Source organism: Camellia sinensis, chromosome 1 (assembly GCF_055761805.1).
Source record: "Camellia sinensis isolate YWXY chromosome 1, ASM5576180v1, whole genome shotgun sequence".
In the NCBI taxonomy this organism is placed as follows: Eukaryota; Viridiplantae; Streptophyta; class Magnoliopsida; order Ericales; family Theaceae; genus Camellia; species Camellia sinensis.
The window spans coordinates 253,858,992-254,003,170 of NC_138961.1; the positions used below are offsets into that span (position 1 = coordinate 253,858,992).

At 38.5% G+C, this 144,179-nt stretch overlaps 3 protein-coding genes, 1 long non-coding RNA gene and 2 pseudogenes across 11 annotated transcripts; 2 read left to right on the plus strand and 4 right to left on the minus strand.

Annotated features, from left to right (window-relative positions):
• The first annotated feature begins 31,016 nt into the window (after window positions 1-31,016).
• Window positions 31,017-81,110, plus strand: LOC114289925 (fanconi-associated nuclease 1 homolog). Its single transcript, XM_028233780.2, has 19 exons — window positions 31,017-31,139; window positions 31,264-31,377; window positions 32,267-32,498; window positions 33,989-34,485; window positions 34,573-34,677; window positions 37,126-37,390; window positions 37,480-37,542; window positions 44,525-44,599; window positions 44,722-44,840; window positions 47,551-47,621; window positions 47,723-47,810; window positions 51,584-51,724; window positions 51,844-51,925; window positions 52,010-52,070; window positions 53,932-54,190; window positions 54,573-54,677; window positions 54,798-54,869; window positions 79,150-79,358; window positions 80,635-81,110. Exons 1-19 carry the CDS (start codon window positions 31,137-31,139, stop codon window positions 80,762-80,764), a joined length of 2,691 nt encoding a protein of 896 aa, XP_028089581.2. The 5' UTR covers window positions 31,017-31,136; the 3' UTR covers window positions 80,765-81,110.
• On the minus strand, window positions 66,795-78,164 carry LOC114290104 (uncharacterized). Its single transcript, XR_003638884.2, has 3 exons — window positions 78,027-78,164; window positions 72,640-72,717; window positions 66,795-67,070 (listed from the first exon to the last, which is right to left on the minus strand). It is a non-coding gene; the product is annotated as an uncharacterized LOC114290104 (long non-coding RNA).
• Window positions 81,111-81,434: 324 nt separating the features above from the next.
• On the minus strand, window positions 81,435-92,504 carry LOC114290083 (uncharacterized). 3 transcript variants are annotated; one of them, XR_014349210.1, is made up of 4 exons: window positions 91,699-92,439; window positions 90,627-91,473; window positions 81,785-81,856; window positions 81,435-81,696 (listed from the first exon to the last, which is right to left on the minus strand). XR_014349210.1 is itself a non-coding variant. In XM_028233977.2 (3 exons), the coding sequence occupies exons 2-3, from the start codon at window positions 91,259-91,261 to the stop codon at window positions 81,853-81,855; spliced, it is 639 nt and encodes a 212-aa protein (XP_028089778.1). In that variant the 5' UTR covers window positions 91,262-91,473; window positions 91,699-92,438; the 3' UTR covers window positions 81,435-81,852. The 3 variants fall into 3 exon arrangements, 1 of the variants encoding a protein (XP_028089778.1); XR_003638870.2 differs by having other exon boundaries at window positions 90,627-92,504; XM_028233977.2 differs by having other exon boundaries at window positions 81,435-81,856; window positions 91,699-92,438.
• Window positions 82,367-88,238, minus strand: LOC114290065 (putative LRR receptor-like serine/threonine-protein kinase RPK1 pseudogene; annotated as a pseudogene). Its single transcript, XR_014349207.1, has one exon. The product of XR_014349207.1 is annotated as a putative LRR receptor-like serine/threonine-protein kinase RPK1 pseudogene (transcript).
• A 10,911-nt stretch (window positions 92,505-103,415) lies between the features above and the next one.
• LOC114290061 (uncharacterized) lies at window positions 103,416-126,868 on the plus strand. 4 transcript variants are annotated; one of them, XM_082902784.1, is made up of 15 exons: window positions 103,416-103,816; window positions 104,365-104,459; window positions 104,584-104,697; window positions 105,649-105,753; window positions 105,880-105,951; window positions 107,030-107,142; window positions 107,351-107,485; window positions 122,831-122,899; window positions 123,197-123,281; window positions 123,417-123,488; window positions 123,574-123,674; window positions 124,094-124,211; window positions 125,694-125,753; window positions 125,854-125,999; window positions 126,403-126,868. In XM_082902784.1, exons 1-14 carry the CDS (start codon window positions 103,711-103,713, stop codon window positions 125,992-125,994), a joined length of 1,386 nt encoding a protein of 461 aa, XP_082758910.1. In that variant the 5' UTR covers window positions 103,416-103,710; the 3' UTR covers window positions 125,995-125,999; window positions 126,403-126,868. The 4 variants fall into 4 exon arrangements, with proteins under 4 accessions (XP_082758910.1, XP_082758915.1, XP_082758900.1 ...); XM_082902789.1 differs by having other exon boundaries at window positions 125,854-125,995; XM_082902774.1 differs by having other exon boundaries at window positions 125,854-125,990.
• Window positions 126,869-127,193: 325 nt separating this feature from the next.
• Window positions 127,194-137,281, minus strand: LOC114261196 (LRR receptor-like serine/threonine-protein kinase RPK2; annotated as a pseudogene). Its single transcript, XR_014365347.1, has 4 exons — window positions 136,982-137,281; window positions 128,235-131,269; window positions 127,544-127,615; window positions 127,194-127,455 (listed from the first exon to the last, which is right to left on the minus strand). The product of XR_014365347.1 is annotated as an LRR receptor-like serine/threonine-protein kinase RPK2 (transcript).
• Between the last annotated feature and the right edge of the window lie 6,898 nt (window positions 137,282-144,179).

Consider the following 144,179-nt stretch of genomic DNA (forward strand, 5'->3'; position numbering starts at 1 on the left):
CTACAATCGGGTAAGCAACCTGTCCTAGCTTGGAATGGTCACTATGGATTCCGAATATGCACTAGGTCGAATGGTCAAAAAGGGTGCCCCAGTAAAATCGGGGTTTGTGTTCCCATACTGGCAAAGCCCACAACTGGTCAGCCTTATGGTCAAGCCTTGACAAGACAAGCCTCCGGCAAACCGTTCAGGAATAGCAGATGGCAAACATGGTGTCCTAGGCGCACCAATGCAAATGCAATGCAAAGAAACACATAAGTGTAGTCAAAATCAGATATCATGAGTTCGAGTCAAGTTCTCTAACTCCCCAGCAGAGTCGCCAGAAACTGTAGACATCCCCGAACGCCCCGGGAGGAACGAACCCCCGTTCCGTTCGATATTGGGCTCACTACAGTTCAGGACTCTCAAATTGTCACGATTCTAAGTCTGAACCAAAGAGTCCAAATCCGGCAAATCGTTTTGAGAAAACAGATTTTTGAAAGAAGTGCCAAACATGGACTGCTTTACCAGATACAGAGTCGCCACCTAAATATTTATTTTGGGAGAATTTAGGAAACCCTGACTCGTTGCCTAAGGCCACGTGTCCGTCATCACCAAAGTTGCCTCGGCTCGGGAGCTTGGGTACGATTGGGGAAGGTCACTTCGTGAGCACCCCCACTCGCCCGATCAAAGATCGGCCTCTACTAACCATGATATCAAGTTTTGAAAACATTGTGTGTTCTTATTCCGGTTATTAGCCTAGATTTACTATGTGATGCGCACAGCATACAAGTATAGACTGGATCGCCTGAATTGGAACAAAACATTTCATGTTTGTTTGTTTGAAAATGGTTTGATGGTGCTACCCGCAAGTAGGCTAAGACGTGAATTTGCCACCCTCGGGTGGGCTTAGAAAAGATGGTTTTGCCACTATCTAGTGGGCTTAAAACTCACAGTCAATGATTTGTTCCAATCCAAATGACCCAACCTTCACTCACAAACATTCAGGCAGTTATATCACATAAGCAAATAGCCTCATGGTAAGCATGCTATCATGGTAGTCACTTACACACATGCAAGGATGCTAAAGCATAAAACTCACCGAGTACTCCAAGCCAAAACAAAAGCTAATTAGAAATCCATGCATGATCCTAATTATACAGAAATGCCTAATGCAACACATGTAAAAATGCAACTATAGCAGGCTCGGCTATTCTAAACATGGCATATGAAATGCTACAGCTAACATGTATTCAACTTGGAATTGAAAATACAATGCAGTTAGTATGATGCGCCGAGCCCGGTGCATGCAAAACAAATGGATGAATGCAAACATGCTATCATACTGTTATGCTAATTGGAACATGCCCTAATCTAACCATCATAAGCGGGTAAATAAAAGGGAGAAAGACGTGGGGTTGGAAGGTATACATCACACACACGCACACTTATTACAATTATGCCCTCGCTCGGAAGGTCCAAATAAATAGTACAGTCCAAATAATACAGTCCAAATAATACAGCCCAAATATGTACAAATCTCTAATTAATTTACAAATTAACTAAGAAAAATAATAAATTGGCATGCAAGCCAGGGACTGTCTTGACTCTTCTCCAGATGATGGATGATGCATGTCCGGGTCGCCTTTGCACGGAAATCCACTGTGTTGCCCCAATTAGCCTCTGTTTTGCAATATTTTTTGGAAAGCGCGCCAAGCCCGGAAGACTGCTGATTCTTGATTTGCTGCAACAGAGAGCAGGAAAGGGGCATGGCAATGTATTTTCATACATGTATGCGTGACTACTCTTCAGGGAGTGTAGTCCTCGATCCTCGTGTCACCAATCACGCATATCGATGCATGATGGTCGAGGAGTCGATTTGCATGACTCAATATGGAATGAATGCACACATAAACACAACAAAACCTAAACTCCATCATGGATAATCCGAAGTGTCGGTGACTGAGAATTGAGACACGTTCCGTCACTCGAAGTACGAAACGTCCCTCGTTTCCCGTGCTCGGACTAACTCCTATCCCAAGCACAATGCAATATGCATGACATGCATGAAATGCAATTAAGATACAACCTAGCATACACAATGCTATGAAATGGCATACACGATGCACGAGATAACATGGCATACACAATGCGCTAACATACAACTTAGCATACGCAATACTATGAAATGAAATGGCATACACAATGCATGATGGACTTACACCAACATGAGTGGACCTCAGCCACACTCACATAAGAGGCCATTGGATGAAAATGAGACACTCGAGATGCGTGCACACGTGCACGCAAACCGAGGACCGACCCTAAGGCACCAAATGCCACTCTAACAAGACATGGCAAGGCATGAAATATGATATGCAAACATGCAAATTTTGGAAGCGAAATATGATGCAAAACAACCCCGAATCATGGAAACATGGCACCCGATGCATGAAATGGTATCCGAAATGCAAAATTAGGCATACGCAATGACCTATAGCTATACAAAGCATGCATTATTTGATCATGAAGCATGAAGATAGATTCAATGCAATCCCAAAATAAGCATATTTACAGTTTTAAGCAAAGCCAAATAGTGAACACGAATGGGGCTAAGCTAGCATGCAAAAATGGCCCCGAAAGAAAGATAATGAAGCAAGTGGCAGCTTCTGTCCCTAAACAGAGAAGGGCCCTTCTACAATGTTGAAGAGGGGCCCAAAATATGGTATTATACAGTTGGTGGCCGAGCCAAAAACAGTACACTAGCATGCTCAAAATACTATACAAAATAAGGCCTAAAAAGAGGTCTAAACACAAGGAGGAAAAAGGAAACATCAAACAGCAAAAGACCCTTGATGAAACATGAAGAGGGGGTCAAAATAAGGCCATTTACAGTTCGGACCAAAGTCCAGAAACACAAACAAAAGGGGCTAACAAATCATGCAAAAATGAGGCCAAAAGAGGGATATAAAGGCAAGTGGCAAAAGGAAGACACAAATAGTGATGAATCCTTCAAAAATGTTGAAGAATGGCTCAAAATAAGCTTCTTTACAGTTCAGACTAGAGCTCAAAACAATTTACATATAGGCCTAAAATAATATGCAAGAAAATGGCATACAAAGGAGGTAATGAAGCAAGTGCAAAAAGGGAGCCTCAAACAGTGAGAGGCCCTTAAACAAATATGAAATAGAGTTCAAAAAAATGATATTTTCAGTTAGGGTCGGAGCCCCAACATGCAAGCACAAAGAGCTAAGATGTGAACCAAGAAAAGGGTCAAAAAGAGGAGAAGAGGACTTACCCTTGAAGACTAATCTTTGACAGCGTTTTGGACCAAGAAATGCTGCCTCCTAAGCTCTAAGAAGACCCTCCAAGCTGCTGGAATGGAGTGGTGATGTGGTGCTAGGTGATGGTGAGGAAATGGTGTAAGAATCAAAAGGATTTTTTAAGGCTTAAAGTAGAGAGAGAGAGAGATTTAATGTGAGAGCTCCAAATCAAAATTTTTTAACCCCTAAAACACAGCTGGGGGGTCTGTTATATAGACACAAGAGGGTGGAAAAGAAGGGGAAAAAATGGGGGGGAAATGAAATTCAAATTTCCCCCCAAAATTGGCCTAAAAGGGAGATAAAGGGGCAAGTGATAGTAGGAGATCTCAAACCGAAGAGAGCCCTTCAACAAAGTTGAAGAGAGGCTCAAAATAAGACACTTTTTAATTTATGACAAGCCACGAAAATAAATACAAGTAGGCCTAAACTATCATGCAAGAAAAGGCCTAAAAGAGGGGTAAAGAAGCAAGTGGCAGTAGGAGATCTCAAACAGCAAAAGGTCCTCAATTAAACATGAAAAAGACCTCAAAATATGACTATCTCAAGTTTGGGTCGAAGCTCAAAAATGCAGAATGAAGGTTCGGGAGCCAAAATACGTAGTTTGGGGCCCCGAAAGTGGGCTGTTAGGCATCGGAAGTGGTGTTTGACCACGAAGTTGGTCTCTCGGACCGCAATGTCCCTCAAAAGGGAGTAAATAAGTTGCATGCAATAAACTGGAGCAAACGGAGGTGGTTAAGCGGTCCCGAACCGAGGCAGACGGCCAACGGCTCCGAAAAACCGGAAACCGGACTCCAAACGGGCAAAACGGCCTACGACCACGAATCGTAGCCTATGGCCACTGAGAGATGATCTACGAGACCTCTCCCTCCCTTCGGGAAGAGAAAACAGAGAAAACGGAGCCTGGTTCGCAAACCGAGGTAAAGCACAAAAGAGTCTGGAAGTCCGGAGGCAAGGCTCGCAGCCGAGATTCTGAAACTTCTGAACGAGCACAATATGCAATATCACCGAGTGCTCAACTGGTGACGTCTGAGTCTCAAGGTCGGTCAAAACTGGGGTGTCTACACTTGGCATCTTTCCAGCTTAAGGAGGGTGCGGGTCAATGGTGGAAGTTCATGAGGGGTCGTGTTGGTGGTACATGAGAGGCCTTTGTAGATGCTTTCTAGGAGAAGTTCTTAGCCCCAGCTGTTAGGGAAAAGCTGAGGGACTAGTTTTGTCAGCTCAAGCAGCTGAGTTTATCAGTGGCCGAGTTTGAGGCCGCATTTACTAGTTTATCCAGGTTCACACCTGAGCTTGTGGCGTCTGAGGAACGCTGTTGTATCGAGTTCGAGAGGAAGTTGAGGCATGGCCTCAAGATGAGAGTTGGGGGTTCTATGATCCGGGAGTATGGGCGTCTTGTGGATGTCGCGACCCATGTGGAGGCTATGATGTAAGAGGAGGAGGAGAGACAGACGGGCTCCAAGAGGAGTCAGGATAATTAGGAGGACGGTAGGAGGCAGAGGGGTTCTAACCCTCAGCTGTCCTAGAGTGCTTTAGCGAGATTTACCTTTCCAGTGCCGAGTTCAGGTTCTGGGAGAGGCAGCCAAGAAGACTTTACCTGTTTCAAATGTGGTCAGCTGGGCCACAAGCCTCCAGCTTGCCCATAGAGGAGAGGAGGTCAGGGAACAACTTCATCTTCGGCTCGACCACAGAGCCAGAGTCAGGGCAGAGGTCGGTTGTCCTCTTGTTACCAGTGTGGTCAGGCGGGGCACCTGAAGAGGTTCTGCCCACAGTTGGGTGATATACCAGGTGCGTCTGGTTCGAGACAGACGCAGGGTTCGCAACCAGCATAGTCTGTTCAGGCCTCGAGGGCCAATCAAGGGGCTTCATCGTCTCAGTCTATGTAGCAGTCTTTTGCTCCGAGAGGTGAGCAGGTTGACCAGAGACCTACCGGGCGCGTGTGTGCTGTTACCGCGTAGGATCTTGTACCGGCTCCATCTGTTGTGAGAGGTACCTTTTTGTTTTGCAACTCGGTTGCCAATGTGTTGATTGATACGGGTGCATCCCATTCCTTTATATCTGCTGCATTTGCATCTGTTTTGGGGTTGGAGTTAGCATAGTTAGCATCTCCTATATGTGTTGTATCGCTTGTTGGGGGCGAATTGATTTTGAAACAAGGATGTAGAGGTTGTGACATAGAGGTCGCCAACTGCCGTCTTCCATTTTCATTTGTAGTTATGGCTATGTTAAGTTTTGATGTGATTTTGGGTATGGACTGGTTATCGTCATACCGGGTAGTTATTGATTGTTACCGCCAGAGGGTCACTGTATGTATCGTGAGCGGGGATTGCTTCCATTTCTTGGGGGATCGGGTTGGTAGTGTGTTGCCACCAGTGTATGATCCGCGAGGGCAGAGTGAGCTTTGTGGACTTCTCGCTAGCCTTATAAGTAGTGAGTGTGATGAGACCGAGGTTGAGTTGCCGAGAGTGGTTTGCAAGTATTCGGATGTTTTTCCCAAGGACCTTGTTAGTTTACCACCTGTAGACGTCCCCGAACCCCCCGGGAGGGAAATCCCGTTTTGTTCGTTGTGGGCTTACTACAGTTCGGACTCAAATTGTCACGGTTCTTAATCTGATCTCACAATGTGCAATGTGAGATTGATAAATCACCAAAGAGTCCAAATCCGGCAAATCGTTTTGAAAAATAGATTTTTAGAAAGAAGTGCCAAACATAGACTGCTTTGCCAGATACAAAGTCGCCACCTAAATATTTATTTTGGGGGAATTTAGGAAACCCTAACTCGTTGCCTAAGGCCACGTGTCCGTCATCACCAAAGTTGCCTCGGCTCGGGAACTTGGGTACGATTGGGGAAGGTCAGCTATGAGCACCCCCACTCGCCCGATCAAAGATTGGCCTCTACTAACCATGATATCGATTTTTTGAAAACATTATGTGCTCTTATTCCGGTTTATTAGCCTAGAATTACTATGTGATGCGCACAGCATACAAGTATAGACTGGATTGCCTAAGTTGGAACAAAGCATCGTATATCCGTTTGTTTTGGAAAAATGGATTGAAGTTTGCTACTCGCAAGTAGGTTAAAATACGGGTTTCGACGAATTATTTCAACTCAAGCAACCCAACCTTCACCCACAATCATTCAGGCAGTTATATCATATAAGCACATAGCCTCATTATAAGCATGCTATCATGGCAGTCACTCACACACATGCAAGGATGCTAAAGCATAAAAGCTTACCGAGTACTCCAAGCCAAAAGAGAAGCTAATTAGAAATCATGCATGAATCCTAACTATGCTGAGATGCCTAATGCAACACATGCAAAAATACAACTTAAGATAGGCTCGACTATTCTAAGATGGCACATGAGATGTAACAGATAACATGTATTCAATTTGGAATTGAAATACAATGCAGTTAGCATGATGCGCCGAGCCCGGTGCATGCAAGACAGATGAATGAATGCAAACATGCGAGCATAAGTATGCTAATTGAAACATGCCCTAAACTAACTATCATAAGCTAGTAAATAAAAGGGAGAAAGAAGTGGGGGTTGGAAGACATGCATCACACACACGCACGCTTATTACACAATTTGCCCTCTCCCGGAGAGACCGAATGAATAATACAAATTAATCAACTAACAAGCTAATTAATTAATTACAAAACCACCTAACTAATTGACAAATTAATTAAGCTACTGAAAGTAGTAAAATAGCCTCGGGAAGAGGGATGAATATATGCATGCTCGGCTCTGCTTGAAAATCCATCGACATGCCACAGTTGCCTCTGTTTGTACTACTTTATGCCTCTGAAAATTGCATGAGTCCCAAGGTCGGTTCTGGAACACTCCCTGAACACTATGGGAGGTCACCGACCAAGAGGAATGGTCACCGGCCATGGAAAAGTGGTCATCGACCAGTTGTGAGGCTCTCGGCCAACAATGGATAGCCGGCCGACACTGAAGATGGCCGACTGGCCATCTATTCCTGCAGAATTCTGTTTGACAGCAACATAGGGCAAACAGAGCATGGCAATGCATTTTTAAAACAATGTATGCACAATCACCCTTCCTATCATGTTTAAGACTCAAGGGAGTATGGTATTCGACTCTCGGGCCACCAATCACGCATTTCCATGCATGATGGCCAAAGAGTCAAGTGTGTAATTTAATATGGAATGAAATGCACAAAACACATAAAGGGCCCCAACCTCTATCATGATTGATCAAGAGGCAAGGGATGCATGCTCAATGCTATGCAACCTAAGCATGCAAACAAACTAATGCAAAATGAGTATGCTAGCAAGCAATATGCAATAGGCATACAACCTAAATATGCAAACATACAACCTAGCATACACAATGCTATGGACTATATGGCACACACAATGCTATATGAACTATGGCATGCTCAATGCAACTAACCACCTAGCATACACAATGCAAGGAGTGACATGGCATACACAATGTTAACAACATAACATGCACAACACATTGTAACATGGCATACAAGCACAGCTCTCAATAGCACTTAAAGCATGGAAAACATTGGAGTATGGCAGAAGTATAAGCTCTGAAATATCATACCCAATGATGCCAAAACATGCAAACACCTCAATATAAGCATGCAATAGGCTTCAAAACTCAAGACTAGGCATGACTATTACACTACAAGCATACATGGCAAGTACCATTCGACCATGGGACATAAAAAAAAAGCTAAGGCAGTCCAAAACATGCACAAAATCAGTTTAAGGCATGGCCAAAATATGCTAGAATGGAGGGCCAAAATAACATGCAATGTAAGCTAGTAAACATGGTTTACACTACAAGCATATGGAGCATATGAGGGACCACCAAACCATCCAAAAACAGATTCATGGCATGCCAAAATATGACCAAATACCCATTGAAATGTGTCTAATACATACAAGAATGAGGTGCTCCTTTGAAAGGCCATGAAAGAAGTTGTTCTACACATGCAAGAAGGATATCTAATATGGAAAAACCAGCTCTAGACAGAGCTTATGCAGGTCCTAAAACTCACCAAAAAGGGCCTGAACCAAGCTTGGGATGCATGCAAATATGGGCTCCTTTGTAAGGCCAAAAATGCAAGTAAACAAGACAATAAGGAGAGGGGATGGCCCTCTCCTTCTTAGGACCTCAAAACACCATCCAGTGGTGAGAAGGCCAATACATGGTGGTCCCGAAGCTCACAAAAAAGGCACAAAATGAGGCCAAATAAGGCCTAAGAGGGGGTAGACAACTCCAAGCACAAAAGTGGTCTTAAACAAACTTCAAAAGGAGCTCAAAATAAGACTTTTTTCAGTTTATGACAAAGCTCGAAAATGCTTGCAAGTATGGCTAAAAGATGAAGCAAAATAAAGACCAAAAGAGGGTAAAGTGTGTTACCCTTGTAGCTTCAGCAAAACCAGCAGCTTTGAGACCAAAAAACCAGACCTTCAACCTCTAAAAATAGCCTCCAAAATCCTTAGGTTGATGATGAAGGTGTTAGGCTAAGAGTTGGTGTGCAAAGGGGCCAAGAGCTTCACTCTTTCTAAGCCTAAGTGTAGAGACAAAGAGAGATATATGTGTATGCCTTAGCAAAATTTCTTGGAACATTTTCTAATGAGGGAGGGGCTCTCTCTTATAGAGGAACAAAGGTCCAAACTTCTCTTAGAAGCTTGAGCAAAAGGGCCAAGCTTCTCTTAGAAGCTAAAGCAAAAAGGGTCAAGCTTCTTGAGGAAGCTAGAGAAAAGGGGTCAAGCTTCCTCAAGAAGCTAAGAAAGGTTCAAGCTTCTCTTAGAAGCTTGGAGCAAAGGGTCAAGCTTCTTAGAGAAGCTAGAGCAAAGGGTTCGAGCTTCTTGGAGAAGCTAAAAAAAGGTTCAAGCTTCATCAAGAAGCTAAAACAAAGGTTCAAAGGGTTCAAGCTTTATCAAGAAGCTAAAACAAAGGTTCAAAAGGTTCAAGCTTCCTCAAGAAGCTAGAACAAGGGTTCAAAAGGGTCAAGCTTCCTAAACAATGCTGACCGGTCAAAGGTGTTGGCCGGTAGCAAGAAAACAGGGCCGGTGGCCTCAGGCCATAGCTGGTGAGGTGTGAGGATGGCCAACAAGCCATTCCATGCCCTTAGAAGCAAAAAAAACATAAGTGTTTAGTCCACAACCAAGCACAAAATAAACAGGTCGAGAGGTCTTGAGGCAAGGCGTGCGGTCAAAACCTCCGAGAACTCAAGACGAACACGAACATGGATAATCATCGAGTGTTCAAATAAAGACGTTCAAGTCTTGAGGATGGTCAAAAATGGAGTGTCCACAGTTGCCCCTCTTTGACAGAACTCGAAAGTCATAACAATGATGGGAGTGAATGTCAAAGCCTAGAGACGACCCATTTTTGACAAGGCCGAAAACTTAGACAAAGTATACAAGATACAGATAAAGATATGCGCCCGAAGGCAGGGGCAAAATACAAGACAATGCACAAAGCCGAGCATAACTTATGATCATGCAAAGCAATAAGCTGTAATGAAGCATATCATGCAACAGTTTAAAGCAAGCATAAAACAAACCGAACTACATTACAATGCGGAAATGATGTAAGAAAATTATTCAATTCTCGCTACGTCTCACACAGAGAATATACAATACCTGTCCGGTTCGTCTGGTCACGCCAGCTTCAAATGAACTGTATATACAATATCGTGCCTGCAAAGGAAAGAAACTTAACAGGTATAATATTGTTAGCAATATGCATGACAATGCAAACGAAAAGCTACGTGACAACGTAAGTGGAAGGATGCAAGACAATGCAACCTAAGGGCGATGCATAACAATGCTGGATGGATGCAAAACAATGCAACCTGAGACAAATTCCAAACACGCTGAAAATGTGTAAGGAAAGGGAGAACCTCTCAGCGTAGCACAAGCGAGAGAGGAAAGGGGATGGTACAAACATTAGAACGTATTCCAAATGCTCTAAACCAAGGAATGAGAAGAACAGGGACGTATCCCGGTGTTCGGAATGGCATAAGCATTGGAACGTATTCCGAATGCTCTGATCCAAAGAGGGAGAAACATGGAGACGTATCCCGGTGTTTCAGAAAGGTATAAGCATTGGAATGTATTCCAAATGCTCTTAACCAAAGGGAAAGAAACATAGGGACGTATCCCGGTGTTTCAAAAAGGTATAAGCATTGTAACGTATTCCAAATGCTCTTAACCAAAGGGAAAGAAACATAGGGACGTATCCCGGTGTTTCAAAAAGGTATAAGCATTGTAACGTATTCCAAATGCTCTTAACCAAAAAGGGAGAAATAGAAGGACGTGTCCCGGTGTTTCGGATAAGAGGGAGAAACATAAGGACGTATCCCGACGTTTCGAAATGGTGTGAGCATTGGAACGTACTCCAAACGCTTTTAACCGAAGAATGAGAAACATAGGGACGCATCCCGGCGTTTAGAAATGGTGTGAGCATTGGAACGTATTTCAAACGCTTTTAACCAAAGAGAGAGAAACATAGGGACGTATCCCGGTGTTTCGGAATGGTGTGAGCATTGGAACGTATTCCAAATACTTTTAACTGAAGAGGGAGAAACACAGGGACGTATCCCGGCATTTCGAAATGGTGTGAGCATTGGAACATATTCCAAACGCTTTTAACCTAAGAGAGAGAAACATAGAGATGTATCCTGGTGTTTTGGAATGGTATGAGCATTGGAACGCATTCCAAACGCTTTTAACCGAAGAAGGAGAAACATAAGGACGTATCCTGGTGTTTCGGAATGAGAAGAGAAAACATAGGAACGTATCCCGGTGTTTTAGAAAGGTAGGAGGAATATAGGGACGTATCCCGGTGTTTCAGAAGGAAGGAGAAATATAGGGATGTATCCCGGTGTTTCAAAAGGAAGGAGAAACATAGGGACGCATCCCGGTGTTTCGGAAGGAAGGAGAAACATAGGGACGTATCCTGGTGTTTCGAAAAGGAAGAGATTGTGCAAAACGATGCAATTGAAAGGGTACATAACAATGCGAGTGAAACGTGCATAACAATGCAGGTGGGACGATGCAAAACAATGCAAGCGAATCAATGCATGACAATGCAGGAGGAATGAGTGCATAACAATGCAAGTGAACTGTGCGTGACAACGCAAGTAAAGAGGTGTATGACAATTCAAGTAACGTGCGTGACAGCGCAGGTTAAAGAGGTGCGCAAGACAATGCAATATAGGTACACAAGACAGTGCGATGTAGATTAAATGCACAAAACAGTGCGATGCAATGCACTAACAAGTACAGGTAAGGTGCGCAAGATAGCGCGATGCAATGCACTAACAAGTGCAGGTAAGATGCACAAGAAAGCGCGAACAATGCAATGCACTAACAAGTGCAGGTAAGGTCCGCAAGACAGTGTGAGTGAGGTGCACAAAAGAAGTGCGATAAAATACATTTTCTATGCAAGTATGGGAGCATTTTCTATGCAACATGGAAAGCATATTCTACGCAATATTGAAGACATATTTTGTGCATGAGACAAGCATATTCTATGCAACACTGAAAGCAAAGCATATTCTATGCGGAATCGAAAGCAAACATATTCTATGCGGAATCGAAAGCTAGCATATTCTATGCATGAATCATAACAATGCGCAGCACGTATGTAACAAAAGTGTATATGAAAGTGCACATCCTATGCAATAGAGGGGCATCAAATATGTACTCCGGTGCCTCCGATTTACCTCTCAGAGGACTTTGCAACACACTCAGCTTGAAAAGGGCACACCCTGTTCATATTGGCAAGAGATGACATCTGCATGTGAAGACCACATGTGCTGCTTGGACTGCCATTCTGACTTGAAGCAGGCTTACACTTGAGGTAGAGGCGCACTTATACTTCAGTAACATTAACAAGGCCTGAGGAGGTGCATCCGGAATACAATCATGGAATTTGAAACAAACTCAGATGCTCCGATTTTCCTTCTTTTTTTTTGCTTTGCAGTCTGGAACCTATATAGCTTCAGATAGGTCCTGGTTTTAATGTTCTCACATGACCTGGGTTGAACCCTGCGATTTTTATGAAAGAAAAAATCTTGTTTTGCACGAATGTGGAGAATGACACAGCACTCTGAGCACAAAACGATTCATTTTTGAAATTGAGAATGAGTTCTCGACCGGGTATTGAGCCTACAACTGACCACAACCAAAACGACTCAAAAATGGAAAACAAAGGTAAAATAACCTAAACACAACGAGACACGCTTGGAACGACTCAAAACAAGATATGAGACAAACAAAACAAAAGACACAACATACAGATGTGCACAGGGAGCCTGTTTCTTCGGGTATTGTTTCCCACCCTTTCTCATTTGTGATTCTCACATCACTCGGCCCTCAAGCTCTGTTTTTCTGAAAAAAGCCCTTTTCTCACTTTTCCTCTCATCGCACATCTCTTTGTTATTCAATTTCTCATTTTTAATCCCTCCCCTGGGTAGTTGATGAATAAACAGGAAGTCGCGGGTTCTTACCCCTGGTATTCTACCAGACTCTCATTCTTGTTCACAACAGTGAGTTTCTCCCACAGAGAGGCTGTGCTATAACTGGGTGTGTGGCAAATCTGCTGCTGACATCGGTTGATGATGCTCTGCCCGGAAGTTTGGACGTAATCAGATCTGTCCATATGAGGGAGTGGAATATCTTGATCCATTCCAGCTCGTGCTTCGCACTTGGCTTGATATCTCGCTTCTCGGAGAATATGAGAGCTTTCAGCCCTTTCTTGTTAGCTTCCGCTATGCCCTTTTCTGGCAGGTAAAGTGCCCTTTCTGGCAAGTAGAGTGCCATTTTCTGGCAAGTACATTGACAACAGGGAAAAGACAGAACACCTGACTCAACTGTGCCCTTAGTTCATTATTTTGACCATTTTTTGTTTTTGCTTTCTACTAAAACAATTTTGACCAATATGAGGGTTAGATTAACACGCTTGTTCGATTTCCTGATTTGAAATCATGCAAGTTAGGTTATGAGCACTGAAATTTTTCCTTTTTGGGACCAAGAAATGGTCCAGTTTTGAAAAATGGAATACTTTTCGAGAAAATTAGTCAACCTCAATAAAAATTCTCAAAAACTATTTTTTGCAAATGGCCACTGCTGAACGAGCACGGAACCTACTCTCGAGACGCACAACCTCAGATCCGAAGGAGAATTGCCCCTTGTCTAAACGGCACTGCATGGCAACGAAAATTTGCCCCTTGTTTGAATGGTACCGCAGCGCGCTGTATGGCAACGGAAAGTTGCCCCTTGATTGAATAGCACCGCAGCACACTGTAACCAGTTTTCAAGGTGACAATCATAACCGAGCTCTCAGATATAGAGAAGACAACGATGATCAAAACCATTACATGGACACAGTCGATTTGGAAATGTTTGTGGCTGGACTTCAAAATGAAGTTGCCTACGTATCCCAAACATAGGAATCAAGCCTTACGTAGTTCGGGGTTAGGTACACTCGTGTATTAACCCTCACCTTTTGCGCTCTAACTTTTGCCAAGGCTGCCCTTTCTGGGTTTTCAACCTTGCGAGCTCTATTTTTTTTTTCTTTTCATTTCTTTTCTTTTCTTTTTTTTTATCTTTTCGTTGCATTTTTTTATTTCCTTTGCTCTAACTTTTGCCTGGGTCGCCCCTTCGAGTTTTCAGCCCAGCGAGCCTCTCAAAGGGTAAAAGTGTAGCTGACCTGTGTCAAATGGTTTTGAGATCTTGAAGTCATCTGAATCCAGGAGAATGATTGCTGTTCGCTGACGATGTAGGAGTCCATCCAATGGGGGTTGAATTGCCCCCGGTGTTGTGGATAGGAACTCGGTTGTCCTTCAGCAATACTTTCTTCTTTTCCTCCCTTCTGGGATTTGGCATTCTTGCCGATCTTCGTTAGCTTGAGAAACATCCCAATTTTCTTGACTCTTCAAGTACATCTGACATTTTTTGCCCCTAGTGTCGAGGGGTGCCTCTGATTTAGCTATGCAATCTTCTTTTGATCATATCCGATCTTCTTTGATCTGACTTTCTTGCCTCTTGTTCGAGGGCTGCTTCAAATCTGGCCACACAGGCCTCACGTTGTGGTTGACTGTTGAATGTTCTGAATCTAAGTTCAAGGTCTGAAAGCCAGAGGTTGAGTCTCGAGGCTGAGAGCGATCCTAGGCTGCACAATCTCAAGAGTGATTCCACACAGGTCTTCGCAGGATCGCGCAAAACATTTTTTTTGAATTTTTTTTTTTTAAAGAAAGCGACTAATCGCTCGCGCTGAAGACAATGTTGAACCAACCTGGATCAAGCCAGGATCCTTCTCAGTACTCACGTTAACAAACATGATCTCAATCATTAAAGGCTTAGCACGCCTCTCTTTCTCTCAATTAGTCAAATTTTGCAAATCCCGAGAAATTCCTTCCTTTTCATTTTCAATACGTTATTCAAAAAGTTTTGAAAAACTTAGGTCAAATGCAATGACTTTAAGGCACAGAAAAGCAAGTGAAAAGCATTGCCATTTCATTCAAATCCTCTGGCATAACTGGCGCAAGGCAGAATCAACATAAGAGTGTGAAAATCACTACTGTTCATTCAAATCTGTTAGCATTACTGGCTCCAAGGCAGAAACAGACTCAAAAAAAAATGAAAAGACAAACGCAAAACAAAATGGTGATGCCCGAGGTAACACCCCCGGAATCACCCGACCTTTGTACAACAGGACTGATTCGATACAACCAGACAGACCTTACTAACTTTATATAAAAAGGCTGACTTAATACAAAATGACAAGACTGACCCAATACCCAAGTCAGAAAGCACAAAAACTAGCATTCGCAAAATGCTCAAAACAGTGTGCGCCATACGCCACATCTGGAGTAAACTGAGCACCGCCCGCAGGTGGTTCATCCCTCGATCACATCACATTATCCCCCACAAGTTCACTGATCAAGTGTCGATAGACTTTGTAGGACCTGGTGCGGGGATGACCCTGTTGTCAATCAAATTTTGTATCTCGTGGCAGAGACGGACGCAACTGTCGATGTGATGACTGGTTTGTTGATGAAAAACACAGTACTTAGTCAGGTCATGCTTTGGAGGGAGAGGATCAGGTAGAGGCCGTTGTTCTAACAGTTTTAAATGTCCTTTCTTGAGTAGGACCCCCAGAGCTTTAGAAAAAAGCATATAAAGCGGGGTGAAAATCCTATTACCTCGGGGTAGATAGTCTGAGGTTTAGGGGTTTGGATTGGATGTACCAACAAAGGGGGTGGCTATTTTGGTGGTGATCATTCCAACTTCAGAAGATCTCACAGCTGCATCACCACTGGTGGTCGCATTCGAACTGCGGGAAAACGCCCTCCTGGGCTGCTCTCTATCATTGTCAATCAGCCCCTGTTTCAAAGCATCCTCGATCTGCACTCCCATCTCATGCAAATCTGAAAAGGTGGGGAAGGGGAGAACGATCATCTTCTGCATGAGCTTGGGTTGGAGGTTGCGCACAACCATCCGAATCTGATCTTTGTCAGTTTGCCTAATGGTCATCATTGAGGCCTTGGCCCTCCACCGGGTCACAAAGTCAGAAAAGCTCTCCTTAGGCTCCTACCTAGTCGTCTCAAGATCACGGGTTGTAATCTCAATCTGTGTATTATAGGAGTATTGAACGATGAAAGCCTCGGCCATCTCATCCCAATTCCTCTTGACACCGTCTTCCAATTTTGCATACCAGATGACCACTACACCTGACAAGGTCCGGCTGAATAAAGAAAGCTTCTGTAGTCTGGTGAGGTCATCGGCCTTAGTATGTCTAAAAACAGCCGCAGGTGCACCATGGGATCCCCGGATCTATCAAATCGGTCAATATGCAGCATCTTAAATCTGTCCGGCTGCGTCGGTATACCCATCATCGATGTCCGGGATGAACTTCAGTCCTTGGGATTTCTTGAATAGCTTTTCAAGCTTGTTCAGTTTTAATGCCATGGGGTCCACCTCGAATTCGAAGGGGGGAGTCTGGTAGTTGGTAAGTGTTTTGGATAACTGGGGTAGGATTGGGGACGGAGCCGGCCCTATCGGAATGTCCGTACCTTCCTGGACATTTGGTGTTTTCCCGGGTGTCGGAACCCCTGGTGGTGGTGGAGCGTGATGCGAAGCAGATGCTCCGTTTTACTGTTGCAACCTGGTGATTAGCTCTGCATGATGGGCCATGATCGCAGCCTACTGTTTGGCAAATTTCGTTTGGTGAACAGCGTCCTGCTGCATGAGTTTCATACTTTCTTGGAGTTGACGCATCATTTCCTCAATCCCTGCCATGTACTGCTGTTCTGGCTGATTGACCGGTATTTCTATCTTTGTGGTAAAAACTGAGACCTCAGCCTGACTGTTCACTGGTGGGGTGGATAAGAACCACTGATCTGGTAACTGCTGAATTGGTGATCTGTGCCTAACTGGCCCTTTTACCCTGCCTCTGGCGAAGGAACACTGATTTGCCCTTGAACTGAATTTCTGACCTGACAAAGTCTATCAACACGGATCCAATATACCTGGGGGATATTGGAGCCCTTTAAAGCTATAGTTCCACAACTACCCTGTAAAAGAGAAAACAGACAGTATCTCAGCTTGATTTTACCAGAACAGGTATGTACATAGCTGAACGATTGTGCTCTCTACTGAATTCTACCCAAAATTCTGCCTGTAAACTGATACCCTCAGGTAAAACTGATTTCTCAAATACTGATGCCCACAGGCTTGATACTCGGACTCATAAACTAATACATGCATTCCCTGTAGAGACACACTCTAAAAGCACATAGCAAGCAAGTAAAAGCCAAAACACCCCTATGTTGGGGTAGGGTTCCCCTGTCCTATTTTGTCAGGAGCTAGGATTTCACTACCCACGCAGCGGTTTCAAACAACTTACAATCGGGTAAGCAACCTGTCCTAGTTTGGGTTGGTCACTGCGGATTTCGATATGCACTAGGTCGAATGGTCAAAAAGGGTGCCTCGGTAAAAACCGAGGTTTGTGTTCCCATCGTGGCAGAGCCCGTAACCAGTCAGCCTTATGGCACGCTTCTCAAAGCGAGCCTCCGACAAATCGTTCAAGAATAGCAGACAGCAAACACGGTGTCCTAGGCGCACCGATGCAAATGCAATGCAAAGAAACACATAAATGTAGTCAAAACGAGATATCATGAGTTCGAGTCAAGTTCTCTAAATCCCCAACAGAGTTGCCAGAAACTGTAGACGTCCCCGAACACCCCGGGAGGGAAATCCTGTTTTGTTCGTTGTGGGCTTACTACAGTTCGGACTCAAATTGACATGGTTCTTAATCTGATCTCACAATGTGCAATATGAGATTGATAAATCACCAATGAGTCCAAATTTGGCAAATCGTTTTGAAAAACAGATTTTTAGAAAGAAGTGTCAAACATGGACTGCTTTGCCAGATACAAAGTCGTCACCTAAATATTTATTTTGGGAGAATTTAGGAAACCCTGACTCGTTGCCTAAGGCTACGTGTCCGTCATCACCAAAGTTGTCTCGGCTCAGGAACTTGGGTACGATTGGAGAAGGTCAGCTATGAGCACCCCCGCTCCCCCGATCAAAGATCGGTCTCTACTAACCATGATATCGATTTCTTGAAAATATTATGTGCTCTTATTCCGGTTTATTAGCCTAGAATTACTACGTGATGCGCACAACATATAAGTATAGACTGGATTGCCTAAGTTGGAACAAAGTATCGTATATCCGTTTGTTTTGAAAAAATAGATTGAAGTTTGCTACTCGTAAGTAGGCTAAAATACGGGTTTCGACGAATTATTCCAACTCATGCAACCCAACCTTCACCCACAGGCATTCAGGCAGTTATATCACATAAGCACATAGCCTCATTGTAAGCATGCTATCATGGTAGTCACTCATACACATGCAAGGATGCTAAAACATAAAAGCTTACCGAGTACTCCAAGCCAAAAGAGAAGCTAATTAGAAATCATGCATGAATCCTAACTATGCTGAGATGCCTAATGCAACACATACAAAAATGTAACTTAAAATAGGCTCGGCTACTCTAAGATGGCACATGAGATGCAACAGATAACATGTATTAAATTTGGAATTGAAATACAATGCTGTTACATGATGCGCCGAGCCCGGTGCATGCAAGACAGATGAATGAATGCAAACATGCGAGCATAAGTATGTTAATTGAAACATGCCCTAAACTAACCATCATAAGCTAGTAAATAAAAGGGAGAAAGAAGTGGGGGTTGGAAGACATGCATCACACACACGCACGCTTATTACACAATTTGCCCTCTTTCGGAGGGACCGAATGAATAATACAAATTAATCAACTAACAAGCTAATTAATTAATTATAAAACCACCTAACTAATTGACAAATTAATTAAGCTACTAAAAGCAGTAAAATAGCCTCGGGAAGAGGGATGAATGTATGCATGCTTGGCTCCGCTCGGAAATCCATTGCCATGCCACAATTGCCTCTGTTTGTACTGCTTTATGCCTCTAAAAATTGCGTAAGTCCCAAGGTCGGTTCTGGAACACTCCCTGAACACTATGGGAGGTCACCGGCCAAGAAGAATGGTCACCGGCCATGAAAAAGTGGTCATCGACCAGTTGTGAGGCTCTCGGCCAACAATGGATAGCCGGCCGGCACTGAAGATGGCCGACCGGCCATCTCTTCCTGCAAAATTCTATTTGACAGCAACAGAGGGCAAACAGAGCATAGCAATGCATTTTCAAAGCAATGTATGCACAACCACCCTTCCTATCATGTTTAAGACTCAAGGGAGTATGGTACTCGACTCTCGGGCCACCAATCACGCATTTCTATGCATGATGGCCAAAGAGTCAAGTGTGCAATTCAATATGGAATGAAATGCACAAAACACATAAAGGGCCCCAACCTCTATCATGATTGATCAAGAGGCAAGGGATGCATTCTCAATGCTATGCAACCTAAGCATGCAAACAAACTAATGCAAAATGAGTATGCTAGCAAGCAATATGCAATAGGCATACAACCTAAATATGCAAACATGCAACCTAGCATACATAATGCTATGGACTATATGGCACACACAATGCTATGGACTATATGAACTATATGGCATACCTAAGCATGCAAACAAGAGAGGTTTGGGTTATGTGGTTTATTGTGATGCCTCACGAGAGGGTCTGGGTTGTGTGTTGATGCAAGAGGGAAAAGTGGTAGCCTATGGCTCACGTCAGTTGAAAATACACGAGAGGAACTACTCTACACACGACCTAGAACTAGCAGCAGTAATTTTTTCCTTGAAGATTTGGAGACACTACCTTTATGGTGAGAGATTCGAGGTATTCTCGAATCATAAGAGTTTGAAGTACCTGTTTACACAGAGAGACTTGAATTTGAGGCAGATGAGGTGGATGGAGTTCGTTGAGGACTATGACTTCGAGTTGCACTATCACCCGGGAAAGGCCAATGTTGTGGCCGATGCCCTTAGTAGGAAATCCATTAGTGATGTAGCGTGTATAGCCATTCGGGAGTGGGAGATGTTGGGTGCACTTGGCGAGTTTGATTTACTTTTGGGTGAATCTATTGAGGCTGCGGCCTTGTTTTCTGTAGTTGCTCAGCCTACACTTGTGAGTCGAGTGTTAGAGGTACCGAGAGGTGACCTTGAGGCAGAATCCCTCCGAGAAAAGATTTCCAGTGGGAAGGCTGAGAAGGGTTTGACTGTGTATCCCGACCTGAGTGTGAGATACCAAGAGTTTCACCATTCATGCCTTGTGGTTTATCCGGGAGGCACCAAGATGTATCGTGCAGTCCGAGCGTACTATTCAGATCCTTGAGGATATGCTTCAAGGTTGTGTCCTTGACTTTAGTAGGTTGTGGGAGAGGCACTTGCCCTTGGTGGAGTTTGCCTAAAACAATAGTTTTCAATCTAGTATCGGTATGGCACCGTTTGAGGCCTTGTATGGCCGATCGTGTAGGTCTCCGGTTTGTTAGGCCGAGGTGGGTAATGCACCTTTGTTGGGCCCAGAGTTGGTGAGGGAAACGACGGAGAAAGTGGAGCTTATCCGTAGGAGGCTTGTTATAGCCCAGAGTCGCCAAAAGAGTTATGCCGACCGTAGGAGGAGGCCTTTGGCATTTGAGGCGGGTGATCATGTTTTTCTGAAAATATCACCTAGGCGGGGTTTGATGAGGTTTGGGAAGAGTGGGAAGTTATCGCGTCGGTTTATCGGTCCCTTTGAGATCCTTGAGAGGATTTGGGAGGTTGCGTACCCTTTGGCTTTACCGTCACAGTTGTCCGGGGTGCATGATGTGTTTCACATTAGTATGCTTCGGAAGTACGAGCCGGATCGATCGCATGTATTAGATTGGACCGACTTAGAGGTTGATGAGGATGCCTCGTATGAAGAAAGACTGGTTCGGGTCTTGGATAGACGGGATCAAGTCTTGAGAGGCAAGACCATTCCCTTGGTAAAAGTTTTGTGGAAGCATCACGGAGTGGAAAAAGCCACTTGGGAACGTGAGTTGGAGGTCCGTGAGAAATATCCGGACTTGTTTGTTAATGTGTAATCATGTATCGGTAATTTTGTAATATTGATGAACTTTGAGAGCATGGAAAATGTCTTAAGTTGTAAAACATTGTATATGTTTTGATTTATGGAAGTATTATGGAACTTGCCTTGAAATTGAAGTTTAGTTTAACATTGCATATGTTAATTCTGTTTTAGAAATGCAAATATAATATTGGCATTGAATGTGTTTTGTGATGCATATTGATAATGCATGTTGGAGATTATGTTATAATTTGCCTCTTGGATAGAGAGGGAAAGACCGGTGATGGGTCAGGTTTGGGATGTTGGTTGGTATTGTTTTTGAGAATTGAGGAAAACTTGTTTTTGAAAACTTGTACCTAATTTCGGGGACGAAATTCTTTAAGGGGGGAGGTTATAGCGATTCCGATTTTCCCTTCCTTTGTTTATTGTATTCCGGACTTGGTTCCGTGATTATGTTGTTGTCTTATTCCCATTTTCATCCTTTACTTTTTGTATTTGAGTCTTGGGTTATGTTGGGCAAGTTTGAAATAGGTTGGTTGTGTTTAGAAACCTAGAGTTGATGCCCAAATTTTGGCCTTCACGCTCGAGCGGGACTTTTGTCGCTCGAGCGGGTCCTTCGTTTTTGTTTCTCCGCTCAAGCGGGCGTTTTGACGCTCGAGCGTGGTTTTTCATCTCTTAGTATTTTTGCTCTGCAGGTCATCGTACGCTCGAGCGGGAGTTTTGACGCTCGAGCGGGCCCTTTGATTTTTTTCCTCCGCTCGAGCGGGGAGTCTGACGCTCGAGCAGGGACCATGGTCTACAAAACTTCTAGAAGTGTGCATCCGGCGCTCGAGCGGCGCTTTTGACGCTCAAGCGTGAGTCTGTGTCTGACGCTCAAGCGGGGAGTTCCATGCTCGAGCAGGGCGACGTGTATATCAGTCCGAAGTTCGACTTTTTGAATCACTTTTTCAACTCATTTTCTCTCTCTTACTTTTCAAAACCTCCATTGGAAAGCACCTCACTCTAAAACTCCAACTTCTCTCTAGGGTTTGATCTAGTATGAGTGTTCTTCTACCCTTGGGCCTTTGTAAAAAGTGTTGATCTCGTTGTGGGCTACATTTTGATCCGAAAATCTTGGGATTTGAAGCATCTCGAAATTCTTCATCTTCTCCCTTTGAGCTCCGAATTTGAGGTAGGGATAACTACTCATTTTTATGAGCTTTAACCTAAATGTTGAGCTTTTTGTATAAATGGTTTGATTTGGGAAGTTAGGGTTTGAGATGTGTTATATTGGAAAGAGAGGTTTTGTTCTTTTGATTCAAACATATGTGTTTTGGGTCTAAAAAGGAGGTTATTGATGTTGTTGATAATATTTAGACCTTTGGGTCAATGTTGAGAAAATGGGAAAAATGCTATGTTTGGGTATATTTGGGTAATTAGTGTAATTAATGACATTTATTATCAGAATATGAAATTGGGTGGAAATATTGAAATTGGCTCATTATGAGGTAGAATGGTGGAGTTGGATTCATTAATCACTCACCTTTGAAAATGTTGATAATTTATCTGTTGGTGCATTTATTATCTGTTTAGAAATAACTGCTTTGGGCTATCGGTGGAGGATAGTCTTGATTGTTGTAGACACTGCATGATGATTAGGTGAATTAAAACTAATCAATTTGAGTATGTCATTGAGTATAACGGTTGGAACAATACAGCGAATATGTGTATTGATAGGTCATTGTATATGATGTGTATTTGAATACATGGGTGCTGAATCTCGCGGATGAAATTTTCGTAAAATGGCAATTCGAAAATAATTATACATGAGTGCCGAATCCCGCGGATGAAATTTCCGTAACATGGCAATTCGAAAGTAACTATACATGGGTGCCGAGTCCCGCGGATGAAATTTCCATAAAATGGCCACAAGAAAATAATTACACATGGGTGCCGAATCTCGCGGATGCAATTTCCGTAAAATGGCAATTTGAAATATGGATGCCTTGAAATGTAGTTTCATTTAAGTTGTTTGGCCAGGTTCTGAGCCGTGTTTATAAATTGAGAATTGGATAAGTAAAGGATTATGGAACTGGATTGTACCGTATGTTGGTTTTTATTAGTTAAACGTTTATCAAGATTTTAGTTATTGCTCATATTATATTTAGCACTTCTCTACTGGGCGCTGGCTCACCCTATATGGGACATCATTTTCAGGTACATGTGTTATGCCACCTCCAAGGACGTAGCTTGGGAGGCTTGAGGCTGTCAGACTCCTTTTTATTGTTTTTGTTGTATTACATGTATATCAAGCCAATGGCTTATTTTGTGCAGAGTTAGTACTCTCCTTTTTGTAACTAAGTGTTGACTTTGAAAGTTGTAAGCCAATAGGGCATTTACTTTTGTTGTCAACATGTAATACCTTTTGTAAGAATACTCTGATTATTGTAATTTGAAATCTTTTCTATTTATTGTGAATATATGTTATGATGGGTTTATTTTTGAGGGCGTTACAAGTCCTTTTATAAATTTTTATTGTACTTTTTTACTTTTTTTTTTTCGCATTTTAAGATGCAAAATTAGTAATTAAATTTCTTTATTTAAGTTTTGCTAAAATTTTATTCATAAGCAGTATAATTTATATATTTTTTAATTTACTCCTTTTTTTTATTATATTGTGGTATACATTAGTTGTTAGTAGGAAGAGTAGGCAATAAAATCCATAAGAATTAACTGTTCTCAATGCAAAATTACTATATAGAATCAACCACAAAATCATTTATTGCAATAGTTCTACATTTTGGCGAATAGATAAAAATGATGAAGATTTCTCTGAGAGGATTTAATTTTTCTTCTATCCTTTTTAATGTATAGCGAAGACAAAAAAAAATTATAATTTTTCTTCTATCTTGTAGTAGTTCAATTTTATGCACAGACGAACTTCTTAAAGTAGGTAGTTAACTAAAATATGTTATGAGGTATTTAATTTTGTGTTGATTAATTTTTTATTATGGCAATTATTAAATTTAGGTTGAGACACCATTGACCTTCAACTGCTAATTATGGATAACAACATTACTATTTTTGGTCATGTAAGTTATTTTCTTTTTTATTTATTTGAAAAAAAAAATACACTTTTCTTATAAACAAAAGTCAATTTTCTTTTCTTTTCATTACTTTTTTTTTAATCTAATTTTCTTATAACAAAATGCTCTTTTCGTATAATTTACATATGGATGGAGACCTACGTTGAACTGTAATATCGACTCCTTTTACTCATTTTCTTACATGTATAAATTTTTTGTTTTTCATGCCTTTAATTCTTTTGTATTTTTAGGTTCAATTTCTTCAAGAAAGAAATGCTAGCGTTGTTATCCGTGATGAGCGTGACCTTAATGTCATCCGTGTTCGAGAGGTAGGCCCAATTTAATTATATAGATTTTTTTTTATTCAAAACACCGTATATTCTTACTTACATTTTTTTAAAAAACTTTCTACATATATATTTATTTTTTGTAGGCAAAGAAAAAAAAAATTGCCAAGGCATTGTTGAAAAAAAACGACAAGACCACCGTTTCGGCCAAGGGAAAGGAAAATGGATGTTTAGTAGTATGGCTTTTCAACATTTCCATTTTAAGTTCTTTTTTTGACATATTTATTTTGGAGCATGAACCTCGATCAATTTTTTTTTTTTTAATGTAAAATTTACATACTACTTGCACAGTGCCATATACTTGTTTTTGTAGTAAACAATTTCATGTAAATTTGTGAAATGTTTTTTTTGAAGCATGCTAAAATAGCATTTGTACAAAAACGTTATATGTGTTTTAAATTATTATTATTCTTTTTTCGGCTTTTTGCTATTGGCATGAACATAAACAAGAGAAGAAAAAAGGAAGAGAACAAAAAAGGAATGAGGGGGGGAGGGTATAGAATGAAAAGTTTTCAATTTTTTTACAAAATATCAGAAGGAAAGGGAATTAAGAAAGTAAATTAAAAGGATAGAAAAATGAAGAGAAAAGTATAAAACAGCAGATGATAATATTCATATTTTAGGCATCTTATGAAATTAACAATATTATATCGAAAGCTGCGTTGGCTCAACGTGTACGGCGAGAACGTGAAAGAAATGAAAGGGCAAGCTCTACATATCAATTGGGACAACGTTTGCGACGCGAACGAGAGAGATCAAGAGAATTGATTCCACCAAGCACAACTAATACTCCACCGGCTCAAAAAAGAGTAGTGTTTACACATCTTACTTCGCCAAGTACATCTTTAGCTTCACAAAGGAATTGGTAAAACACTGTATTTTTTTTCTATAAATACATATTCTTATTGTTAATATTTTATTTTATAAATTTTATTTTGTGCACAACAAATATTTGCAGGCCTACTCATGCAAGCCCATTTCTATTGTGGAGCACTGATTGGTGTGCTTAATTGGTTATTTGTCATTTTTTTTTTGTATTGTAGAATACTGGTTAATGTTCTTAATTTGTTGTTTTGCATTTTCTTTGTATTACAGAATATTGGCTGGTGAGCTTAATTTGTTATTTGACATTTTTTTTTTTGTATTGCGGAGCACTAGTTGGTGTGCTTAATTTGTTGTTTATTTTTCCTATTACAGAGCATTGGCTGGCATATTTCGTTTGATTTTTATTATATGTTTATGTATTGTGGGACTTACATTTTGTTATTTGTTTAAAATCTTATACTTTTGTTGTGGTTGAATTTTACGTAGCATTTATGTTTTTACTTTTCACTATTTCGTTTACTTATAAATTTGAAAAATTTATGTTTAGATTGATTTTTTTACCAAATAGCATACAATTTATTTATTTTTCATTTATTTAATTTTCTGCACAGTAAGCTGACCACCAAATCATAAAAATTGGTAGATTTCAACCATTAGATTAAAATTGATGCAAAACTATAGCCATGAGATCTCTCTTCTTTATAGAAATTTATGTGAGTATTGTTGTTGGCCAGGGTAATAAATTGCTTATTTTCTGTTGCAAATTGCAGGTGGGTTAAATAAACAAAAATACTACAATAGTAAATATTTGGTGATCTGGTCTTTGTTTGCATTTGTGTCATCACTATTTTCACGTTTTCTTGGCCAAGATAATAATTGTGTTATCACTATTTTCATATTTTCTTGATAAATTGTAGCAATTTCCATCACATTGCCTCCACCACTACTAATCATGGACCATACCATTTTTTGCCATTTAAATTTTGTGTCAATGCAAAAAAATGCAACTATTTTTGCATTGACAATTTGAGTTCAAATACTATATCAATCACAATGATATTATTGAAACTTGCTTATTGTTAAAAATAAAAATTTCTAGCGAAACCTATCGTTAAATTCAATTGGACAGTTTTTGTATGTTTATCATTAAGTTTGCAATAGAGAAAAGGAGGGTCTAATTTTTTTTAATTTCTACATCTCTCTAAATTTTATAATTTTGAAAAATATTTAAATTGAGTGGATTTGAAAAGTAAAAAATATTGATTAAAATATTAAAAAGTTCACTAAAAATAATAAAATTAAAATTAAAATTTTAAAAACTATTTTTGGAAACTCCAAAACTAAGTAAGTTTTGAATTTTAAAATTGTAAAAATTATTTTTAAAATATACAACTAAACAAAATTTTAAGTTTGACAAACTCTTTTCAAAAATCAAATTATAAAATTCATTTAAAAATCCAAAAGGCACGGTGAAAAAAAAAATGAGGTGAAAATATAAATAGATGATTCGTATGATTTTGGATCTAAACTCAAAAAAGATGGTTAATGTCATTTAAAATCCTGGTATGAACAACATCAAAAGAATTAAATGAGCAAATTGGATTGTATGTAAATTATAGTATAAAAAGGATGAAACTACTCCTATGAAGCTCCTCAAAATTGGATAGCATTATCAAAAATAAGAAATTGGTAAACTACACTGACCACTGGAAGTATAAAAAAAAATACACTAAATTCTCACAAGTTTGAGATAATTACACAAAAAAAAAAAATAGAGAGAAAGAAAATCCAAAAAAACAGAGATCAAGGTACTAACCAGATCGAGAAACAGCAATCTAGAAGACAAAATACAGAGATCAAAACACAATTAGAAATCAAACAAAAAATTGAAAAAGAACAAAATGTGACCATTGATAATTAAAGAGAGCCTCAACCGATTTGATTATGATGAAATAAAAATGATTCTTAATATGAAATCCATTTTTCCTTATCCCCCATGTGAGAGAGAGAGAGAGAGAGAGAGAGAGAAGTGGGTCAATCCAATTAATGTTAAAAAAGAACTAAGAAAAAAATACAACACAATTTTTTTTTTTTCCAGGAAAAAACAATGGGTGAAGTCAGGAAGAGTAAAATAAATCTGAGATAGTAAATAACAATGCATATGATTCAAACTACAATGCATATGATTCAAACTTTCTTTTCCTCTCTCTCTCTTAACAATCAACAGCCAAACTAAAAAAACAAAAACAAAAAAAATAAAAAGAAAATCCAAAAAACAGAGATAAAAAACACAATGTAACCAATTAAAGAGAGCCTCAACCTATTGTGTTGGGTCAATCCAATTAATGTTAAAAAAGAACTAACAAAAAAACACAACACATATTTTTTTTTTGCTTCAAATTGTGTTTTGATCAAACAACAATGCATATGGTTCAAACTTCCTTTTCCGCTCAAAAGGAATATGAGCAAAACATAGTCATCTCAAAAGCATTTTTTTTTTTTTGTTGATAAATAGTCTTCCATTTTTTCCGATCAATGTTATGTTTAATCATCAATGTTATGTTCAACCATTTTTTCCAATCAATGTTATGTTCCATTTTTTCCATTAATCTTTTTTTTTTTTTTTTTGCTGTGCAATACATCAAGGTTATGTTCAATCAATGTTTGGATCATTCAAAAATTTTCATATGAATTCAGGTAAGTTACTGTTATTTACTTTTTGTATGAGATTACTTAGGAGAATCATGACATCTTGGGATTACAAAGGTTTTTGTATGTATGACATCTTGGGATTACAAAGGTTTTTGTATGTATAACACCATTAAAATATTTAAAATATTCCATTGATCGTTGTAATATAAGCAAAACATAGTCATCTCAAATGCTACAATAAGCAACATGAAAGAGCAGCAAAAATGCGAGGGGAGCATTCACAAGTTTAAATTGAAAATTTGAAAATTGAAAACTCATTCACAAATTGAAAATACAGAATAAGTTTTAGTTACCTTACTTTTGATTGACCTGCCACTGAAGTTGGAAGCATTCATAAATTTAAATTGAAAAATGCAGCTATGCGAAGTCTAGACCGTGGCTGCCACATTTACTTGATAAACCCATTTTTTTCGCTCTAGCAAATTGTTCAGATCAGCATCAGTAATTGATTTCATGAACCTACAGATACCCAAGAACATGAAAGAGCAGCAAACACTCATTTGCTTTTAATGCTGATACCCAAGAACATGATGGGATGATGACAAAAAAAGAAAAACAGAGCTATAAATTGGGGAAAAAAACAGAGGTAAAAAAATGAAAGTGAGCAAATAAGAGTTCCTTACTTGGGTTTCTCAGAGTTTTGTTCATACATACTTATGTGAAGTGGAGCATACAAATCTGGAGTGCAGTCGGTTGGTGAGAGGTGATAGGTAAACAAATTTGGATCATTGAATTTTAGCCATTAGCTATTGATAAATCTAGACCACTGAAACTCTTTTCAATCTCAGCCATTGCTTTTAAATTAGACAAATCTAAATTATTAAAGATAGTTTGTGAGAGAGATTTTTGAAAATAAATCTGAGCCATTGCTTTTCAAATTAGATTGATCTGAACCGTTAATTTGAGAGACATTTTCAAATGAACCCTTTCATTATTATATAGATTAGACAAATCTAAACCATTAAAGATAATTCATGAGAGAGATATTTTTAAAAATAAATTTGAACCATTACTTTTTAAATTAGATTGATCTGAATTATTAATTTGAGACACATTTTCAAATGAACCCATTGTTATATAGATATTTTTATTTGTGTTTTTTGTTTGGGAGAGAAGAGGGGGTTGGGTTCCTCGTCAATTTCTCTTTTGTTGCCTTGCTTTCCTTGTAATGCTGAGCATTTAGAGAGAGAGAGAGAGAGAGAGAGAGCGAGAGAGAGAGAATTCCACAATTTGGAATCCACACCAAAACCCTCTCTTTGATCTATCGAATCTATATTTCTTGGAGAACGGCAAAGACTACTAACATTACATCATAATAGTCTCATAGACCGTGAGTAAGTGATAAGAAGACCTGCGAAATCTCCAAAAATAAAGCTTTGTTGCTTCTTATTGTTGCTCGTATTTTCCTGGTACAATCGGTGGAGAATGGAGGAGGAGCAGAACAAGAAGAAAGACGTGATTCGATTGGAGCGGGAGTCCGTAATTCCAATTCTGAAGCCGAAACTCATCATGACGTTGGCCAATCTCATTGGTATGGTCTTTCCTTCTCTTCTTACTATTTGCAGATCCCTTTCATTTTGCCTTAACCGTTTTCTAAAATCCCAATTTCCATTCATTTCCCTAAACGCCCTTTCTCTCCACAAATTCATGATTCAAACACAATATTTATCAAAGTTTTTACATCTTACTTACTGCTAATGCTACACTCTAATCTGATTTTGCCTTGGTATTGAACCCACACTGAATTTCTCATGAACTGAAATGGGCAGTAAGTACTAACAAGATAGCTTATGTTTTTCTAACGAATTTTGGGTTTGACATTGATTTCACACCTTTTTTTTTGGGCAACCTGCAACCCAATGCGGGCTTAAAAGCATTTCTATTCTTTCTTTCCCTCTAATAATAATAAAAAAAAAAGGAAAGAAAAAGAAAAAGAAAAAGAAAAAAATAAATTAAAAATATCATGAATAAAATGGAAAAATGTGTCCATTTGCCTAAATAAATAGACTCCCTTGTTGGATTATGACAGTGGTTTATTTGCTCAGTTCCCAATTGTGATTTCTGACCAAGTTCTGAAAGGGCCTAAATGCTTTGTCTTTGGCTTTTGATTCCCCCAGAACACAGTTCTGACCGGGCTGAATTTCTAAGGCTTTGCAAGTAGGAATGGCAATGGGCCGGGGATCACCCTCCTCCTCCCCGATCCCCGATGGTGAAAATTTCCTGTCCCCGGCCCCGATCCCCAACGGGAGCCTATCACCATCCTCGTCCCCGCCCCCAACGGGGATCGGGTTTCTCCGACCCCAAAAATTCCCCAGCCCAAATCTGTTTCAACAACATCATCAACAACGAAAATTCTCCATTTCAAGTAACTTCTTCCCATGAAGTTCAATGACTTGTTTCTGCAAAATCAACATCTGGGTAAGACACAAAACCCCAATTGTTCATACATTCTACAACTATCTGGATTACAACATTCCATATCCCCCAACAAGCTCACTGAAAACAACTAGCTGTCTAGAGCATGCTTGTATTATTAACACATAGATCATGGCAGCTGCTGCTGCCCCCAACTTGACACCACACACACAGATACATATATACATACACACAGAGACATACACACATATATGTATACATAACACAGAGAGAGGACGACGGAGGAGATCGGCAGCGATGACAGAGGAGATCAACACAGATCTGAGTATCTGTGTCACAGAGAGAGAGAGAGAGAGAGAGAGAGAGAGAGAGAGGACGACGTTCGCGATCGGTCAAGATCAGCGGCAGCGACAATGGAGGGGATCAACACAGATTTGCGACGGAGAACAGAGGAGATCGGCAGTGATGGAGGAGTGGTCGTCGTGTGAGAGAGAGAGAGGAAGGCGAAACTCTAACCACCAGCGACAGTGAGGGAGGAGGATCGACAGTGAGGTATAGCGGTGAGGTGAGATAGAGAGAGAGCAGGAGCAGCAGACAGCTGTGTTTGGGTGTGAGTGACTCCGCCAAACCCTACACACACATATATTATATATATAAACAGGGGCAAAATAGTAATTTTATGTCGGGGGCAAACGGGGTGGGGATTGGGGTAGGGGTCGGGCCGGGTCCGGGGCTGAAACATTTATCCCCATCCCCGGCTTGAATATTATCGGGGATTCAATTTTTAATACCATTTTCGTCCCGTCGGGGGTATTTTTCGAGGAATAACCGCTCAATTCGGGGTCGGGAGATCGGGTCCCCGTCGGGTCGGGTTCCGATTGCCATCTCTATTTGCAAGAGAGTTAAATACACAATTCGTGCTTGGTATCTTCTGCAATTTGAGGATCTGATGGTATTATCATCTCTCACTTGTGTATCAAAATGAAGACTTTCCAACACTTCCTCAGGCATTTTTAGTCTGATGATGTTATTATTTTTTGTTTCACATTTCCATTCAATACCCATTGTGCTTGCAGCAATTGTTCTCCCTCTTTGATCCTGTCCACAGGACTGAGAAATTGAAGCAGCAGAACCTAACTCCGGATGAAATTGACATTCTTGAGCAGAATTTCCTGACATACTTATTTCAGGTATCATGGCTTCCACATCTTAATTAACAGGTTTGATGTCTAGAAATTTCCATTGGCGGTCCTCTACAGTCTACATGCATGCGTACATTGCTTGTTTAAAATTTGGTTCTTGTATATATTTATACGCAACTACAATTATCCGAATTACAAGTACAAGTTCATTTTAATACACACAAAAAGAACTATAAGTTCCCTCCCTTCCCTAGAACATGCATGTATGAGGCAATATAGATGTTATAGCATCAATTGTGTGTGTTCCTGACTTAGAATCACTAAAATAACTGTTTCAAGTTTTGAGTCCATTTGTGCTAGTTTGACTATCAGCTGTAGTTTATCAAGGCAGCACTCTTGTTGGTTGTTTTAGCTACAGTTACATATTTAATTTTATTTATTTATTTATGATTATCTGCTGTAAAATTGTGATTCCTTGGCTTTGCCAGATATCATGAAAGCATCCTTTGTATTTATACTTTATCTTCTTCCTTGATAGCTTGTACCTATTACGGTACTCTGAAAAGGATGTAAGTTTCAAAATGTATATTAAGGAAACAAAGGACATACACAATCTATTTTGTGGGTCTGCAATCTGCATTATATTAATAATTTCGTAAAGAACTATTATTCAATCTATTAGAGGCTCCATGGAGTGTACACTGCCCCCTTTTACAAACTTGGGGTGCCCTTTGGGGCCCAACCCAAGTGTTGCCACCTAAAACTTATATTCATACACAAGTGTCTTAAGTTTCCAATGTGGGACAAGTCTTACAAGGAAACCTACATTTTATTCTTTATTTGTCCATTCCACGAATCTGAAAACGACGTCAACTTCCCATTCACTCATAAATAGTTTTGATGAACTGTTTGCACTGTGTGACTTGCCACGTGACAGGCAACACGTCACCTCTTTAGATCCACCCCAAAAGACGTGTGGGCCCTATCCAAATTTGGACTCAAAGTTGCAACAGAAGGATCATCAGAGCAAGGTTTGGATGGTGGAAGTGATACTAAAAGTGTGGTTGAGATGTGCGCTCCTCGTGATTGGGTTACTTGTCCTGTTTGTGGTAACACAGTTTGCGGCAACACAGTTTGCGGCGAAGATTACATGATTAATTCTCATTTGGGTTTGTATATCTACTTCTGATTTTTGTTTTTCAATAAATATGATTCATTATGTATATTGCTGTAGTGGATGTCATGTTTTAGTTGTTATTTGCTAATGTTTTTTTAAAAGATGTCATTGTATTAGTAGTAATTCAGAGCTAGTGGTCTTGATTGGAAAGTATGCTCTCAGTGATTGTATAGTCTGTCTATTGAGATGAACAAGCGGGCATATATGCGGGTATACCTGACAGGGATGAAACCAGGATTTCATTTGGTGGCCAAGAACATGTCTATTAAAAAATTTCAACTAATAATACAAATACCCCTTTTTCAACTTCTAGATAATTAGTGTTTTTGTGTGTGTGTGTGTGTGTGTGTTTTAAGATATTTTTGCTTAATAAGCGGCAAGCAGAAGCATTACCAATTAGTTTGACACAACCTATCAAAAAAAAAAAAAATTATAAGTAGCTCATATAAGCTAAACCAAATCCATGCGGTCTTAATTTAGGACATAAAATACTAAAAAAAAAATTTATTTGGGGGCCAAGAAACATGTCTATTAAAAAATTTCAACTAATAACCCTTTTCCAACTTCTAGATAATTAGTTGTTTTGTTTTGTTTTGTTTTTTTTCAACTTATTTGAGCTATCTATTTCTGCTTAATAGGCGGTAAGCAGAAGCAGTACCAAGAAGGCTGGCAACTATAAGTAGCTCATATAAGCTATAGCAAATCCATGTGGTCTTAATTTAGGTCATAAAATAGCACCAAAAAAATTATTTTTGTAACCCATATCAAATGATTTATCAATCAAAGTGGTACTCGATGACTATTCATGTCATAGAATCCATTTATGAAGCTGTACCAAACTTTTGAACAACTTTCCTTTTCAATCAAAGTATTTGTTAGAAAATTAACTTTTATCTTGTTTCAAATTTTAGTTTAACAACATTCATAGCTGGACATGCGTATTTGTAATCTTTGTAAAAACTTGAGTGTGAGCACAAGTCTAACCAACATGTAAAGTAAGTAGATCTTTCATTTTCTTGTTTTGACCAACCACAAACACCATTTAGAAATAGTTGGCAATTCCAAAAAATTTTAAGTTTTTGATATCTTACCCTCATAATGTCTTAGTTGCCCTCTCAAATCCTCTTCCTCCAGCTCTGTGAACTCTGGAGGGTAAAATTTGTCTAAAATCCTGGAAATGTGTTCAGTTTTGAAGGATTTGCACTTATCTCTAGGATCTAGTGCAAAGCTAAGAGTAAGCAACTCCATTGCATTCTCACTAAAATGTTATTTAATTCTTGCAATAAAATATATATTCTATATTGATGCTCTACTGTGATTTCGTCTTATTGATGGCAAGCCTAACCTTTTCTTGTAACATAATAAGTAGCTCATAATTAAAGTGTTTTCATTCCCAAGCTTCTAAGTTTGTATTGTGTTTCCTTTGTATTTTGCCTAGAGTCTTATGGATTCTTTCTTATGGTTTTCAACCTATGGTTTCAGACACATGCCTAGCAAGAGGAACCAAACGTAAATTGAAGCAGCGCACACTTCTTCAGTTAAACTTCTGCTTACAATCAAAAGTTAAAACTCGCTCGAGTGATTCAGATCATGTAGGGGCTAATGTTGTTCCGAAGGGTCCTGATAACATATTATGTGATACCATTCACAAATTGGATGGCTTTGTTGATGGTGATGAAAAAGCCAGTATACAGTGCAAATCACTCTTAAATTCTGAGTCTATTTTGTGCAGTGATGGTTCAGTCGAAAACCTGATCAATGGTGACGTTATCAACCGCAGGGTTGGTTTGCCATCATTGCTTCCTAAGAATGAGATGCCCAAATATGAAATGGCTGAAACTATGGATGACATATCTGGAAGGGTCCTCGAAACTTTCATTGTTGGCTGTAAATTCAGTGATGATGTAGAGTTAAATCATGGGAAAAGTATCACACTTTTGAGGAATCCTGATAATATTAAGGATTGCAATGCTATCAAGGTTCCATCCTTTGCCTTTGCCATCCACTTGACTAAAGTTTTGTAGATTTATTCACCTTAAAAACATTGCATGGTCCTTTTGAGTCAGGTTCTTTCTGCAGATTCTGGATGCTTTAAAGTACTTGGTTTTCTCCCTCGACAGTTGGCTCAATATCTGTCTCCTTTAATGGATAACTACTGCTTGAGTTTTGAGGTATTGTAACTATTTCAACGAAATTAATATTAGTCATTGATTTGCTGCATATTTTTTTATTTAGATTATGCTTTCATCGCTCTCCCACCTTGTTATCTTGTAAGGTTCTGTTATCATTTTGAGCCGTATCCCTATTGTTCTTTTAACATTGTTTTTTGCTGCAAGATGTAGTATATGAAGTTCTATTAATTCTTTTGAGGGTCAATATAGTTACATGGGCCGTAATGTTGTGCAAAAAAAAAAAAAAATGGAAAGCCCATTGTCTATGAGACATGCCTGAGCTAGATACTATGATACATGGCATCAAGAAATTGTAGTCCATGAACTGAAGAACTTAAATTGAAAAGTTAGATCCTGTATCAGTTAGTAGAGAAATAAAATGACTTTGTATAACTAGATTAGTGAATACATTGAAAAAGAAAAGGTACCTATGATTGCTCATGTAAAAGCAATCCATAGCTACACAGCTAGAATTCTATCCATGTGTTTATGATATATAAGGTAGCTGGAGAGTGAAGAAGATGCTAAGGAAAAGACAAGCTCCTTAAGTGGTTATGAGTGTTTTCAATCAAAGAATACACATGATTTCAAGCAAATCAAAAGAAAATAGAATGTTTTTACATGGTCATCTTCTGGATAAAATAAATCTGACTCACAACTAGTATCTGAAGATTCTTAGTTATTCCCTCTTTCTGCTCACTTTTTCTCTCATCCTTTGTGTGTGTGTGTGTGTGTGTGTTTTCATTTGAATGTCGTTTGCCTCACATGAACTTTTACTTGATTTGGTTGTTTCCAGACATTTTTCTACAATACCAAGATGCATTAGGGTTCTATCCCACTTGAAGTTACACTAGTTATATATTTTTCCTGAACAACTGAGTGTAACAAATACTTTTGTATATGTGTGTGAGTCACAACTGTCTGGTCAACATCACTTCTGAAGGAAACTATGACATGCTAAAATTTGTGTGCACCTATTTTATGGTCATCTTCTGGATAAAATAAATCTGACTCACAACTAGTATTTGAAGATTCTTAGTTATTCCCTCTTTCTGCTCACTTTTTCTCTCGTCCTTTGTGTGTGTGTGTGTGTGTTTTCATTTGAATGTCATTTGCCTCACATGAACTTTTACTTAATTTGGTTGTTTCCAGACATCTTTTCTACAATACCAAGATGCATTAGGGTTCTATCCCACTTGAAGCTACACTAGTTATATTTTTTTCCTGAACAACTGAGTGTAACAAATACTTTTATATGTGTGTGAGTTACAACTGTATGGTCAACATCATTTCTGAAGGAAACTATGACATGCCAAAATTTGTGTGTACCTATTTTATGGTTGTATTATTTTTCCACAGGTCTGTAGCTTTTCTGTAAAACTCAGTTTTCTCATTTTTATTGATCAAATACTCATAAGTTATTCTTAATCTCAAATATATTTATTTTTCTCATTTGTAAATTACTGATGGCTAGCTTTATGAAACATAAAAGTTTTTACGCAAACAGGTTGTTTGGACAAGGTTTTCTTTTTACTCTTATTCTTCTTTGTTTTTGTTTTTTGTGATGTCTGAAGTTGTATTTATTCATTGAAATCCATAAGTTTGAGGTCTAATCATAGGGATATCTTAAGGTTTCTGAATACAGGAACCTTTGTTGTTTGTTATTTTTTTTTTAAAAATAGTTAGTGAGTGCACATTTCTGCAACCTGCACATGTTCCAAAATTTGTGTATCTTGTGGTGACCCAAGATTCAAGAGCCAAGACTCCTTAGACTTTGGGCCAACATGGATGAGGGCAAAGGTGCAAGTCTATGTACTTTGTCTGACATCGCTTGGTGAAGTGTGTGAAGTGTTGAGCTCTGTACTTTCATTGCGCAATGTGTTTTAAAGCTATACTGCCCTAGCTCGAAGAGGACAATATTATATGATGTTGGGCCAAGGTGGTAAAAATGGTTTTAGAGCTAGCACCACCCAAAAATGTGGGACAGGTCCTACATGAGGACGTGTGGCCCTAAGGGGGGTGGGTTGTGGTGATCCAAGATCTCATAGCCAAGACTCATGAGGCTTGGGGCCAAGATGGATGAGTTGAGGTGAAGGTACCAAGTCCATGTACTTTGTTGCACATTGCTAGGTGAAGTGTGTGAAATTTCCTTGTGAGTGATAGTTTTTTACCATTATTGTACAATAATGTGTTAAAAAGCCTTGTGGGCCTAGCTTAAAGCGGACAACGTGCAATGTGGGGCCTGGGCATTACATACCTACACCTTGTTAAGTTCTAATAATTAAGTTCAAGTGAAAATCTATTTTCTAATTGTAAATCCAGCTCAAAATGTCATATATAGTATTCATTATGATGAAAAACCGAGAACCAGACATTATTAGATTTTTGCTATTTTTTTGGATCACTAGATTTTTTGTTCATGATATTTACCTTGTGTTTGCCTTGCAGGGCTGCATAACTTCCGTTCCAAAACATTCTCTTGATGTTGTCCCAATTCAAATCATATGTCAAAATGAGATATTTTTTGGTGAAAAGGAATATGACAGTATTCAGGTTGTTAAATCTTTGTGGAAAAATGCTTTCCATGTAGCTGAATCTGCAAAGTCTCATCCACCGACCATGACAAAATATCAGCAGAACTTTTCTCTATTGATACAAGAGGTTTTAAGGAGCTATCCTCATCTTCTCAACTACGCTGGAAAGATTTTCTTGGGTACTGGTTTCTTTAGTTGATGTCATTATTTGTAATCTTTCTAACAAATTATCAACTTACAATGATGTTAATACGTTTTCTGTTGACAGAAACTTTAACTTCACGTTCAGATGATAGCCAGAGACTTTTTGTTCGGCTGTATACAAGAAAAGGTTTATATTACTGTACAGTTTTCCTGTTCTGTTGTTTGGTTGTCTAGTTAAATATATCATGTTCGTAAGTTATCCATTCTCACTTCTTAGCAATTTTATAGAAAGAGAAATAACTTGAGACATTTTGCTTCTATTGTGGCTCACTCATGTGATGAAGCTTGTGTATTGTCATGGTTTTCCATTTATATCACCCTGATATCATACAGGATTGTTTACAAAATCTGAGAAAATTTGGAATATTCATTTATGGTAGGATGCTTACGATTTACAGATGTAACAAACTAATTCTAAGTTCATGCAGACTAAAGAAGTATTGAAAACTTAGAAACATTTATGTTTATATTACCAAGACATTTTTAATTTATAGGAGCAACTATGTGATATTTCACCTCATATATTTATATATCAGAAGTAACAAAGTAATTTGAAGTTTCACCCATATCTAAGCTAGCAATTAGCCATCCGATAAAGTTATTCAAGTTCAACTTAACTATGTTTTGAAACGTGTTACCATTACAATTCGTGTTACGTGGACTTTTTTTATTTCCCCCAGAGCACTCTTGTGATGTGTCCACCGAATATAATGAGGGTAAGGTTGTGGGATATGTGTCTGACACATGTACCCAATTTAGACACTTGGATGCTCTAATTTATATGATGTTTGAAGAATAAAAATTCACATTTGCTAGTAAAGAAATATTTCTTGCCTCATACAATTGATGAGAGAAATTTCATATCTTTCTTATATTTTATTTAATGTCAAGTACATTTCTAAATAATTTGCATTATCTTATCTAAGAATATTCTACACTATGCAAAATTAGAAGTGTTCAGGACATGTATCCATTGGATACGTATTGCGATATCCTAAGTCTTATGTTTAGTAAGGTTTGATGCTTGGGTTTATTTGTTTCGTACTAAAAGTTTTTTAAGACATTTCACCAAATAGTGAGTACTCAAATTGACAATAAGATTAATATCCTTCATAGTGACGGCGGGACAGAATACATGGATGGTGCCTTTTGCACCTATCTTGATGGTTCATACTATGGCTGCAGATGAACTGAGTCAAGCTGAGTTCTAAAGGATTCCAAGCTTGGCCTGGTTCATTTGGATGGTGTATTTGAACACCTTGTTCTTGTGTAAAATCTATTCTGGTTGCACCTAGCTTGCTTTAGTTTATTAGAGCTTGGGCTACAATTTGATGCTGAAGTTAATCACAATAACGAACCGTACAGGGCTTTCAATTGCTTTCAATTGCTGACGTACTTTACTAGGGAGATATTTTTTTTTTTTAAGGAAGGGACTTTTCATTCAATTCCATTTGTTTCCATTAAAATATATATATTTTTTCGGAGGCATCATTCAGACCTAAAATTTGTTACTTCACATACTTTTTCACCACTTAGCTAAGGGCCAGGGCCAAGAGGCAATTTAACAAGCACTACAAAATTACTCTACATAGAGTGAAGACCAGCATGGTCTTGATTTCAGTCACAATCAATGGAACGAATCAAAGATGGAAAAAATGATAAGAGAGATTTGTTAGAATATATATTAGATTTATTCTGATTGTTGTTTCTTTATTTAGATTATTGTGATTCCTTTAATTAGTGCCTTAGTTCCTTTGTAATAGTTTTTTTATTGATTAATATAAAAGAGAGTGAGATTGTAATCATCCCTCAACTTTGTCTTTCATCAAACAAACATGGTATTAGAGCCTTAGGGTTCGTTTCTTACCTCTCATCACTGGACGTCAACACCCATCATCACCAAACACCAACCGATAGCACCAATCATCACTCTACAACATTCGGAGGTCACCTATCACCATTCAACTCCACCAAGGTGAGTTTCGGGCCTCTATCATGCCCAGTTAGGGGTTAGGAACCAGCCCTGGTCCTCTTCATGTCTCACCCAATTCTTGATCCTCATCGTTATTGACCCATACTCTTTCAGTCTTCATTGTGATACACTCATCCACCCCTGGAGTGACTAGTGACCTCAACTGGCCCATCTGGAGTGACCTGCGACACCACCTAACTCCTTAGGTCTGCCTCTCGACTTCACCTAGTCCCACATGCTTCTTCGATTAGGCCGATGGTGCGAGTAAACCATCTGCTCTTTTTTCAGTTAGAAGAATCCTTTTTTGTTTGTTGAGTTTCTTCCAAGCACTATTTTGATTGAAGGTTTCTCTTCTCTATTTGTTTCTTATTTTTCTGGGTCAATTTATGGGCCCTAATACTTAGCTTTGATTGATTTTGCCCATGGCCTGTGATTGATATTGCTTGGTCCAGTTGATTTCAGTTCATTCCATCTTTTAATCACTGTGATTAGTGCAGAATTTTTTGGTTGTGATAGTAGAGTATAAATGACTAACTTGTCTAGTGAATCTACCACTACTTCTCACCCATCTAAAGGGGAGAGTCCCATTATGACTACTACATCTGAGAACCAAAATCCTAGCCTCAAAATCATCACCTCTTTATTTAATGGTCAGAATTACCTTACGTGATCACAGTCTCTAACATGTTTCTTGAAGAGTAAGGGGAAGATGGGTTATATTGATGGGCGAGTCCAAGCATCAGGAACCACTGATCCTAGTTATGACCAATGGGAGATTACCAACTCCTTGATTATAGGATGACTCATACATTCCATGGTCTTGGATATTGGTGAGGGGTACTTGTCCATAGAGACTACTCAGGATATTTGGGATATTGTGGCCACTGCCTAGACTGGCCTGATGTAGAGGACATGGATCTAATTCCTGTGCCCATCAATCTAGTGCAGTTGACTCACATGACTCTGCTTCGGGTGTTCAGTTGGGTGCTCTGGGTGTTCAGACTTTTGATGCTATATTTAATATGTATACTTCTAAGCTTGAGGATGTTTTGCGTCACTTGCTAGATTGCCGATCTTCCACCACTCCTACAGGTGCATCTTTGTTTTCGTTTACTCACACAGGTAACTTAGCCTCTTCTCCTAGTGCTTTTCTGTCCCATAAGTCTTTACCATGGATTATTGATTTTGGTGCCTTAGATCATATGTTTGGGTCATCTAATCTTTTCTCGGACCATAAGCCCGCTTCTGGTCAAGACAAAGTTAGGATTGCAGATGGTACTATTTCTTCTATTTTTGGGAAAGGTTTAATCCGTGCCACTCCTTTACCTTTGTCATCTGTTTTACATGTTCTAAACTTCTTTGTTAATCTTTTATCATTGAGTTGTCTTACTTGGGATTTGAACTGTAGTGTGACTTTTTTCCTTAATCATAGTGTGTTTCAGGACCTTATCACGAGGAGGACGATAAGTAGTGGTAGAATGGAACATGGTCTCTATATTTTGGATCAGACAGACAAGCTGACTCATCATGCCTTCTAGGTTCCAACCACCAAGGATGACTTATGGCTGTGACATCGGCATTTTGGACATCCATCTTTTTTATTACTTAGGCATTTATTTCCCTCTGTTTTTACTAAAATAATGTTTCTGAGTTTCATTGTGAGTCGTGTCAACTTGACAAACAACATAGCTTTTTTTGCTCTGAGTCTTAATAAAAGTTTAGTACCTTTTTCCTTAATACATTTTGATATTTGGGGTCCATCTCGTGTTGTATCTTTGAAAGGTCGAAGATGGTTTGCTACTTTTATAGATGACTTTTTTCGTACTACTTGGGTGTATCTCATGAAAACAAGAGCGAGGTTTTTTCTGTGTTTCAAAATTTTCATAAAATGATTGGTACTCAATTTGGTGCAGTTGTAAAAATCTTACGTTTTGATAACGGGGTGAATATATTACTTTAAGGTTAGCAAGATATTTTTTCACACATGACATTGTCCATCAGACTTCTTGCACCAACACCTCTTAGCAAAATGGGGTTGCCCAACATAAGAATCGTCATCTTCTTGATATAGCTCGTTACATGTGTTTCGTTATGGGTGTACCTTGATCCTACTGGGGCAAGGCTGTTCTCACCCCTGCATATCTATTAATCGTCTTCCTATCCAAGTGTTGCAAAAACAAGCTCCGCTCCAGGTTCTCTCAGGTTCCGAGTCTCTATTTTCCATTTCTCCTGAGATCTTTGGTTGTGTCTGTTTTATCCATAATCATTCCCTACTCAGGATAAGTTGAATTCTCGCTCTCTGAAGTGTGTTTTCCTGGGGTACTCACCAACTCAAAAGGGATATAAGTGTTATCACCCTCCATCTCGTAAGTGGTTTGCCTCAATGGGTGTCACCTTCTTTGTATCCCAGTCTTACTTCTTGTCCTGTTAGGTGTCACAGTCATCCCTTCAGGGGGAGTCTTGGTAAGAAGAGATTCCTGTTGCCCCTGGATCATTACCAATTGAGGAGATTGTCCAGGGTGAACCAAATGTTACTAGCAATACAGAATCTGATGTCATCAAGGACATGGAAGGGCAAGTCTGTCAAGGACAAAGAAAGATAGAAAGTTACTTGGATGCAAGAGACCATTTTTGATCAGCCACTACTGTCTTCTTCTCCTGATGAGAGTCCAGGTAACCTTCATGTTTCCCTTGAGTCCACTAATATTATTATTCCTGAGCCTATTGATCTTGATGTACTTATTGCGAAACGAAAGGGTGTAAGATCTTGTACTCATCACTCTATCTCTAACTTTGTATCCTTCTCTTATTTGTCTCTCTCATATAAAGTTTGTGTCAAAAATTTCCTCTATTAGTATACCTAATCATTTTCAGGATGCTCTTATCTCTGAGTGGAAACTTGTCATGGTAGAGAAAATGAAAGTACTTCGTAAGAATGGCACTTGGGATTTGACTGAATTACCTAGGGAAAAATGAACTGTGGGATGCAAATGGATGTGTACTGTAAAGCACAAGGCAGATGATTCAATTGAGCGGTATAAGGCTCGACTTGTGGCAAAGGGTTTTACTTAGACCTATGGGGGTAGACGACCAAGAGACATTTGCTCCAGTTGTAAAGATGAATTCAGTTAGAGTTCTTCTCTCTCTAGCAGCTAATTTGGATTGGCCACTTCATCAGTTTGATGTGAAGAATGCTTTCCTGCACGGTGACCTGAAGAAGAGGTGTATATGGACATTCCTCTTGGCTTTGAAATTCTTCAAACTAAAGGGAAGGTGTGTCGACTTCGAAAATCATTATATGGCCTCAAATAGTCCCCTAGGGCTTGGTTTGAGAGGTTTACTCAGCCGATGCTGAAATATAGCTTCAAACAGAGTTAGACTGATCATATTCTGTTTGTTAAACACTCCTCTCATTGTAAGACTACATCTCTCATTGTACATGTGGAATGACATAGTGCTTACAGGAGATGATGTTGAAGAAATTCCTTTGTTGAAGAAGCATTTGGCAAGCGAGTTTGAAATCAAAGACTTGGGGAACTTGAAGTACTTTCTGGGGATTAAAGTGGCTAGATCCAAAGATGGGATTTTCATCTATCAGAAAAAATATGTCCTTAACCTGTTAAAGGAAACATGGATGCTTAGAAGCAAAGCCTGTGACACACCAGTGGAATCCAATTTAGGGCAAGTTTGGGAAGATCCAAAAAAGCCAAAAAGCCAAAAAGTTACTCAAAAAGCTAAAAAGTTATCACTATTCACCAAAAGTCAACAATTACGGCTGCACAACTCCCAATTCAAAATTTTCCCTACAAATCAATTTTTATAATTTTTTATTACACATTTTTCAATAAAAAGTCAAAAAGTTAACCCAAACATTCATATTTTCAACCTCAATTTTTTAGTCCAAAAAGACAAAAAGTGCACTTTTTTAGTCTTCCCAAACTTGGCCTTAGTGATGATAGTAGGGGAGCAGCCGTTGATAGGGGGAGTTATCAGAATCTAGTGGATAAACTCATTTGCTTATCACATTCTCATCTAGCTAGTGCTATTGCTATTGCTGTTAATGTGATTAGCCAGTTCATATATGCTCCTCATGAAATACACTTGGATGCAGTTATGAGAATTTTGAGATACTTGAAATCTTCTCCTGGAAAAAGTCTTTATTTTTCTAAATATGATCATCTTAATGGGGAAGCTTATGCAAATGTTGATTGGGCAGGCTTAATAACTGATAGGAGGTTAACTTCGGGGTATTGCACTTTTGTTGGAAGTAATTTGGTTACTTGGAGAAGTAAGAAACATAATGTGGTTGTCAGGTCTAATGTAGAAGCTGAGTTTAGAGTTATGGCACAAGGTGTGTGTGAGCTCTTATGGATCAAGTTATTTCGTGATCTGGGAATTGGCCAAACAGATTCCATACGACGATATTATGATAATAAGGCTACTATCAACATAGCTCACAATCCGATTCAACATGATAGGACAAAGTATGTTGAGATTGATTGTCACTTCATCAAAGAGAAGCTCACTAGTGGCACAACATGTACTCTATTTGTGAAATCTGGTAAACAACTTACAGATATCCTCACCAAGGGAGTTGGAAGTAAACCTTTTCATGATATTCTTGACAAGCTGGGCATGAGAGATATCATATCTTTGCACTAGCTTGAGAGGGATTGTGAGAATATATGTTAGAGTTATTCTTATTGTTGTTTCCTTATTTAGATTATTGTGATTCCCTTAATTAGTGCCTTAGTTCCTTTGCAACAGTTTTTTGATTGATTAATATAAAAGGGAGTGAGATCATAATCGTCCCTCAAGTTTGTCTTTCATATTCTTGTGCTAACCTTAGCAAACTTGCACTTGTTGTACCATGTTGTGACTTCATGAGACAATCCAAGATGAACTGGAGTTGCTCAAAGTCGGTTAGTTTTTACAAGAAGTATAAAATGGAAAAAAACTGGCTATTTAGCTAAGAGTGAACTGTGCATGAGCTGTTTAGTTTATTTTTCATGCTGAATTCTTCATTTGTTCTATATGCTTGGAAGTGGTCCAAATGTTCATGCACCAGCATAATCCAAACATAATCTGAGAGTTATCTCTCATTCTGAGTTATGTAGTGGTTGTTTTCTCACTTCAGGGCCATGGTTTCGGATTTCTAATATTTTCTACCCCGAAATATCTGATTGCAACCAAGCATTCAAGGAACTCTCTGGTAATTCAATACTATTTCTTAATTATACATCTAATCTCTTATCTTGCCAAAATTTCAAGTTGGCTATGTTTGATAGGAACTTCACCTTTAACAGAAAATTCATTTATCTTGTCATAATACAGCAATGGGCTATATTCGTTCTGTTGGGTCCATCAGTGACCTACGGGATAATGACTTGAAGGAGGTTCTAACTGTGCTTACTGCTTCTGAGCTACGTGAAATTTTGTGTAAGTTTAAAAAGGTTTGCATTTGTTAAACATATCTAACCCTGGAATTACAGTTAAATTGGTTTCTATTATGTATGTATTCATGTTTATGTTATTGGTTTGACTATTGAATTATTATGCTTAGAAGATTAACTTCACAACCAGTATTACATCACCCCTTGGATTTGTCCTCTTTGAGATGAATGTGTGCATTAGCGACATTTGATTATCTGTTCTTTCGAAAAAGTGAGTATTTTATTACCAGTATGTTTAGACAAATGTTCATCATTTTGTTATTGCCTAGAACTGTGTAATGTAGTTTCTTGATAATTTTCTTGATGGAATGAATATTGTCATGGTTTATTTCTGTCTGTTGAGTTTGGACGATTTGGCCCATTTTTCAAGCAAGCATTCACAACCGTTGAACTTCATTATTAGTAACAGATGTGGTTTACTCAGCAGGTATGAGAGAAACCTGTTGACCCGCATTGACTTGCTCCTCACCCCCTCTTTTCATGGTCAGATGACTGGATGGAGCAGAAGGCCAGTCACTGGACACCCAAAGCCACTGGCAACCGAGCTGTTCTCATCCTATTCGCCACCGACTGGCCTTACATATGCATCAATAACTTGATCACCTCTTTCTGTTCTTCTCTTTTTCATGTTTACTGTTTTATTTTGTCTGTTATGTATCTCTGTTGCCTCTTTTTTTGTTTTTTTTTGTTTTTTCATTTCCTATCTCTCCCTTGATCAGATTCTTCTTATTTTGGTACCAAAAAGTTTAATGCTCTGTTTGGTTGAGTTTTCTGAATAAGAAAGTTCTAAAACTAGGTTGGTCAAAAAATAGAAAACACATTATTTTCATATGGCTTTTTGTTGATTATAAAAATTTGAAAATATCCTTTTTTTTGTGTTTATTTTTGTCAAACTAGTTTATAATTTTTTAAAAAATTCAGAAAACTAAGTTCTGAAAACTCAACTGTACAGAGCCTAGATTTTTTTGGTGGTTTCAACCATTAAAAAAGTGAAATGTTGTTAACAGTTTTAAATCTTGAATTTTAGATTTTTCCATTAAAACTAACTGTGTTTGATGAAATTCCACAGTAGACCGGGATATACTTTTATTAATTCAATCTCTAGTCCACTTGTGCGATAGGAAAACTGTATGTCTGCTGGTTATGATTTCCTATCCTATTCCGAGAAATCCCATCTCATCCAGCTAACCTAATGTGACCAAAAGAGAATTTTTGTCTTCAAGTTGTTTTTAATGCACACATGTACTCACTGGAGCATTATGGGTGGTTCCTTCTAAATTTGATTGATTCCATAGTTTATGCTCCTAAAGTGTTGCACTGGCCTCTGATGACTACACAGTACAAGACTACTGTGTGGACAGATATGGGTCAAACATTTCTTGAAGGCTGCACTCTCTCACAAAGGGTTGGGACACTCTTTGAAATGTAGTTGTAAAGTTGTTAGAGCAGTGTTATGAAAGGCGCAAGGCTCGTCCAGGTGCAAGACCAATATCTTGCACATGATTAGGCGACACGATTTGAAGGAAGCACGCCTAGGGCGTGCAACTGGGTGAGGTTGTGCGCCTGATGGGCTTTGTTTTTTTGTTGAGATTTGACCATTGATTTAAGTTAATATATGGTGTAGCCACAAGGGATTACAACTCTTAATTACACAAACCATTACAGAGTACATTGAACCTGATTTTCATGATAGAAAACCCTAACTAGGCGCTGAGCAGTTTTTTCAGTGACTTTTTTTTTTTTTTTTTTCGCCCTATCGTGATTGGTGCTGAATTTACTCTGTATATTAAGAGTTGTAATCCCCCTGCACCATACTTAAATCAATTGTCAGATCTCAAAACAAAAACAAAGCAATGTAAAATATAAACAGAGCCCATCAAGCGCATATATTGCGTTTCACCCAGCCACTTCCTTCAGATTGTGTTCCATGGGCAAGGTGTTGGTCTTGTGCTTGGATGTGACTTGTACCTAGGCGTGCCTTTTATAACGCTGCTAAGGATCAAGTAATATAAAAAAGAAAGTTAAATCTGAAGTAAAACTTTTAAGTAGTATAGTAAAATCTGAAGTAAAACTTTTAAGTAGTATAGTAATATGTTAGCATGAAATGATTTATGCTTGTGACTGCTTTTAATTGTCTGGTTACTTTTGAGAAATTGCTTCGCTGGCATCACTTTCCTGAGCTTGATGCAGGCTTTATGGAGCTTGATGAGGCAGACCTTAGCTAGACTGCTTGCTAAATTCCTGCATCCCACCTATTTTTTGACCATGTTAATTTTAAACAGGAGTATCCCTTCAAAGCTAATGGGAGAATTAGGCAGACAGTACGGATTGTCATTTTGTTGTATTAACTAAATTTTTTGTGGAGTATAATTTCATTTTTGTTGAAATATGTTTCTACAGTACCTGTCCCTATTATAACATTGAGTCCTCATTCTAGGCAAACATATGTTTATTGGAGGACTAACAATGTTGCTTTAAGACAAGTCTGGTCTCCGCCACTAGACTTCCTGAGTAAAAAAAATTACTTTTAGCAATAGATAAAATTGTAATTTTCTTTTTCTTTAACTTTCTAGTCATGAATTTGTGTTGTTATTTAAAAGCACTCATGGTTTGTACTTTTTAGTTTGTCATTTGATAAGTTTTTAACTTTTCTTTTCTTTGGCTTGTACTCTTTGTTTCCTTTTCCACCCCACTTCTGTTGAGTCATCAGAAATGCAATTTTGGTTCAAGAAAGCAAGATTTTATTACATCACTTCTTTCTTCATATGCGGATGGATTATGGTATACAAGATTTTCTTTTCCGATTTATTGAGTTTGTGAATTGATAGGGCATGTCAAGTTCTGCATTTACTGTTTTTGGTTTTCATTTGTTGATTATGCAGCCCAGTCCTACCAAATGTGGTTTTGGAGAAAACAGGAACATGTATTCAGATATCTTCATCAGCTGAATCCCTTATTTGGCGTGCTGAGGTGATTGATCATGTTAAAAATGATGATGTATTATTGATTGATATGTGATTTTATGATATATATTACAATGATTCATGATTCCTATATATAGAAGAGGGTGAGTGTGTAGTAGGTAAGGAGTAGGTGAAGTGGAGGTGGTAGTGGTGTAGTGGGTTAGGTTTAGTGGAGTAGGTGAGGTGGTAGTGGTGTAGTGGGTTAGGTTTAGTGTAGTAGGTTTAAGTGGGTGAAGTAGGTGGAGAGTAGGTGGATTTTAACAGCCCCCCGCAAACTCAAGGGGGATAGGAACTAACCAACTTGAGTTTGGAGAGAGTAACAAAACAAGAAAATACATAAAAATAAAAGAGGATAGGTGACACTGTATGGTCGTGTCAGACCATTGGTGAAGACACTGGATGGTGGTGTCATAACGTTGTAGAGGACACTGTATGGTGGTGTCATAACGGTGTAGAGGATACTGTATGGGGGTGTCATAACGGTGTAGAGGACACTGGATGGCGGTGTCAGACCGATGTAAAAGAGGATAGGTGACACTGTATGGTCGTGTCAGACCATTGGTGAAGACACTGGATGGTGGTGTCATAACGTTGTAGAGGACACTGTATGGTGGTGTCATAACGGTGTAGAGGACACTGTATGGGGGTGTCATAACGGTGTAGAGGACACTGGATGGCGGTGTCAGACCGATGTAGAAGACAGTTTATGGGGTCATGTCGGACCGTTGTAGAAGACAGTTTATGGGGTCATGTCGGACCGTTGTAGCAGACAATATTGTGACAGTTGTTGTGACAGTTTACGGAGTCTTGCTGGACCCTTGTAGAAACTAACCGGAATCAATGTCGGGACAGTTTACAAAGTCTTGTCGGACCTATAAAGGAGCTAACCGGAATCAATATCGGGACAGTTTACAGAGTCTTGTCGGACCCATAAAAAAGTTGCACCCTCAAAAGGTGTGCCCAAAGTTGTCAAAAAGGCGTGCCATCAAAAGGCGTGCCCAATTCATCAAAAGGTGTGCCATCAAAAGGCGTGTCCAATTTATCAAAAGATGTGCCATGAAAAGGCGTGCCAGTGTGTCGGGCGGCAAGAGGCGCGCGATGCGCGTGGCTGCCTCGGCTATTTAACCAAGGTTGATGCTGAGGCTGAGGTAGAGAAAAGCTGTGAAAAACCTCTGAAAAAAAAAACGTCGGTGTGCTGAGAGAGAGAGTCTGAAAAACTCTTCGTTGTGCTGAGAGAGAGAGTCTGTAACACTCTGTTGCGAGAGATATTCTGTAACACTCTGTTGCCCAGAAAATGGCTTCATCGTCTTCCCGCGGGCTGCTCACCCTCTTTCCCGACCTCAACGAGTCAACGAGAGAGAGAACTGGTGCGGTGGCACTGGAAACTCAACCAAGCGTCCCGGAGTTTACCCCGTTGAACTTTCCGATGCAGTCGGTGAAGCAAAGAATGGCAGTGCAGTCGGATGTGGAGGCCAATCAGTATACTCTGAAGTCATGTGTGGAAACCATGACGGCGGTCACAAATTTGTCGAACCGGCTGCAAAGTAGGACAAATGAGGTGCAGCATTTAAACTCCCAGCTGGCTCTGCTCCAACGCATGTATAAGGATGCGCGAGCAGAGATAAGCGTGCTAAGGGCAGAAAACAAGGAGCTGAAGCGGAAGGCCACCGTGATGTTCCGATTTGGAGGGCCGCCATATGCTGCAGTGGAGGAGCAGGGAGGAGGCAACTTGCTGGGTGGTCTAGGAAGCACGGAGGCAACACCGTCAAGGGCCGTCCAAGACGGAGGCAAGAAGAAGAGATCTGCAGCAGAGTAAAGGAGAAAAATCCCACTGTGGGTGTGGGTATTTTGTTTTTGTTTTTTTTTTGTTGTTTTTTTTTTTTTTGTTGTTTTTTTTTTGTGTGTAAAATGTGGATCGGGGTTGATCCCGATATGAATAAAATGAGTGTATTGTGCAAATCCGAATGGCGTGAAGGGACAAGACGGAGCAGAAAAATTAAACTGGAATGAATGTTTTTTTTTTTTTTTTTTTTTTTTTTTATTATTATAAATAAAATAATAATAATAATAATAATAATAATAATAATAATAATAATAATAAATAAAATGAAGTGGGAGAAATCAGTGGAATCAATTAAGGCTAGTATAATATATTGGAGTGGGGAAAAAAATGATGGGAATGTTGAGTATAGAATAAAATAAAAATGGGTATTTGAAAAAGATTAAAAAAAGGGTTTAGAGAAAAGAAATAAAAATAATAGAGTTGAAAGAGGACAAGCCCACGTGGGTGGCCTTCTTTCTTCTTCTTCTTTTTTTTTTTTTTTTTTTTTTTTTTAATATAATATAATAAAAAGATATATATATATATATATAAAATAACAAACGTGGGAGCAATGAGTGCCCCAAGAAGCTTGATAATAAAAGAAAAGAAGGAAAGAATGGTGGGAGACAAAAGTTAAGTTTTATAATAAAAAAAAGAAAATTTTGGGCGGTGGATGGAAGCAAAACAATAAATAAATAAATAAATAAAAAGAAAAGAAAAGAAAAGTAGCAGACATTGTGATTCATTGCCACTTCTGTTCTGCTCAAAAGTTGGTGAGAGTAAACCAATGGGTAAAACCGGTTTTTCGTAGAGCTCTTTGAGGAGGTCTAGATATTCCCCCTCGAACTCTTTGCAGGTGCGGACAGCAATGAAGTCACATCTTTCGACAGTCTTGGCCAATCTTTGGCCACGCGACATATTATATTTGAAACTGACAGCAATCCAAAGCCCAAAACACCCAAACATATTATATTTGCATTGTTCCGAAAACAGAAAGGCAAGAACAACAAACTTTCTTTCACTTTCTTTCTTTTCTCGGCAGGAAAGAACATTGATTTTCTCTCGGGCACAAATGCCGCAAGATCAGAGAATTGTTAAAGCCGTTGTGGCCACAGCTGCAAGTACTCTACTTGTTGCTGGGATCATATTCTTGATGATCTACAAACTAGCCATGGCTCGACATCGGCAAAGAAATAAATTGAATTCAAGTTTTCGTCGAGAAGAGATAGTGGCAAGTCATCAGGAGTACAGGCAACAAAGGGGAACTCTGAAAGGATTGATTGTTGATGAGAACGGGCTGGATGTGCTTTATGTGAGAAAAGTTGAACGAGGACAACTTACGAGTAGTTTCTCTAGAGTTTGGATTAATCCAATGGAAGAAGAGGAAGAAGAAGAAGAAGATGGCGCAAGTGGCGAAGCCGGACTTGGCGAAGAGGACGGAGGTGAGCTGAATGAGCCAGCTCGACTCGCCGGTGAAGCCGTGGACGACGGCGACTATTCCGATGATTCAGTTATGGGATTCGTGGCAGCGGATGGAAGGTATGTGTAGAGGTCCGGCGGGCGGCCAAGGCGAGGCTGCCGCCCGCCGGTGAAGCAGAATAACTAGGTTGTTAACCTTGCTCTGATACCATGTTAAAAATGATGATGTATTATTGATTGATATGTGATTTTATGATATATATTACAATGATTCATGATTCCTATATATAGAAGAGGGTGAGTGTGTAGTAGGTAAGGAGTAGGTGAAGTGGAGGTGGTAGTGGTGTAGTGGGTTAGGTTTAGTGGAGTAGGTGAGGTGGTAGTGGTGTAGTAGGTTAGGTTTAGTGGAGTAGGTTTAAGTGGGTGAAGTAGGTGGAGAGTAGGTGGATTTTAACAGATCAGAACTTTGTGACAAGTTGGAATCCAGTATATAATTTTACTTCTGAAAAATCACCCATGAATTTTGTTGCTTCATACAGAGGCTTTTCTTCCTGACTGGAGAACAGGATTTGTCAGCATTTTTACTTGTGGATTTGGGGATTGTCAAGTATCCAAATTACAATTGTATAATCTCAAACCAAATTTTCTCAAGCCGCAATGATTTGCTTGCCTATGAAGAGGTATTGACAAATTTTTATATAAAAAACTACACCCAGTTTAGTCCCCATTTGATGTATTGACATATTTCTATCTGGAATATTATTGTTGCCTGTACTGATTGTAACATTTACCTGTGCAGGCCATAGAAGTGGCACAAATAATGGATCAGTCTATTGATGAAAATAACAATGAATCGGTTTTAAGATGCATAGAGTTATCTGGTTCCCGTATATCCAACTCTTCTAGTAGAGCAACTCAATCATCCACTTCTGAATCACTGGTGACATGTTTTTCATGCTTTTCAGCTTTGTGGGTCTACTCAAAGGTGGTTTTGCTAGGTGTCTCGTTTCTTGAGTTTGAGCAAAGGTTAGAAGTATGCAGTGGTTTATTACTTTTTTTTAATGCTTTTATTCTAAACAATGACAAGATCTTTCGTGTGACATTTTTCCTTCTGCTTTTTCTGTTTTCAAATTCTATTTTTCTTTAGTTTCGCTTGAATAATAGTGGCTTCCTTTTTAATCATTTTTATTGGCTTCATTTTCGTCTCAGCCAATTAGAACTAGGATATTTTCTATGGACAGTCATTGGTGCACATTAATATGTAATAAAAGTTAAATAGATGGAGAATGGGACTAAAAAATTCAGTGCGTGTAATTCCTTTCCCCTGTAGGCTCCACATGCACACGCACACACACACACACACACACATACAAACACACACACACACACACACAAAAGAAGGTAAAAAAAAGAAAAAAGAAGATAATTGCTAACAGTTGGTAGGTTTCTATATCTGCTTAAGTTGTCAGTTGCCCAACTTTGAAACTGCTGCATGTTTGTCCTTTGCTGCTGCTTTTTTTTGATTCATGTCCTTTGCTGTTGCTGATCCTAAATGTGAGATGCAATTGATGAGGAAAAAAGCGGAAGAGAGCAATAGACAGAAGCATTAGAAAACAAATTTTCACTAATCTCAAATTTATCATTAATTAAAAATTGTAGGGAAGGAAGAAGAGAAGAGAAGAGTAGAGAAGGAAGAATGTAAGACAAAATAGGGGATTTTTGTATGAGATAATGACCTCATCCAACACCCATGTATTTAACATTTGATGGAAATAATAAGTGAAGAGAGTAAAACAAAATAGGGTTTTTGGTTTGAGATAATGAACTCATACCATCATCCATGTACTTATATTTAATAATCGCATAAATTTCATTGTACCTTTATCTCAAAGAACAATAATAAAATTAGCAAGATAACAAAAACAGGCACATAGGACAAGGAAATTTCAATAGGAATAGTATTGAACTGTTTGCCTCACACATGCTGCATTATTGCATCACTACACTATGGTTGTGTTTGGAGCATGGATTTGAGTAGAGATTTGGAAAGGGAAACGGAAAGGGAAAAGGAAAAGGAAAAGGAAAAGGTAGGTGAAATGTGAAAGGAATATACCTACATTTCACACACCTTTTCCTTTATCCCTTCCCTTTCCAATCCCTACTCGAATCCATACTCCAAACATAGCCTATATGTTGACTAAAATTATTCTTGAAATGACATCACTGTGTTATTGGCAGTAATCAAGGGTGTTGGGAAAGGGTAAAGGTACGTGAAATGTGAAAGAAATATACCTACATTTCACATATCTTTTCCCTTTCCCTTTCCCTTTCCCTTTCCTTTCCAAATTCCTACTCAAATCCATACTCCAAACACAGCCTATGTGTTGACTAATTATCGTTGAAATGACATCACTGTGTCTTTGGACCTTAAACTTTGTTTGGGAATAAAATTTAAAAAATAGATATTAAAACTTTTAATTCACACTTCTTTCCCAACATAATAGAATTGGGAAAATGATTTTGTCCTTGTTTAATATGATAAAATATTAATGTATTTGTAACTTAAAAATGAAATTGTTATTCATGTATATATAAAAATGTAAATTTGGTTGTTATTGCATCACCACTGTGTCCCTGTCTAGATTTTTTGAAAATTACCATATTCAATAAAACCCTAGGAAGCCAATCACTTCTCTTTTTTCTCTTCCATTTTTATGATAACGACAAAAGCTTAAGGCGCCAATAATAAAAAAGAAAACCTAATGAACAAAGGAGATTGCAGTCGATTCTAATAATCTGCTAGATATTAATGAGGGTTCTATTCTTTGCATCCAACTTGTTGCTTGTTAAATAGTCTCTGGACTGGATAATTGTTTACCGTTCTCAGGTACAACGATGCAATTAATTTATTGAAGCAGCTGCTAATTAATTTTGTGTCTGATGGAAGAAGAGGATATTGGACTTTGAGGTTGTCAATTGATTTGGAGCATCTGGGTTGTCTCAATGAGAGCCTTTTGGTTGCTGAAGATGGGTTGCTAGATCCATGTGCTCGTGCTGGTTCCAGAACAGCATTGCAAAGGCGGGTTTTGCGTTTGGGAAAACCGCCAAGGAGTTTTTCTGAGTCTGTCAAGAGGAAGATCACTGAGGTGATTGCGAATTTGATTTTTTAAGGGTTGTGTTTTTAAGCTTTCTCGTGCTGATTAAATTTGAGTCATCTTATGTCTATGGGTTTTATCAGGGGTGATGTGCAAACATGAATGCTTATCTAATTGCAGCTCTGATTAGAAGCAGTAACAGATGCAGCACAATGGGAAATTCCATTTCAGAACTTTAGAGGCCCACTTGTAACCCAACTATTGATTTCTAAATATAATAATTGAATTTCTCATTTTCTTCTAGCTGGAGGGGAGCCTTTTTTTTTTTTAATATTTGAAATTTATTTCTTTGACTTGTTTTATTTTTTATTGGACAGATTTGGACTAAATGTTTCCCAAATTTTATTATTGTATTTTTCTAATTATCATGTAGGTAATGGATAAGAGCAATTTCAAGATAGCCACTGATGATGAGATCGAAGTTGCACAGTCAGGGCAGTATCTTCTAAATCTTCCTATAACAGTTGATGAATCTAAGGTTTGTAATAGCTTGTGTGTTTAAAGTGAAAACGGACATCTGAGTTCTTTGGATATGCTTGTTTGCGCGCGCGCACACACATATTAATGTCTAATATCAATTCTGTTTTTTTGAATGTAGCTTGACAAGAAGCTTTTGACAAGGTATTTTGTAGAGCATCCTCGTGAAGATCTTCCGGACTTTGCCGATAAGGTATTGATATATATGTAGCTTCCCTTGTAGATTCTGTTGTTATATCGCTGTTATTGAGTTGTAGGTGGCTTTGAATCCCTCTCAATTATTGTTAAAGGAGATAAAGGAGAATTCTCCCACTCTGATGGAGCCCTGAAACCTGAGGCTTTGTTGAAGATCAGCTAGATGGAATTACAAACGAAATCATTCAAATATTTCCTTTAGCTGGTTAGAAAATAAATTCTTCAACTGTTCAATCACTAATCAACTTGTACCCCATCATTGTGTTATTGTATGTGAAGGACCACGTTTTGAGGAGTCTATAGCCCTATTAAGTAGTAAAAATTTCCCTCCATTGTATCTTTCAATCTGGTCCCTCTCTCTCCCTCCACCCCCCGTGAGAAAAATGATACATAACAATGTTAGATTCGGGAATAGATTCATTTTTCTTGGTGCTTTTCCAATCCAGTGGATGTTTTCCTTGATTAAATTTTGTGCGCTCATTACATTATGGAGAATATCATTAAAAAGGTAATTTTGTAAATGTTTTTGTAGTGTTACAGGTTAATTATGATGTATAATTTGATGTTTTTGTAGTGTTACAAGTTTTTTTTTTTTGAAACATCAACAATAAATTTTATTAAGAAAAGCAATAGAAAAGAGAGGATATATGTAGTGTTACAAGTTAATTAGAATATATAATTTGATTAGTTGTTTCTAACGGCCAAGATATATCTTTTAATTTCCAGTTAACAAAAAAACTATAGATAATTTAACCATCTTAATTATCTTAGAATATGATTCCATCAAAAAAAAAAAAAAAAAAAAATTGTAGAATATGAGGTTATTTTATTTTCCAGTTAAAACTTCAGAATCTCAATTGTTGAACGATGTTACACATACCTTGACAATGGCTCCGTTTGGTGTAGCTGTTAAAACAACTTATAGATTATAGCTTAACAGATTATAGATTATGACTTTAATCAGAAGTTGTTAATCTGTTTGGTGTAGTTGTTGGATTATAGATTTAAGTTACTGAGTAGTGTTTGTTAAATAAGCTGTGAAATAGCTTTTTTAATTAATTTTTATTTTTTGTTTGTCTACATTTCTCATAAAAAAAAATAATAATAATCTATAGTCCATTTGAGTATTTTTTTATTTTTAAAAAAATAAAAAATAAAAAAATTTAAGAGTATAACCATAAATTAACATGTCCACAGCAAAAGCTGATAATCAGAAGCAATGGGTGAGCAGCTTCTCAGAATCAGCTTTTTTGAGTTAAAATAAGTTGTTAGAATCAGAAGTTGTTTGAAATAAGTTTAACCAAACAGTCCAAAATAACTTTTTCAAAGCTAAAAGGCATAAATTAGCTCTGAAAAGCTGAAACAAACACTTCCAATATGACTCAACAAGCTTGTGATGATGGCTTTTATCTGATTTTAATAAATTTGACATTAGTTATATGGTTGTTGTGATAGAATGGCAGAGCAGATGTGTGCTATGAAGCATGGACACAGACACGCATACGGACACGGACACGGGACGCGGCAATTTTTAAAAAATGGGGACAGGGACACGGACACGGACACGGCAGGGGAAACGTTAAATGGCCATAACACTGATGACTACATCAACCTCAAGGATCAGGTCAAGACCCTAATACGTCAAGGGCGTCTCAGCCAGTTCACGGACACCCACCCACAACAGAGGCAAAGAACCGAGCCCCTCAGAAACAATTGCTGGCGCACCCCACCCCGACAGCCAGTCCAACCTAACCAAGGCCATGATCGCCCCCCACAACAGCCTCGGCCGCTAGGTAATCCTCCTCCGCCAGTTGGTGAAATCCGAGTCATTTCAGGTGGTCTTGCTTGTGGGGGACCATCCCGTTCGGCTCAGAGGGCAGAACTCAGAAAGATAAGGCAAGGCTCAGACAAAGCAGTTGCCACGATAGACCGACCCTCCAAACAGCCCAAGCAGTGGACAGAGCCCATCACCTTTACGATCGCCGACTGTACAGGCATCCGTTATCCTCATGATGACCCTCTCGTCATTTCTGCCCTCCTCTCCAACTATAAGGTCAGACGGGTTCTCATTGACAACGGCAGTTCTTCAGACATCATATTCCTCAACTGCTTCCGCCAGCTCAAGATTGGGGAGGAAAGTCGGCTCAAACCCTTTTGGTCGGTTTCACTGGCGACCGGGTGACCTCCATCGGCTATATTGATCTCCCCCTCACCATCGGCAAATACCCACGGCAGACTACCAAGTTGCTCACTTTTCTTGTGGTCGACTGTCCCTCTGCCTACAACATCATCCTTGGTCGCACCGCCCTCAACGTTTTCCAAGCTATCACTTCAACCTACCACCTCGCCATAAAGTTCCCTATTGACCTGGGCGTCGGGACAGTAAGGGGAGAGCAAACCGTAGCCAGGGAATGTTATGTCGCCTCACTCAAGGAAGTCAAGCTGAAGGAGGCCATGATCATTAAAGGACTTGACGTCTGAGATGAGGACGAGCTGGTCAGAGGAGAACTGGTGGAGGAGCTCGTTGAGATTCCCATCGATCCTACCAACCCAATGAAAATTGCCAAGATCGGCAGCCAACTATCCCCCCAAGCTAAGGCCAACCTTACCGCCCTTCTGATTGAGCACAATGATGTATTTGCCTGGACCCATTCGGACATGCCGGGCATTGACCCCTCTTTCATAACTTACCGCCTCAGCATCGAGCCCCATTTCCGACCTTACCGCCAGAAGCAACGCATCTTTCATTCAGAGCGCAATATTCTTATAGCCGCAGAGGTTGACAACCTCCTTGAGGCCCAATTCATCAAAAATGTGGATTACCCTAACTGGTTGTCAAACGTGGTCCTAGTCCGCAAAAACAATGGCAAATGGCAACTCTGTGTCGATTACTCTGACCTAAACCGAGCTTGCCCCAAAGACAGCTATCCTCTTCCCCGCATAGATCTGCTGGTCGACGCCACGGCCGGTCATCAAATGCTTAGCTTCATGGATGCTTTCTCTGAGTACAACCAAATCCTGATGCACCTGTCCGATCGGGAACATACATCCTTCATTACCGACCGAGGTACCTACCACTACCGCGTGATGCCATTCGGACTGAAGAATCTTGGGGCCACTTACCAACGGTTGGTCAATGCCATTTTCCATCATCAGATAGGTCGGAATATGGAAGTATATGTCGACGACATGTTAGTCAAGAGCAAACTCTCTATTGATCATCTGACTGACCTGCAAGAGACCTTCGCCACCCTACGCAAGTACCAAATGAAGCTCAACCTAGAGAAGTGCGCCTTCGGCGTAGGATCTGGGAAGTTTCTGGGTTTTATGGTCAGTCAGCGGGGCATTGAAGCTAACTCTGAAAAGATCAAGGCCTTGATTGAGATGCAGTCACCCAGAACGGTTAAGGAGGTTTAAAGGCTCACTGGCCGAGTTGCGGCCCTTAACCGCTTCATTTCCCGCGCAATAGATAAGTGCCTACCATTCTTCAAAGTTCTTCGGCAAACTTTTGAATGGACAACTGAATCTAAAGAGGCTTTTCAGCAGTTAAAGCAGTGCATGGCCAATCCCCTCCTCCTTTCACAAGCAATTACAGGCGAGCCCCTCTTCCTCTATTTAGCCGTCTCAAGCACCGCAGTCAGTGTAGCTCTTATCAGGGAAGACGACTCTGTCCAACGGCCGGTCTACTACATCAGTCGGGCTCTCAGGGGAGCAGAGCAGAATTACCCGCTGTTAGAAAAATTGTCCTTGGCCTTGGTCACCGCCTCTAGACGGCTCCGTCCTTACTTCCAGGCCCATTCCATAATAGTTCTCACCGACCAACCCTTGAAGAAGGTCATGCAACAACCAGAACTTTTCGGCAGACTCATGCAGTGGTCAGTGGAACTTAGTCAGTTTGACATCTCCTATTGGCCTCGAACAGCAATTAAGGGACAGGCTGTCGCGGATTTCATCCTGGAATTCACTAATCCTATCCCAACTGCTGCCCCTCCACCCTCACCAACCCCTACCGAGCCAGAAGACCAGCATTCTTGGATTCTGAATGTCGACGGATCATCCCGCAGGGAAGGTAGTGGGGCTGGCCTCATTCTCACCACCCTTGAGTGTGGCTATTTCAAATGTGCTCTCCGTTTACCAACAGCAGGCTGCTGAAGTCAGGGCCCGATCGTCCAATTACATCCTGGTCAGTGGCGTCTTGTACAAACGTGGTTTTTCACGACCATACCTGCGATGCCTCAATTCGGCTCAAGCAACCTATGTAATGCGGGAAATCCATGAGGAAATTTGTGGTAATCATTCGGGCGGCAGGTCTTTAGCCCACAAAATACTCTGTACTGGTTATTTCTGGCCAACTCTCAATCAAGATGCGACTGGTTTCGTGCTCAAATGTGATAAGTGTCAACGTTTTGCCAACATCCCCCATGCTCCTCCTGCAGAGTTGATCACACTTTGCAGCCCTTATCCGTTCGCCAAATGGGGGATCGACTTGGTCGGTCCATTTCCCACCGGTCGAGGCCAGACCAAGTTCGCGATTGTCGCCATTGATTACTTCACCAAGTGGGTAGAGGCAGAACCCCTTGCCACCATTACCGAGCGGAACACAACCAAGTTCATCTGGCAGTCGATCGTTTGCAGGTTTGGCATCCCTCAGGCCATCGTCTCCGACAACGGCAAACAATTTGACAACGCCAAGTACAGGAAGTTCTATGCTGACCTCCAGATTCAACCATGTTTCTCTTCCCCCGGTCATCCCCAGGCCAATGGCCAAGTTGAGGTCACTAACCGTTCTCTCCTGAAAATCATCAAAACTAAGCTAGAAGCTGTTAAGGGACTTTGGGTTGAGGAACTACCGAATGTACTCTGGTCCTACCGAACTACAGCTCGGACTCCCACTAGGGAAACCCCTTTCCGCTTAACATACGGCGCTGAAGCGGTTATTCCAGTAGAAGTTGATCTGCCTACTCCCAGGGTTTTACATTCGGATCCAACGCTAACCGAAGAGCTCCGTCGGGTAGACCTGGACCTAATTGAAGAATTCAGAGAGACCACCGCTGTCAGACTGGTCTCATACCAACAGAAAATGAGAACACACTACAACTACAAAGTCTGACCAATGGAGTTCGCTGTAGGGGACCTTGTCTTGAGAGAAGCAACTCTTGCCACCAAAAATCCGACTGAGGGTAAACTGGCAGCCAAATGGGAGGGACCTTACGTTGTGAAAGCCCGACCACGTCCGGGCACCTACCGACTTGAGGACATGGAAGGTCGAGACCTTCCCCACCCCTGGAACGCTGAACACTTGAAGCGCTACTTTCAATAAATTTCTACTGTTGTATTGCTCAGTTGTTGTATTTCCTTTTTGATGCATAATGTAAACTTTGATCGACCGGACTACACTGTCCATGACAACAATTTTATATCTCAGCTATCCGTGTGTTGTCTTAATAACATTTTCATTTGCAGCATTTATTAACAGCCTCAGCCAGACTGAGCACTAAAAGCCTCAGCCAGACTCAGCACCAGAAGCCTAAGCCAGACTCAGCACAACAAGTCTTAGCCAGACTCAGCACCAAAAAGCCTCAGCCAGTCTGAGCACCACAAGCCTCAGCCAGATTGAGCACCAATAGCCTCGTCCAGACGAGCGCCAAAAAGTCTCAACCCGACTGAGCATGAAGCACTCGGCCAGACCAAACCCCAGCCAACCTAAGCATAACAAGTCTCCGCCAAGACCGAACGCCACAATTTCAGGTTCAGACTGAGTTACTTACAACGTCAGTGAATCATAGCTTAGCCCCAACTGAGCACGCATGCAGGGTTCGGTCAAGGCCACCCATGCAAACTGTATGCTTGTGGAATTAGTAGACACACTTAATCACAATTCCAGCTCCAAGTATTTACACCACTCTTTGCTCAGTCAAATTCCAAAGACGTTCTTACACGTTTTCTTTACAAGTCAGGTTATTTTCTTCTCAATCAAACTCTTACAAGTCAGCCTCTTTCCTTACAAGCCAAGCCTCACTTCATAAACCACTAACCTACTTAAGCAGCGTGGCAAACACCAACTTATAATTTTATTACATTTTAAATTTCACTCTGCATTGAGGAGTTCCTAACTTTACTCTGCATTGAGTTTTTATTACAAGTTCAATTTCACTCTGCATTGAGGAGTTCCTAACTTTTACTCTCCATTGAGTTTTTATTACAAGTTCAATTTCACTCTGCATTGGGGAGTTCCTAACTTTACTCTGCATTGAGTTTTTATTACAACTTCAATCCCACTCTGTCTTGAGGAATTCCTAAATTCAGTTTTTATTACAAGTCTAACTCCACTCTACACTTCATAATGATTCATACACAAGCTCCACACACAAGCTACCATTCTCATCCATTTCAGATGCACAAGCAAAAACAATCAAATGCAAAACACAACTGAAATTTTATTTATTCACAACTTTGTACATACGTTCATTACAGCAATTCAAAAAACAAACAAAACAAACTGGTCATCGCCTCTTCATGCCGTTCGAGCGCGACCGCGCAGGCTTTTTGGGCCTCCTCCAGCTTCCTCTACTCGCCAGCCAGCTGGAACTCGAGCGACACAACCTGGCGGCGTTCGTTCTCCAGTTCCAACTTGACCGCTCGTAGCTCAGCATGGGCACTCTCCCAGTTTACACTCTCCTTCTTCAACTTTGCCAGTTGAGCCTTAGCCTCATCTGCCTTGAGTTTTGCCGCCCTCGCCTTTCTCAGCAAAGCCCCTGCTAAGGTGGTTACCTCCATCTGAGCAGAGCATAACCCCCTCAGCAGCTCAGCCTCATTGAATCTGGCTACTGAGCCCAAGGCTGCCTCTTCCACAATCCCAACAAGGCGGTCTGCCCCTGCCCTGGCTGGGCCTTCTTCTCCCTCTAGCCGCCCAGCCATTGCACGAGCGTGGTAGATCGCAATAGTCAGACTGACTCCCCTTCCTTGGGGTGCAGGAGCCCCCTGGGGCTGTTCTCCCCTCCTTGGCTCAAGGCCAATTGCCCCACCTTTTACTTGCACTTCGGGGGCGGCCCTTGCTACCACTGTGGCGATCCCCACCACTACTGGGACGACCTCCATCCCCTCCGACGCGATGTCCACCACTTCTGGGACGACCACCCTTCTTGGGGTCTCCTCCACTCCCTCCCTCTCTGCCTCCTTGACCACACTGGTCTCTTCTACCCTCACTTCCCTCCTTCTCTTCAAGGCAGGCTCTTCTTCACTTCTCCTCACTCTCCTCTTCTTCTTCACTACGCCCCCTACCTCCATCTCCTTCAAAGCCTTCTCCTTCAAGGGATCTGTTGGGGGCGGTCGTGGCACAAATTCACTTAAGTCTTTTTGCCCCAAGGGTTTGGGGCGAGGTCGGATTCTCTCCCTCGCAACCGGCTTTGGCAGTCGGTCTGCCTACGACTCTTTGAATTTTGGGGCTTTGGCCAAGATGGTCTGGTCCTCCGTCTCTTGAGCCTTCCTCCTTGCTTCCAACTCTGTTCGGTCGAGGTCCCCACCACTCGGCTGTGGACCCAACCCTGCCTCAAACAAAGCCGACGGCTGAACGAGCTCGTCCCATCTGGCCCCCTCATTTTCCCTCCATTCCTTTACCTTCTTCACCCTCTCCTCTGCTGCTGCTCCCAGCTTTGGCTCCACAGACTTGGTGGGCACTTTCCAAATGGTGCGCACTCCAACCCCTCCACTGGCAGACCCATAGAACCACCGTGGTCTCCACTCCTTGATCGACGACGGCAGCCCCACCACCAGCCCTTTCCTTGCTGCTGCCTGCAGAGTGACCCAAGTCTCTTGCTGCCCTGAGGCCTTGTAGCATGCGAAGAATTCGTCTACTGTCATGGTCGCCCCTTCGTTCGCTTTTGGCCACGCGCTTGCACAGGCCAGTAAGATCTTCCACGCATTGGGCATTAGTTGGCCCGACGCTACCTCCAAACAATTCAGGACATCTACCATCACTTGCGGCAGGGACAACCTCAGTCCTCCCTTCAATGCTTCCTCATAAAGGGAAAACTCCCCTGGCCTGGCGTCGGATGCCCTCTCCGTCGATATCGGCAACAATAGCTCTATTTCAGCAGGCACCTGTATTTTTCGCGAATAGCCTCCAAATCCGCTGCAGTAACCGTTGATCTATCTGCCTTTGTATGCCAGTGATCTGGTTCTGCCTGGCTGATTGGCTTTGGAGTTGCTATCATGGTGGAACCACGGGATCGTACCACCGACTCCCCCACCTTCTCCATCCTATATTGCTGTGCTAACTCCACTGCATCATCATCACCAAGTGGATCCACCCTGACATTCACAGCTTCTTTTTGGGCCATTTCTATGGTATGTCTGCGAATCGCTTCGGATGCAGGTGCAAGAAAATTGAAAAAGTGTTGTAGAGGCGTATCGTGTGCAACAAAGGAATTCACACTTGGAATATTTTGATTTTTCCTAAACAAGTAGGTGAATCGAATAATGCCAAAAGCCCACGGTTTGCCCGTATTCCAAGGATCCCAATTAATTTTCGCCAGTTTGAAAACTTTTCAAATCATCCGCCAAAACTGTCTTTTCAACACCTATAATGACCTATTGTTTCATTTCTGATCTAACGCCTAATCTTCTCCCCCCTCCCGCGGGATGTTGCCACGTATACAACCACGATCCACTGTCTCCTCCCCTTACCCTGTCTTTTTCACTTCAAATCACCACGTGACACGCCGCCTCTCGAGCCCCACGCCCCTCCACTCACCCTTCGCGGTCGGCCCTCCCACTTGGCCAACCTCCGCGGTCGGCCCCCTTCGTGGTCGGCCCTCTTCGTGGTCGACCCTCCCACTCGGCCAACCTCCGCGATCGGCCCCCGTCGTGGTCGGCCCTCTTCGTGGTCAACCCTCCCACTCAGCCAACCTTTGCGGTCGACCCTCCTTGTGGTCGGCCCTTCCACTCTGTCACCCTGCACGGTCGGACCACCTCCCGGTCGGTTCACCCTCTCGGTCATCCCTGCCAGTCGACCTCCATCTTGCCAATCCCTAACACCCTCATCTTCTTTATTAGTATTCCCTTCGTTGGACTAAAGCTACACTCGGGAATGGAGGACTACTGACGTGTATAAGCCCATAAAGGCCATGAATCACTATGAACAACCCAAGCCCATCACTTGGAGCCCAATACATAACCCAGCTGGTGAGGTCCAGGACAGCTGGAATCCAACATGGCATAAAGAGCCAATGACATTCAGACACGGCAGGTGAAGGACGAGCCACATCAGCAGACAAAGATCTGCAAAGTTATTGCCACTGCACATCACCATTAATGCAGCCTATCACAGTATTTATTACGACAACATCTCTCCGTCGGAACATGACCCTCTTACCTTGAACAAGGTAAGCTATAGCATAGACTTTCGGCGAGAAGGGCAGGTCGGAAGGGACAGCGAAATGATTACAAAAGGATATAAGCAAACGTTGAAGACAAGAAGAATGTTAAGCTTTTCTATCTCTAATCTGTCCCTCTGCACTCTACTTCTCTTCCTAACTTGCTCGTCGGAGGGTTCACTGGGGACTACCCAGTTCCCCGTTAAACTTGTTTGCAGGTTACCCGGTGGGCTTGATCATTTGGACGTGGGCTTGAAGAGCTTGGACTAGTCCGATCCATTCACTGGAACAAACTGTACCATCATGTATTATCCATTATCTAATAAGTATATTTATGTTATATAATAACTATTATATAATATATAATAAAATAATAATAGTTATTAGTTATATATATATTATATAATAATAATAATAATAATAATAATAATAATAATAATAGTTATTAGTTATATATATTATATATGAATATATAATAATAATAATAGTTATAATATTAGGACAAGAAGACAGACGGGAGAGAACCGAGAGAGAGGGAGACAGAAGCAAGGGAGACGATCGCGATCAGAAGCGAGAGAGAGGGAGACGATTGCGATCGCGAGGGAGAGAGAGAAGGCGAGAGAGAGGGAGAGAGCTCTGCGAAGGCAAAGGCGAGAGAGCTCGTCGAAGTCAAAGGGACTGGATCGTTGAAGTTGAATGGGGCTCTGAATCGTCGATCGAAGTCGAAGGGCTCTGGATCGTTGCCGACCAAGTTTGTACTCGTTTCCCCTTTCATTTACTCTTCTCGCCGTGTCCATGGCGTGTCTAGATTTGGACACGCGCGTCCCCTGCAAAAAAATAAATTAAATTAAGGGGACACGCCGGATGCCGTGTCCCATACGTGTCCCCGGCGTGTCCCCGTATCCGACATCGCCACGGCTTCCATTTTGCCGTGTCCATGCTTCATAGGATGTATGTTGGCAGCATTGCTGACCCCTAATAAAAGTGTTTGTTTTGTATTGAGAAATATAATAAATGGTAAGTTTGTCATTTTTTTTTTTTTTAGTAGTACGTAATATTTCGCCGTGGCATTGGAATTGATCGGACAACTAACTACTTCTTCATGGAGAAAGTCGACATGCTCATTGCATGCTTGTGGGCATCACTTTTGAGAAAGACTAGGTGAGTTAACAGTTGGGACACATCAGCAGTACTTGGCCATTATCTGGACCCTTGTGCAAGTAACTTTCACATGTTTAACTATGATAAGATGTCAGAGAGTTCAGGGCTGTCTGTAAATGCCCTTGCAGTACGTAATATTCTGCCTTGGCATTGGAATTGATCGGACAACTAACTACTTCTTCGTGGAGAAAGTGGACATGCTCATTGAACGCTTGTGGGCATTGCTTTTGAGAAAGACTAGGTGAGTTAACATCTGGGACACATCAGCAGTATTTGGCCATTATCTTGACCCTTGTACAAGTAACTTTCACATGTTTAACTGTGATCAGATGTCAGAGAGTTCAGGGCTGTCTGTAAATGCCCTTGCAGTACGTAATATTCTGCCTTGGCATTGGAATTGATCGGACAACTAACTACTTCATGGAGAAAGTGGACGATTGAACGCTTGTGGGCATCGCTTTTGAGAAAGACTAGGTGAGTTAACATCTGGGACACATCAGCAGTATTTGGCCATTATCTTGACCCTTGTGCAAGTAACTTTCACATGTTTAACTGTGATCAGATGTCAGAGTGTTCAGGGCTGTCTGTAAATGCTCTTGAATGTACCTCATCCTGTTGGAATAAGCTACCATGCCCTTTTTTTTTTTTTAATTTTTTTACCTTCTGGGGTTGTAATGCTTGCAGGCTAGAAAGAGTTCTGTTCAATAAGTCAAATGCACGGCGCAAGAAAGATCTGAAAAAAGATGATGAATTTATTTCTGAGGCAGAGTAGGATGACTTATATGTGGAACGGATCCGTCTTCAAAATATGGAACTCAGGTAACTCAGGTTTTGAATATCATCATCTTGGTCTTGCAGTTTGATAGCTGACAGTCTTTGCTTTGGGGTATTTGCTTTCCAGTCTAAACAATATAAAAGGTTCTTTCCTCCACCGTTCTCTTGGGCTTTTAAAATGCATTATTCGAAATTGTTTATGAAATAAATGAAATTCAAACACATCCCATGTATTGACTAATACTGAATGAGTCTTGAATGTTGGTATTCAGTATCTACAACCTCATCCTGAATTGGCATGGAGTTCTCAAGGTTCTTTGATACTTTGTCAGTGTGCATCACATTTTTACTATGAAAAGTAAAATGAATTCGAGGAAGCTGATTATAGAAGAATAAAATCTTGCACTTCTTATGTTTTTTGTTAGCACAATCACAAAACCAGGCAAATCTTCCTGTTGCATACTCATGCAGAGCGAGTACATAGACATCCACGTCACACCCCAAACTCGCCCCTAGAAGTTTAGGTATGACCACTTCAAAAACGGACATAAAATTCGGTATACCTACATATGGGGCCTGAACGGAAGCATTATATATTATAAAATAACATGAAATAAAAAGAAACTACATCCATTGAGCGACCACTACCATACCAGGATCACAAACAGTGCATCAAATGATACATATTTATATACACATACAATCCCGCCCCTTGTTTGGGCGAATAACAAAAACATTGGAAACTTCAACATGTTATAGACAATCAGAGTACAAGTCAAACTTAGTATAATTCATAAAAACGGGTAGGCTTCACCCAAATGCTTGGTCATACAGAGGCTGACAAAGGGAGACGAGCATCGAGGGTTATGGCTGACCTCCATAGTTATTACCTACAGAATCAGACAAAATACAGAGTGAGACAATCACAGTGAATAATAGTACTTAAATAACTCAATGTTCAACTTGCATTATGATGCGGAGCAATGCATGTATAATGTAAGAGACAGGTAGTTAATCTGATTCTGTACTCATATTCAGAACGGCCTTGTCGATTCACAACGTCATAGATTGGCCCTTGGCTTGGTGGGTTCACATATTCACAAATTGGCCCTTAACAGAATGGCATTAAGCCCTTGTCAAAATGGCATTAAGCCCTTATCAGAATGTACGAACTCAAGAAGTGGCTCGCATGAATTCTAGAGGTGACTCGCATGGTAGCACTTAGTTCTGTGCAGCACTTTAATCTTTTCCACATGGGAAGCCTAGCAGAATGAAGAATAGGTCTTCTGATACCACATGGGAATCATTTTAATCTTTTCCATGATTTGTTCTTTGGCATTCTTTATTTTACTTTAATCTTTGGTTCTATCTTTTTTAATCTTTGATTTTCTCATGATTTCCTTTTTGATATACTTGACCCTCTCTTGATTTATGCTTTTCATTACTTTGCATCTTTAACTAGACACATTAATTTTTCTCTAGAAAATATTAAGTACACCGTTTTTCCTTGTGAAATAATACCTCACTATGAGATTGTCGTAGTTTTTGTAATTTAATTTACCCCCTTGGCTTGGATCCTTTAAAGTTTGATGGATAATTTTGTTGTCATCCTCACGTCTTGATGTTATTTAATTTGTGTTTGGCTATTTTATTTCACGAGTAGTGTACCCAGTACTAAATTTAATGCATTTTTAACCTCCTTGAGGACAACAATAATAGAGCTTCTAAATTTAATTTAATGATATTTGTGGTGAGCGAGCGAGCTGCTGCAGCTTTTGATGTCTCCTTGAATTTTGCCACAAACTGCATATATATATATATATATCTGCTACGTGATCAGAAGGAAGACTACAGATGATTAATTTGATAGATTTTACATCAGGCATGGAATTGAAGCTCTTGTTTTCACCGAGTTCGACGTCTATTTCATGATACAGATGATCAATTAAACTCTTGGCCTCTACCCTAGGTAATTGTTAGAATTTACCATCACCTACCACACACTTACCATCACCTATCACACACTCACCTACTACACTCACCTACTCCTCACCTACCACCACCTAACCTACATCTATATAATCAATCCATTGTAACAGAACAAATATTAATCAATCAATAATATACATCAATTTTTCTTACATGGTATCAGAGCAATAAGATTTAGGCCTATATTCCTTTTTTTTCCGGCGGGCAGTCGGCTGGCACCCATGCCTTTGCTGCCCGCTGGAATTTTCAACACCTCCACAGAGTATGGCTCAATCCCAAGCTTACTTCCATCAAACACAGAAGTTCCAATTGCCACAGATAGCCCACCAAAATACCACCACCTTCTTCCATCTATGAGCTTTGTGTTAGATTTATATACCACAGCACTACTACTACTACTTTCAGGCAAAGTTCGAGGAGGCTTGTTTGTTCCACCGAACAACCCTAAAAAATTGCACAAATTACTGAGGAAGCAATTCAAAGATACTGTTGGGAAGAATTGGTTTGACATGGTGGCCCAAACCCTCATCCCTGAGTTGAAGAAAGATCTCCAGCTACTCAAGTTGAGGAGCGTCATTGATCCAAAGAGACACTACAAGAAGGGTGACTCAAAATCGAGAACAGTTCCCATGTATTTCCAGGTGGGCACAGTGATAGAGTCGGCATCAGACTTCTTCACAGGTCGGCTTACTAAGAAGGAGAGGAAAGCAACCCTTGCTGATGAGCTACTCTCTGATCATACCCTTGGGGAGTACAGGAAGCGCAAGGTTCGAGAGAGTGAAGAACAGAACCGTCCTGGAGGGGTGGAGAAATGGAAGATAAAAGGTGGACAGTCTTGGAAACGTGCTAAGCAAAGAAGACGCTGATGGCTTTCGATGTTGTTGACCCTGCAAAGGATATTTTTCTCCAGCTCAGATTCGGTTTACATCTCTCTCTCTCTCGGTTTACATCTCCCACCATTTGTTTTTTAACCCACTTCCTCTCTCCACTCAAGGACATGCACATCTTTGTCCACTTTTCAACCCTTTCCTTCCTCTTTTTGCACCCCACTCACAGATTCACACACTACTATCTCTTACAATCATCCCTTTTATTCCCACTTCCGTTTATTCTTATTATTATTATGAACCACCTCAGAACCCATGTGCATCCCTTTTATGACACTTTTCTTATTTTATTATTTTATTTTATTTTATCTTAAAAAAAAAAAAAAAAAAAACAAAGCCACCCACGTGGGCTTCTCCTCACTCTTTCTTCCGTTTAATTTCTAAATCTATTTTTTTATTTATTTTTCTCTAAATCCTCTTTTTTTTTAATCTCTTTTTATTATATTATATTAAAATTAAAAAAAAAAAAAATCTTCATCTCTCCTCCGTTTGATTTCCAACTCCATTATTTTTATTTTTATTTATTTTCTCCAAACCACTTTCCTTATTTCCTCCATCTTTCATTTTTTGATTTCAAATATATTTTTATTATTTTTTCTTTATTTTTCTTTCACATTCTTTTTAATCTTTTTCCAATTCCCTTCATACCATATAGCTTTGCACACCAAATCATATTTTATTCATCTCAGGAATCAACCCCGATCACAATTTTACACCAAAAAAAAAAAACACCAACAAACAAACCAAAACAACAAAACCACATCCACAGGCGGGATTTTTCTTCTCTACTCTGCCGCCGGTCTTTTCTTCTTGCCTCCGTCCTGGGCGGCCCTTGACGGTGTTGCCTCCGTGTTTCCCACTCCACTGGGCACGATCACTCCACCCTGTTCCTCCACTACAGCATATGGTGGACCTCCAAATCAGAACATCACGGTGGCCTTCCGCTTCAGCTCCTTGTTTTCTGCCTTTAGCACACTTATCTCTGCTCGCGCATCCTTATACATGCGTTGAAGCAGAGCCAGCTGGGAGTTTAACTGCTGCACCTCATTTGCCCTACTCTGCAGCCGGTTCGACAAATTTGTAACCGCAGTCATGGTTTCCACACATGACTTCAAGGTATACTGATTGGCCTCCACATCCGACTGCACTGCCATTCTTTGCTCCACCGACCGCATCGGAAAGTTCAACGGAGCAAAACCAGAGGTGTTTGGTTGAGGTTCACGGGCCACCGCACCTGTTATCTCTCCTGTTGACTCGTTGAGGTCGGGAAAGAGAGTGAGCAGACCTCGGGAAGATGAGGCCATGTTCTGGGTAGCTGAACGGGAAGAAGAGGCCATGTTTTTTGGGTTGCTGAGTGTTTCCGAGAAGGGTTGGATACAGAGTATTTACAGATTGTTTCAGAATGACCAGTTCAAAGGTTTCAGTCTGGTTTGGTTTCCTCCGCCTCCGCATTGGTTTATATTGACACTGACGACGCGGCCGACACGCCACTCTGTCGCTCACGTGCCTCGCCGCGTCTCCGGCTCACCTTTTGATGGCTCGACGCTTTCTGTCAGGCACGCCTTTTGATGAAGTGGGCACGCCTTTTGAGGGCGCGACTTTTGAGGGCTCACTATATATATCCATATATATATATTTGGGCAGCCTATATACACCATCATACAGTGTATTTTTTATGGGTCCGACAAGACTCTGTAAACTGTCCCGACATCATACAGTGTATTTTTTATGGGTCCGACAAGACTCTGTAAACTGTCCCGACATTGATTCCGGTTAGCTCCTTTATGGGTCCGACAAGACTCTGTAAACTGTCCCGACATTGATTCCGGTTAGCTCCCTTATGGGTCCGACAAGACTCTGTAAACTGTCCCGACATTGTCTGCTACAACGGTCCGACATGACCCCGTAAACTGTCTTTTACAACGGTCCGACATGACCCCATAAACTGTCTTCTACATCGGTCTGACACCGCCATCCAGTGTCCTCTACACCGTTATGACACCACCATACAGTGTCTTCTACCACGTTATGACACCACATTTCAGTGTCTTCACCAACGGTCTGACACGACCATACAGTGTCTCCTATCTTTTTTTTTATTTTTATGTATTTTCTTGTTTTGTTCCTCTCTTCAAACTCAAATTGGTTAGTTTCTATCCTCCTTGAGTTTGCGGGGGGCTGTTAGAATTTACCATCACCTACCACACACTTACCATCACCTACCACACACTCACCTACTACACTCACCTACTCCTCACCTACCACCACCTAACCTACATCTATATAATCAATCCATTGTAACAGAACAAATATTAATCAATCAATAATATACATCAATTTTTCTTACAGTAATAAATTCCCACCTGAACAATTTGATCTCTTCTTCTTGAACTTCAGAACGATTTCACTTAAATATGTTTGTTTCCTCAGCCAAGGTTACTGTAAAATGGAAGAAAATGAAGTGCATTTGGTACCTTATTATTGTTTACTGTAAAATGGAAGAAAATGATGTGCATTTAACCAGTATGATTGATTGTACATTCTAAATGAAAGCATGTATGGGTTGTGACTTCAGCTTGGCTGGTTCTTTTTTGATTTGCCTCTCTACTTAACAATCATAGATTCATGAAGTTCATATAGTTCATATAGTGAGGTGGAAACTAATCCAGTTCTATTTTACGTGTAAGAAGGGGAAATTAAATTTTTTGTGATTTTTTTCTGTTGAACATTAAGGTTTCTGTGTTTTCCCATTTTGATTTTATGGAGAACTGAATTTTTCAGAAAGATCATCAGGCCATTGATATCATTCTAGCAGAGATTGATATATACGAGCTTTTTGCTTTCAAACATTGCAAGGGAAGGAAGGTTAAGCTTGCCCAAATCTGATCTTTTGATTTTACTTGCTTTTGGTTTCTAGGTTGCTATGTTTGGGATGAAATGTTAACACTTTTGAAAATTTCGCTTTGTAAATGTTGAATAGCGAATGTATAATAATTCTTAAGAAGTAAGGATATAAAAAATTCAGCCCAATCTGGTATAAGAAGTAAGGATATAGAGAAGCAAATGCTGAAACTAGTTGATTCTTAAATCCTGTTTTTGTAGTTAGGTGAGGCCAAACACACATGTCCTTGCTGAGTTGACGATTTGTCAGATTGGGATTAGGTTGTGGTTAGCATGCATGGAGATATAATCATTGCACTGGTTTATGTTTAGGATATTAGAAACTTTTGGTTGCTTAGTGGTGTGTATAAGTTACAATGCATAACATGATTGCCTGTAGACAAATCTTAGTATATTGTCGATAGAGATCACTCTGTTGTCAGTCTTAAAAAATTTCCTAAGCTAGTATGTTTTAGAAACCATTTTGCAATCTAGGGTCAATTTTTTCACATCATGTCACTTGGGCAAAAAAAGTGGGCCAACAAAAAATTCTCAAGTGAAGCCTTCACTTTGACAGCGGGCTTTTAAAAGCCTTTAATTTGAGTGGAGGCTTGATGAAAAATATATAGAATTGCTGTTTTGATTGATGATTTTGTGCTAATAAAAAGAGCCTGTACTTTGAAGAGTAATTGCAGTGCAATACCTGAGATATGGAACCCAATACCATTGTGAGATCATTCATTATGGGTATTTCAAGAGGCTCTTCCATGTCACACACCTTCTAAAAAGTGCACAAATTAGAAATGATTAGTGCTGGAAATTTGTGTTGATGCATATAATATGATAGTGGTGTTGGTGGTAGATAGTGGCATGTATAGAATATGATAGTGGTGTTGGTGGTAGATAGTGGCATGTATATAATATGATAGTGGTAGATAGTGGTAGATAGTGGTAATATATAATATGTAAGTGGCATATAATGGGTTATAATGATGTTTGTAATATCTCCTATATAAGGAGTGTCATTTGGTCTTGTAAAATAAGAAGTTTTGAATATAACAGAAATATATTCCTTCTTCCTCATATTTTCGAAGTTCTTCTTCCTCATATTTTCTAAGTTGGTATCAGAGCAACAAAAAACGCAGCAGCCCTAAAACCGTCATAGCCATGTTGGAAGTCACGTCCGAAACCACTTCAACCCCTGCCGCTGCCATTCCGGTGAAAACGTCCAACTCTCACTCTGTCCAAATCACCACCATCCGCCTAAATGGTGATAATTTTCTCCGCTGGTCACAATCTGTCCGGATGTATATCCGTGGGCAAGGAAAGATCGGTTACATCACTGGTGACAAGAAGGCTCCTGTTGTTAATGATCCGCTGTTCGACAGTTGGGACGCTGAAAACTCCATGGTTATGACATGGTTGGTCAATTCTATGGAGGAGGATATAAGCTCTAATTACATGTGCTATCCTACTGCACAAGAATTGTGGGATAATGTTAGTCAGATGTATTCTGACCTAGGAAATCAATCTCAAGTTTTCGAATTAACTTTGAAGTTGGGAGAGATTCGTCAAGGAGATGATTCCGTCACCAAATATTTCAATTCGTTGAAAAGGTTGTGGCAGGATCTTGACATCTTCAACACATACGAATGGAAATCGGTTGACGACTGCAACCACCACAAGAAAACTGTGGAAGACAGCCGTATTTACAAGTTTCTTGCCGGCCTCAACATTGAGTTCGATGAAGTGCGAGGAAGAATTATTGGCAGACCTCCTCTCCCATCCATTGGCGAAGTATTTGCCGAAGTCAGAAGGGAAGAGAGCCGAAGGAGCGTCATGCTTAAGAAAAAAGGTACTGGTGAATCAATTGAAATTTCTGCTTTAATTAGCGATGCTGCGGCCAACAAGGCTGCAAATTACCAGCGCAGGTTTGATGATAAGCCACGGGTCTGGTGTGATTTTTGCAACAAGCCTCGCCATACACGCGAAACGTGTTGGAAGATCCATGGCAAACCTGTCAACTGGAAAAGCAGCAAACAAGGAGAGAAGAATCGTGGCTTTCCTACCGCTAATGAAGCCAATTCAGGTCCCTTCAACAAAGAGCAGATTGATCAACTCTTAAAGCTGATAAAATTCAACTCCTCATCCAGTACTCCTAGTGTTTTGTTGGCACAAACAGGTAGAAATCCTAAAGCCTTCTCTTGCCTAAACTTCTCTCCGTGGATCATAGATTCCGGTGCCTCCGATCACATGACTAGTTTTTCCCATTTATTTAGTACCTATTTCCCTTGTTCTGGTCATGACAAAATCAGAATAGCCGATGGTAGTTTTTCACCTATTGCAGGAAAAGGATTTATTAAACTAACTGAGAAAATTAATCTCAATGCTGTTCTTCACGTCCCCAACTTAGCCTGTAACCTTTTGTCTGTCAGTAAACTATCTAAGGATTCTAATTGTCGTGTTACATTTTTTGAATCCCATTGTGAATTTCAGGACCAGAACTCGGGGATGATGATTGGGCGTGCTAGGATGCTTGAAGGTCTTTACTACTTTGATGAAGTACCTGTTAGTAATAAAAAAGCTCAGAGCTTTAATAGTACTAGTTCAATCTCTGTTCGAGAAAAAATAATGCTATGGCACTATAGGCTAGGACATCCTAGTTTTCTTTATCTGAAACATTTATTTCCAGAATTATTTAAAGGGATTGATTGTTCTTCTTTTCATTGTGAAAGTTGCATTTTTGCAAAATTTCATCGCTCTACTTATTTGCCAAAACCTTACCAGACTTCCAAACCTTTTTATTTGATTCATAGTGATGTTTGGGGCCCTTCTAAAATCACTACTCTTTCTGGTAAAAGATGGTTTGTTACATTTATTGATGACCATACCCGCTTATGTTGGATTTATTTGATGAACAAAAAATCTGACGTGAAAAATTTATTCACAAATTTTTACAATATGATTGAAAACCAATTTCAAACCAAAATTGGTATTTTACATTCTGATAATGGAACAGAATATTTCAATGAGCAGTTGGGTGAGTTTTTGGAAAAAAAGGGAATTTTTCATCAATCTACATGTCGGGATACCCCTCAACAAAATGGCATTGCAGAACGAAAAAATAAACATCTACTTGAAGTTGCACGTGCTATAATGTTTTACATGCATGTTCCTAAATATTTATGGGGTGAAGCAATTTTAACAGCCTCTTATTTGATAAACAGGATGCCTACAAAGGTGTTAACATACAAAACACCTTTCGATTGTCTCAAAGCTTTTTTTCCTGACACGAGGTTGTTTTCTGATTTACCCGCCAAAGTTTTTGGATGTACTGCCTATGTTCATGTTCCTAGTCAATTTCGTTCAAAACTTGACCCCCGTGCTATAAAATGTGTTTTTTTGGGATATTCCTCAAACAAAAAGGGGTATAAGTGTTTCGATCCTCAAACCAAGAAATTTCATGTGAGTATGAATGTGTCATTTGTGGAAACAAAATCCTATTTCCCCAACACTTCTCTTCAGGGGGAGACAAGTGGAGTAGAAGACCGTTTTTGGGATATTTCTATCCCGCTCCCCAATGTCATTTATCCTACACAAAAACCACATCTGTCTGATAATGATCACTTAGGAGAACCAAGTTCTATGGTGCCTAGTCAAGAAGATTCTTGTTTAGGGGGAGAAGTACTACAAAATGATCTAAATCCTGAGCTTCAGGTTTATACTAGGAAGCGATTTCATCTGAAGAATAATGACCTGAATGTCCATCCTAATGACCCGAATGTCCACCCGAGTTCTGGCATCGAAATTTTAGGTAATCCTATTCCTTCTATTTCCGACCTTGATGTTCCTATAGCAATTAGGAAAGGTGTCCGAAATTGCATTAAACATCCTATTGCAAATTACCTCTCCTATCAAAGACTGTCTAAAAACCATAGAGCTTTCACATCTAGGATTTCACACTTGTTTGTTCCAAGAAATATACAGGAAGCATTGGATGATCCGAATTGGAAATTAGCAGTCATGGAGGAGATGAATGCTTTAAGGAGAAGTGGTACTTGGGAGATAGTTGATCTACCCAAAGACAAGAAAACAGTTGGGTGTAAATGGGTGTTTACGATAAAATGTAACGCAGATGGAAGCGTTGAGAGATACAAGGCGAGACTGGTGGCTAAAGGCTTCACTCAAACTTATGGGATCGACTATCAGGAGACGTTTGCTCCTGTTGCTAAAATAAATTCCATCAGAGTACTGTTATCTCTTGCAGTAAATTCAGATTGGCCTCTACATCAACTTGACATTAAGAATGCATTTCTCAATGGTGATCTTGAAGAGGAGGTGTTCATGAGCCTACCGCCGGGATTTGAGCAGAGACTTGGAAGCGACAGAGTATGCAGATTGAACAAGTCATTATACGGACTCAAACAATCACCAAGAGCGTGGTTTGAACGCTTTGGGAAGGCAGTTATCAGTTGTGGCTTCTCGCAGAGTCAAGCAGATCACACAATATTTTATAAACATTCAAAAAACAGTAAAATTGCAATTTTGATTGTTTATGTTGATGACATCATTTTAACTGGTAATGATGAAGCAGAGTTAGCAGCCCTCAAAGAGAAACTCGCAAAAGAATTTCACATTAAGGATCTGGGAGCTCTCAAGTATTTCCTCGGAATGGAATTTGCAAGATCCAAGGAAGGTATATTCGTTAATCAGAGAAAATATGTTCTTGATCTCCTTGGAGAAACAGGTATGCTTGGTTGTAAGATGGTGGAGACTCCGATCGAGCCTAACTTGAAGTTACAAGCTGCTAAGGCTGAAGAAGTCAAAGAGAGGGAACAATATCAGCGACTTGTCGGGAAATTGATTTACTTGTCTCATACGCGGCCTGATATTGCCTTTGCAGTCAGCATGGTAAGTCAGTTCATGCACTCACCAGGGGCAGAGCACTTTGAGGCCGTTTATAAGATCTTAAGATATTTGAAAGGAACTCCAGGGAGAGGCTTACTGTTCAAGAAACATGGACATCTTCAAGTTGAAGTATACACAGATGCAGACTGGGCAGGAAGTGTTACAGACAGGAGATCAACATCCGGATACTGCTCCTTTGTAGGTGGGAACCTAGTTACATGGCGGAGTAAAAAACAGAATGTGGTAGCTAGAAGTAGTGCAGAAGCAGAGTTCAGAGCTGTTGCCCATGGAATCTGTGAAGTAATGTGGATTAAAAGAATTCTTGAAGAATTAAAGCTTTCTCACCCGACACCTATGAAGGTCTATTGTGACAACAAAGCAGCTATATCTATAGCTCATAATCCAGTTCTACATGATCGCACAAAACATATAGAAGTGGATAAACATTTCATCAAGGAGAAAATCAATGCTGGCATAATCTGTATGACCTACCTTCCAACAGGTGAACAATTAGCTGATGTGTTAACGAAGGGACTACACAAGAAGCAATTTGATAAGCTGACTAGCAAGCTGGCTATGGAAGATATCTTCAAACCAACTTGAGGGGGAGTGCTGGAAATTTGTGTTGATGCATATAATATGATAGTGGTGTTGGTGGTAGATAGTGGCATGTATAGAATATGATAGTGGTGTTGGTGGTAGATAGTGGCATGTATATAATATGATAGTGGTAGATAGTGGTAGATAGTGGTAATATATAATATGTAAGTGGCATATAATGGGTTATAATGATGTTTGTAATATCTCCTATATAAGGAGTGTCATTTGGTCTTGTAAAATAAGAAGTTTTGAATATAACAGAAATATATTCCTTCTTCCTCATATTTTCGGAGTTCTTCTTCCTCATATTTTCTAAGTATTAGAAACACCAAAAGCTTCATGTCATGAAAGGAAATAAAATGAGGGTGAAAAGAATGAGAAACCTTTCTGTTTTTTCTTGGCTGCTCCATTTATAACTATCCACATATATATATATATATATATATATATTGTTGGTGAATAATAACCAATATATATAATATGTATATCTTAGTGTTCCTGTGTATTAGTGAGTGCTATAATTCTGCGAGAAAACGTAAATGAGAGAGACAATGGACAAGAGATAGACGGCCTTGATCTGACATTTTGATAAGTTGAATGGCTTGTGATATGAAATTGGCTGCTTAAGGTTGCCATGGCTGCTCTGCTTCAAAGCTCTGTTTCTTGTTTCTCAGCTGAAATGGGTTTAAGCAACCATGTAGATATGTTTTTAATTTTGTTACCATAGCTATTTCTAGTTTTCAAGATAAGGTTTCTGTGCCTTTTGTTTTGATAAGGCCTTGTTTGGAGGGATTGTAGAGACAGTGACATTATTGATGTTTCATTTTCTGGATTTTACAATGAAACCAAGACCAAGTGGGGAGGGTACCAGTGACAACAGAGCTGGTGTCCGGCAACATTTTTTCGTTTTCTGTTTTTTTATTATTATAATTTACTTTTTTGTTTTCATTTTGCAACATACAAAGAACACATAAACATAACACACCCTGTCTATCATGGGAATATTTGGGATTTTCTTAATCTTATTTTCTAAAACTATGAACATTAACATTGGGAAAGTACTTCTCTCTTACTATCTAAATGCAGTTGCATCTTTGCAAAACACACATTGGACATTGGCTAGCCAGACCTCAAAAGGAATAATTGCTGACCAGTTAGTATTGAAGAAAAAAAATGTTGTTTTGTTCCTACTTTTGTTGTTTCAAAACATTTGTATGTCTATACATATTATGTATACCAAGTTTGGTAGGAACATAAGTTTTGTCGTGCTTTGTGATTTTCCAAAATTATCCCTCAAAACAAATCAAGATCAATGTAAATTTTGATTAGAAAATAAACATAAGGAGACGATAGCTACCAATTATTTCCATACAGAATGGTAAATGGCATTTTAGGTGCTCTCCCTGTTTCTTATTAAAGCAATTCTATTTTTTTATGTCAAATTAGTTTTTAGTGAAGAACTGAGGGACTTATTAGAGATCCACTTGAATTAGAATGTCCATTTAGTTTTTATTAATTCATCAGGTTGAGTAGACTCGTAAGTGTGACCACCTCAAAATATCTATTCATTAGGTTGAAATTTTCTTTTCTGACATTGATGACATATATAAGTGAGTTCTCCTTGAAGCTTTTTGACACTTTCATTTCCTTTGTTGAACTAATACTTGGTAAATGGGATGACTGTTTGTACTCTTAATTTTGTTAGGATCAAAGTAATGGTGTGTCGAACTTAGAGAATGTCAAATGCAAGTTGTTGCATTGGGAGGGGACAAACTTGGTGGTTGTAGAAGGCCAAATTGCATCAAGGGATCCCAAGTCAAAGGTGCATCATGTGACTCTTGGACCTTTGTGTTGGAAAGTATGGGTGAACCACGTAACAGTCAACGTGCCGTTGTTTCGTTCTACTCATGAAATGTATGATCTTCAAGATGCAGTAGGAAGTACAGTTGCATGGCCTAGTCAATTCATTATTTTGGACTAAATATTAGATTAATTGATTTACGATTTGTAGTTTTACTTTTTGGATGTTTAAAGTTGTATTTTGGAGATTAGTGAATCTTATGATTTGGGTATTTTTTTGATTTGTATGTTTGAGGTTGTTATCAGCTTGATATGATAGAAGTTGAGGCTGAAAGTTAGTATGCAAGTTGTTTGGTGTATGAATATTAGATTTTTTTGCTTACTTCATAGTTACTGCTTCTGCTTGGTTTGTAAACAGGTTGTATTTTATAAACTACTGTCTATATATTGTTAGCTAAAGTTATATTCTTGTATATATATTATATATTAAAAATAACCTTCTACAATATATAAAATTATGTCATGAAAAGTGTAATGATTTATGACATGCAAGAAAATGCCGTAAAAGATTATATACAACATACAAAGTATATCATAAATATATTAAAAATGACATTCTACGGCATACAAAATTATGTCGTGAAAAGTGATGGTTTATGACATGCAAGAAAATGTTGTAAAATATTATATACGGCATACAAAGTATGCCATCAATATATTAAAAATAACCTTTTGCGGCATGCAAAATTATGCCATGAAAAATATAATGATTTATGTCATGACAAAAGTGTCGTAAAAAGTTATATGCGACATACAAAGTATGTCATTAATGTTTAATTTATTACTTTTTACAACTTTATCCGCATGCCGTAAATGATGCTCAACTTTCTACGGCATGTCATATAATGGCTTTTGTGTGCATGTCATGAAAGAGTTTTTACGGCATGCATTGTAAGCCATAAAAATTCAATTTTGGTGTAGTGATTATTGCTCGGGTGAGATCATCCTTTTCTCCTTCCTGGTAATGTAGGTGATACTTGAATTAATATGTTTATTCTCTCTTCAATTCAAATGAATTTTTGTGGGTTTAACACTAGTAAGGGGATGCACTGAGCAGAAACCCTACCCTTGCCAAGGGATCTAGCTTTGCTAGACATGTGGTTTGTTCATTGAACTAGATGAATTATGGCCCTAGTTTCATACAGATAATTTGATAATATTACTCTCTGTAGGATAGAGTTTCAGTAAAGCATTCTCTATGCAAAACCTAACTGATACTTGCGGACCTAACTATCGTTGTGTCAGTTTTTTTTTTTTTTTTTTTTTATGTGTGTGTGTGTGTGTGTGTGGGGTTTTGTTCTTTTGATGAGAGTGCAATATTTCAATACAGGATTCGATTGGAAGATATTATTGTGTCAGTCTTAAGCATGCTAATGAGATCATTGGCACCACCACTGAGGAGCTTGTCCTTAAGGCTAAACAGAGTGCTATTGCTCCTTGATGTTTTTTTGAGAACCTAAGTTGCTGCTGTTGCTGCTGCTCCCATGTCCGGTTAAGAGAGTGCTTTGAAATTCTCTACCTAAGATCTCCACATGCAATGCAACAATCATTTTGCTCTCGAGCACCTTTACTTACATGGATGCGTGCTCAGGATTTGTTTTCTTTTTCACTAGTCCATTAGTATATGTAATATTTTTAGAGTAAGCTTTTCGTCCCTTTTACTTTTTATAAATTTATTTGTCATTTAATTTTTCTTTTATGTTGTCTGCTTGACTTTCCAAGGTTTCCTGAATAATGTAAATCTTTATGTTGCCATTTTATGGGAAAACCTTTTCAATAACAGAGATTCAAGAGCATTTGATTAAATTTTTACTTGCAAGGTGTAAATATAGTATTCTTTTCTTGTTTTTATTGGAAAGTAAATTAATTAGTCGTATCAAGCATTGTGTGGCCCACTACCAAATTTTCCCTAATGGATTCATAATCCTATTGTCACATGGTTAATGATATTGATACATGGTGGTGATTGAGTTGGTAGTAGTAAAAAGGTCTAGTTTCTTACAATCCCATCTCTCAAACTTCAAAGCTGAAGTTTTATTGTGGAGAGGGACTGTATGTGCCAGCATCCATATTTATGCCTTTGGTGGCTTAGAGATGGTGTTGAGAGAGTATTGTTTTCCAACTCATAAATTATACCAAGAAAGTTATGCAAATTGAATAATATAAGATGTGTTACCATATACAATGTTTCTAGTGTACTGTTAGTTCAAAATTGCTGAACCACATGAACTGGCAGCTCAAATTTAGCAGCAACGAGCAAGTGCAGTACATTTACAACTCCACTGAATTCAGCATGACAACAAAATGTCCAACTAGTAATTGGTTTTACACTGCCAATACTAACATAAGGCTTCCTATATGCTTTGCTGCCTCAACAGCATGCTGATTGATTCTGCAAAAGGAAAAAGGTGCATGGGGTGGCTTATCACTTTGATCAAAAGCAAAGAAAATGGAAAAGTTTAATGCAAATTGCATGCAACCTTAAGTCGTGTGAAGAACCACCAAACTGTGATGCTTAGTGATGAAAGCTCCATGTGTGCGAGTTACGTTACCTGTAAAAAACAAAAAAAGTTACTGGAGAAGATATCAATGATTAATGTAAAAGCCATCAAGCAGGGCTTCAGATTAACACTACACTAACTGTTACATTCTTGGAGGTTAGCCATGCTTTTCAGATAACATTCTAGCCAGCATGCCCATGTGGTCACATGCATACACATTACGTATATTGCAAAATATATAGATTGCAAAACATGAAAATTGAGAACAAGATAAGTCAAGAACAGTTGTTTGGTAGATTTAGAAAATTGGGTAGTCTCCAGAGTAATTGGATGTAATACATTAATTATCATATCTGTGGGCACTATTGCAGAAATGGATTTCAAGTTATAGGTTCCAATCAAAGATGCAAATGTCTGATTCTCTGCTATTGACCAAAAAGGTGCATTTGACTGTGTTTCACACTTCAAAATTTTGAAACCAAAAAAATAAATATACAAGATTATATTTTTGAAAATGAAGTCTAATGATATGAATAATGAAGCATTAAGCTGAAGCCAAGAAATATATTTGCAATTCTAGAATCAGAAGAAGGATATGATACTGATTAAACCCATCAACGAATGGCCTGACCTCAGTAGCATAGACAAAGTATGATGACCTTATTATTGTCTAGAACCAGGCGTTGAGAAAAAGTTGATCATTTTTTAAGAATAAAGCTGCTTCAGTTTCTCAAGGACTTGATTCATTGATGGGCAAATAGAAAGCGATTCCACTATGCAGATGATGCAAGTCTGAAAATCCCCAACAAACTCTCTTTAGGCCCAGCTTCCCACAATTTTGGGGAGAAGAGCTCAGAAGAACATCCCTTCTCGATTAGCAATTTAGCCCATCCAACAATATTGAACCCATTACCATACTCAGAAATTGATGGATTGAGCGACTGCTTTCATGACATCAGTTCCAAGAGCACAACCCCAAAACTATAAACATCTGCCTTGTTAGAAACCCTGCAAGTGGTTGCATATTCTAGTGCCACATACCCAAATGTGCTTGCTACAACTGTGGTAGCATGGGTCTCAAAAACTTCTAGAAGCTGAGCTAACCTAAAGTCTAGCAGGTACACATTAAACTACTCATAAAGTAAGATGTTGCTAGGCTTGATGTCACGATGAACTATGCAGGAAACACTGAGTAATGATGGAAAGGCAAAGCTTGGGCCATGTCAATAGCTATCTTGTGGATCACTGACCATTCTACATTGTTGTCTGACCTTTCATGTATGAAGGTTTCAAGATTTCCACCAGAAAGATAGTTGTAAATCAAGAACATCTCAGCTTCTCCCACAAAGTACCCAATGAGAGTCACATGGTTCTTATGCCAAATTTTCTTCCTAAAGTTCGTATCTCTGCATTAAACTGGCGAATGCCTTGAAATCTACCAATTGAGAGCCTCTTCACAGCTACAAGGAAGCCTGGGACCAATTCTGCCTTGTAAGTTGACCCAAAACCTCCTGTGCCAATTAGGTTGCGGACACTGAAATTCTCAGTTGCTCTAACCATGTTGTCGTAATTCAGTTCAGTTGGAGTGTATGCAAAGGTCACTACAACTTTCTTTTTTAGGCTAGTGAGTCTACTAAGCTTTCCCCTTCCAATGGGGAGGAAAAGAACTATAACTACTAAGACAAAAAGCACAAAAGATACAAAAATGGCCATCACTATTACAAAAGACTTTAGTTTACTTAGACTGTGCCACTTCTGAACTTGAGTGGGACTGGAAGCCCAGTTAGTGGTGTTGAGTACCAGTTCGGCACAAACTTAAAAATCAATTCCTTCCAAAACAATCAAAATCATTTGCGTGCTAAAGATGAGGTATATGACCTAAAAGGTTATTGAAAGAAAGATCCAGTTGAATAAGATTGTGAACCTTTGAAAAAGATGCAGGAATCTCCCCAGAAAGCCTATTGTGATCCATCAACATAACTTGAAGACTTGTAGCATCGGCTAAGCTTCCAATGATGGATCCAGTTAGGGCATTTTGAGAGGGATCCAAAACCATGAGAGAAGTTAATTGACCAAGCTGAGTTGGGATTTCTCCAGTCAAATTGTTGTCTTGGAGAGAAATCAACTCCAATTCCTTAAACTCTCCTAACTAAATAGGAAGGGATCCAGACAACAAGTTTCTACTTAAGTTGAGAAATTGAAGCATCTTCAAGATGCTAATCTTGGGAGGAATTGACCCACCAATACGGTTCTGTGCTGCTTCAAAAACGGTTAACTATATGCAATCAAGGAGCAACTTTGGGTATAGTGCACCAGATATTTGGTTAGCACTCAAGTTAGCTGAAAAGCTCTGCAGATCTCCTAGAAGAGACCCATTAAACATATTATTGTTCACCAACAATTTGTATGAGGTCTTACCAATGGTCAGTAAGAACTTATTCGTAAATGAGAAGAAAGACAGAGAACCAGAGAAGCCATTCTAACTAAAATCATGGACGACCATAGATAAATGATCATCTGAGTTAGATTCGAAGAAGGTGTTCATCTAAGAACCCCAAACAGGTATGTTAGAGTACGCTATCTAAACATCTTCCTCGTATAACAAGTTAGGATCTTTCCCATAAGAAATAATGCTAATATCACAACTGGTATTGTTGCTAAATCTTGAAAGAAGACCCGACAACGAATTTCTGCTAACATTGAAATTAGGGGTGCAACTTGGGTTGGTTCGGTCGGGTTAGGAGGTTGTCCAAGCCCAGTCCAGTCGATGTTGTGCTGAGACCTGTCTAGGCCCGAATAGTAACCTGAGGTTTCCTGTCCAACCCCGACTCGAGTTAAACTCAAATTGCCCGAATTGTAAATGAATTTTAGTTGTTTTGCGTGTGTGTGTGTGTGTGCGCGCGTGCGCGCGTAGCTGCTTTATTAAATTATTAAAATTTGACTCTATTTACATTTTTTTTATATAGAAAATCAATAATACCATCAAAACAAATAATTTATATAATGTAAGAGAGATGCCACTATAGTAGTTTTTACAATTTATGAGTGAAAAAGGAAGAAGTATGATTTTATGTTATTTGTATATATAATATATATTCAAAATGATTTAATAATCTAAATTACGTTAATATCATGTAATGACTAATAATTTATATGTATATTTAATATTTTTATATATCTGTATATGTATAATTCGGGCTTCGGGTTGCTCGGGTTGTTCGACATCTTTGCCCAAGCCCGCCCAAATTTAATTCGGGCTTCTGAATTTTTGCCCTAGCTAGTACCGAATTTGAAAATATCTTGTCCAAGCCCTAAAAAAATTCGAGCTGGGTTCGGCTTGCTCGGGTTAAGCCCGCCCAAGTTGCACCCCTAATTGAAATACACCATACATGGAACTTGCAGGTGCCAAAGAAGGTACCGCTGCAAACCATTTGAACTCAAATCCCAGTGAAATTTTTGCACTGCGGCCATATTCTGAGGTAGGTCAGCAGTAAAATAATTTTGCCCCAGATTGACAACCCTCAGGGATCAATAATAGGTATTATTGCTATTATCGTTCCTCCAGTTATCAGGCAACCTACCCTTGAGACTTGCCTTTGACGCCCAAAATATCTTAAGGTTTGAAAGCAATAACACGTCATAAAGTATACCATGGTCAAAGGCAGTACCATAGTATATCAGATTCAACGGATATATACAATTTAAATAAAACCTTTCTTCACGCTTGAGGCGCCTAAAGCAACCATCCCTCCTTGCTGCCATTGTCTAGAATTTAGAAGACCCTACTGAAGATAGACACTTACTTAAGTTCCAGAAATGCCAGCTATACAACAGCAAAAAATACACATCAGTGACTGTATATTTGCACAAACACACAATATATATTCTCACAACACTCGGCCCACTATATCGGATCTCATAACACTCAAAACAAATCATTTCCATGTAACCTGCAAAGAAACATAATAATAGGAAAAAATAATTGTTAGCACTCAATGTGGCCGTGGATGATGGTTAGGAAGTGTATATAGCTAAAAAACACCCAACGCTCAGATAACGTAATTTCACCCTCTCAATGCAGACATAGAACAACCCAATTTCCTGCAAAAAATAGCAAAAAATTAGATAACCCCTCAGATTTATGCTCGCCTTCACTCAACCCACATGTACTAAACTCCCATTACTCAAAGGCTGTGTGGTCTTCAAAATGGAGTGGGGTAGCCTCCAAGAATTTAGGAACCAACTATCACTTGAATGCCTTTGAATATTAGTCATAGACATTATACGAAATCTAATCATATCAACAATGCATTTAATAACAACCTCCTCAGGAATCATCTCTTTTCTAAAAATTCTATTATTTCTTGCAATCCACAGTTGATATACGGTGCAAGTGAAGGCCAATTTGACAATAATAGCTCTAATATATTTACCTTTAGCAGATAGAGCCACAAGCTGAGTGATACCAGGCCATTGAAGAACAGGCCAAGAGACATTCAACTTAGATTGAATACAAGTCCAAATTTTAGAAGAAAAAGGCAATCAAAAAACAGATGTTTGTGATTTTCACAAGAGTCCTTGCAAAATACACATTTAGCATATTGAGAAATGCCAAACAATCTCAGCCTATTCCCAATATTCAATCTACCAAGGATTGCCATCCAAGTTACAAAACTAGCCTTGGGTATATTATGAGGGCCCCAGAGAATGGCAGCCTAGGGCATTCTATCCCCAGACTTTCTCAAATAATTCCAAGTAAAAATGATAGAAAATTTTCCATCAGAGGAGGGAAGCCATCTGACAGAATCTGGGCCATTATTGGGATGAAGAGTAGAAGGAGTGCTCTCAATCAATTCCTTCAAAGCGCAAGAGGAAGCAGTAGGCCATTTCCAACTAGTATTATCAACAATATCTTTGACCTTAGACTCCATGCCAAGGGCAGAGTCATCAATAATATGGTCCCCAAACTTAGCCCACAGAGACCCAAGGGGACGCCAGTTATCAAACCACAAGAAAATCGTTTCCCCATTCCCAACACAGTCCTTAATCAAAGGGTAAATAATAGGTCTAAGGGACAGAATCTTCGTCCAAACCCAAGAAGGAGCACTAGGCATTTTAACCCTCCAAAAGCTCTTGCCTTTAAGCAAGTAAGATTTGACCCATTGACACCACATTGATTGTTCACCCCCAGAAAAGAGAAACCAAATGTGCTTGGCAATGGCAGCTTTATTCCAGATCTCTAAAGATTTAAACCCCAAACCCCCTCATTTTTAGGGTAACAGATATTCTCCCAAGAAACTTTAGCTCCATGGGTTCTAAGCTCACAGCCAGACCAAAAGAAAGACCTAAGAAGGGATTCAATGGCTTTAATAATCTTCTTGGGAAGAATGAACAAAGATGACTAGTATACCTGTATGGAAAACAGAACAAACTGTATTAATTGAGCTCTGCCAGCATAGGAGAGACATTTGTTGGTCTAACTCTTAATTCTCTTAGTGATTCTCTCAACAAGCTGATTATAGTCACTAGCTTTCAACCTAGTGGAATTCAACGGGACCCCCAAATATCTAATAGGAAGGAATTCCTCCTTGAAGTTAACAATATGAGTAATCTCATCCCTAAACTTTTTCTCACAACTAGAAAAGAAAATGTGGCTTTTACTTGGGCTAGGATTTTGGCTGCCAAATCTACTCACCCAAACTTTAAATTACACTAGAGATGTGAGAAGACAAAGATTGGGGGGAAACCCCATAGCTCTCATAACATCAAGAACAAAATCCCATCTCACATTATCATAAGCTTTCATGATATCCACTTTCATAGTACACCTAGGAGTGGGTGAACTCTTGTGATAACCTCTCATAATCTCGTGGCAAGAAGATGTTGTCGGAGATCCTCCTACCATGGACAAAAGCTAACTGCACATGGTCGACCAGGGTAGGTAAAACAACTTTGATTCTATTGGCAATAATCTTGGAAATACACATATACAGTGTATTGTAGCAAGAAATAGGCCTATACTAACCAACTCTCTCAGCATTTGGAATCTTGGGAATAAGAGCAATAGTGGTGCTATTAATCTCTTAGAGGAGCTCTCCAGATTTGAAAAAATATTTAATAGCAGCAACCACCTCCTGACCTATGAAGCATGGACACTCCAAAATTGATGCCATAGCAGTGTCCGACACGCGGACACGCCGGGGACACGGGGACACGCCGTGGACACGTACGGGACACGCCAGATGGCGTGTCCCTTTAATTTAATGATTTTTTTGGAAGGGGACACGGCAGGGACACGGAGGGGACACGCGTGTCCATTTCTGGACACGCGTGTCCATTTCTGGACACGCCATGGGACACGGCAGGGCTCGTTTTTGAATTTTTTATATTTATTTGGGGTCAAAGTATAATATTTATAAAGTAAAAAAAAAAAAAAAAAAACAAGCCCTAATCGACACTGAGTAAAAGGAGAAAAATCAAACCTACCTTCTCTCTCTCAGTCGAAGCCCTCTGAAGTTGATCGAAGCTGTCTCTCAGTCGCAGACCTCCGACGTCGATCGCAGCTCTCTAACGTCGATCGAAGCCCTCCGACGTCGATCGAAGCCCTCTGACGTCGATCGCAGCCCTCAGTCTCTCCTTCAGTCGATCCAGTCGTCTTCGAGGTGAGCCCCTCTCTGCGTCTCTCGCTCTCTCTCTTTCGCCTGTCTCCTTCTCTTTCGCTCTCTCTCTCTCTCTCAGCTTTCGACTGATGAGATTGAGTTTTATTTTTATTTTTATTTTTTTTTACGTTTATATATTATATGTAACATACTCTTTTTTTTATTTATTTTTTATTTTGATATATATTAATAAGCCTCTTTTTTTTTTTTTTTTGATATATATTATATATGACTCTTTTTTATTTTTATTTTTATTTGTTTATATGTTTATATATATATATGTAAGAACTTTTTTTTTTAATTATATGTTTATATATATGTATATATATAAAACTGTATTTAAATTCTGTTTTTTTTATTTAAACTCTTTATTTAGATGAGACTGTTTTTTTTAATTATATGTTTAAATTCTGTTTTATTTAAATTCTATTTAAGCTCTTTTTTTTGTTTTTTTTTATTTTTTTATTTATCCTTCTAATGTTAATGTTAATTTATAGGAAAAATGTCTAATACGAATCTACATAATAACACATAAAAATATATATATATATAAAAATAAAAAAAAATCGCCGTGTCCCCTGCTGTGTCTGTGTCCCCATTTTTTGAAAATTGCCGTGTCCCGTGTCCGTATCCGTGTCCGTGTCCGTGTCAATGTCCGTGCTTCATAGCTCCTGACCCACAACCACCCAGGATTTTTTGAAAAGGCCTGAAGAATAATCATCAGGACCAGGAGCTTTATTAGCTTTTAACGACCAGAAAACATCATGGATGTCCTTATCAGTAACATCTCTAGCAAGGTCATTAAATTGGTTCGAGGTAACCCTTTGAGAAACAAGATCATTAATTCTCTCATAGCCATTGTAACAGTCAGAAAAAGGTTTGCCAAAGAGATTAGTAAAAGAATCAACAAAGGTATTGTATACATCCTCACTTTTGTTAACCCTGTTGCCATTACAAAGCACCACACTGCTAATTCTCCCCTTATTAATATTACCCTTAATGGCCTTAAAAAAGAATTTAGAATTTCTATCACCCAACCCAAGCCATTGGATTCTAGACTTCTGATGGGCCAAACTCTCATCCACTTTGCAAAGATCCACATACCTAGCATAGGCAATTCTCTCCTCTTCTTGAAGACCAAATTTTAAAGAATCCTTATCCAATTTGATTTGAGAGCTCTCCAAGTGAGATTTAGCATGAGTAACTCTAGTGGATATCTTGCTGAACTCTTTTTTATAAAGACCTCTCAAGATAGGTTTCAACATTTTAAGTTTCTGGCAAACCCTAAACGTAGGGGATCCCTTAAAATATTTACACCAAACCCCGTTAACAATAGGGAGAAAATCCTTATGATCTGCCTATAAGTCAAAAAATTTGAAGGGTTTTTTGGAACTGGGTAAATTAGGGTCAAGATTCATGAGAGTTGGGGAGTGATCAGACACTCCAGAGGGCAAAAAGGTAGTAAAAGAATTAGGATGAGCCTCAAGCCACTTCTCATTGACCAAAACTCGATCTAGCTTTGAAGAAATAAAATCACCCTCACATCTTTTATTGGACGAAGTAAACTGACAGCCCTTAAAAGACAAGTCCTCCAAATCAGAATCTAAAATTCTAGTATTAAAAAAATCTTTAGAACTATCCCAAATAGAACTGCCCCCTAATTTTTCATGAGAGAATCTGACAGCATTAAAATCACCCAAGCATATAACAGGAAAACTAGAATAAAGTCTAGCAAAAGAAACAAGCTCATCAAGAAATGGGACTCTCAAAGCATGTTTGTTTTCAGCATAAACAAAAATAGCAAAAAAACTAACATCCCCATCAAGCACAGTTATCTTGCAAAAAATAAATTGGTTGGACATTTTAATGCAGAGGATTTTACAAAAGTTAGGATCCTAGCAGATCCATATCCTAGCACTCAAGTCTGGCTGTGAGTTCAACAAAAGATTCCAATTTTTAAAGCAACTTTCAAAAATTCTACCTTCATTTGTAGATTTTATCTTTGTCTCCAAAATAATCATGATTTTAATGTCCTCTTTATGCACAAAATCAAGAACCTTTTTATGTTTAGAAGGATCGTTGAACCCTCTAACATTCCAAGATGCTAGTTTTAAAGACATGAGTAAACAATAACTACACAACTAGAACCAAAAGGTGCTTACCTCTTCTTCTTCTTCTGGCTGCCAGATTTGCCAGAAGATTTATTCTTTGTGGAACTCCCAGTTGCATTGGTTCTTTCCATATGGCTAAAGGGCACTACGGTTGATAGTTCCCCTAATACCGCAGCTTTTTCCACTCCTTGAAAGATCTCTCCAGCTCCAGGGTGGCTAAGTTTCGCAATGTCCAGTGCAGCAGAAAGGACAATCTCCACTTGAGCTGTAGCCTTATTAGAAAAGTCTTCAGCAGTTACAGTCCTCATTTCAGTACCTCCTTCAGCAGATGAACTGGATATTTTAACTGGTAATACAGGGCTAATTGCAAGACGGGGTTCACCAACCTTCCTCTTACCCTTATCCTTTATTGTAGTCCAGCCATCTCCCTTGCTAGGGTTGTCTGCAGTACTTACTTGAGTTTCAGACAGTTTTGACACTCGGGCAGATAGGCAGATTTTGGTTTCATGTCCAAAGACACAACAATGGGAGCACATAGTCGGAACACCTTGATATTCCATTCTAATTTCAACAGATTCTCCTTCACTAGTTATAAAAAAACTCTCAGGAAAAGAAGACTCAGCTTGTATATTCACACAAGCTCTAGCAAAAGAACTTCTCTCCCCTGAAGAAGTTAGTTGATCCATGATAAGGGAACTCCCACAGCACTCGCAATTCTACTCAGGCCCTCTCCAGTTCAATATTCCATCGGCACATTGTAAAACTTCACCCATACAGGAATGGTCTTCTTGTCTTCTTTAGATAATTTCATCATCCGATGCCAGAACTTAAGAATAAGCAAGAAACACCCAATATATCAGGGACCTCCATCCAGAACATTTCTACAGCAATCTTGATTCTTGAAAATGAAGAAAGCAAAACCATTATCATTCATTTGAACCTCCAGAAGCCCCTTGTTTTTCCACATATTAAAAGCACTATTCTTAATGAGGGTATACGGAAGTCGTTTATCTATAAAGTACCCTACCAAACTTGACTCCCATTTAGCGAGTTGAGAGACAGAGGGCATTTCAACAATGATTTTATCTTGAGATAGTTTAGGAGGAAAGTATTGAAGCTTTACCTCAAATCCAACTGGGGCTGCCGTAACATTTGCCTATGTTCTGGTATCTTGGCCCCTATTCATTCCACGACCTCCCTTGAAATTGGCTGCAACGCCTCTACCATGACCGTGGTAACCACCCCGAGCATACTGAAACCTCTAATTAGTGACATTAGAGTTCAGATCCCCCGTATCTAGAGCAGCTTCACTAACATCTGAGCCCTGTTCCTTCAGATCAGGATTTGGTCCTATCCCCTCAAAGCTTGTATGAACTTCGGTAGCCTGGACTTGCAACCCCTGTTCTAACATTTTATCATCTCTGCTAACACCACTAGATTGTGCAACCATGAGATTTCGGGGAGAAACAACACCATAGAGCTCTCTTCTCCATTTACCAGATCCGATCATTTCAGACTTGGACCCACCGAAGTCGAATGAGGATCTGGACGAAGTTGTGCAACAAGGTCGCTAAATCGATCCGAAATTTCTTGAATCGATTCCGCCGAAACCCTTGACCCTGCACTAACACCCTTCTCAGAGATGTCCTTCGAGAGATTAACAATCTTAGAACTGATACAATCAGTTTCTACCACAACAGAACCCTTAGCTCTCAACGAATCATAAACAAAAGAGAGATTTCCATGGATAAAAGAGAGATCACCGCTGGTCAACAAAGTGTTGAGAGCTAAAACCCTAGAAACGACGTTTCTAGAGAGAAGGAGGTACTTCTCAATCTAATCCATGACTTTTTTCGGCTTCACTTATAACAAGAGTTTTACTCCTACTTTTTAGAAAATAATTTGCTCATTTCCCATTAGGAAAAAGATTGATAGCTCGAGAAATTGGCTCGAAAAATGGCTCGAAAGAGAAGAGAGGAGAAGAGGAGGAGAGAGGGAGAAAGAGAGAGTAGAGGTCGTCGCGGCTCCCCTCTAGTCCTTCTTCTTCCTCCTCCGTTGCAGTCTCGCTGCAGCTCGTCGCAGCCCCACAGCCCCGCCTCCTCCTCCAGCCCGATTTTTATGGCCCCTCCCCTTCACTTCTCCTTCTTCCTCCTCCTTCCCCCTCCTCCCGATCTGCAGACCCACCCTTCTTCTTCTTCTTCACCATTTTTCTTCTTCTTCTCCTCCCTTCTTTTTCTTTTTCCTTTTGCAACAAAAACACAGGAAAAAGGGGAAAAAAAAAAAAAAAAAAAAAAAGACACCAAAACGAGCCAAATTCGAGCCACCGAATTTCGAGCTACGTAGCGGGGTCGTTCCCATTATCTGTAATTTTTCTTATATTTTCTCATTTCCCATTATCTTGTAATTTTTCTTATATTTTTTTTCCACATTATTAGGTGCCGTTTGGCAACACTTACGTTTTCAGTTTTCTGTTTATATTTACAAAATTTTAAAAAACTCAAATAAAAATTTGTTTGGTAAAATTTTTAATTTATAAATCAATGGTCTCAGTTTATAAATTTGGATAAAAAATGAAAACACAAAAAATGTGTTTCCATTTTGAGTTTTCAGTTTTTTTTTTTTTTCACCCAACATTAGCCACCACCCGCCATCATTTTCCACTACCGTCTTCCGCCACAACCACCCACCACCCACCCTTCACCACCACCTGCCATCACCACTCACCACCCACCTGCTACCACCAGCCACCACCCGCCACCACCACCCACTCCTCGCCGTCACCACCACCACCACCCACTTGTTATCCACCCGCCACCACCCAGCACCTGCCACTACCATTCACCGTCCGCCACTACCACCCGTCACTTACTTGCCACCACCACTCACCATCCACCTGCTACCACCATTCACCACCTGTCACCACCAGCCACCCACCCGTCACCACCAGCCACCATCACCACCACCATCACCCACCACCCACCACCACCACCGCCACCACCACCACCCACTCGCTACCACTAACCACTCGCCACCGTCACCCACCCACCCACCCACCACCACCACCCAGCACCCACCTGCCACCACCACCACCACCACCACCACCCACTCGCTACCACCCATCACCCGCCACCGTCACCCACCCACCCACCACCACCACCCGCTATCTGCCACCCACTTGCTGCCACCATCCACCACCCGCCGCCGCCGCCACCACCACCACCACCACCACTACCACCACCACCACCCACTCGCTACCACACATCACCCGCCACCGTCACCCACCCACCATCACCACCCATCCACTACCACCCGCTGCCACCACCACCACCATCACCCACTCGCTACCACCCGCCACCTAACCGCCACCCACCACCACCCGCCATCCGCCACCCACTTGCCACCACCACCCACCACCACCTCCCACTCACTACCACCCACCACCCGCCACCGTCACCGTCACCCACCCACCACCACTAGCTACCCACCACCCACCATCACCACTTTCCACCACCGTCTTCCACCGCCACTTGCCATTTCTCACTCTTTTTTATATTTTTAAATTTTTTTAAACATTTTGTCAATTACTAAACGCGTTTGTAGTTTATGTTTTTCTAAAAATAAACAAAAAATAAACAAAAACCAGTTTATAAAATTTTTGTAAATATAAACTGAAAACGTAAACGTTACCAAACACGTAGTAATTGGATGTTACTAAATTTAAACATTTATTTTTAAGAACAAAACTCAATAAATACTTACAAATGAATTAAATAGAATTACTTTTAATTAGAATATATGTTTGGAATTTTTTTTTTAATTACAAGATAGATTAAAAGAAACCCACAAACAAAAAATTTCAAATCTTAATACTTGAAGAAAAAAAAAAAAAAGGGCTCGGCTTTGGTCCAGTCCAGCATCGGATTGGACCGTGCTGTTGGGCCAGTGGGGGCCCACCATGGGTCCCGTTTTGAAAATCTGAACCGTTAAATGTGTAGAACTCGTCGAGTACTATATGGCTGTGAAAAATCACGTTGATCGGATATCGATAGCTATGTGATCAAAATAGTTTTTTATCAACCGTTAATTTATTCACCGTCCATTTTTTTTATGCAAAACTGATTTGATCACATAGCTATCGATATCCGATCAATGTGATTTTTCACAGGCATATAGTACTCGACGAGTTCTACACATTGCACGGTTTAGATTTTCAAAACGGGACCCGTGGTAGGCCCCACGGACCCAACAGCACGGTCCAGTCCGATGGCAGACTGGACCAAAGCCAGACCCAAAAAAAAAAAAAAATAGTAGAGAAAATTGGATGTAAAGAGAATGGATGAGAAATACAAAAAGAGTGCAAATGTATTCGAGATAGAATCCACTAGTAAGAGTAAAGAATATTTTCACATTTTTCTTAACAAAAGTGATTTGCAAACATAAAATTCATATAAAAAAATTCATTAGAATGATGTGTCAATTTTATTTGTGAAATTACAAAGGCAATATTAGATGTTTTAATTAAAAATGAAGGAACCATGAGATGCCAACTCATTCTGTATAAAATTTTTGTACAAGTGTTCTATTTGTATATCAGTACTCTTTTCTTGAAACATCATATAAAGATTATTTTTGAAAAATTAAAAATATTATGTATTTTAAAATAATTTAGGAGGGGCACTAATATAATTTAATAAAGGATATATTTGAAATACTCTTAACATTTATGGATACTAGCATAATTTTCAAAAAATGAGAGGGGTCACGTGCCCCCATAGTCCTTCTTGTCTCTGTCCCTTATCATATGCGAAATTAAAATTACGAAATTTATAAAACGAAATGTATTTATATTTTATTGTAAATATAATTTTTATAATTTTCTTTTGTAATTTCTACCAATTAAATTATAACATGTAATTTTTATTAAGAACTTATAGCACACAATTAATGACATCAGAATAAAAACTTTTTCTTATGTGTAACTCTAATAAAAATAAATAAAATTTAATTGATTATAAATTATTTATACTACAAATTTTATATTATTATTTTAATTTAGAAACCAAATTTTGATTATTTGTTAGCACAGATAACATGTTAATAAACAATAATATGAATGGCCCTAATAGGAGACCCCAAATATTTTATTAAAAAATTTACCAAATAGTATAGATCATACATGCGTTTCACATTTATATGAGTGTCATGTCAAATATAAATATTTTATATCTTTAATATTGCTGATTCAGCATGCATTAAGATCCTCTAGAGTGTATTCTCTAGAATGATCTCCTAAAGTGATCCATCCAAGGGCTGAGAATCAGCCTCACCAAAACGACGCTGTTTTGGTAAGTAATTTAAAATATATATAAAAAAAAGTTTTAGTTGATTGAGAGAGAAAGGAGAGTGGCGGCGTCGACGAGTTAGCGGTGACCCGGTGAGCTTCTCCTTTTTTAGCCCTTCCTCTACAAAGATTTACGAGATCAACCTGGGGGAAAATAATGAAAAATATTGGTTACAAAATCCATGCTTGAAAAAACAAAAACGCGAAATTTCAAAACAAAGAGATCCACATTTCAAAAAATACACAAACTGTAGCCAAATATGAGTCAAATTTCTACAAAATTCAAGAAAATGAGACACACAGAGACAGAGATAAAGATGTAAACTAAGAGAAACAACTAAGCATATTTTAATCATGTATAATAAATTCAAGCAAAAAGGTAAAGATATACACATAAATATATATATATATATATATATATATATATATATATATATATATATGTATGTATGACTTTGGAAGGTGGAGGAACATGAGTTGGCATGTCCCACGCCAAGTGACACAGTGAGTTTCTACTTCTTCAGCCCTAAGGGTGTCGGCGGCGGCAGAGGGGCGTCGGGAGGCGGGGAGGCAGCGTCTCCTCTCTCTCTTACTTCCTCTCTCTTTTTCCCTATCTCTTCTTCTGTTTCTCTCTCTCGCTTTGTTTTCAATTTTGGTATTTTTTTTTCTTCTTCAAATTACTCACCAAAACGACGTCATTTTGGCGATACTGAATCGCAACCCTTAGATGGATCACTCTAGGAGATCACTCTAGAGAATACACTCTAGAGGATCTTAATGCGATTTAGCATACACTTATACTAGTTTTTGCTTTGTCACTTAGAATCAATTATGATATGAGTGTGAATTATACATACATGTGAGTCTCACATCTATACAAGTGATATGTTAAAATTTTGACAAAATATTTTGCATCTCTAATATTACTCATTCATGCAATCCTTACTTACCCTTAGCTTTTGCTTGATCACTTGGAATCAACTATATCACAACCATCTCTTTCTATAACACACAAAACTATTCAACGTCATCCGTTTACCATCAATTAATTTTATTTATTTATTATCAAAACTTTTCACCATTACCAATACCAAGTAGGAGGCAAGCATGATTGTCGTAATAACCCTGATCTACAATTAGCCACTAATCGGTAATTAAGGATGTTAATGAGTGAATAAAATGAATTATGGGATTAATATGCAAATTGCATGATATTTGGCCTTCTATCTGTTACTTATAGAAATATCTGTTTGGAATTTTCACTTTAATATGTAAATTGAAAGTCTTATCGGCACCCGAAACCGAAGTTGATCACGTCAATATATTATTTGAAATTTTTAGAACCATATGGCAAGTTTTATTAAAAATTGATTCAGAATGATTAATTAAGTCATGTTTGGTTAGCCTAATATTTTAATTAATATGTTTTAGCACCATAAGCTTATATGAGCCTAATAAGCTCATTTGAACTCATTTGTTTCATCTCCCTTGAGTGGAAAAAACTGGTGAGACATTTTAGAGAGAGAGGGAGCACAATTTTAGAGAGAGAAGGTGTTGATCTAAGGTTGAAGTTGGGGATTTTGCTAGAGTAGCTCAAGTTTAGCAAGGATCTTGTGTGTTTGAAGACTATAGGTATGAATTCAACCCCTACATTATGAATCTAAGTTATCAACATGAAGATTATGTGTTTAAGGGTGTGTTTTGAACTTAGAAGGAAGATTTGAGTGGCAATTCATGCATGCATATACATTTTCTCACAAATTGAGCATGAACTCCAAGAATTCTCTCTTGCATGTTTAAAATTCATCTTCATTTGGGGAAATCATCAAGTTTCAAGTTGTTTTGTGGTGTTTGATCATGTTTTGAGAAGTTTGATACAAGAAAAATTCATGCATGTTGTGTTCATGAACATTCATCATGTTTTAAGTTGAAATTGTGAGTTTTTAACAAACCCTTGGGCCATGATTTTATGAAATGATCCTAAATTCTTCATGTTTTACAAGTTTGTTATTTATCTCAAGTTTTGGGGCCCATGAGATGTGTTTTGAAGGTTGGAATTCGAGTTTTCAGCTTGAAGGTGCAATCTGAAAATTTCAGAATTTGCATTTACGCTCGAGCGTGGGAGTTCACGCTCGAGCGACCACTCTGAGTGCGTGCACTCCGCTCGAGCGACCAAAAGTTTACTCGAGCGTGAATTGCAAGCTCCCAGAAGTTTCATGCCTTTTACAGATCGCTCGAGCGAAGGAATATACGCTCGAACGACCCTTCACATTTTGCATGTCCGCTAGAGCGAGGAAAGCTACGCTCGAGCGTGGACCTTATTTTCAAAAAAATTTCCTAAGTGTTCCAAGGCATGTTTTGGCATCCTCATTGCATCTCAGGCATTTCTAAGCCTTAATTAAGCTTTGATAATGAGGTTATGGATTAGAAACACACTAAGAAAAGAATGTGTTAAGTTCCGAGACTGCAAGTGTGTGTGTGTGTTAGGCATTGTGATAAGAAAGAATAAGAACCAATGTAATAAAAGCTAAGCCTTAATGGCCTCTTGAATGTGTAATGATAAGGCATGCTTGTGTTATGTATTTTGTGACTGTAGGTCAAGACTCGAGGGTTGATTGACCATTGCTAGAACCACTGTGAGTAACATTTCTGTAAAGATATATTGATATGAATTATGTTCCAAATGAAATGTGATAAGCTATGATTTCTGAAATGATATCTGTTTACGTGAATGAACATCCCAAGTTTGAAATCTATTATGGCATCCATAGATAGTCCCAAATCATGGGGGATGGCATGAAAATGCGGGTCCATGACATACAAGTTTACGAGATCTCGTTAGCCACTTCATTGTGGTGATATGTGTTTAATCGGTATCTGGAACTGATTACTCTAGTCGGAAGACGTTCTGTGATGTGTTCTATGGGATGAACAATTATTATGTTCTGATATGAGAATGATTATGCTATGATCTGTTTTACGCTTATGATATGTTCGGAATTCGTTCACTAAACCCTTTACCTTAATGTTATTCATCGGGCTTTAGCTCATTGTGTGTGTATATATGTATAGGTGAGCATTCTGGAGCCCAAGCCTGAAGGCTTTTGTTCGGATCTATGTTCTGTTGTCAGCAAACCATTGTGCCTCACGTGGAGGTTCCCGAAGAGTCCTGTGTTTAAGTTCCGTTGTTTTTGTACATATAAGACTTGGTAGTTTTGTTGGCTGTACTTAAGATACTTTAATGTGTGTGGATATAATGTATGAATGACTATTACATACTTATATTAAGTTTTAAATATTCTGTTCATATAAGTCAGCACAGCTCATTGGACAACTGTATTTATGTATTAGCTTCCGCTAGCCCCTTAATCTTGTTAATCTGTTCAGAGGCCTTCGGTAATCCAAGGATTACTGGCCGATTACGATGCTAAACCTATAGGGGCGGGTTTGGGTCGTGACAGAGTGGTATCAGAGCACGAGTTATACCACACACACGTGTCCATATAAGCTATAAGATGTCCTAGAAATGAAATAAGGATATTGCATTACCATGTTTAAGTGTATGAACTATTATGAACACATCCTTATTGAAAGTGAATTGAAATGAAACCTTTGTGCATGATCAAAGAAGTTAAGTGGAATAACATGTAATGTTAATTTCAATATCAAATGTAGAATCTATGTGAATATGAACGTATGAAAGTAAGGGATCATGTGACTGTATCTGAATTGAAATGAAAGTATAAGCGCGTCAGATATGAAATGAAATGTGAGAACAGTGAGAACTTTCCTTATATTAATAAGCACCCTGCTTGTGTGTAGCCCATGGAAAGGACAAGGAATATAGATGAATCTGAATCTTCCGACGCTAGAATTAGCCGGTTAGAAAGAATGGTTGAAGCCTTAATCGAAAATCTGAAACAACAGCAACAAGGGCAAATACACGTACCTGAACCAGCTAATTATGATATGGTAACACTGACACAGAAATACAATAAGATGAAACCACTGGAATTTCAGGGGGTATTGAACCATTGAAAGCTGAGGCTTGGGTCTTAGAAACTGAGAAAATATTTGAGTATTTCCGTGTACTGAGGCATATAAGGTTTTGTTGGCAACATTCACACTTAAAGAATAAGCTAGGAGATGGTGGATGTTAGTACGAAATGATAATGAAGGTGTGACGTGGGAGAGGTTTAAAGAAATTTTCTTCGAAAAATACTATCCCCAATGCATCCGGGATAGGAAGGTATCCGAATTTGAACAACTAAAACAAGACAATATGATTGTGGCCGAATGTGAAACAAAATTCACCGAACTGACCCGATATGCACCCACATGATAGACACTGACTACAAAAAGGCTAGAAAATTTGAAGGTAGGCTTGACTTAGATGTGTTTGATCAAGTTGACGTCTTAAAATTGCCAAAATACGTGGATGTTCTTGATAGGGCCTTAATGTCTGAGGCAAACATAGCAGCCTTGAAAATATCAAAGTCAACATCATCAACTGAATTAGAAAGAGCGAAACAGAAGAAACAGAATGTTGAAATGACTAGTAATTCGATAACTTCTACGAATGAAAAATCTAGGGCGAAAACTATGAACAAAGAAAGTCGGGGAAGCAATGTGAACAATGGTATACCTAGTTGTAAATAATGTGGGAAACAACATTGGGGCATTTGTCGCCGCCTATCAGGGGCTTGTTTTAGATGTGGTCAGAAAGGGCACTTGGCTAAATCTTGCCTGCGAACTCATCCGAACAACACTAGGCCTAATGCTAGTACGATTGGTTCTGTTCTTGCACCCTAGTTCTAGAAAAAGGCTCGGAATACTGAAACAACTGACGCAGATATTACCTTAACTATGTGCAATTGTTTATATGGGAATTTGTGTGGAAGTGTACATTCCTTAATTTGATATAGATTGTGGACATGCTAATTGAACCAACTGAATTGTTAGAATTATGAATCCTAGTTATTGACTGCCTCGAAAACTTGCTAATTTTATGTGAGATGCCCGAAGCCCTATAACGAATTACCTGAGCTTTGGGAATTGTTGAGACTTATGGACAACAAGAACTTGCTGGGTTAAATCCTTGTACCGTATTGCAAAATTTAATATGAACTGTTAGATATGACCTTTGAACTATGCTAGAACTATTGAACATGGGAACACATCATGATTGACTATAGTTTGGGAAATCTGTACGACCATGACTTGAACTGAACTGTTATATATTGATTGAGGTTTATCCACCCAAAAAATTTGACTGGATAAGTGTGATTAAAATTTAATTTATATAGTATGCAATTCATTTATATAATAAAATTTGAATCATAAAAGGATAATTTTTAATAATTCCTAAATAATTGAGTTTGAGTTATACTGAGATAAAAAGAATCTCTCTTCAGACTCTTGCTTGACTTGGTTGGTTGGTTGCCCAAATCACAACCACCACCACAACAGAGCAGAGCAACTATCCCATCGTTCTCGAATGAAAATATATACTACTCTTTTCTTCCCCGTATTACCTTTTCCCCAACCCTACACATACGCATATTTGTACCCCCAAATTCACAACCATACATCACCCACACAAATATATTATTAATAATAAGCTCAATGAATCACGGCAGGCCCAGGGAGGGAGAGGGTGTATTGAAAATGTATGGTGATTACATTTTGGATTAAATTTTCAGCCATTAGATTCATATCAATCTAATGGTTCGTATTTTAACAAAGGAACAAACGTCCCATCAGGATAAAAAATTGAACTGTTTTGTTATATAGGTTTCGTTTGGAAAGCAAAAGTTGGAGTTTTTTTTGGCTATTTTAGCCACAAAAAAACAAAAATTTTTTTTCCGTCAAATAAGACAAAACATCACATTCAATCTATAATCATTACATTCTTTTTCTCACAAAAAATCAAAAAAACCTAAAACCCTTTCCAAACCAAACTTTTTAACCCCAAACTAAAAAAAAAAATAAAAAATCAACACACTTCTCAAACCAACCCATAGATTTTTATTTGTGTTTTTGTTTGGGAGAGAAGAGGGGTTGGGTTCCTCTTCAGTTTCTCTTTTGTTGCCTTCCTTTCTCGATGTTTTCGTTTTCAATTTATATTTATAAAAATTTTATAAACTGGTTTTTGTTTATTTTTTTGTTTAATTTTAAAAAAACATAAACTACAAACGCGTTTGGTAATTGACAAAATGTTTAAAAAATTTTAAAAATATAAAAAATAGTGAGAAATGGCAAGTGGTGGCAGGTGGCGGCGGAAGACGGTGGTGGAAAGTGGTGACAGTGGGTGGTGGCGGTGGGTGGGTGGGTGACTGTGGCGGATGGTGGTGGTAGGTGGGTGGCGGATGGCAGTTGGGTGGTGGTGGTGGGTGGGTGGGTGGGTGGGTGACGGTGGCGGGTGGTGGGTGGTAGCGAGCGGGTGGTGGGTGGTAGCGAATGGGTGGTGGTGGCAGGTGGGTAGTGGATGACGGGTGGTAGTGGGTGGTGGCGGGTGGATGGTGGTAGCGGGTGGTGATGGTGGGTGGGTGGGTGACGATGGTGGGTGGTAGCGAGTGAGTGGTGGCGGGTAGTGGGTGGTGGTGGCAGGTGTGTGGTGGATGGCGGGTGGTGGTGGGTAGGTGGCGGGTGGTGGTGGTGGTGGTGGTGGTAGGTGGGTGATGGTGGTGGCGGGTGGGTGGCAGGTGGCTGCTAGTGGTGGGTGGCTGGTGGTGGCGGGTGGTGGTAACAGGTGGGTGGTGAGTGGTGGTGGCGGGTAGGTGGCGGGCGGTGGATGGTAGTGGCTGGTGGTGGTGGCAAGTGGGTGGTGAGTGGTGGTGGCAGGTAGGTGGCGGTCGATGGATGGTAGTGGTGAGTGGTGGGTGGTGGCGGTTGAATGGCAGGTGAGTGTTGGTGGTGGTGGTGGTAGTGACGAGGGTGGCTAGTGGCAGGTGGGTAGTAGTGGCGGGTGGTGGGTGGTGAGTGGTGGCGGCGGTGGAAGACGGTGGTGGGTGGTGGCTAGTGTTGGGTGGTAAAAAAAAAAAAAAACTCAAAACGGAAACACATTTTTTGAGTTTATATTTTTTAGCTAAATTTATAAATTGAGACCACTAATTTATAAATCAAAAATTTATCAAATAAGTTTTTATTTTAATTTTTAAAATTTTTATAAATATAAACAAAAAATTAAAAAGTTAAATAATACCAAACGACACCAAAACATTTAGAAAGAGAGAGAGAGAGAGAGAATATTCCACAATTTGGAATCCACACCTAAACCCTCTCTTTGATCTATCGAATCTATAAAAAAAACTCGGCTTTCTTAAAGAAACACAAAGATTTCGTTTTGTTTGGTTTGTATTTAAGAAATATATTTTGAGATAAAAAGTGTAAAAATTTGTTTGGTTGGACTTTTTTTCAAAAAATATTTTAAAAAAATATTTTAAAAGAGAATTTTAAAAAAATAATTGATTTAATGCGTATGAAAAAGAGATTTATTTGAAAAATTTATAAACTAAACAAGTTTTGAAAAAATTTATTTAATTTAATTACTTTTAAAAACTTATTTATAAAATTTTTTTTCTAAAATTAGTTGAGAAACACACCAAACAATAGATCTATCGAATCTATAAAAAAAAAAAACTTGGCTTTCTTGGAGAAACACAAAGACTACTAACACTACATCATAGTCTCATAGACCGTGAGTGAGTGCTAAGAAGACGTGTGAAATCCCCAAAAATAAAGCTTTGTTTCTTCTTATTGTTGCTCGTATTTTCCTGGTACAATCGGTGGAGAATGGAGGAGCAGCAGAAGAAGAAGAAAGACGTGATTCGATTGGAGCGGGAGTCCGTAATTCCAATTCTGAAGCCGAAACTCATCATGACGTTGGCCAATCTCATTGGTATGGTCTTTCCTTTTCTTCTTACTATTTGCAGATTCCCTTTCATTTTGCCTTAATCGTTTTCTAAAATCCCAATTTCCATTCATTTCCCTAAACCCCCTTTCTCTCCACAAATTCACGATTCAAACACAATATTTATCAAAGTTTTTACATCTTACTTACTGCTAATGCTACACTCTAATCTGATTTTGCCTTGGTATTGAACCCACACTGAATTTCTCATGAACTGAAATGGGCAGTAAGTATTAACAAGATAGCTTATGTTTTTCTAACGAATTTTGGGTTTGACATTGATTCCACACCATTTTTTTTGGGCAACCTGCAACGTAATGCGGGCTTAAAAGCATTTCTATTCTTTCTTTCCCTCTAATAATAAAAAGAAAAAAAAAAGATCATGAATAAAATGGAAAAATGTGTCCATTTGCCTAAATAAATAGACTCTCTTGTTGGATTATGACAGTGGTTTATTTGCTTAGTTCCCAATTGTGATTTCTGACCAAGTTCTGAAAGGACCTAAATGCTTTGTCTTTGGCTTTTGATTCCCCCAGAACACAGTTCTGACCGGGCTGAATTTCTAAAGCTTTGCAAGAGAGTTGAATACACAATTCGTGCTTGGTATCTTCTGCAATTTGAAGATCTGATGGTATTATCATCTATCACTTGTGTATCAAAATGAAGACTTTCCAACACCTCCTCAGGCATTTTTAGTCTGATGATGTTGTTATTTTTTGTTTCACATTTCCATTCAATACCTATTGTGCTTGCAGCAATTGTTCTCCCTCTTTGATCCTGTCCACGGGACTGAGAAATTGGAGCAGCAGAACCTAACTTCGGATGAAATTGACATTCTTGAGCAGAATTTCCTGACTTATTTATTTCAGGTATCATGGCTTCTGCATCTTAATTAACAGGTTTGATGTCCTGAAATTTCCATTGGGGGTCCTCTACAGTCTACATACATGCGTACATTGTTTGTTTAAAATTTGGTCCTTGAATATATTTATACACAGCTACAATTATCCCAATTGCAAGTACAAGTTCATTTTAATACACACAAAAAGAACTACAAGTTCCCTTCCTTCCCTAGAACATGCATGTATGAGGCAATATAGATGTTATAGCATCAAGTGTGTGTATTCCTGACTTAGAATCACTAAAATAACTGTTTCAAGTTTTGAGTCCATTTGTGCTAGTTTGACTATCAGCTGTAGTTTATCAAGGCAGCACTGTTGTTGGTTTTTTAGCTGCAGTTACATATTTAATTTTATTTATTTATTTATGATTATCTGCTGTAAAATTGTGATTCCTTGGCTTTGCCAGGTATCATGAAAGCATCCTTTGTATTTATACTTTATCTTCTTCCTTGATAGCTTGTACCTATTACGGTACTCTGAAAAGGATGTAAGTTTCAAAATGTATATTAAGGAAACAAAGGATACACACAATGTATTTTGCGGGTCTGCAATATGCATTATATTAATAATTTCGTAAAGAACTATAATTCAATCTATTAGAGGCTCCATGGAGTGTACACTGCTGTGTTTTCACATTGCTTCCTGGTTGTTGACAACTGTTTTTGGCAATAGTACAAGCAGTAACAGATGCAGCACAATGGGAAATTCCATGTCAGAACTTTATAGACCTACTTGTAACCCAACTATTGATTTCTAAATATAATAATTGAATTTCTCATTTTCTTTCTAGCTGGAGGGGAGCCTATTTTTTCTTCATATTTGGAATTTATTTCTTTGACTTGTTTTATTTTTTATTGGACAGATTTGGACTAAATGTTTCCCAAATTTTATTATTGTATTTTTCTAATTATCATGCAGGTAATGGATAAGAGCAATTTCAAGATAGCCACTGATGATGAGATCGAAGTTGCACATTCAGGGCAGTATCTTCTAAATCTTCCTATAACAGTTGATGAATCTAAGGTTTGTAATAGCTTGTGTGTTTAAAGTGAAAATGGACATATGAGTTCTTTGGATATGCTTGTTTGCGCGCGCGCGCACACACACACATATTAATGTCTAATATCAATTCTGTTTTTTTGAATGTAGCTTGACAAGAAGCTTTTGACGAGGTATTTTGTAGAGCATCCTTGTGAAGATCTTCCGGACTTCGCTGATAAGGTATTGATATATATGTAGCTTCCCTTGTAGATTCTGGTGTTGCTTCGCTGTTATTGAGTTGTAGGTGGCTTTGGATCCCTCTCAATTATTGTTATAGGAGATAAAGGAGAATTCTCCCACTCTGATGGAGCCCTGAAACCTGAGGCTTTGTTGAAGATCAGCTAGATGGAATTACAAACGAAATCATTCAAATATTTCCTTTAGCTGAGTAGAAAATAAATTCATCATCTTTTCAATCACTAATCAACTTGTACCCCATCATTGTATTATTGTATGTGAAGGACCACGTTTTGAGGAGTCTATAGCGCTATTAAGTAGTAAAAATTTCCTTCCATTGTATCTTTCATTCTGTTCTCTCTCTCTCCCTCCACCCCCCGTGAGAAAAATGATACATAACAATGTTAGACTTAGGATTAGATTCATTTTTTCTTGGTGCTTTTCCAATCCAGTGGATGTTTTCCTTGATTAAATTTTGTGTGCTCATTACATTATGGAGAATATCATTAAGAAGGTAATTTTGTAAATGTTTTTGTAGTATCACAGGTTAATTAGGATATATAATTTGATGTTTTTGTAGTGTTACAAGTTTTTTTTTTTTTTTGAAACATCAACAATAAATTTTATTAAGAAAAGCAATAGAAAAGAGATGATATATGTAGTGTTACAAGTTAATTAGGATATATAATTTGATTAGTGTTTCTAATGACCGAGAGTTATCTTTAGTTTCCAGTTAGCAAAAAAACGAGAGATAATTTAACCATCTTAATTATCTTAGAATATGATTCCCTTTACAAAAAAAATAAAAAAATCTTAGAATACGAGGTTATTTTATTTTCCAGTTAAAACTTCGGAATCTCAATTGTTGAATGATGTTACACATACTTTGACAATATGACTCAACAAGCTTATGATGATGGCTTGTATCTGATTTTAATAAATTTGACATTAGTCATATGGTTGTGATAGAATGGCAGAGCAGATGTGTGTTGGCAGCATTGCTAACCCTTAATAAAAGTGTTTGTTTTGTATTGAGAAATATAATAAATGGTAAGTTTGTCATTTTTTTTTTTTTTTGTAGTACGTAATATTCCGCCGTGGCATTGGAATTGATCGGACAACTAACTACTTCTTCATGGAGAAAGTGGACATGCTCATTGCACGCTTGTGGGCATCGCTTTTGAGAAAGACTAGGTGAGTTAACAGTTGGGACACATCAGCAGTATTTGGCCATTATCTTGACCCTTGTGCAAGTAACTTTCACATGTTTAACTGTGATCAGATGTCAGAGAGTACAGGGCTGTCTGTAAATGCCCTTGAATGTACCTCATCTTGTTTGAATAAGCTGCCATGCCCTTTTTTTTTTTAATTTTTTTATTTCCTGGGGTTGTAATGCTTGCAGGCTAGAAAGAGTTTTGTCCAGTAAGTCAAATACACGGCGCAAGAAAGATCCGAAAAAAGATGATGAATTTATTTCTGAGACAGAGCAGGATGACTTATACATGGAACGAATCCGTCTTCAAAACATGGAACTCAGGTAACTCAGGTTTTGAATATCATCATCTTGGTCTTGCAGTTTGATAGCTGACAGTCTTTGCTTTGGGGCATTTGCTTTCCAGTCTAAACAATATAAAAGATTCTTTCCCCCACCGTTCTCTTTGGGCTTCTAAAATGCATTATTCGAAGTTGTTTATGAAATAAATGAAACTCAAACACATTGTAACGCTCTCAAAATCATACAATAAATATAACCCAAAGCATAAATAATAATCTCATAATTTAGTATAAATAGTCCTTTCATTACATGAAGTTAATGATACAAAAGTGTTTAACGTAGATAAATGTCCTATCGGCTTACACCTTTTTAAGCCTTGACTTGGTTACAACAAAATGAGCTTCGCTCAATTACATTTTAAGCCCTTGGCTTTACAAAAAAAATAATAGAAAGAGAAGCTCTTGCTTCCAATAGTCCCTCCAAGCTATTGCCTTGGCGGAGGCATGTCACCAACACCTGGAAAGTTATTTCCCAAGTAGGGTGAGCTACAGTCCAGTATGAATCATCTAATACAGTATACGAAATTTAGCAAAGGTATAAATACAAGGAGTGTACACAATGTCTAGTAAAACATCCACGATTTATATACTCAAAAGTAATCAAATTTTACATCATAATCCAGTTTTCTCCAATTCACTTCCAATTCATTTACTTATCTCAATTCATGAGTCAATTTCATAGTTTCTTTAACAATCCAAATGAAACTACAACTCAATGGTTCAATGATCACATCATCAACATACAAACACTTCAAACTGTCCTTTCACGGATATTTCGCTCGCGGGAAACCGTCAAACGGGACTTATGTAAACGTAGGCTATACAAGTACTACCATTGCCATTTTACGAATATTTCGTCGGCGGGATTGGCACCCATGTATAATTTCGGGACTTTCACGCAGGACACTCCGGTCAACTTAATTATAATGGAGTCCATCCCCTTTCTCCTCCTAAACAATCATTCATACATATGTAATGTATTTAAACACATAATCATATATGGAGCACATCCCCTTTCTACTCTCAAATAATCATACATATACAATGTATATAAGTATAGTCATATTTAATGACAATCACAAGCAATTAGTTTCAATTTACTTAATCCTCATGCAATTTCTATAACAATCATGGTTATCCTCCACCGATTGCACAATACAAATATTTCTAAACAGATATTTAATCTCATGACAGATAATCTATTCAAAATTTTCAAAGATTGAGATAATACATAACCAATCTCACCATTCATACTAATACCCTTCCAATCTTACATTTTCATTTTTAACTTCAACTATTTATATAAAATAATAGCTTGATCTATTTAGGGCAGACTCTCCCCTCTTTCCCAAACATTAACCAAGTGCCAAAAAATCATCAAATTAGACACAACACAACATCATTTTCATACCCCACGATCATTTTCATCTTATTCACCAAAACCCCTCTTTCCATTTTATACCCAAACCCTAGGTTTATTCAAAACTTTTCCAAATCACACCATTGTTACACAAATGACAAATATTTAAGCTAAATAACATATGAAGGTGTAGAAAAATCCCTATTTCAAAGGAAGAAGATGAGCCACGCAAGAGAGAAACTCCAAGAACACTGAAACTCACTTCTATTCAGATCAAAATGTAGACCTTGATGCACTTTACCTTTTTCTTAAAGGCACTAGGGTAAAGAGATCGACGGATCTAGATGAAATCTAAGAGAGAAGGTGAGTTTGAGAGAGAGAGGCTCAAGAACAAGGTTTTTGGAAAGTTTTAGAGAGAGAAATGAAAAAGTGATTCAAAATATCTTCTCGGACTGTTATACATGCAGTCTGCTCCAACGTGGAAAGTGACGCTCGAGTGTCAGACCCAAAGTTCCGCTCGAGTGTGGAATGCACACTTCCAGAAGTTCTGCAGACGAAAGTTCCCGCTTGAGCATGAGAATGGAGGCTCGAGTGTCCAATGCATTTTCCTAGTATTTGCAGATCTACAAAAATATTAAGAATTGACAAGTCCTGCTCGAGCTCAAGAATGGTCGCTCGAGCGGAGGAGCAAATTTGTGATGCCCGCTCGAGTGGAAGAGTCAAAAGTCTGGGCAACACAGGTTTTGGAATACAAACAACCAACCTATTCCAAACGCATAATCACAACCTGATAACCAAAATAAGGGGAAGACAAAGGAATCAAGATATGAATAACCATTCTAAACTATACTAGCCTAAGTCTGGAATACAATAGATAACGAGTTAAAACCGGAATCGCTATAACCTTCTCCCTTTAAAAAATTTCGTCCGTGAAATTACAAATCAAGTTCAAATCTACAATAGACCATTTACTACAATGTTATTCCCACAAATTCAATAACACGACCCATCCTCTGGTCATCCATCCTCATTGACTCGATACACAAGTCCCACATGGAAATTACATTTTTTTACAATTTCCCAAACATTTGTAATGTTTAAATCAAAATCCAAATTCTCAAAATTTTATATAGCACATACAATGCTTCCAAAAGTGACATAATACATATGATATTCCACATTCTCAAACATATACAATGTTTATAATAACTCATATTTTCAAAATGTAAACAACATATACAATGTCTCCACATTCTATCAATCATAATTGCAATCCAATACATGTTTAAACATTAACAAATAAATCCAGATACTTGTCTCGGACTTCTGGTTCACGCTCCCAAGTTGCTTCCTCAACCCCGTGATGTTTTCACAATACCTTTACTAAGAGAATTGTCTTGCCTCGCAAGACTTGGTCCTGTCTATCCAAGACCCTCCCTGGTCTCTCTTCACACGAGGCATCCTCATCTACTTCAAAGTCGGTCCAATCCAATACATGCGATGGATTCGGCTTATACTTTCGAAGCATACTAATATGAAACATGTCATGAACCCCGAAAAGTTGTGCGGCAATGCCAAATGATAGCCAACCTCCCTAATCCGCTCTAGGATCTGAAAAGGGCCAATAAATCGAGGGGATAATTTCTCACTCTTTCCAAATCTCATCAAATCCCGTCTAGGTAATATTTTCAGGAACACATAGTCTCCCTCCTCAAAAGACAAGAGTTTCCTCCTATAGTTGACATAACTCTTCGGACGACTTTGAGTCGTGACTAATCTCTTACGGATAAGTGCCACCTTCTCCGTCGTCTCCCGAACTAACTCTGGACCCAACAAAGGTGCATCATCCACCTCGGCTCAACATATTGAGATCTACACAGTCAGCCATACAAGGTCTCAACTGGTGCCATGCCAATACTCGATTGAAAACTATTGTTTTAGGCAAACTCCACTAAGGACAAGTGCCTCTCTCATGACCCCTTAAAATCAAGCACACAACCTCGAAGCATATCCTCAAGGATTTGAATAGTACGCTTGGAATATTCGTCAGTTTGAGGATGATACACAGTACTAAAGGTCAATCTAGTGCCCAAGGCACTCTGTAAACTCTGCCACAACCGAGCTATGAAATGCGAATCTCTATCTGAGACAATCGTTACAGGGACCCCGTGCAACCTTACTATGTCCCTGATATACAAGTCGGCAAGATAGTCTACCGAGTCATTCACGCGCATAGGTATGAAGTGCGCAGACTTGGTCAACCGGTCAACTATTATCCAAATGGCATCACTACCCCGTTGAGTCCTCGGAAGGCCCACAACAAAATTCATCGTGGCATGCTCCCATTTCCACTCAGCTATAGGTAAGGGTTGTAACAAACCAGCTGGCCTCTGATGCTTGACCTTCACTTACTGACAAGTAAGGCACTTCGATACAAACACCGCCACATCCTTCTTCATACCTCTCCGCCAAAATTGGCGACTAAGGTTATGACACATCTTTGTGCCTTCCGAATACACCGCAAGGCGCGAATAGTGAAACTCTTGGAGTACTTTCTCTCTGCAAGATTCTGGCACAAACAAACGGTCTCGGTATCTAACACTCGAGTCAGGATACACACTCAAGCCCCGTTCTACTTTCCCACTGGAGATCTTCTCCCGGAGGGTTTTTACTTCAAGGTCACTCTTCTGCGCTTCTAACACTTGGTTCACATGTGTAGATTGGGCGACTACCGTAAACAAAGCCGCAGATTCAACGGACTCGCCAAGATGCAAGTCAAACTCCCCAAGAGCACCCAACATCTCCTATTCCTGAATGGCGATATAAGCCACACTGCTAATTCATTTCCTACTCAAAGCATCGGCCACTACATTGGCCTTCCTAGGATGATAATGCAACTTGAAGTCATAGTCTTCTATGAACTCCATCCACCTTCTCTGCCTCAAATTTAAGTCTTTCTAGGTAAATAGGTACTTCAAACTCTTGTGATCGGAGAACACTTCAAATTTTTCACTATACAGATAATGCCTCCAAATCTTCAAGGCAAATATCACCGCTACTAACTCTAGGTCATGGGTGGGATAGTTTTTCTCGTGGGTTTTCAACTGCTGTGAGCCATAGGCCATTATTTTTCCCTTTTGCATCAAAACGCAACCCAAACCTTTCCGTGAAGCATCACAATATACAGAATAATCCAAACCCCTCACCAGAATAATCAAGATTGGAGCAATGGTAAGTCTAACCTTAAGTTCTTGGAATGATTTCTCACAAGTCTCACTCCACACAAATTTAACTCCCTTCCTCGTCAGTCTAGTTAACGGTGAAGCTAATATAGAGAAATCCTTTACAAATATCCGATAATACCAGGCCAACCCCAGGAAACTACGGATCTCGAAAGCATTCTTAGGTTGTGCCCAATCTTGCACTGCTTCTATCTTGGATGAATTTACAGTTATCCCTTTCCCGGATATTATATGGCCTAAGAACTTAACTTCTCTTAGCCAAAATTCACGCTTTTCGAACTTAGCATACAGCTTGTGGGCTCTAAGTAACTCAAGTACTACCCACAAATGTTCCTTGTGTTCCTCCTCAGAAGGTGAATAAATCAGAATGTCGTCCACAAAAATGACTACGAAACGATCTAGGAACTCATGAAAGATCTGGTTCATTAAATCCATAAGCACTGCTGGAGCATCGATCAACCCAAAAGGCATTACAAGAAACTCGTAATGGCTATACTGCGTGAGGAATGCCGTTTTCGGGATATCCTCCTCCCTTACCCTCAACTGATGGTAACCCGATCTCAGGTTTACCGTAGAGAAACAATAAGAACCTTTTAACTGATCGAATAGATCATCTATACGAGGCATTGGATACTTATTTTTAACGGTCACCCGGTTCAACTTTCGATAATCAATGCAAAGTCGCAAGGCTCCATATTTCTTTTTAGCAAAAAGGGTCGGCACTTCCCAAGGTGATGTACTAGCGCGGATGAAATCCTTATCTAATAACTCCTGGAGTTGAACACTCAACTTAGCGGGTGCAAAACGATACGATGCCATAGAAATCGGTGCGATGCCAGGCACTAAATAAAGAACTTAATCTTTCGGTGAGGTGGCAAACTAGTGAGATCCTTGGGAAAAACATCTAGGTATTCACAAACCACCCTTGGCAACTTAACTTAGACTTCATCACACTCACCACTCAAGAAGGTAGCAAGAAGACAGCTAAGCTCACTCTGCCCACGCGTATCATACACCAGTGATAAGACTATCCACCCGGTCCCCCAAGAAATGAAAACAGGCACCGCTCAAGATACATACAGTAACCCTCTGACGGTAGCAATCTATAACAGCTCGGTATGACAATAACCAGTCTATACCCAAAATAACATCGAAATTAGACATATTAAGCAATACAAAGGCAAAAGGGAGTCTACGACTGGCGACCTCTATGTCACAACCCCGACACCCCTGTTTCAAGATAACTTCACCACCAATGGGTGACTTTACACAAATAGGAGATGCTAACTGTGCTAACTCCAACCCCAAAAGCGATGCAAATGAAGACGAAATAAAGGAATGGGATGCACCCATATCAATCAACACATTAGTAACTGAATTGCAAAACAAAAAGGTACCTTTCACTACAGAAGGAGCCGGTACAAGATCTAGCGCGGTAACAGCATACACGCCCTGTTGGCCTTTGACCTATTTGCTCACCCCTTGGCGTATAAGCCTGCTGCAATAATTGAGCCGAAGAAGCTCCTTGATTGGCTCTCTAAGCCTGTGCTGACTGTGCTGGCTGGTGACTCTGTGTCTGCTTCGAATCAGACGCACCAGATGTGTCACCCAACTGTGGGCAAAACCTCTTCAGGTGCCCCGCCTGGCCACACTGATAACCGGTGGACGGCTGACCTCTACCCTGACTCTGGCCTTGGGAACGAGCCGAAGACGAAGCAGCTCGCTGCCCTCCTCTCTGCGGGCAAGTTGGAGACTTGTGGCCCAACTAACCACAGTTGAAACAAGTCACATCTCCCTAACCACTTCTCCCAGAACTCGAACTCGGCACTGGAAAAGTAGATCTCGACTGCACTCCCTGGGACTGCTGAGGGTTAGAACCCCTTTGCCTTTTACCGTGCCCTTGACTATCCTGACTCCTCCTGGAGCCTCTCATCCTCTCCTCTGCTTGCATGATCGTCTCGAGATGGGTCGCCGCCTCTACAAGACACCCATCCCTAATCATGGATCCGGCCACTCTAAACATGAGCCTGGTCCTCAACTTCTTCTCGAATTCCACACAACGGCGCTCCTCAGTCGCCACAAGCTTAGGTGCAAACCTAGACAAGCTAGTGAAGGCGGCTTCAAACTTTGCCACAAGTGTGTTCAACTGCTTGAGCTGGGAAAACTGATCCCTCAACTTCTCCTTAATAGTAGGAGGCAAAAACTTGTCCTGGAAGGCGCTGACAAAGGCCTCCCAAGTCACCCCCATGCACTCACGCGCATACTTCCACCACTGACCCGCATCTCCGTTCAACTGGAAAGACATAAAGGTCACCCTCAATTGATTGTCCTCGATGCCCAGCATCTCGAACGTCTTCACTATTTGTTCAAGCCACTCGTCTGCCTTCAGTGACTCCTTTGGGTCACCCAAAAACTCGTCCGGATTCAACCGGAAGAACTCCCTCTTCAGAAAAGACGGCCCTGCTTCAGCTACTTGGGCCTGGACTTAATTCTTAGCTCTGAGAATATCCATAGATTCCCGCAAGGCTCCGGCTATCTAGCGAGCTAAGGCGCCCATGGCCTGTTGACCTACTGGCTTGGCCACATTGGCCTGACCAACTCCCTCTTCCTGTGTCGGAATTTCATCCGGTATAGGTATCTCGTGCCTCCTAGGCCTACCACGCCTACCACCACGACCACGTCCTGACATCCTAATAAAGGTAACAAAAGGATTGGCATATTCACAAATATGCCAAAGTTAACTCACTCGCGTCCTAAAGCAATGGACAATAGTAAATCACTCTATATAAGCACGTAATCACATAAACACATACGAATTTCATCTTCGGATAATGACCGTCTCACGGCGTTGCTAGAGTTCCAATTAGAAACAACAGTGATCAAGTGATAGGACTCTTAGAAACCAGTAGACCCAATCAACATCCTAGAAATTCAATCCCATACCCAAATAATCACATAAGCATGTTGTCATATAAGTACATATCGTTCACACTAAAGTCTCTAGCAAGCGAGACGAACCCATTGTAGCACTAACAACTTCCCACATATCCAAAGTATTCAAACCCGGTACGCTCTGATACCAAGTTGTAACGCCCTCAAAATCATACAATAAATATAACCCAAAACATAAATAATAATCTCATAATTCATAATAAATAGTTCTTTCATTACATGAAGTTAATGATACAAAAGTGTTTAACGTAGATAAATGCCCTATCGGCTTACACCTTTCCAAGCTTTGACTTGGTTACAACAAAATGAGCTTCACTCAATTACATTTTGAGCCCTTGGCTTTACAAAAGAAATAACAAAAATGGAAGCTATTGCCTTGGCGGAGGCATGTCACCAACACCTGAAAAGTTATTTCCCAAGTAGAGTGAGCCATAGCCCAGCAGGAATCATTTAACACAGTATATGAAATTTAGCAAAGGTATAAGTACAAGGAGTGTATACAATGTCTATGATAAAACATCCACGATTTATATTCTCCAAAGTCATCAAATTTCAAATCATAATCTAGTTTTCTCCAATTCACTTCCAATTCATTTACTTATCTCAATTCATGAGTCAATTTCATAATTTCTTTAACAATCCAAATGAAACTACATATCAACGGTTCAATAATCACATCGTCAACATACAAACACTTCAAACTGCCTTTTCACGGATATTTTGCCCGCGGGAAACCGTCAAATGGGACCCATGTAAACGTAGGCTATACAAGCACTACCATTGCCATTTTACGGATATTTCGTTCGCGGGATCGGCACCCATGTATAATTTCGGGACTTTTACCCAGGACACTCCGGCCAACTTAATTATAATGGAGTCCATCCCCTTTCTCCTCCCAAACAATCATTCATATATATGTAATGTATTTAAACACATAATCATACGTGGAGCACATCCCCTTTCTACTCCCAAATAATCATAAATATACTATATATATAAGCATAGTCATATTCAATGACAATCACAAGCGATTAGTTTCAATTTACCTAATCCGGATGCAATTTCTACAACAATCTTGGTTATCCTTTACCGATAGCACAATGCAGATATTTCTAAACAGATATTTAATCTCATGACACATAATCTATTCAAAATTTTCAAAGATTGAGATAATACATAACCAATCTCATCATTCATACCAATATCCTTCCAATCTCACATTTTCAATGTAAACTTCAACTATTTATATAAAATAATAACTTGATCTATTTAGGGCATACACTTCCCTTTTTCCCAAATATTAACTAAGTGCCAAAAAAATCATCAAATTAGACACAACATAACATCATTTTCAAACCCCACGATCATTTTCATCTTATTCACCAAAATCCCTCTTTCTATTTTATACCAGAACCCTAGGTTTGTTCAAAACTTCCTCAAATCACACCATTGTTACACAAATGACAAATATCTAAGCTAAATAACATATGAGGTGTAGAAAAATCCCTACCTCAAAGGAAGAATATGAGCCACGCAAGAGAGAAACTCCAAGAATACTGAAACCCACTTCTATTCGGATCAAAATGTAGATCTTGATGCACTTTACCTTTTTCTCAAAGGCACTAGGGTGAAGAGATCGACGGATCTAGATGAAATCTAAGAGAGAAGGTGAGTTTGAGAGAGAGACTCAAGAATAAGGTTTTTGGAAAGTTTTAGAGAGAGGAAAATGAAAAGGTGATTCAAAATATCATTTTCTCGGACTGTTATACGCGCAGTCCGCTCGAACGTGGAAAGTGACGCTCGAGCGTAAGACACAAAGTTCTTCTCAAGCATAGAATGTACAACTTAGAAAATATGAGGAAGAAGAACTCCGAAAATATGAGGAAGAAGGAATATATTTGTGTTATATTCAAAACTTCTTATCTTATAAGACCAAATGACACTCCTTATATAGGAGATATTACAAACATCATTATAACCCATTATATGCCACTTACATATTATATATTACCACTATCTACCACTATCATATTATATACATGCCACTATCTACCACCAACACCACTATCATATTCTATACATGCCACTATCCTTCACCAACACCACTATCATATTATATACATGCCACTATCTACCACCAACACCACTATCATATTCTATACATGCCACTATACTTCACCAACACCACTATCATATTATATACATTATCACAAATTTCCAGCACTCCCCCTCAAGCTGGTTTGAAGATATCTTCCATAGCCAGCTTGCTAGTCAGCTTATCAAATTGCTTCTTGTGTAGTCCCTTTGTTAGCACATCAGCTAATTGTTCACCTGTTGGAAGGTAGGTCATACAGATTATGCCAGCATTGATTTTCTCCTTGATGAAATGTTTATCCACTTCTATATGTTTTGTGCGATCATGTAGAACTGGATTATGAGCTATAGATATAGCTGCTTTGTTGTCACAATAGACCTTCATAGGTGTCGGGTGAGAAAGCTTTAATTCTTCAAGAATTCTTTTAATCCACATTGCTTCACAGATTCCATGGGCAACAGCTCTGAACTCTGCTTCTGCACTACTTCTAGCTACCACATTCTGTTTTTTACTCCGCCATGTAACTAGGTTCCCACCTACAAAGGAGCAGTATCCGGATGTTGATCTCCTGTCTGTAACACTTCCTGCCCAGTCTGCATCTGTGTATACTTCAACTTGAAGATGTCCATGTTTCTTGAACAGTAAGCCTCTCCCTGGAGTTCCTTTCAAATATCTTAAGATCTTATAAACGGCCTCAAAGTGCTCTGCCCCTGGTGAGTGCATGAACTGACTTACCATGCTGACTGCAAAGGCAATATCAGGCCGCGTATGAGACAAGTAAATCAATTTCCCGACAAGTCGCTGATATTGTTCCCTCTCTTTGACTTCTTCAGCCTTAGCAGCTTGTAACTTCAAGTTAGGCTCGATCGGAGTCTCTACCATCTTACAACCAAGCATACCTGTTTCTCCAAGGAGATCAAGAACATATTTTCTCTGATTAACGAATATACCTTCCTTGGATCTTGCAAATTCCATTCCGAGGAAATACTTGAGGGCTCCCAGATCCTTAATGTGAAATTCTTTTGCGAGTTTCTCTTTGAGGGCTGCTAACTCTGCTTCATCATTACCAGTTAAAATGATGTCATCAACATAAACAATCAAAATTGCAATTTTACTGTTTTTTGAATGTTTATAAAATATTGTGTGATCTGCTTGACTCTGCGAGAAGCCACAACTGATAACTGCCTTCCCAAAGCGTTCAAACCACGCTCTTGGTGATTGTTTGAGTCCGTATAATGACTTGTTCAATCTGCATACTCTGTCGCTTCCAAGTCTCTGTTCAAATCCCGGCGGTAGGCTCATGAACACCTCCTCTTCAAGATCACCATTGAGAAATGCATTTTTAATGTCAAGTTGATGTAGAGGCCAATCTGAATTTACTGCAAGAGATAACAGTACTCTGATGGAATTTATTTTAGCAACAGGAGCAAACGTCTCCTGATAGTCGATCCCATAAGTTTGAGTGAAGCCTTTAGCCACCAGTCTCGCCTTGTATCTCTCAACGCTTCCATCTGCGTTACATTTTATCGTAAACACCCATTTACACCCAACTGTTTTCTTGTCTTTGGGTAGATCAACTATCTCCCAAGTACCACTTCTCCTTAAAGCATTCATCTCCTCCATGACTGCTAATTTCCAATTCGGATCATCCAATGCTTCCTGTATATTCCTTGGAACAAACAAGCGTGAAATCCTAGATGTGAAAGCTCTATGGTTTTTAGACAGTCTTTGATAGGAGAGGCAATTTGCAATAGGATGTTTAATGCAATTTCGGACACCTTTCCTAATTGCTATAGGAACATCAAGGTCGGAAATAGAAGGAATAGGATTACCTAAAATTTTGATGCCAGAACTCGGGTGGACATTCGGGTCATTAGGATGGACATTCGGGTCATTATTCCTCAGATGAAATCGCTTCCTAGTATAAACCTGAAGCTCAGGATTTAGATCATTTTGTAGTACTTCTCCCCCTAAACAAGAATCTTCTTGACTAGGCACCATAGAACTTGGTTCTCCTAAGTGATCACTATCAGACAGATGTGGTTTTTGGGTAGGATAAATGACATTGGGGAGCGGGATAGAAATATCCCAAAAACGGTCTTCTACTCCACTTGTCTCCCCCTGAAGAGAAGTGTTGGGGAAATAGGATTTTGTTTCCACAAATGACACATCCATACTCACATGAAATTTCTTGGTTTGAGGATCGAAACACTTATACCCCTTTTTGTTTGAGGAATAACCCAAAAAAACACATTTTATAGCACGGGGGTCAAGTTTTGAACGAAATTGACTGGGAACATGAACATAGGCAGTACATCCAAAAACTTTGGCGGGTAAATCAGAAAACAACCTCGTGTCAGGAAAAAAAGTTTTGAGACAATCAAAAGGTGTTTTGTATGTTAACACCTTTGTAGGCATCCTGTTTATCAAATAAGAGGCTGTTAAAATTGCTTCACCCCATAAATATTTAGGAACATGCATGTAAAACATTATAGCACGTGCTACTTCAAGTAGATGTTTATTTTTTCGTTCTGCAATGCCATTTTGTTGAGGGGTATCCCGACATGTAGATTGATGAAAAATCCCATTTTTTTTCAAAAACTCACCCAACTGCTCATTGAAATATTCTGTTCCATTATCAGAATGTAAAATACCAATTTTGGTTTGAAATTGGTTTTTCAATCATATTGTAAAAATTTATGAATAAATTTTTCACGTCAGATTTTTTATTCATCAAATAAATCCAACATAAGCGGGTATGGTCATCAATAAATGTAACAAACCATTTTTTACCAGAAAGAGTAGTGATTTTAGAAGGGCCCCAAACATCACTATGAATCAAATAAAAAGGTTTGGAAGCCTGGTAAGGTTTCGGCAAATAAGTAGAGCGATGAAATTTTGCAAAAATGCAACTTTCACAATGAAAAGAAGAGCAATCAATCCCTTTAAATAATTCTGGAAATAAATGTTTCAGATAAAGAAAACTAGGATGTCCTAGCCTATAGTGCCATAGCATTATTTTTTCTTGAACAGAGATTGAACTAGTACTATTAAAGCTCTGAGCTTTTTTATTACTAGCAGGTACTTCATCAAAGTAGTAAAGACCTTCAAGCATCCTAGCACGCCCAATCATCATCCCCGAGTTCTGGTCCTGAAATTCACAATGGGATTCAAAAAATGTAACACGACAATTAGAATCCTTAGATAGTTTACTGACAGACAAAAGGTTACAGGCTAAGTTGGGGACGTGAAGAACAGTATTGAGATTAATTTTCTCAGTTAGTTTAATAAATCCTTTTCCTGCAATAGATGAAAAACTACCATCGGCTATTCTGATTTTGTCATGACCAGAACAAGGGAAATAGGTACTAAATAAATGGGAAAAACTAGTCATGTGATCGGAGGCACCGGAATCTATGATCCACGGAGAGAAGTTTAGGCAAGAGAAGGCTTTAGGATTTCTACCTGTTTGTGCCAACAAAACACTAGGAGTACTGGATGAGGAGTTGGATTTTATCAGCTTTAAGAGTTGATCAATCTGCTCTTTGTTGAAGGGACCTGAATCGGCTTCATTAGCGGTAGGAAAGCCACGATTTTTCTCTCCTTGTTTGCTGCTTTTCCAGTTGACAGGTTTGCCATGGATCTTCCAACACGTTTCGTGTGTATGGCGAGGCTTGTTGCAAAAATCACACCAGACCCGTGGCTTATCATCAAACCTGCGCTGGTAATTTGCAGCCTTGTTGGCCGCAGCATCGCTAATTAAAGCAGAAATTTCAATTGATTCACCAGTACCTTTTTTCTTAAGCATGACGCTCCTTCGGCTCTCTTCCCTTCTGACTTCGGCAAATACTTCGCCAATGGATGGGAGAGGAGGTCTGCCAATAATTCTTCCTCGCACTTCATCGAACTCAATGTTGAGGCCGGCAAGAAACTTGTAAATACGGCTGTCTTCCACAGTTTTCTTGTGGTGGTTGTAGTCGTCAACCGATTTCCATTCGTATGTGTTGAAGATGTCAAGATCCTGCCACAACCTTTTCAACGAATTGAAATATTTGGTGACGGAATCATCTCCTTGACGAATCTCTCCCAACTTCAAAGTTAATTCGAAAACTTGAGATTGATTTCCTAGGTCAGAATACATCTGACTAACATTATCCCACAATTCTTGTGCAGTAGTATAGCACATGTAATTAGAGCTTATATCCTCCTCCATGGAATTGACCAACCATGTCATAACCATGGAGTTTTCAGCGTCCCAACTGTCGAACAGCGGATCATTAACAGCAGGAGCCTTCTTGTCACCAGTGATGTAACCGATCTTTCCTTGCCCACGGATATACATCCGGACAGATTGTGACCAGCGGAGAAAATTATCACCATTTAGGCGGATGGTGGTGATTTGGACAGAGTGAGAGTTGGACGTTTTCACCGGAATGGCAGCGGCAGGGGTTGAAGTGGTTTCGGACGTGACTTCCGACATGGCTATGACGGTTTTAGGGCTGCTGTGTTTTTTGTTGCTCTGATACCAACTTAGAAAATATGAGGAAGAAGAACTCCGAAAATATGAGGAAGAAGGAATATATTTGTGTTATATTCAAAACTTCTTATCTTACAAGACCAAATGACACTCCTTATATAGGAGATATTACAAACATCATTATAACCCATTATATGCCACTTACATATTATATATTACCACTATCTACCACTATCATATTATATACATGCCACTATCTACCACCAACACCACTATCATATTCTATACATGCCACTATCCTTCACCAACACCACTATCATATTATATACATGCCACTATCTACCACCAACACCACTATCATATTCTATACATGCCACTATACTTCACCAACACCACTATCATATTATATACATTATCACAAATTTCCAGCAGTACACTTCCAGAAGTTCTGCAGACGAAGGTTCTCGCTCGAGCGTGAGAATGGATGCTTGAGTGTCCAATGCATTTTCCCAGTATTTGCAGATCTGCAAAAATACTGAGAGTTGACAAGTCCCGCTTGAGCTCAAGAATGGCTGCTCGAGCGGAGGGGCAAATTTGTGAAGCCCGCTCGAGCGGAAGAGCCAAAATATGGGCAACAAAGGTTTTGGAATACAAACAACCAACCTGTTTCAAACGCACAATCACAACCCGATAACCAAAATAAGGGGAAGACAAAGGAATCAAGATATGAATAACCATTTTAAACCATACCAACCCGAGTCCGGAATATAATAGATAACGGGTCAAAACCGGAATCGCTATACACATCCCATGTATTGACTAATACTGAATGAGTCCTGAATGTTGGTATTCAGTATCTACAACCTCATCCTGAATTGGCATGAAGTTCTCAAGGTTCTTTGATACTTTGTTAGTGTGCATCACATTTTTACTATGAAAATAGAATGAATTTAAGGAAGCTGATTATAGAAGAATAAAATCTTGCACTTTTTATGTTTTTTGTTAGCACAGCCAAAAAACCAGGCAAATCTTCCAGTTGCATACTCATGCAGAGCAGCATTAGGGTACATAGACATCCATGTGCATGCATGCATATCAGTGTGAATCTATTAGAAATGGACCTATGTATTATTTTACTCCCAGACTTGAATTCCTGAATGTTTATGGGAAGTTTGTGACATTTTTATTTTATTTTATCCCAGTTTCCGCAATCTTCTGGGCAAGATCACCATTCAAGAACCTACCTTTGACAGGATAATTGTTGTTTACAGGTACTAGCTTTCATTTTCCAATTTAAAATCTTGTTTCGATTAGTGTTTTAGATGTTTTTGTTGAAAAAGATCTTCTATTCACCACCAATTTTGGAAGTTATTTTTTGCTACAAAGTCGAGCATATATGATGTTTTGTTATACAATGTTTGAAAAGTGCATCCACCTTCAAAATTTCACTGCCACTTTACACATGGGGAAATTAGGGCACTTGAAAAGGGATTAATTGTACATTGGGAAACCATCCATTGATTATTGTCATGGATTTGTTATTTCTAACAACCATGATGACCATGCAGGCGAGCAAGTACAAATGGAACAGGACGAGGAATATTTGTGAAGCATTTCAAAAACATTCCAATGGCTGATATGGAAATTGTCCTCGTAAGTTTTTGGCTGCTCTGACTGTGTTTTTGGCTGCTCTGACTGTCTCTTTCTCTTTCAGTGATATTTTAACTTTTCTAAAACCTTGTACCCACTTATTAATGTATGAACTCGTGAACTTCTACTCATTAACAGCCAGAAAAGAAAAATCCAGGTTTAACGCCAATGGATTGGGTCATATTTCTTGGTTCTGCTATTGTTGGACTGGTTAGTTATCTGATATATATTGAACTTGTTTCCTACTCATACTTTATCCATTTTGTTTTGATAAACATACCATGTTCTTCTACAGGTTGCAGTTGTGGGTTCGCTCGACATGCCTAAAGCTGATCTTTGGGTCATATTTGCCATCCTTTCAACTGTGATTGGTTACTGTGCTAAGACATACTTCACGTAAAGTGTTTGCAGTATTTGATTTTGATTCATGTGGATGTGTTGTTCATTGAGCAAACGTGCATGTTGTCTGCGTGATCTACCATGTGAAGGATCTGCTTGAGAATTGTCTTATATAACAAGTTGATCTGGTCAAATGCATATTTAGTTTTCTATATATTTAATATTCTTTCCACCTTACTGCTATAGTGGACGAGTGAGTCAGATCAGGGAAACTCCTGATGTAGGATTTCTTCTTGGTTGGAGCCACTGCTTCATGCATTGGGCTTGGAGCTGTGATTGCATGTGCTCCGTACATGCCACAGGCAACCTGTATTTATATAATAATCATGCTTTTTCCTTTGTCATTGCTTTGTTTGTCCTTTAAAGTCTGTTGATCTCATAGGTATTAATTTACCAAATGTTTCAACTGCCTGTAGGTTTCAGCAAAATATGGCTACATATCAGAACTTAATTACTCAGTCCATGTATGACAAACAACTGGATAGTGGAAAGGGCACTCTTCTTCACTTATGTGATGATGTGATTCAACAGGAAGTAAGTTGCTAGCTAGAAATTTGCTTCTTTTTTTTTTTTTTTCCTCCCCCTACTTGAAGAATTGACAACAATGACCTTTTTATTCTCCTTTCTCTTATGTGTCTTCTTTTTCTCTCTTTCTTCTCTCATCTACCATAGCATCACCACTAGCCAAAATCATTTTAGTTACCACCTGAAACCACACCATTAGTCAAAACACAACTGCTGTACCGCTACCACCACTTGAAACCGCCATGACCACCCACCACCAGATCCATCCCCGGCAGTACCATCCTCGTCCCTCCTCTCTCCTAACCCGTTGATTTCCTCTTGCAGCTCCACCTTCCTTTTTCCTTCCCCCACCCCATCGATTCCCCTCCCCTACTGTAGGACCACCCTCCTCCCCCCCTCCAGCATCGCCCTCCCCACTCCCTCCCGCCACCTTGTCATTTCCCTTTCCTCCCTCCACCCTTGTTGCCACAGCCCTTCCATAGCCCAGTCGCTTCCCCCTTTCTCCTCCCCAGCTCTGTCGCAGCTCCCTCTCCCCTCCCCCACCCTGTTGCTACCCCCACACCTAAATTACCAATAGTTCCTAATAGTTAAACTTAATTATCATCAAATTCTATTGAAAATAAGTCTTGGTAAAATTATCGTTAAAAATATTTTTTTTGTGACAATTTTTTATATACGTCGCTAAAAAGTGACAATTAGTGACTTTTTTTCATGATTTTTATAAATTGTCACTAAAAATTACAATTAGTGACATTTTTTTTATGACATTTTTCCCATAGGACCTATTAGATAATAAGTCCACTTATTAGGACCTATACGTAAATACCCTTCCTCCCTCCCTCCTTCCTCCTCAACTCATATTGCTGTAAAAGAACAAATCAAAACCCAAATCAAAAAGAAAAGAAAAGTCAAAACTCAAATTCTAGCTTTGGCTGCAGAGTGCACATTGAGACTATAGAGTTACAGAGAGCAAAGTGTGAAAGAAAGAATCAAAAGGGGAGAAATGCGTAAGGGGAATAAATGTAATTTTAAATATGAAATAATTCAGATTAAAATAAAAAAAAATATCAAGCATTAGTTTTTCGAATGATTGAGACAGAAAACATCAAATTTTCAACTTTGGTGTTTTACCCCTTGGGTTGTAGTGTTACAAATCAAACCACGGGGAGTAAAGTGTTATTTACTCCAAAATTAATTTGCATCACCTGTGTCAAAATTATTGGAACTTCACACAGTCGACTATTAAACTATTTGAAACTTACCTAAGCTGGTTCATAAATATACAGTGTCTGAATTGCGGTTTAAAAGGGAATTTAGATCAATGTTCCATCGTTACTAGGTTTTCATTGAAGCTTTTAATTATATGGATCATTGGATGAATCTTGAATCTAATTCAACAAGGCTCGCTAGTCAATCAAGAATTTCTAAACCTTGATGTAAGTTATTGCACAAAGCCAGTTGCTCATAGAATCTTGTTATTTGAATGTACAGGTAAAGGAGGTAATCATTTCATTTTTTATATTGATGGAACAGGGCAAAGCTACTCGACAGGTTTTGCATTACTTCCTTACTGCCTTTTGCAATGTTCATTTACCGATTCCAGTATTATCTGCAAAATTGTTGATGCATGACTTGTGATACTATGAAATAGGATCTTGACATGCGGTGTGAAGAACTAATCAAGGAAGAATTTGGTGAGAAATGTAATTTTGATGTGGATGATGCAGTTCAGAAGCTAGAGAAATTAGGCATTGTTGCTCGGGTGAGATCATCCTTTTCTCCTTCCTGGTAACGTGGGTAATACTTGAATTAATATGTTTATTCTCTCTTCAATTCAAATGAATTTTTGTGGGTTTAACACCAGTAAGGGGATGCACTGAGCGGAAACCCTACCCTTGCCAAGGGATCTAGCTTTGCTAGACATGTGGTTTGTTCATTGAATTGGATGAATTATGGCCCTAGTGTGATGCTTTATCTCTACCTATGGAACATGTACGATGTACATTTTTGTAGTTGCACACAGATAATTTGATAATATTACTCTCTGTAGGATAGAGTTTCAATAAAGTATTCTCTATGCAAATCCTAACTGATACCTGCTGACCTACATATCATTGTATCTGATTTTATTTAATTTAATTTTTTTTTTTGTTTGTGTGTGGTTTTGTTCTTTTGATGAGAGTGCAATATTTCAATACAGGATTCGATTGGAAGATATTACTGTGTCAGTCTTAAGCGTGCTAATGAGATCATTGGCACCACCACTGAGGAGCTTGTCCTTAAGGCTAAACAGAGTGCTATTGCTCCTTGATGTTATTTTGGGAACCTAAGCTGCTGCTGCTCCCATGTCCGGTTGAGACAGTGCTTTGAAATTCTCTACCTAAGATCTCCACATGCAATGCAACAATCATTTTGCTCTCGAGCACCTTTACTTACATGGATGCGTGCTCAGGATTTGTTTTCTTTTTCACTAGTCCATTAGTATATGTATTGTTTTTAGAGTAAGCTTTTCGTCCCTTTTACTTTTTATAAATTTATTTGTCATTTAATTTTTCTTTTACGTTGTCTGCTTGACTTTCCAAGGTTTCCTGAATAATGTAAATGTTTATGTTGCCATTTTATGGGAAAACCTTTTCAATAACACAGATTCAAGAGCATTTGATTAAGTTTTTACTTGCAAGGTGTAAATATAGTTTTCTTTTCTTGTTTTTATTGGAAAGTAATTTAATTAGTCATATCAAGCATTGTGCGGCCCACTACCAAATTTTCCTTAATGGATTCATAATCCTATTGTCACATGGTTAATGATATTGATATATGGTGGTGATTGAGTTGGTAGTAGTAAAAGGGTCTAGTTTCTTACAATCCCATCCCTCAAACTTCAAAGCTGAGGTTTTATTGTGGAGAGGGACTGTATGTGCCAGCATCCATATTTATGCCTTTGGTGGCTTAGAGATGGTGTTGAGAGAGTATTGTTTTCCAACTCATTAATAATACCAAGAAAGTTATGCAAATTGAATAATATAAGATGTGTTATTATATACAATGTTTCTAGTGTACTGCCAGTTCAAAATTGCTGAACCAGATGAATTGGCAGCTCAAATTAAGCAGCAACGAACGAGTGCAGTACATTTACAGCCCCACTGAATTCAGCATGACAACAAAATGTCCAACTAGTAATTGGTTTTACACTGCCAATACCAACATAAGGCTTCCTATATGCTTTGCTGCCTCAATAGCATGCTGATTGATTCTGCAAAAGGAAAAAGGTGCATGAGGTAGCTTATCACTTTGATCAAAAGCAAAGAAAATGGGAAACTTTAATGCAAATTGCATGCAACCTTAAGTTGTGTGAAGAACCACCAAACCACGATGCTTAGTGATGAAAGCTCCATGTGTGTGAGTTATGTTACCTGTAAAAAACAAAAAGTTACTAGAGAACAAGATATCAGTGATTAATGTAAAAGCCATCAAGGAGGGCTTCAGATTAACACTATACTAACTGTTGCATTCTTGGAGGTTAGTCATGCTTCTCAGATAACATTCTAGCCAGCATGCCCATGCGGTCACATGCATACACATTACGTATATTGCAAAATATATAGATTGCAAAACATGAAAATTGAGGACAGGACAAGTCAAGAATAGTTGTTTGGTAGATTGAGAAAATTGGTAGTCTCCAGAGTAATTGGATGTAATACATTAATTATCATATCTGTGGGCACTATTGTAGAAATGGATTTCAAGTTATTGGTTCCAGTCAAAGATGAAAATGTCTGATTCTCTGCTATTGACCAAGAAGGTGCATTTAACTGTGTTTCACACTTCAAAACGCTGCAAAAATTTTGAAACCAAAAAAATAAATATACAAGATTATATTTCTGAAAATGAAGTTTGATGATATGAATAATGAAGCGTTAAGCTGAAGCCAAGAAATATATTTGCAATTCTAGAATCAGAAGAAGGATATGATAATGATTAAGCCCATCAACGAATGACTTGACCTCAGTAGCATAGACAAAGCATGATGACCTTTTTATTATTGTCCAATACCAGGTGTTGAGAAAAAGGTAATCGTTTTTTAGGAATTAAGTTGCTTCAGTTTCTCAAGGACTTGATTCATTGATGGGCGAATAGAAAGCGGTTCCACTATGCAGATGATGCAAGTCTCAAAATTCCCAACAAACTCTCTTTAGGCCCAGCTTTCCACAATTTTGGGGAGAAGAGCTTAGAAGAACATCCCTTCTTGATTACAATTTAGCCCATGCAACAATATTGAACCCATTACCATACTCAGAAAATGATGGATTGAGGGACTGCTTTCATGACATCAGTTCCAAGAGCACAACCCCAAAACTATAAACACTAGCCTTGTTAGAAACCCTGCAAGTGGTTGCATATTCTGGTGCCACATACCCAAATGTGCTTGCTACATCTGTGGTAGCATGGGTCTCAAAAACTTCTAGAAGCTGAGCTAACCTAAAGTCTGATAGGTACGCATTAAACTCCTCATAAAGTAAGATGTTGCTAGGCTTGATGTCACGATGAACTATGCAGGAAACACAAGAGTAATGAAGGAAAGGCAAAGCTTGGGCCATGTCAATAGCTATCTTGTGGATTACTGACCATTCTACATTGTTGCCTGACCTTTCATGTATAAAGGTTTCAAGATTTCCACCAAAAAGATAGTTGTAAATCAAGAACATCTTAACTTCTCCCACGTAGTACCCAATGAGAGTCACAAGGTTCTTATGCTGAATTTTCTTCCTAAAGTTCGTATCTCTGCATTAAACTGGTGAATGCCTTGAAATCTACCAATTGAGAGCCATTGCACAACTACAAGGAAGCCAATTAGGTTGAGGATACTGAATTCCCAGTTGCTCTACCCACGTTGTCGTAATTCAGTTCAGTCGGAGCGTATGCAAATGTCACTACAACTTTCTTTTTTAGGCTAGTGAGTCTACTAAGCTTTCCCTTTCCAATGAGGGCGAAAAGAACTATAACTACTAAGACAAAAAAGCACAAAAGATGCAGAAATGGCCATCACTATTACAAGAGACTTCAATTTACTTCGGCTGTACCACTTTTGAACTTGAAGTGGGACTGGAAGCCCAGTTAGTGGTGCTGAGTACTAGTCTGACACAAACGTAAAAATCAATTCCTTCCAAAACAATAAGAATCATTTGCGTACTGAAGATGAGGTATATGACCGGAAAGGTTATTGAAAGAAAGATCCAGTTGAATAAGATTGAGAAACTTTGAAAAAGATGCAAGTTCCCCCCCAGAAAGCCTGTTGTGATCTAGCAACACAACTTGAAGACTCGTGGCATTGGCTAAACTTCCAGGGATGGATCCAGTTAGGGCATTTTGAGAGAGATCCAAAACCATGAGAGAAGTTAATTGACCAAGCTGAGTTTGGATTTCTCCAGTCAAATTGTTGTCTTGGAGAGAAATCAACTCCAAATCCTTAAACTCTCCCAACTGAATAGGAAGGGATCCAGACAGCAAGTTTCGACTTCAGTTGAGAAATTGAAGCATCTTCAAGCTGCTAATCTTGGGAGGAATTGACCCACCAATACGGTTTTGTGCTGCTTCAAAAATGGTTAACTATATGCAATCAAGGAGTAACTCTGGGTATAGTGCACCAGATAGTTGGTTAGCACTCAAGTTAGCTGAAAAGCTTTGCAGATCATTACAGTTTGAAAATAGCACTCCTAGAAGAGACCCATTAAACATATTATTGTTCACCAACAATCTGTATGAGGTCTTACCAATGGTCTGGAAGAACTTATTCGTAAAGGAGAAGAAAGACAGAGAACTAGAGAAGCCATTCCAACTAAAATCTTGGACGACCATAGATAAATGATTATCTGAGTCGGATTCAAAGAAGGTGTTCATCTAAGAACCCCAAATAGGTATGTTAGAGTAGGCTATCTAAACATCTTCCTCGTATAACAAGTTAGGAACGTTCCTACAAGAAATCATGCTAATATCACAACTGGTGTTGTTGCTAAATCTTGGAAGAAGACCCAACAATGAATTTTTGCTGACATTGAAATACACCATACATGGAACTTGCAGCTGCCAAAGAATGTAACCTTGCAAACCATTTGAACTCAAATCCCAGTGAAATTTTTGCACACTGCTGCCATATTCTGATGTAGGTCACCAGTAAAATAATTTTGCCCCAGATTGACTACCCTCAGGGATCAATAATAGGTATTATTGTTATTATCGCTCCTTTAGTTATCAGGCAACCTACCCTTGAGATTTGCCTTTGGTGCCCAAAATATCTGAAGGTTTGGAAGCAACAACACCTCATAAGGTATACCACGGCCAAAGGCATTGAATTCTCCAACACCACAACCACCACTGGCAGCGGAGGAGTAATTTTGGTCAGATTGGGGATCAACCAAGTTGGTCAACGTGACAAAAGAAAGCTTTCGGCAGTCGGCTAGTTGTGTAGGAAACCTATCGGTGATACTATTTATGGAAACGTCGAGAATTCGGAGTTGGTGAATTTGGCCTAACTCGAGAGGAATAGGACCTTGGAAAATGTTGCCATCGAGTGAAAAAGTTCTCAAGTTGGAGCATTTGCCGATAACAGAAGGCATAGCTCTAAGAAAATAGTTGTTAGAGAGCTTCAAATGATTGAGAGACTCACATTTAGATATAGCATCAAATTTATGGAGATCAGTTGGACTTGAAAGCTGATTGTTGGAGCAATCAAGAGTATTTACTTTGGCAAAACCAATCAAAGTATCCGGAATAAGACCGGAGAACGTATTATAAGATAAATTAAGGAGGCGGAGATAGGAGAGGTATGTTATCTGATAAGGAATGTGCCCGGAGAAATTGTTTCCTTGGAGCTCAAGGATTTGCAAAGATCGAATATTGTCGATTTGAGATGGAATCAGACCGGAGAGTAGATTGTGGGGAAGGGAGAGAGTGTGAAGCTCAGGTAGGTTTCCGAAAGGGTTTTGGAGAGGGAGGGAAATAGGGAAAGGCAAGAAAGTGATGTTAATAGCAATAACTCTTTTGGAGGTAGAGTCGTAGTGGACACCATACTAGTTGTAGTGGTTGTTATTGTTGTTGTTGTTGGTAGAAGAAGAGTTAGAGTTAGGGTTCCCGTTCTAGTTCCAGTTCCAGTTCCAGTTAGAGAGACGGTAATGTAAGAATTTGTTCTTAATTAGGCTCTCATTGATTATATTTTGTTTGGTTTGTGAAAAACAGGTTGAAAGTGATTCAGACAGATTGACTGGTATGAGTCCAAAATTATCATTGTGATTCGTAAAGTTTTGGGCCATGGTCTATCTTGGTGTGTTTATTATTTTATAGGTGGATATGTGATATGGAAGTGTAACGCCTGTTTTAGTAGTTATTTTATTTAGGTCCAGTCCTCTCTCTTATTCTTAGAGTTTACATATATCTATATATATGTAGATCAAAGGGTTGTTAGCCCCATTGAAAAACAACATAAAGATTAGGAGAAGAACTGGTGCTAAGATTTTCCGATTGTGAATATCCCCAACACCACATCACGACTGCCATCATGTTGCCAAACACATGAAAATATTTTCTTCGAAAGATATTTTTTGACAAAACCAATTCTGTAAAATATAGTTTTAGTTTGAAAATATTTTTGGTCGAAACAAGCCAAATGAAACGTTAATAAATGCCAGAACACTTGAATGTTATGTTTGGATTATGAATTTTAGTAAAAATTTAAAAAGAAAAAGAGAAAATATATTAACAATATGAATGAAATATAAGTTAATTTTTATTTATTTTTTAAATCTATATTTAAATTTATAATCTAAATACAATGAAAATAAAATATTATGTATGAAGCTTATAAATAATATATTAAATGTTGTTATTTTTGTACAAAGTGTGCAGTAGACGATGATGAACAAGTGTGGAATTGAAGTTAAGGTCCATGAGACTTTTCCAAACAGAGTCTGGAATCATCTGAGACTAACAATTTTGACTCCTAGTGAATGATGAATTCTTTCGCATAATATATATAACTTTTGCTCTCTTTTCTTTTTTATATTTGCTTTTTATCTTTTTCTTTATTTTTTGCTCTTTAGTATGACACAAATGAGAGGAGATAAAGAGATAGAAGAAGTAGAAATTAAGGTTTTTTTTTTTTTTTTTTTTTTTTTTTTTTTTTTTTTTCAATGGTTAAAGAAATGAAGAGACTTGAATTTTAGGAATTTTCTTAAAAATAAGTTCAAGAATTGATCTGATATCTCTTTCATGGACCAATTCTTTCTATTTGATTATGTTTGGATGACCAGAATTATAGAGAAGGAATATGTGAATCTCATTACAATAAACTTAAAAAGTATGTCCTAGGAAATGGTGAGATTTTTTTTTATTTTTTTAATTATATTATTTAAGAAAGTGGGATGTTTTTAGATTTTATTTTTTGTTAAAAAATTCTGACTAAATTTTCCATTTTATCTTCTTGTTTTTTTTAGAATATAAATAAATATTAAAAAAAATATACAAATTAGTTGACCCAATTGATTGATACACAAAGTTTAATTCCATTTGATTTGGTTTGGTTATAAATAAATATTAAAATGAAAAATTTACTTATAAATTTTATTTTGAGTAATGGTGATTTATTTAATCCTAAAGATTTTTTTATAAATCAATTAGTCCCATTGATTTTGGAAAGGCATATTTAATATATTATTTAAAAATTAGATTTACGGTTATACCCTTATTTCTATTATGTTTTTTTTTTTTCTTTTGTACTAAAAAGGTAAGGTACATAATATATGAGAATCAAATTTGAGATGAACTTTTATATATGAATTTTTTTTTTTTATTTAGAAAACATTTCAAAAGGAGTACAAAAATAACTTGAAATATGAAATTCTTTAAACATTCCAAAACAATGTGCGATTCTTCAAACATTTCAAAAGGAGTATAAAAACTCCTTAGTAAGTTTTGGGCAAATGTATAATTTCAAACTAAAACACTCTAATATAACACTCAAACGTAACACTTCAAAAAAAAATTCTTAGTGTAATTTTCTTAAACGTAACACTCCAATATAGTATTACAAAAAAACTCCTTATGTTCGGTTAGGGGATTTGGAAAGGGATTTGAAAATGAAAAGGGAAAAGTTAGGTGAAATGTGAATAAAATATACCTTCATTTTAGTTTCACACACTTTTTTCATTTCTCTTTCTAAATCCCTTCCCCAATCTCCCAACCAAACACAATGTTAGTGTAACACTCCAATGTAATACATAAATAAATTTCTTAGTGTACTTTTCTCAAATGTAACATTCTAAAAAAATGATGTGGGATTCTTTAAATCATTCCAAAATGAGTATAAAATTTCGTAGTGACCTTTGGGCAAATGCATAATTTCAAACTGTGAGTGTTACAATTGAAAAAAGTATATGAAGAGTCTTTTAGTATTTTTTAGTGTGTTACATTAGACTATTACGTTTGAGATTATATTGATTGGAGTGTTACATTTTAGTGTGTTACATTAGAGTGTTACGTTTGAGAAAAATACACTAAAGAATTTTTTTGAAGTGTTATGTTATTACGTTTGAGAAAAATACACAAAGAAATTTTTTAGTGTGTTACATTGAATTGTTACGTTATTAAAGTATTACATTAGAGTGTTATATTTTTGTGCGTAACGTGAGATTTGTTCCAAAATGAGAAAAAATTCAAAATCTCTATAGTACGGATTGCCTAAATATGTAATTTTACATTTAGAAAAATCTACTTTTATCCCTAGAAAATTAAACCCATACATGTAAATGACTATTTTTTTATGTAATTTTCACTTTAATGAGATATTTGGGTTCATAAGAAAAAAAATAAAAAATTAAACAATTTATAAGATTACATTTTAAGATTTATTGATATTTCATCCTATTAAAATCTACACCGAAAATCTTCAAGTTATCCAAGGTAAAATTACTTTGGTAATTGGCTACTTCGATTAATGATTCTTTGCACTTGTATTTTTCTAAAATATATTTGAACAATAATGTTATGGGACCCGGATAAACTACCGAGAAGATGACCGAATGCCTATTTGGCATGTCCACGTAAATTACGTGGGACCTACCACTCATAAACGTCAAGATCCTCACGTGATGTGAATTGATGCTGATGCTACTCGTTTTCCTTAGTGAAAGTCCAAGTTAAAATAAAAACAAACAATCCAAGTTAAAATAAAAACAAACAATTCATAGTATCAAAAAACAATATTAATGCTATAATTATTATAGATAGAGAAATTTATTAGAAAAAAAAATTTAAGCACTTTTTTCAAGTACTTATATTTTAATTAGTTTATAACATATGTTTATTTTTCAATAGGTCATATTATTTGGATATTTAGTTGTCATTTGGCATGTGGATTCATTTTTTTTTTTGACTTTTTGACATTTTGGTTATTTTAGTTCTGGTTAAAAAATTCGTTTGCGTTGATTTTTTTACTTTTATGAGAGAAAAAATGAAATGATTATGATTTGGATATGATATTTTGTCATTAACTTTTTAGTTTATTTTATCTTTTTATAGCTAAATTAGGCTCAACCTATGATGCTAAACGAAGCCTTAATTCACCACATCTTAATTCTCAAGCTTAAATTGTAACTCGAGCTTGTCTGTCCAAGTCCGATCCGAATTAAATCCAAGTTGCCCGAATCACCTGAATTGCACATAAATTTTAAATTTTTTTTAGTGCAGCTAAGCTAATTAATTTGTTAAAATTAGACTATTTACATTTTTTTAATATAAAATCATTAATAACTTCAAAATAAATAATTTATATAATGTAAGAGAGATACCGTTGTGATGGTATTTACAATTTATGAGTGAGAAAAAAAAATAATTTTGTATTGTGTTAATTATGTGTTTAATATATTTAATATGATTTGACGATCTAAATATCATCTACTGCCTACAATAATTTATATGTATAATCAATAGTTTTATACAATTATATATATAATTCGGATTTTGGGTTGTTCAGGTTGTTTGATATTTTTGTCCAAACTCACTCAAATTTAATTTTTGAACTTTTGAATTTTTGTCCAAACCCATGCTGAATTTAAGAATATTTTTTCCAAGCCTTAAAATTTTTTAGACTAGGTTCGGGTTGCTTAAGTTGAGCCCACCCAAGTCGCACCCTAAGTTTAGTTCAATGGTTATAAGTAAAAATATTCATCACTATATCTAAATTATTTAGTTTAATAAATATTAATTTTACATACACAAGTATTCTGAAATTTTTATAAATATGCTTTAAAATTTTAAAATATATAAAAATAAAACAATTTCTTCATATTATGGTTTTGTTGGGCAAAGACCAAAAAAATCGCAATTTTTTAAATTTTTTTAAAGAAATTTGTGTCAACAATATTTTCTTTTCAAGTTTTTCTAGATTCGAAAGTTCTCAAAATATGAATAATAATAATAAATTGAAAAACAATCCAAAAAAATGCTACACTAACCTCTTTTTGGTGTTTAATCAATATTTTTTTTTTATTTTGGATTTTTCAAAAAATATATTTTCATGCTCTTCTAAACAAGTAAGTACTTAAAGTGAAAATTTTAAGGGAGAATTACACATTAGTGTGATCGAGAAAATTATTTTTAAAAAATTAAAAAATTTATGATTTTAAATATTAATATTTATAATGTTGATCACTTTGTTTGTAAATAATTTTTCTAATCTCCATTGTTGCGTAGTTGGCCCAAAATTTAATTAACAATTTCTAACTGTTTTGAAATTAACTTTATATGTATATGCATCGTATCAGCAAAAAAGCAATCCCAAAACCTATCTAGCACAAAAACAAGCTGTTGAAAACGGAGAAATGTGGCCCAACCAGTGACGGAGTCAGGAAATTAAGGTAGAGGGGACATTTATTAATTATAATTTTTTATTTAAAAAAAAAAATCATGAGTAACATTAAGATAATCATAATTTTATAAGATAAATTTAAACATAAAAATTACATATTCATTATTAATAAGAACAAATCAAAATTCTATAATAGTATGGAATAGCTCGGTGTGGGATGATGATGTAAGTTTGCAATTTTAGCACAAAAAATTATGAATCAAAATTCCTAATTTAAAAAAATAAAAACACATAATTTATAGCACAAATTATTATAAAATTTATTTAATTTTTATTTGACAAAAAAATATTAAAGAGATGACACTGCTTATAAATGACGTGTTTTGAATAAAAATTATTAAACAGTCTTAAAGTATCATATGAGGTTATCTACGTGATGCTCAAAGTATAGAAAATCACAAATCACATTAAATGGTATGTCAACTACTTGAAAATAATGAATTCATTATATCCAATCTATAATATTTTTTGCTACACTATTGATTTAAACGACTATATAAATAATACCACATAGTGTTTCCAAAGTAACAAATAACTACTTGTTGTAAACAATATAATAAATCCTTAGCCAAAGAACATGGTAAGAAAAAAACAGAGAATACATTTTATAATGGCAATAACAAAAAAAAAAAAAAAAAAAAATCAAAACTGAGGGGGGGGGGCACGTGACCCCCTGGCCCTATGCTGCCTCCACCCCTAGGCCCAACCTAAGTAATTATCGTATCAATTGCAATAATGCCACGTGCACAAAAAAAGTGCACCACACCAAAAATGAATCATGTTTAGTTCATTCTTGTCGATTTTTCACTCAATCATATCTCTCCCAATGCATCGGCGGGTAAAGATCCGTGCACAATGTAACCAAGTAGGGATCAGAATCAGCATTGCTCATTATATCCCCACTAGGAAGCTGCATGGTTTTCACCATCATATGCCTCTGCATGTTATTATGAGATGCATACCAGCTAGTTCTCTGCTTAGCCTTGATTGACATTGTCGAATTCATGTGGTTTGGTTTAGTATCATTAATATTACCCTCCATTTGGGTGTTGCTAGACCCTGGAATTTCTGAATTAGACAAAGATGAACTCGATGTTGTGCTCTCATCGAGCAAGAATTCAGAACACGGGCCAGAGGATGAGCGAGTAATTTGGCCACTCATAGGAGGTTTAGCTGTTATCCTGGTTGAAAGATTGTTCCGTTTAACTTCACAAAGTCCGTTTCACAACATGAGGACACACATATATAGTTTCAAGGCTTGAAATTGGTGTTTGATGAGAATATCTTCAATCTGTTAAGGTTTGACTTTGTTGTGTTCCACAGAGAGAGACAGATACTGCATTGGGGCTTAACTGATCACAATATACAGATATCATGCAACTTAATTGAGGCAACCAAATCAAGGTGGCATCAAAAAGCTGTAAAGTTATTGTATGAATTTGTTTATGGGATTTTGATTTGGAGAAGTGAAGCTAAGAAATGACATGTGATGAGAAGCAAAGCTGTGATGTTATTTTTTGGGTTTTTTTCTTCTTATTATTACTAAAAGTAGGGAGGTAGGAAAAATTAAAAAAATCAACCAAATTGATTGAATTAGACTAAATTGGTTATATTTGATATGTTTTTTTAGTAATAATCGATCTATGCGGTTTTAAATTTGATTCTTTTGGTTTTCGGTTTGGTATCGGTTCAAGTACCTTGTGCACCGAACTAAATCGAAATCGACCATTTTAACATATATTGCATTTATAATATATATATATATATATATATATATAATTGAGCTGATCACATTTGATGGGACTTGAGGCTTGGTTTGGTTTGGTTTGGTTTGGTTTGGTTTTATAATATATATATATGTTGGCTACATATTTTGTAAAAGCCAGTTACAGTTCGACACGTGGCATAGTAAGGGTAATAAAGGAAGGTTATTCAAGCCTTTAATCCTGATCGTACACGTGGCAATAAATATTGGTCCTCACATGATCTGAGTAACACTAGATCAAATAACGGGATGCAAGATGACGTGTCTTCAACGGTTACTCATATTCAAATCCAAGTACAAGAGGGAAGCTCAACTGCCAGTAATGGCGTAATGGAGCTACTTGTAAGGAAGCATGATCAGCGATCATGGAGGAGCAGTTCGACGGTTCGAAGTGCAGTTCGAAGGTCATCACTGACGAGTATAAATAGCAGGGCAGCCCCCAGAAAAAAGGACGGACTCAGATCATACAAATCAGTCATTTACTTCATATATTTTCTTTTCCAGTCTTTTACATTTCCAGTCTTTAAATACCTGTTCTTTAAATACCTGCACTTTAAATACTCGCACTGCACTTCGATTCATAGGAGTAGCTTCAAGTAGATTCAAGTAGATTGCTGTTGTAAACCTCTCCGAGGCTGAGTTCGGACCATTGTAAGTGTTCATTTTTATGAAATGCTTCAATTGTTCTTCATATTACTGTTATTTCTCTTAATTTCTCCTAAGTCAAGCCACCAGTAAAAGTCCTCTTCATTGAGGCTGAAAAGAACTAAAACACAATCGTCTGATAATTGGTTGGCAATCACAATTTCTATAAGGACTGATTGATCCTTGCTGGCACGCTCACACTCACAAAAATACCCTTCGAAAAGCCAAAAAGCCAACAATATATATATATAATCTAATAATATAATGCTATTAATAAGTATAATAAATTATTAACATTCAGTAATTAATCTTATCATCTTTATAGCTCTTAATTCTAACTCATTATTTTTGAAACTTTAGTATTTTTTAACTTTTTGTTTTTATTTTTTATTTTTGTTAATCTAAGAATTGAAAAGTATTTATTAAATAGATGAATTGGATATGTTTGAAATGGTGTATATAAATAACTAATTTAATATTTTTATATAGATTAGTAATTATATTTAAAAATGACTTAAGTTTGAAAGGTTCTAAATCGATTAAACTTCATTGAACCAAATTGTTTCAATCGGTTCGGTTCGGTACGGTTTGATGGGAGAAGCGATTTATATCAATTTTTAAAATAATAAAATCGACATTATCTGTTCAGTGAATTTTTTTACCTAAATACCGACATTATGGATGAATTGGATATGTTTGAAATGGGTATGATTTATTTTTTAATTTTTTTATTTATTATAAAAAGACGTATAAAATAAATAAATAAATGATTTGACTCAAATAAATTAATAAATTAATAAGTTACATATTTTTTTTTACGTTGTCAAAAACACCTTAATGTATATTTAATGTACACATACCAAAATTAATGACTATTCATTGAACTGTCTTTAGCTTTACCCATTAAAGAAACCTGATTGCACCAGTCAATGGGGGCTTTTCCTAAATTAAGCTAAATTAGCAACTTAATTCTTAAATTACGCTTAGTTTGGATAGAATTTTCAAACTAGGCTAAAACGTGGTTGTGAACCACGCTTTCAACGTTTTTATGGCTGTCGTGCGGAAATTTTGTGAAATCGTAAAAGCGTGTTTCTAAACCATACTTTTAATTAAAAAAACGTGGTTTGTAACCATGCTTTTAATTAATTAATTTTTTTTAAAAGCGTGGTTATGAATCACGCTTTTAACTGAAAATTATTTTTTCCTGAAAACGTGATTATGAACCACGCTTTTAACTAAAAAAAATTTTCTTCTGAAAAGGTGGTTGTGAACCACGCTTTTAGCTAAAAAAATTTTTCCTCTAAAAACGTGGTTGTGAACCACGCTTTTACTGTTCACCATAGAAAGCATAGATGATAACCACGCTTTTAACCAAAATCCGTTTTTAAAACTTATATAAAAACTCCCTCAGTCCCGTCATTTGCCAAACCCGTTTTCTTTAAAACGGCTTTTCCAATGCCATTTTTGATGAATAAAAAAATAATAAAATTTTACTTCGTAAAAATGGTTTTTGTAAAACCGTTTTTTAGTAATTTTTTTCCCAATTTATATTTTTCAACATAAATATAAATTGCCACAAAATAATGTAATTTAGAAAACGGGTTTAAAACTGTTTTCTAATACGGCTTTCCTAAAGCTGTTTTCATGTAAATTTTTTTTTTCTGTTGTCTTTTTTTTTTTTTTTTTTCCTGTTGTCTTTGTTCTGCTGTAATTCAGAAAACGGATTTTCTAAAACCATTTTCTAATACGGCTTTCCTAAAGCCGTTTTAATGTAAATTTTTTTTGGCTTTACTAAAGCCGTTCTCATGTTAATTTTTTTTTTTTCTTTTGTCTTTGTTTTGGATTAGAAGTTGTAATTCAGAATTTTTTTTTGGCTTTATTAAAGCCGTTTTCATGTAAATTTTATTTTATTTTTTCTTTTGTCTTTGTTTTGGGTTAGAAAGTGATAATGTAATTCAGAAATTTTTTTGGGTTTTACTAAAGCCGTTTTCAAGTATTTTTTTTTTCTTTTGTCTTTGTTTTGGGTTAGAAGGTGTAATTCAGAACTTTTTTTGGCTTTACTAAAGCCGTTTTCATTTAATTTTTTTTTTCTTTTGTCTTTGTTTTGGGTTAGAAGGTGATAATGTAATTCAGAAAACCGGTTTAGTGAAACTGTTTTCTAGTCGTTTTCATTACTTTTTTTTTTTTCTTTCGTCTTTGTTTTGGGTTAGAAGGTGATATACATGCTCTACAATCCGAAGCACACCCACACACTCTGCAGTTCGACGAGCAATGACGAAAGGTGAGATGCGAAGAGCACCGCGGAGGAGGCCATGAAGACGAAGGCCACCGCGAGAGTTGCAACAAGAAGGAAGAAGAGAAAGACCTCAAATTTTAGTGATGCATTTTTTACATACGAATGGTACTTTTTCCATTTTTTGCTATGTAATGTAACTTGTATGTAATTTGGTGTCTAATTACGAACAAGAACTTACGTAACGTAAATATTGGGTTAGAGTTGATGTTATTGTGATTCAATTGGTTTCGCTTATTTCATAAGACTGATATTGTGCAATGAATGAATGAATGAAAAGGTTATTTGTTTTATTCAATTGGTAGTGTATTTTTTGTAAGAATGAGAACGTTATTTGTTACATTCAATGAATAATGGTTATATTTTTGGGTTGTCACGATTGAGAAGATGAACAAGTTAAGAGAATGTGTATTTCCCCTAAAATAAATTTTGTCAACATTTTTGTAATAAAACTTAATACATAATATATGAAGTCACTAATTTACTAAATACTCATACAGGCATGAAAACAACATAACTGAAATTGCAAATGTAACAGTTTTCAGTTACATAGGTAGTACAAACATAAGTCTCCCACAAAAATACATTCTGGACACCATGAACTGAACACACAATACATACATCCTAGACACCCTGAACTGAACACACAATACATAAACATAACAGTTACATAGACAAATATTAGGTAGACAATCTGACAAACTCATTACGGAAACACTTAGTCTAACACACACATTACATATTAATGCATGACCTAATATTGCCGAAGTATAGACATAAACACCTAATTCGCGCTTAAATCGGCAATCTCAGAGTCTGAATAATCCGAAAGCTCAGGGTCAGAGACAAGTTCAGGATCCTCCATGATACCCTTGATAGCCGCAACATTTGGTTCTGTTCTGTTCTTCTGGGCATCCTTCTTAACTATGTATAGTTGCATATCGCGGGCTAACCTACGACGCATTTGAGAAATCTCACGTTGTAGTCTTTTACAGAGTCGATCAACATTATCAGGATTCCTTTTGGATCTCAACAGAATGTGCTTTTGGCACCTTAAGTTGATTTTCCCGACTTAAGGTTTCCAGCTATACCCGCTCTATAAATAGTGCGGGCCACTTGAGACGAGCAGCGTCAGATAAACCATATCCTGTTTGATTGTCAGATGGCTCCATACATGAACCTCCTTAAACTCGATAATACTTGGGCATAAAAAAATGTAGCTTCCCAAACCTATCACGATAACCACAAGCATAATCTAAAACAGGTATTGTTGTTTCGTCTTCAGCATCGCCACGTCCCCTTCCCCTTCCTCGTCGTGAACTGTCACCCCTTTGCAAGTTCCTACCACCTCTACGATTCGCACTCCCTCCCATGAATCGTGTAGCCATGCTAATTTTTTTAAACAAATGAATGATAATTTCGTAGGGCGAAATGAGTTGTAAGGTTGTGTCTTCACCTTTAGTCGTTTATATAGTTGGTTATGAATGGCTTTAGAAAGACACTGAAGGAAAAACCATAGAAAATAAATGCCTCTGCATTACAATCCCACATATACAAAGAAGGTATGAGTTGTCAGTAGAATGAAAAAACAGAGAAAAGCAAATACTGTGTACCAAGTCATGTGACTTGACAATCCATCTGCATATACTGACAAAATAAGGGCATGCTCCCTGTAAGGTAAATCAGTGAATTCACTGTTGCCATGTGACTTTTTAAATTGACAATCCCACAGATATCAATAAGAGATGAGTTATCATTGTAATCAGAAAACAGAGAAAAGCAATGCTTGTGCACCAAGTCACATGACTTGGCAATCCATTTGCATATACCAACAAAATAAGGACATGCTCACTGTAAGGTAAATCGGTGAATTCACTGTTGCCATGTGACTTTCTGAATTGACAATCGCACATATATCAATAAGAGATGAGTTGTCACTGAAATAAAAAACTCGAGAAAACCAAAGCCTGTGCACCAAGTCACATGACTTGACAATCCATCTGCATATACCGGTAAGTCTCTCCACGATTTGACTACTCAATGTGTGAAAAAAGGAAGCTTATGTAGGCAATGTTGTGTTTCACTTAGCTATGCATCATTCGTTGTTACGACCAACTATTTGTATTTCATTGAAAAGTATGACTATTTGAATTTTTTTTTGTCATTTGGAATTATTTTAAAATCAACTTTTGAATATTCAATTTGTAATATTTTGGGAAACATTTATAACATCACTTGTAATAAATTTGCAAATCTCACGCACAACCACTTAACCCAATAGTATTGGAAGACTAGTGTATGAAAATATTGTTGGAATGAAAATGTATATATTAAAATAATTTTTATAAATTTTCAATCCAAAACTTACTTGGTTTTCGAATTTCCAAGAATAGTTTTTTGGAAATTTATTAATCCCCCAATTGGACCAACCACTTGGCTTTGAGCTTGTTTGTCTTGCCCCCAAGTTTAGTTTCTGTCAACCCTCCATTCCTTAACAGAGTCATCATTTTGACTGGAGTACCAAGAATTGAAAGGCGACTCTTGCTTCTTTCCTGATGGAGATTGAAATTCTTTACGTAGAGAATCACTATTTGAGGAGCCTTAGTTAAGGAAAGCTTTTGATTGAGCTACCTGTTGTAGACACCCCATTTTTGACCGTCCTCAAGACTTGGACGTCACCGTTTGAACACTAGGTGATCATCCATCTTCATGTTCGTCCTGAGTTCTCGGAGGTTTCAGTCGCGCGTCTTGCCTCAAGACCTCTTGACTTGTTTGTTTTGTGCTTGGTTGTACACCAAACACGTATGTTTTTGCTTCTGAGGGCAGGGAATGGCTTGTTGGCCATCCCCACACCTCACCAGCCTTGGCTTGAGGCCACCGGCTATGTTTTCTTGCTACCGGCCAAATATTTTGGTCGGTCCGCAATATTTTTGGTCGGCCGGCCATTTTTATTGGTCAATCAGCCATATTTTCCAACCGATCCCTTTCCATCTGCTTTTGATAGATATTTTATGCCAGCTGTCACAACTGGCATCCACAATACACCCCCTCCATACACGTGTATGGAGGGATTTGCTCCCTTATGTTAGCTTCTCCAAGAAGCTTAGGAATTGGATTCCTATAAGAGGAGGCCCTCTCCTCCCTTTCCAGAGGTTGAACAATCTGATATAGATGATATATATCACTCTCTCTCTATATCTCCCTCTCTCTCTCTTGATTTGTGTGTGTAAAAGTGTTCCAAAGGGGTTTTTGTTCTTAGTTTTGCACTAAGACACCTAGTGTTACACCATACTTCGGTTACTGAGGTCTTGAGGGGTTGATTTCAGGGTTTTTGAGTTAGTTTTGATCAAAAGGAGG

Bases quoted from the DNA above. Each gene is read 5' to 3' on its own strand.
- LOC114290083 (XM_028233977.2), bottom strand. From the start codon at position 91,261: ATGGATCAACTAACTTCTTCAGGGGAGAGAAGTTCTTTTGCTAGAGCT.
- LOC114290061 (XM_082902774.1), top strand. From the start codon at position 103,711: ATGGAGGAGCAGCAGAAGAAGAAGAAAGACGTGATTCGATTGGAGCGG. The intron at 104,460-104,583 runs GTATTATCATCT...TTGTGCTTGCAG, and splicing joins TGCAATTTGAAGATCTGATG to CAATTGTTCTCCCTCTTTGA. The intron at 123,489-123,573 runs GTTAGTTATCTG...GTTCTTCTACAG, and splicing joins GTTCTGCTATTGTTGGACTG to GTTGCAGTTGTGGGTTCGCT.
- LOC114289925 (XM_028233780.2), top strand. The intron at 34,678-37,125 runs GTATTGTAACTA...TTTGCCTTGCAG, and splicing joins ACTACTGCTTGAGTTTTGAG to GGCTGCATAACTTCCGTTCC. The intron at 51,725-51,843 runs GTATTGACAAAT...TTACCTGTGCAG, and splicing joins ATTTGCTTGCCTATGAAGAG to GCCATAGAAGTGGCACAAAT.